The sequence below is a fragment of the Salmo salar genome, chromosome 13, assembly GCF_965601325.2.
Source record: "Salmo salar chromosome 13, fSalSal1, whole genome shotgun sequence".
Lineage (NCBI taxonomy): Eukaryota > Metazoa > Chordata > Actinopteri > Salmoniformes > Salmonidae > Salmo > Salmo salar.
In genome coordinates this window covers 6,534,467-6,672,433 of record NC_138303.1, presented here as the reverse complement: position 1 = coordinate 6,672,433, position 137,967 = coordinate 6,534,467, and positions in this window count along the sequence as shown.

Sequence of the window (137,967 nt, the reverse complement as noted above, 5' to 3'; positions counted from 1 at the left end):
GCAGGGTAAGGATTGATGTTTACCAGGAGAAGCAGGGTAAAGGGTTGGTGGTTGCCAGGAGAAGCAGGGTAAGGATTGGTGGTTACCAGGAGAAGCAGGGTAGGGATTGGTGGTTACCAGGACACGCAGGGTAAGGATTGGTGGTTACCAGGAGAAGCAGGGTGAGGATTGGTGGTTACCAGGAGAAGCAGGGTAAGGATTGGTGGTTACCAGGAGAAGCAGGGTCAGGATTGGTGGTTACCAGGAGAAGCAGGGTAAGGATTGGTGGTTACCAGGAGAAGCAGGGTAGGGATTGGTGGTTACCAGGACAAGCAGGGTAAGGATTGGTGGTTACCAGGAGAAGCAGGGTAAGGATTGTTGGTTGCCAGGGTAAGGATTGGTGGTTGCCAGGAGAAGCAGGGTAAGGATTGGTGGTTACCAGGAGAAGCAGGGTAAGGAATGGTGGTTACCAGGACAAATAGGGTAAGGATTGGTGGTTACCAGGAGAAGCAGGGTAAGGATTGGTGGTTGCCAGGGTAAGGATTGGTGGTTACCAGGAGAAGCAGGGTAAGGATTGGTGGTTACCAGGAGAAGCAGGGTCGGGATTGGTGGTTACCAGGAGAAGCAGGGTAAGGATTGGTGGTTACCAGGAGAAGCAGGGTAGGGATTGGTGGTTACCAGGACAAGCAGGGTAGGGATTGGTGGTTACCAGGAGAAGCAGGGTAAGGATTGTTGGTTGCCAGGGTAAGGATTGGTGGTTGCCAGGAGAAGCAGGGTAAGGATTGGTGGTTACCAGGAGAAGCTGGGGTAGGATTGGTGGTTACCAGGAGAAGCAGGGTAAGGATTGGTGGTTGCCAGGAGAAGCAGGGTAAGAATTGGTCGTTACCAGGAGAAGCAGGGTAAGGATTGGTGGTTGCCAGGAAAAGCAGGGTGAGGATTGGTGGTTACCAGTTGAAGCAGGGTAAGGATTGGTGGTTACCAGGAGAAGCAGGGTAATGATTGTTGGTTACCAGGACAAGCAGGGTAAGGATTGGTGGTTACCAGGAGAAGCAGGGTAAGGATTGGTGGTTACCATGGAGAAGCAGGGTAAATATTGGTGGTTGCCATGAGAAGCAGGGTTAGGATTGGTGGTTGCCAGGAGTAGCAGTGTAGGGATTGATGGTTATCAGGAGAAGCAGGGTAAGGATTGGTGGTTACCAGGAGAAGCAGTGTAAGGATTGGTGGTTGCCAGGAGAAGCAGCGTAAGGATTGGTGGTTGCCAGGAGAAGCAGGGTAATGATTGGTGGTTACCAGGAGAAGCAGGGTTAGGATTGCTGGTTACCAGGAGAAGCAGGGTAAGGATTGGTGGTTACCAGGAAAAGCAGGGTGAGGATTGGTGGTTACCAGGAGAAGCAGGGTAAGGATTGGTGGTTGCCAGGAGAAGCAGGGTAAGGATTGGTGGTTGCCAGGAGAAGCAGGGTGAGGATTGGTGGTTACCAGTTGAAGCAGGGTAAGGATTGGTGGTTACCAGGAGAAGCAGGGTAGGATTGGTGGTTACCAGGAGAAGCAGGGTAAAGATTGGTGGTTACCAGGAGAAGCAGGGTAATGATTGTTGGTTACCAGGACAAGCAGGGTAAGGATTGGTGGTTACCAGGAGAAGCAGGGTAAGGATTGGTGGTTACCAGGAGAAGCAGGGTAGGGATTGGTGGTTACCAGGACAAGCAGGGTAAGGATTGGTGGTTACCAGGAGAAGCAGGGTAAGGATTGTTGGTTGCCAGGGTAAGGATTGGTGGTTGCCAGGAGAAGCAGGGTAAGGATTGGTGGTTACCAGGAGAAGCAGGGTAAGGAATGGTGGTTACCAGGACAAATAGGGTAAGGATTGGTGGTTACCAGGAGAAGCAGGGTAAGGATTGGTGGTTGCCAGGGTAAGGATTGGTGGTTACCAGGAGAAGCAGGGTAAGGATTGGTGGTTACCAGGAGAAGCAGGGTCGGGATTGGTGGTTACCAGGAGAAGCAGGGTAAGGATTGGTGGTTACCAGGAGAAGCAGGGTAGGGATTAGTGGTTACCAGGACAAGCAGGGTAGGGATGGTGGTTACCAGGAGAAGCAGGGTAAGGATTGTTGGTTGCCAGGGTAAGGATTGGTGGTTGCCAGGAGAAGCAGGGTAAGGATTGGTGGTTACCAGGAGAAGCTGGGGTAGGATTGGTGGTTACCAGGAGAAGCAGGGTAAGGATTGGTGGTTGCCAGGAGAAGCAGGGTAAGAATTGGTCGTTACCAGGAGAAGCAGGGTAAGGATTGGTGGTTGCCAGGAAAAGCAGGGTGAGGATTGGTGGTTACCAGTTGAAGCAGGGTAAGGATTGGTGGTTACCAGGAGAAGCAGGGTAGGATTGGTGGTTACCAGTAGAAGCAGGGTAAAGATTGGTGGTTACCAGGAGAAGCAGGGTAATGATTGTTGGTTACCAGGACAAGCAGGGTAAGGATTGGTGGTTACCAGGAGAAGCAGGGTAAGGATTGGTGGTTACCATGGAGAAGCAGGGTAAATATTGGTGGTTGCCATGAGAAGCAGGGTTAGGATTGGTGGTTGCCAGGAGTAGCAGTGTAGGGATTGATGGTTATCAGGAGAAGCAGGGTAAGGATTGGTGGTTACCAGGAGAAGCAGTGTAAGGATTGGTGGTTGCCAGGAGAAGCAGCGTAAGGATTGGTGGTTGCCAGGAGAAGCAGGGTAATGATTGGTGGTTACCAGGAGAAGCAGGGTTAGGATTGCTGGTTACCAGGAGAAGCAGGGTGAGGATTGGTGGTTACCAGGAAAAGCAGGGTGAGGATTGGTGGTTACCAGGAGAAGCAGGGTAAGGATTGGTGGTTGCCAGGAGAAGCAGGGTAAGGATTGGTGGTTGCCAGGATAAGCAGGGTGAGGATTGGTGGTTACCAGTTGAAGCAGGGTAAGGATTGGTGGTTACCAGGAGAAGCAGGGTAGGATTGGTGGTTACCAGGAGAAGCAGGGTAAAGATTGGTGGTTACCAGGAGAAGCAGGGTAATGATTGTTGGTTACCAGGACAAGCAGGGTAAGGATTGGTGGTTACCAGGAGAAGCAGGGTAAGGATTGGTGGTTACCATGGAGAAGCAGGGTAAAGATTGGTGGTTGCCATGAGAAGCAGGGTTAGGATTGGTGGTTGCCAGGAGTAGCAGTGTAGGGATTGATGGTTATCAGGAGAACCAGGGTAAGGATTGGTGGTTACCAGAAGAAGCAGTGTAAGGATTGGTGGTTGCCAGGAGAAGCAGCGTAAGGATTGGTGGTTGCCAGGAGAAGCAGGGTAATGATTGGTGGTTACCAGGAGAAGCAGGGTTAGGATTGGTGGTTGCCAGGAGAAACAGGGTAAGGATTGGTGGTTACCAGGAGAAGCAGGGTAGGGATTGGTGGTTACCAGTACAAGCAGGGTAAGGATTGGTGGTTCCCAGGAGAAGCAGGGTGAGGATTGGTGGTTACCAGGAGAAGCAGGGTAGGGATTGGTCGTTACCAGGAGAAGCAGGGTAGAGATTGGTCGTTACCAGGAGAAGCAGGGTAAGGATTGGTGGTTGCCAGGTGAAGCAGGGTAAGGATTGGTGGTTACCAGGAGAAGCAGGGTGAGGATTGGTGGTTACCAGGAAAAGCAGGGTGAGGATTGGTGGTTACCAGGAGAAGCAGGGTAAGGATTGGTGGTTGCCAGGAGAAGCAGGGTAAGGATTGGTGGTTGCCAGGAGAAGCAGGGTGAGGATTGGTGGTTACCAGTTGAAGCAGGGTAAGGATTGGTGGTTACCAGGAGAAGCAGGGTAGGATTGGTGGTTACCAGGAGAAGCAGGGTAAAGATTGGTGGTTACCAGGAGAAGCAGGGTAATGATTGTTGGTTACCAGGACAAGCAGGGTAAGGATTGGTGGTTACCAGGAGAAGCAGGGTAAGGATTGGTGGTTACCATGGAGAAGCAGGGTAAAGATTGGTGGTTGCCATGAGAAGCAGGGTTAGGATTGGTGGTTGCCAGGAGTAGCAGGGTAGGGTTTGATGGTTATCAGGAGAAGCAGGGTAAGGATTGGTGGTTACCAGGAGAAGCAGTGTAAGGATTGGTGGTTACCAGGAGAAGCAGGGTAAGGATTGGTGGTTGCCAGGAGAAGCAGGTTAAGAATTGGTCGTTACCAGGAGAAGCAGGGTAAGGATTGGTGGTTACCAGGAGAAGCAGGGTGAGGATTGGTGGTTGCCAGGTGAAGCAGGGTAAGGATTGGTGGTTACCAGGAGAAGCAGGGTGAGGATTGGTGGTTACCAGGAAAATCAGGGTGAGGATTGGTGGTTACCAGGAGAAGCAGGGTAGGGATTGGTGGTTACCAGGAGAAGCAGGGTAAGGATTGGTGGTTGCCAGGTGAGGCAGGGTAAGGATTGGTGGTTACCAGGAGAAGCAGGGTGAGGATTGGTGGTTACCAGGAAAATCAGGGTGAGGATTGGTGGTTACCAGGAGAAGCAGGGTAAGGATTGGTAGTTGCCAGGAGAAGCAGGGTAAGGATTGGTGGTTGCCAGGAGAATCAGGGTGAGGATTGGTGGTTACCAGTTGAAACAGGGTAAGGATTGGTGGTTACCAGGAGAAGCGGGGTAGGATTGGTGGTTACCAGGAGAAGCACGGTAAGGATTGGTGGTTACCAGGAGAAGCAGGGTAATGATTGTTCGTTACCAGGACAAGCAGGGTAAGGATTGGTGGTTACCAGGAGAAGTTGGGTAAGGATTGGTGGTTACCATGGAGAAGCAGGGTAAAGATTGGTGGTTGCCATGAGAAGCAGGGTTAGGATTGGTGGTTTCCAGGAGAAGCAGGGTAAGGATTGGTGGTTACCAGGAGAAGCAGGGTAAGGATTGGTGGTTGCCAGGGTAAGGATTGGTGGTTGCCAGGAGAAGCAGGGTAAGGATTGGTGGTTACCAGGAGAAGCAGGGTAAGGATTGGTGGTTACCAGGAGATGCAGGGTAAGGATTGGTGGTTGCCAGGAGAAGCAGGGTAAGAATTGGTCGTTACCAGGAGAAGCAGGGTAAGGATTGGTGGTTACCAGGAGAAGCAGGGTGAGGATTGGTGGTTACCAGGAGAAGCAGGGTAGGGATTGGTCGTTACCAGGAGAAGCAGGGTAAGGATTGGTGGTTGCCAGGTGAAGCAGGGTAAGGATTGATGGTTACCAGGAGAAGCAAGGTAGGGATTGGTGGTTACCAGGAGAAGCAGGTTTAGGATTGGTCGTTACCAAGAGAAGCAGGGTAGGGTTTGGTCGTTACCAGGAGAAGCAGGATAAGGATTGGTGGTTGCCAGGAGAAGTAGGGTAGGGATTGTTGGTTACCAGGAGAAGCAGGGTAAGGATTGGTGGTTACCAGGAGAAGCAGGGTAAGGATTGGTGGTTACCAAGAGAAGCAGGGTAGGAATGGTGGTTACCAGGAGAAGCAGGGTAAGGATTGGTGGTTGCCAGGTGAAGCAGGGTAAGGATTGGTGGTTACCAGGAGAAGCAGGGTGAGGATTGGTGGTTACCAGGAAAAGCAGGGTGAGGATTGGTGGTTACCAGGAGAAGCAGGGTAAGGATTGGTGGTTGCCAGGAGAAGCAGGGTAAGGATTGGTGGTTGCCAGGAGAAGCAGGGTGAGGATTGGTGGTTACCAGTTGAAGCAGGGTAAGGATTGGTGGTTACCAGGAGAAGCAGGGTAGGATTGGTGGTTACCAGTAGAAGCAGTGTAAAGATTGGTGGTTACCAGGAGAAGCAGGGTAATGATTGTTGGTTACCAGGACAAGCAGGGTAAGGATTGGTAGTTACCAGGAGAAGCAGGGTAAGGATTGGTGGTTATCATGGAGAAGCAGGGTAAATATTGGTGGTTGCCATGAGAAGCAGGGTTAGGATTGGTGGTTGCCAGGAGTAGCAGTGTAGGGATTGATGGTTATCAGGAGAAGCAGGGTAAGGATTGGTGGTTACCAGGAGAAGCAGTGTAAGGATTGGTGGTTGCCAGGAGAAGCAGCGTAAGGATTGGTGGTTGCCAGGAGAAGCAGGGTTAGGATTGGTGGTTGCCAGGAGAAACAGGGTAAGGATTGGTGGTTACCAGGAGAAGCAGGGTAGGGATTGGTGGTTACCAGTACAAGCAGGGTAAGGATTGGTGGTTCCCAGGAGAAGCAGGGTGAGGATTGGTGGTTACCAGGAGAAGCAGGGTAGGGATGGTCGTTACCAGGAGAAGCAGGGTAGAGATTGGTCGTTACCAGGAGAAGCAGGGTAAGGATTGGTGGTTGCCAGGTGAAGCAGGGTAAGGATTGGTGGTTACCAGGAGAAGCAGGGTGAGGATTGGTGGTTACCAGGAAAAGCAGGGTGTAGATTGGTGGTTACCAGGAGAAGCAGGGTAAGGATTGGTGGTTGCCAGGAGAAGCAGGGTAAGGATTGGTGGTTGCCAGGAGAAGCAGGGTGAGGATTGGTGGTTACCAGTTGAAGCAGGGTAAGGATTGGTGGTTACCAGGAGAAGCAGGGTAGGATTGGTGGTTACCAGGTGAAGCAGGGTAAAGATTGGTGGTTACCAGGAGAAGCAGGGTAATGATTGTTGGTTACCAGGACAAGCAGGGTAAGGATTGGTGGTTACCAGGAGAAGCAGGGTAAGGATTGGTGGTTACCATGGAGAAGCAGTGTAAAGATTGGTGGTTGCCATGAGAAGCAGGGTTAGGATTGGTGGTTGCCAGGAGTAGCAGGGTAGGGATTGATGGTTATCAGGAGAAGCAGGGTAAGGATTGGTGGTTACCAGGAGAAGCAGTGTAAGGATTGGTGGTTGCCAGGAGAAGCAGCGTAAGGATTGGTGGTTGCCAGGAGAAGCAGGGTAATGATTGGTGGTTACCAGGAGAAGCAGGGTTACGATTGGTGGTTGCCAGGAGAAACAGGGTAAGGATTGGTGGTTACCAGGAGAAGCAGGGTAGGGATTGGTGGTTACCAGTACAAGCAGGGTAAGGATTGGTGGTTCCCAGGAGAAGCAGGGTGAGGATTGGTGGTTACCAGGAGAAGCAGGGTAGGGATTGGTCGTTACCAGGAGAAGCAGGGTAGGGATTGGTCGTTACCAGGAGAAGCAGGGTAAGGATTGGTGGTTACCATGGAGAAGCAGGGTAAATATTGGTGGTTGCCATGAGAAGCAGGGTTAGGATTGGTGGTTGCCAGGCGAAGCAGGGTGAGGATTGGTGGTTACCAGTTGAAGCAGGGTAAGGATTGGTGGTTACCAGGAGAAGCAGGGTAGGATTGGTGGTTACCAGGAGAAGCAGGGTAAAGATTGGTGGTTACCAGGAGAAGCAGGGTAATGATTGTTGGTTACCAGGACAAGCAGGGTAAGGATTGGTGGTTACCAGGAGAAGCAGGGTAAGGATTGGTGGTTACCATGGAGAAGCAGTGTAAAGATTGGTGGTTGCCATGAGAAGCAGGGTTAGGATTGGTGGTTGCCAGGAGTAGCAGGGTAGGGATTGATGGTTATCAGGAGAAGCAGGGTAAGGATTGGTGGTTACCAGGAGAAGCAGTGTAAGGATTGGTGGTTGCCAGGAGAAGCAGCGTAAGGATTGGTGGTTGCCAGGAGAAGCAGGGTAATGATTGGTGGTTACCAGGAGAAGCAGGGTTACGATTGGTGGTTGCCAGGAGAAACAGGGTAAGGATTGGTGGTTACCAGGAGAAGCAGGGTAGGGATTGGTGGTTACCAGTACAAGCAGGGTAAGGATTGGTGGTTCCCAGGAGAAGCAGGGTGAGGATTGGTGGTTACCAGGAGAAGCAGGGTAGGGATTGGTCGTTACCAGGAGAAGCAGGGTAGGGATTGGTCGTTACCAGGAGAAGCAGGGTAAGGATTGGTGGTTACCATGGAGAAGCAGGGTAAATATTGGTGGTTGCCATGAGAAGCAGGGTTAGGATTGGTGGTTGCCAGGAGTAGCAGTGTAGGGATTGATGGTTATCAGGAGAAGCAGGGTAAGGATTGGTGGTTACCAGGAGAAGCAGTGTAAGGATTGGTGGTTGCCAGGAGAAGCAGCGTAAGGATTGGTGGTTGCCAGGAGAAGCAGGGTTAGGATTGGTGGTTGCCAGGAGAAACAGGGTAAGGATTGGTGGTTACCAGGAGAAGCAGGGTAGGGATTGGTGGTTACCAGTACAAGCAGGGTAAGGATTGGTGGTTCCCAGGAGAAGCAGGGTGAGGATTGGTGGTTACCAGGAGAAGCAGGGTAGGGATGGTCGTTACCAGGAGAAGCAGGGTAAGGATTGGTCGTTACCAGGAGAAGCAGGGTAAGGATTGGTGGTTGCCAGGTGAAGCAGGGTAAGGATTGGTGGTTACCAGGAGAAGCAGGGTGAGGATTGGTGGTTACCAGGAAAAGCAGGGTGTTGATTGGTGGTTGCCAGGAGAAGCAGGGTAAGGATTGGTGGTTGCCAGGAGAAGCAGGGTGAGGATTGGTGGTTACCAGTTGAAGCAGGGTAAGGATTGGTGGTTACCAGGAGAAGCAGGGTAGGATTGGTGGATACCAGGAGAAGCAGGGTAAAGATTGGTGGTTACCAGGAGAAGCAGGGTAATGATTGTTGGTTACCAGGACAAGCAGGGTAAGGATTGGTGGTTACCAGGAGAAGCAGGGTAAGGATTGGTGGTTACCATGGAGAAGCAGGGTAAAGATTGGTGGTTGCCATGAGAAGCAGGGTTAGGATTGGTGGTTGCCAGGAGTAGCAGGGTAGGGATTGATGGTTATCAGGAGAAGCAGGGTAAGGATTGGTGGTTACCAGGAGAAGCAGTGTAAGGATTGGTGGTTGCCAGGAGAAGCAGCGTAAGGATTGGTGGTTGCCAGGAGAAGCAGGGTAATGATTGGTGGTTACCAGGAGAAGCAGGGTTACGATTGGTGGTTGCCAGGAGAAACAGGGTAAGGATTGGTGGTTACCAGGAGAAGCAGGGTAGGGATTGGTGGTTACCAGTACAAGCAGGGTAAGGATTGGTGGTTCCCAGGAGAAGCAGGGTGAGGATTGGTGGTTACCAGGAGAAGCAGGGTAGGGATTGGTCGTTACCAGGAGAAGCAGGGTAGGGATTGGTCGTTACCAGGAGAAGCAGGGTAAGGATTGATGGTTACCAGGAGAAGCAGGGTAGGGATTGGTCGTTACCAGGAGAAGCAGGGTAGGGGTTGGTCGTTACCAGGAGAAGTAGGGTAAGGATTGATGGTTACCAGGAGAAGCAGGGTAAGGATTGGTGGTTGCCAGGAGAAGCAGGGTAAGGATTGGTGGTTACCAGGAGAAGCAGGGTAGGGATTGGTCGTTACCAGGAGAAGCAGGGTAGGGATTGGTCGTTACCAGGAGAAGCAGGGTAAGGGTTGATGGTTACCAGGAGAAGCAGGGTAAGGATTGGTGGTTGCCAGGAGAAGCAGGGTAGGGATTGGTGGTTACAAGGAGAAGCAGGGTAAGGATGGGTGGTTACCAGGAGAAGCAGGGTAAGGATTGGTGGTTACCAGGAGAAGCAGGGTAGGGATTGGTGGTTACCAGGAGAAGCAGGGTAAGGATTGGTGGTTGCCAGGAGAAGCAGGTTAAGAATTGGTCGTTACCAGGAGAAGCAGGGTAAGGATTGGTGGTTACCAGGAGAAGCAGGGTAAGGATTGGTGGTTGCCAGGTGAAGCAGGGTAAGGATTGGTGGTTACCAGGAGAAGCAGGGTGAGGATTGGTGGTTGCCAGGAGTAGCAGGGTAGGGATTGATGGTTATCAGGAGAAGCAGGGTAAGGATTGGTGGTTACCAGGAGAAGCAGTGTAAGGATTGGTGGTTGCCAGGAGAAGTAGCGTAAGGATTGGTGGTTGCCAGGAGAAGCAGGGTAATGATTGGTGGTTACCATGAGAAGCAGGGTTACGACTGGTGGTTGCCAGGAGAAACAGCGTAAGGATTGGTGGTTACCAGGAGAAGCAGGGTAGGGATTGGTGGTTACCAGTACAAGCAGGGTAAGGATTGGTGGTTCCCAGGAGAAGCAGGGTGAGGATTGGTGGTTACCAGGAGAAGCAGGGTAGGGATTGGTCGTTACCAGGAGAAGCAGGGTAGGGATTGGTCATTACCAGGAGAAGCAGGGTAAGGATTGATGGTTACCAGGAGAAGCAGGGTAGGGATTGGTCGTTACCAGGAGAAGCAGGGTAGGGGTTGGTCATTACCAGGAGAAGCAGGGTAAGGATTGATGGTTACCAGGAGAAGCAGGGTAAGGATTGGTGGTTGCCAGGAGAAGCAGGGTAGGGATTGGTGGTTACAAGGAGAAGCAGGGTAAGGATGGGTGGTTACCAGGAGAAGCAGGGTAAGGATTGGTGGTTACCAGGAGAAGCAGGGTAGGGATTGGTGGTTACCAGGAGAAGCAGGGTAAGGATTGGTGGTTGCCAGGAGAAGCAGGTTAAGAATTGGTCGTTACCAGGAGAAGCAGGGTAAGGATTGGTGGTTACCAGGAGAAGCAGGGTAAGGATTGGTGGTTGCCAGGTGAAGCAGGGTAAGGATTGGTGGTTACCAGGAGAAGCAGGGTGAGGATTGGTGGTTGCCAGGAGTAGCAGGGTAGGGATTGATGGTTATCAGGAGAAGCAGGGTAAGGATTGGTGGTTACCAGGAGAAGCAGTGTAAGGATTGGTGGTTGCCAGGAGAAGCAGCGTAAGGATTGGTGGTTGCCAGGAGAAGCAGGGTAATGATTGGTGGTTACCATGAGAAGCAGGGTTACGATTGGTGGTTGCCAGGAGAAACAGGGTAAGGATTGGTGGTTACCAGGAGAAGCAGGGTAGGGATTGGTGGTTACCAGTACAAGCAGGGTAAGGATTGGTGGTTCCCAGGAGAAGCAGGGTGCGGATTGGTGGTTACCAGGAGAAGCAGGGTAGGGATTGGTCGTTACCAGGAGAAGCAGGGTAGGGATTGGTCATTACCAGGAGAAGCAGGGTAAGGATTGATGGTTACCAGGAGAAGCAGGGTAGGGATTGGTCGTTACCAGGAGAAGCAGGGTAGGGGTTGGTCATTACCAGGAGAAGCAGGGTAAGGATTGATGGTTACCAGGAGAAGCAGGGTAAGGATTGGTGGTTGCCAGGAGAAGCAGGGTAAGGATTGGTGGTTACCAGGAGAAGCAGGGTAGGGATTGGTCGTTACCAGGAGAAGCAGGGTAGGGATTGGTCGTTACCAGGAGAAGCAGGGTAAGGATTGATGGTTACCAGGAGAAGCAGGGTAAGGATTGGTGGTTGCCAGGAGAAGCAGGGTAGGGATTGGTGGTTACAAGGAGAAGCAGGGTAAGGATGGGTGGTTACCAGGAGAAGCAGGGTAAGGATTGGTGGTTACCAGGAGAAGCAGGGTAGGGATTGGTGTTTACCAGGACAAGCAGGGTAAGGATTGGTGGTTACCAGGAGAAGCAGGGTAAGGATTGGTGGTTGCCAGGGTAAGGATTGGTGGTTGCCAGGAGAAGCAGGGTAAGGATTGGTGGTTACCAGGAGAAGCAGGGTAAGGATTGGTGGTTACCAGGAGAAGCAGGGTAAGGATTGGTGGTTGCCAGGAGAAGCAGGTTAAGAATTGGTCGTTACCAGGAGAAGCAGGGTAAGGATTGGTGGTTACCAGGAGAAGCAGGGTGTGGATTGGTGGTTGCCAGGTGAAGCAGGGTAAGGATTGGTGGTTACCAGGAGAAGCAGGGTGAGGATTGGTGGTTACCAGGAAAATCAGGGTGAGGATTGGTGGTTACCAGGAGAAGCAGGGTAGGGATTGGTGGTTACCAGGAGAAGCAGGGTAAGGATTGGTGGTTGCCAGGTGAAGCAGGGTAAGGATTGGTGGTTACCAGGAGAAGCAGGGTGAGGATTGGTGGTTACCAGGAAAATCAGGGTGAGGATTGGTGGTTACCAGGAGAAGCAGGGTAAGGATTGGTAGTTGCCAGGAGAAGCAGGGTAAGGATTGGTGGTTGCCAGGAGAAGCAGGGTGAGGATTGGTGGTTACCAGTTGAAACAGGGTAAGGATTGGTGGTTACCAGGAGAAGCGGGGTAGGATTGGTGGTTACCAGGAGAAGCACGGTAAGGATTGGTGGTTACCAGGAGAAGCAGGGTAATGATTGTTCGTTACCAGGACAAGCAGGGTAAGGATTGGTGGTTACCAGGAGAAGTTGGGTAAGGATTGGTGGTTACCATGGAGAAGCAGGGTAAAGATTGGTGGTTGCCATGAGAAGCAGGGTTAGGATTGGTGGTTTCCAGGAGAAGCAGGGTAAGGATTGGTGGTTACCAGGAGAAGCAGGGTAAGGATTGGTGGTTGCCAGGGGAAGGATTGGTGGTTGCCAGGAGAAGCAGGGTAAGGATTGGTGGTTACCAGGAGAAGCAGGGTAAGGATTGGTGGTTACCAGGAGATGCAGGGTAAGGATTGGTGGTTGCCAGGAGAAGCAGGGTAAGAATTGGTCGTTACCAGGAGAAGCAGGGTAAGGATTGGTGGTTACCAGGAGAAGCAGGGTGAGGATTGGTGGTTACCAGGAGAAGCAGGGTAGGGATTGGTCGTTACCAGGAGAAGCAGGGTAAGGATTGGTGGTTGCCAGGTGAAGCAGGGTAAGGATTGATGGTTACCAGGAGAAGCAAGGTAGGGCTTGGTCGTTACCAGGAGAAGCAGGGTAAGGATTGGTGGTTGCCAGGAGTAGCAGGGTAAGGATTGATGGTTATCAGGAGAAGCAGGGTAAGGATTGGTGGTTACCAGGAGAAGCAGGGTTAGGATTGGTGGTTGCCAGGAGAAGCAGCGTAAGGATTGGTGGTTACCAGGAGAAGCAGGGTTAGGATTGGTGGTTGCCAGGAGAAACAGGGTAAGGATTGGTGGTTAAGTGGAGAAGCAGGGTAAGGAATGATGGTTACTAGGAGAAGCAGGGTAAGGATTGGTGGTTACCAGGAGAAGCAGGGTAAGGATTGGTGGTTACCAGGAGAAGCAGGGTAAGGATTGGTGGTTACCAGGACAAGCAGGGTAAGGAATGGTGGTTACCAGGAGAAGCAGGGTAAGGATTGGTGGTTGCCAGGGTAAGGATTGGTGGTTGCCAGGAGAAGCAGGGTAAGGATTGGTGGTTACCAGGAGAAGCAGGGTAAGGATTGGTGGTTTACCAGGACAAGCAGGGTAAGGATTGGTGGTTGCCAGGAGAAGCAGGGTAAGGATTGGTGGTTTCCAGGAGAAGCAGGGTAAGGATTGATGGTTACCAGGAGAAGTAGGGTAAGGATTGGTGGTTACCAGGAGAAGCAGGGTTAGGATTGGTGGTTGCCAGGAGAAGCAGGGTAAGGATTAGTCATTACCAGGAGAAGCAGGGTAAGGATTGGTGGTTACCAGGAGAAGCAGGGTTGGGATTGTAGTTACCAGGAGAAGCAGGGTAAGGATTGGTGGTTACCAGGAGAAGCAGGGTTAGGATTGGTGGTTGCCAGGAGAAGCAGGGTAAGGATTGGTGGTTGCCAGGAGAAGCAGGGTAAGGATTGGTGGTTACCAGGAGAAGCAGGGTTAGGATTGGTGGTTGCCAGGAAAAGCAGGGTAAGGCTTGGTGGTTACCAGGAGATGCAGGGTAGGGGTTGGTGGTTACCAGGACAAGCAGGGTAAGGATTGGTGGTTACCAGGAGAAGCAGGGTCAAGGATTGGTTGTTGCCAGGGTAAGGATTGGTGGTTGCCAGGAGAAGCAGGGTAAGGATTGGTGGTTACCAGGAGAAGCAGGGTAAGGATTGGTGGTTACCAGGAGAAGCAGGGTAAGGATTGGTGGTTGCCAGGAGAAGCAGGGTGAGGATTGGTGGTTACCAGGAGAAGCAGGGTAGGGATTGGTCGTTACCAGGAGAAGCAGGGTAAGGATTGGTGGTTGCCAGGTGAAGCAGGGTAAGGATTGATGGTTACCAGGAGAAGCAAGGTAGGGCTTGGTCGTTACCAGGAGAAGCAGGGTAAGGATTGGTGGTTGCCAGGAGTAGCAGGGTAAGGATTGATGGTTATCAGGAGAAGCAGGGTAAGGATTGGTGGTTACCAGGAGAAGCAGGGTTAGGATTGGTGGTTGCCAGGAGAAGCAGCGTAAGGATTGGTGGTTACCAGGAGAAGCAGGGTTAGGATTGGTGGTTGCCAGGAGAAACAGGGTAAGGATTGGTGGTTAAGTGGAGAAGCAGGGTAAGGAATGATGGTTACTAGGAGAAGCAGGGTAAGGATTGGTGGTTACCAGGAGAAGCAGGGTAAGGATTGGTGGTTACCAGGAGAAGCAGGGTAAGGATTGGTGGTTACCAGGACAAGCAGGGTAAGGAATGGTGGTTACCAGGAGAAGCAGGGTAAGGATTGGTGGTTGCCAGGGTAAGGATTGGTGGTTGCCAGGAGAAGCAGGGTAAGGATTGGTGGTTACCAGGAGAAGCAGGGTAAGGATTGGTGGTTTACCAGGACAAGCAGGGTAAGGATTGGTGGTTGCCAGGAGAAGCAGGGTAAGGATTGGTGGTTTCCAGGAGAAGCAGGGTAAGGATTGATGGTTACCAGGAGAAGTAGGGTAAGGATTGGTGGTTACCAGGAGAAGCAGGGTTAGGATTGGTGGTTGCCAGGAGAAGCAGGGTAAGGATTAGTCATTACCAGGAGAAGCAGGGTAAGGATTGGTGGTTACCAGGAGAAGCAGGGTTGGGATTGTAGTTACCAGGAGAAGCAGGGTAAGGATTGGTGGTTACCAGGAGAAGCAGGGTTAGGATTGGTGGTTGCCAGGAGAAGCAGGGTAAGGATTGGTGGTTGCCAGGAGAAGCAGGGTAAGGATTGGTGGTTACCAGGAGAAGCAGGGTTAGGATTGGTGGTTGCCAGGAAAAGCAGGGTAAGGCTTGGTGGTTACCAGGAGATGCAGGGTAGGGGTTGGTGGTTACCAGGACAAGCAGGGTAAGGATTGGTGGTTACCAGGAGAAGCAGGGTCAAGGATTGGTTGTTGCCAGGGTAAGGATTGGTGGTTGCCAGGAGAAGCAGGGTAAGGATTGGTGGTTACCAGGAGAAGCAGGGTAAGGATTGGTGGTTACCAGGAGAAGCAGGGTAAGGATTGGTGGTTGCCAGGAGAAGCAGGGTAAGGATTGGTGGTTACCAGGAGAAGCAGGGTAAGGATTGGTGGTTTACCAGGACAAGCAGGGTAAGGATTGGTGGTTGCCAGGAGAAGCAGGGTAAGGATGGTGGTTACCAGGAGAAGCAGGGTTAGGATTGGTGGTTGCCAGGAGAAGCAGGGTAAGGATTAGTCATTACCAGGAGAAGCAGGGTAAGGATTGGTGGTTACCAGGAGAAGCAGGGTTAGGATTGTAGTTACCAGGAGAAGCAGGGTAAGGATTGGTGGTTACCAGGAGAAGCAGGGTTAGGATTGGTGGTTGCCAGGAGAAGCAGGGTAATGATTGGTGGTTGCCAGGAGAAGCAGGGTAAGGATTGGTGGTTACCAGGAGTAGCAGGGTAATGATTGGTGGTTACCAGGAGAAGCAGGGTAGGGATTGGTCATTACCAGGAGAAGCAGGGTAAGGATTGGTGGTTTCCAGGAGAAGCAGGGTAAGGATTGATGGTTACCAGGAGAAGTAGGGTAAGGATTGGTGGTTACCAGGAGAAGCAGGGTTAGGATTGGTGGTTGCCAGGAAAAGCAGGGTAAGGATTGGTGGTTACCAGGAGAAGCAGTGTAAGGATTGGTGGTTGCCAGGAGAAGCAGCGTAAGGATTGGTGGTTGCCAGGAGAAGCAGGGTAATGATTGGTGGTTACCAGGAGAAGCAGGGTTAGGATTGGTGGTTGCCAGGAGAAACAGGGTAAGGATTGGTGGTTACCAGGAGAAGCAGGGTAGGGATTGGTGGTTACCCGTACAAGCAGGGTAAGGATTGGTGGTTCCCAGGAGAAGCAGGGTGAGAATTGGTGGTTACCAGGAGAAGCAGGGTAGGGATTGGTCGTTACCAGGAGAAGCAGGGTAGGGATTGGTCGTTACCAGGAGAAGCAGGGTAAGGATTGATGGTTACCAGGAGAAGCAGGGTGGGGATTGGTGGTTACCAGGAGAAGCAGGGTAGGGATTGGTCGTTACCAGGAGAAGCAGGGTAGGGATTGGTCGTTACCAGGAGAAGCAGGGTAGGGGTTGGTCGTTACCAGGAGAAGCAGGGTAAGGATTGATGGTTACCAGGAGAAGCAGGGTAAGGATTGGTGGTTGCCAGGAGAAGCAGGGTAAGGATTGGTGGTTACCAGGAGAAGCAGGGTAGGGATTGGTCGTTACCAGGAGAAGCAGGGTAGGGATTGGTCGTTACCAGGAGAAGCAGGGTAAGGGTTGATGGTTACCAGGAGAAGCAGGGTAAGGATTGGTGGTTGCCAGGAGAAGCAGGGTAGGGATTGGTGGTTACAAGGAGAAGCAGGGTAAGGATGGGTGGTTACCAGGAGAAGCAGGGTAAGGATTGGTGGTTGCCAGGAGAAGCAGGGTAAGAATTGGTCGTTACCAGGAGAAGCAGGGTAAGGATTGGTGGTTACCAGGAGAAGCAGGGTGAGGATTGGTGGTTACCAGGAGAAGCAGGGTAGGGATTGGTCGTTACCAGGAGAAGCAGGGTAAGGATTGGTGGTTGCCAGGGTAAGGATTGGTGGTTGCCAGGAGAAGCAGGGTAAGGATTGGTGGTTACCAGGAGAAGCAGGGTAAGGATTGGTGGTTTACCAGGACAAGCAGGGTAAGGATTGGTGGTTTCCAGGAGAAGCAGGGTAAGGATGGTGGTTACCAGGAGAAGCAGGGTAAGGATTGGTGGTTGCCAGGAGAAGCAGGGTAGGGATTGGTGGTTACAAGGAGAAGCAGGGTAAGGATGGGTGGTTACCAGGAGAAGCAGGGTAAGGATTGGTGGTTGCCAGGAGAAGCAGGGTAAGAATTGGTCGTTACCAGGAGAAGCAGGGTAAGGATTGGTGGTTACCAGGAGAAGCAGGGTGAGGATTGGTGGTTACCAGGAGAAGCAGGGTAGGGATTGGTCGTTACCAGGAGAAGCAGGGTAAGGATTGATGGTTGCCAGGTGAAGCAGGGTAAGGATTGATGGTTACCAGGAGAAGCAAGGTAGGGATTGGTGGTTACCAGGAGAAGCAGGTTTAGGATTGGTCGTTACCAGGAGAAGCAGGGTAGGGATTGGTCGTTACCAGGAGAAGCAGGATAAGGATTGGTGGTTGCCAGGAGAAGCAGGGTAAGGATTGTTGGTTGCCAGGAGAAGCAGGGTAAGGATTGGTGGTTACCAGGAGAAGCAGGGTAAGGATTGGTGGTTACCAGGAGAAGCAGGGTAAGGATTGGTGGTTGCCAGGAGTAGCAGGGTAAGGATTGATGGTTATCAGGAGAAGCAGGGTAAGGATTGGTGGTTACCAGGAGAAGCAGGGTTAGGATTGGTGGTTGCCAGGAGAAGCAGCGTAAGGATTGGTGGTTACCAGGAGAAGCAGGGTTAGGATTGGTGGTTGCCAGGAGAAACAGGGTAAGGATTGGTGGTTAAGTGGAGAAGCAGGGTAAGGAATGATGGTTACTAGGAGAAGCAGGGTAAGGATTGGTGGTTACCAGGAGAAGCAGGGTAAGGATTGGTGGTTACCAGGAGAAGCAGGGTAAGGATTGGTGGTTACCAGGACAAGCAGGGTAAGGAATGGTGGTTACCAGGAGAAGCAGGGTAAGGATTGGTGGTTGCCAGGGTAAGGATTGGTGGTTGCCAGGAGAAGCAGGGTAAGGATTGGTGGTTACCAGGAGAAGCAGGGTAAGGATTGGTGGTTTACCAGGACAAGCAGGGTAAGGATTGGTGGTTTCCAGGAGAAGCAGGGTAAGGATGGTGGTTACCAGGAGAAGCAGGGTTAGGATTGGTGGTTGCCAGGAGAAGCAGGGTAAGGATTAGTCATTACCAGGAGAAGCAGGGTAAGGATTGGTGGTTACCAGGAGAAGCAGGGTTAGGATTGTAGTTACCAGTAGAAGCAGGGTAAGGATTGTTGGTTACCAGGAGAAGCAGGGTTAGGATTGGTGGTTGCCAGGAGAAGCAGGGTAAGGATTGGTGGTTGCCAGGAGAAGCAGGGTAAGGATTGGTGGTTACCAGGAGTAGCAGGGTAATGATTGGTGGTTACCAGGAGAAGCAGGGTAGGGATTGGTCATTACCAGGAGAAGCAGGGTAAGGATTGGTGGTTTCCAGGAGAAGCAGGGTAAGGATTGATGGTTACCAGGAGAAGTAGGGTAAGGATTGGTGGTTACCAGGAGAAGCAGGGTTAGGATTGGTGGTTGCCAGGAAAAGCAGGGTAAGGATTGGTGGTTACCAGGAGAAGCAGTGTAAGGATTGGTGGTTGCCAGGAGAAGCAGCGTAAGGATTGGTGGTTGCCAGGAGAAGCAGGGTAATGATTGGTGGTTACCAGGAGAAGCAGGGTTACGATTGGTGGTTGCCAGGAGAAACAGGGTAAGGATGGTGGTTACCAGGAGAAGCAGGGTAAGGATTGGTGGTTGCCAGGAGAAGCAGGGTAGGGATTGGTGGTTACAAGGAGAAGCAGGGTAAGGATGGGTGGTTACCAGGAGAAGCAGGGTAAAGATTGTTGGTTGCCAGGAGAAGCAGGGTAAGGATTGGTGGTTACCAGGAGAAGCAGGGTAAGGATTGGTGGTTACCAGGAGAAGCAGGGTAAGGATTGGTGGTTGCCAGGAGTAGCAGGGTAAGGATTGATGGTTATCAGGAGAAGCAGGGTAAGGATTGGTGGTTACCAGGAGAAGCAGGGTTAGGATTGGTGGTTGCCAGGAGAAGCAGCGTAAGGATTGGTGGTTACCAGGAGAAGCAGGGTTAGGATTGGTGGTTGCCAGGAGAAACAGGGTAAGGATTGGTGGTTAAGTGGAGAAGCAGGGTAAGGAATGATGGTTACTATGAGAAGCAGGGTAAGGATTGGTGGTTACCAGGAGAAGCAGGGTAAGGATTGGTGGTTACCAGGAGAAGCAGGGTAAGGATTGGTGGTTACCAGGACAAGCAGGGTAAGGAATGGTGGTTACCAGGAGAAGCAGGTTAAGGATTGGTGGTTGCCAGGGTAAGGATTGGTGGTTGCCAGGAGAAGCAGGGTAAGGATTGGTGGTTACCAGGAGAAGCAGGGTAAGGATTGGTGGTTTACCAGGACAAGCAGGGTAAGGATTGGTGGTTTCCAGGAGAAGCAGGGTAAGGATGGTGGTTACCAGGAGAAGCAGGGTTAGGATTGGTGGTTGCCAGGAGAAGCAGGGTAAGGATTAGTCATTACCAGGAGAAGCAGGGTAAGGATTGGTGGTTACCAGGAGAAGCAGGGTTAGGATTGTAGTTACCAGGAGAAGCAGGGTAAGGATTGGTGGTTACCAGGAGAAGCAGGGTAGGGATTGGTGGTTACAAGGAGAAGCAGGGTAAGGATGGGTGGTTACCAGGAGAAGCAGGGTAAGGATTGGTGGTTGCCAAGAGAAGCAGGGTAAGAATTGGTCGTTACCAGGAGAAGCAGGGTAAGGATTGGTGGTTACCAGGAGAAGCAGGGTGAGGATTGGTGGTTACCAGGAGAAGCAGGGTAGGGATTGGTCGTTACCAGGAGAAGCAGGGTAAGGATTGATGGTTGCCAGGTGAAGCAGGGTAAGGATTGATGGTTACCAGGAGAAGCAAGGTAGGGATTGGTGGTTACCAGGAGAAGCAGGTTTAGGATTGGTCGTTACCAGGAGAAGCAGGGTAGGGATTGGTCGTTACCAGGAGAAGCAGGATAAGGATTGGTGGTTGCCAGGAGAAGCAGGGTAAGGATTGTTGGTTGCCAGGAGAAGCAGGGTAAGGATTGGTGGTTACCAGGAGAAGCAGGGTAAGTATTGGTGGTTACCAGGAGAAGCAGGGTAAGGATTGGTGGTTGCCAGGAGTAGCAGGGTAAGGATTGATGGTTATCAGGAGAAGCAGGGTAAGGATTGGTGGTTACCAGGAGAAGCAGGGTTAGGATTGGTGGTTGCCAGGAGAAGCAGCGTAAGGATTGGTGGTTACCAGGAGAAGCAGGGTTAGGATTGGTGGTTGCCAGGAGAAACAGGGTAAGGATTGGTGGTTAAGTGGAGAAGCAGGGTAAGGAATGATGGTTACTAGGAGAAGCAGGGTAAGGATTGGTGGTTACCAGGAGAAGCAGGGTAAGGATTGGTGGTTACCAGGAGAAGCAGGGTAAGGATTGGTGGTTACCAGGACAAGCAGGGTAAGGAATGGTGGTTACCAGGAGAAGCAGGGTAAGGATTGGTGGTTGCCAGGGTAAGGATTGGTGGTTGCCAGGAGAAGCAGGGTAAGGATTGGTGGTTACCAGGAGAAGCAGGGTAAGGATTGGTGGTTTACCAGGACAAGCAGGGTAAGGATTGGTGGTTTCCAGGAGAAGCAGGGTAAGGATGGTGGTTACCAGGAGAAGCAGGGTTAGGATTGGTGGTTGCCAGGAGAAGCAGGGTAAGGATTAGTCATTACCAGGAGAAGCAGGGTAAGGATTGGTGGTTTCCAGGAGAAGCAGGGTTAGGATTGTAGTTACCAGGAGAAGCAGGGTAAGGATTGGTGGTTACCAGGAGAAGCAGGGTTAGGATTGGTGGTTGCCAGGAGAAGCAGGGTAAGGATTGGTGGTTGCCAGGAGAAGCAGGGTAAGGATTGGTGGTTACCAGGAGTAGCAGGGTAATGATTGGTGGTTACCAGGAGAAGCAGGGTAGGGATTGGTCATTACCAGGAGAAGCAGGGTAAGGATTGGTGGTTTCCAGGAGAAGCAGGGTAAGGATTGATGGTTACCAGGAGAAGTAGGGTAAGGATTGGTGGTTACCAGGAGAAGCAGGGTTAGGATTGGTGGTTGCCAGGAAAAGCAGGGTAAGGATTGGTGGTTACCAGGAGAAGCAGTGTAAGGATTGGTGGTTGCCAGGAGAAGCAGCGTAAGGATTGGTGGTTGCCAGGAGAAGCAGGGTAATGATTGGTGGTTACCAGGAGAAGCAGGGTTACGATTGGTGGTTGCCAGGAGAAACAGGGTAAGGATTGGTGGTTACCAGGAGAAGCAGGGTAGGGATTGGTGGTTACCAGTACAAGCAGGGTAAGGATTGGTGGTTCCCAGGAGAAGCAGGGTGAGGATTGGTGGTTACCAGGAGAAGCAGGGTAGGGATTGGTCGTTACCAGGAGAAGCAGGGTAGGGATTGGTCGTTACCAGGAGAAGCAGGGTAAGGATTGATGGTTACCAGGAGAAGCAGGGTAGGGATTGGTCGTTACCAGGAGAAGCAGGGTAGGGGTTGGTGGTTACCATGGAGAAGCAGGGTAAAGATTGGTGGTTGCCATGAGAAGCAGTGTTAGGATTGGTGGTTACCAGGAAAAGCAGGGTAGGGATTGGTGGTTACCAGGACAAGCAGGGTAAGGATTGGTGGTTACCAGGAGAAGCAGGGTAAGGATTGGTGGTTGCCAGGGTAAGGATTGGTGGTTGCCAGGAGAAGCAGGGTAAGGATTGGTGGTTACCAGGAGAAGCAGGGTAAGGATTGGTGGTTGCCAGGAGAAGCAGGGTAAGAATTGGTCGTTACCAGGAGAAGCAGGGTAAGGATTGGTGGTTACCAGGAGAAGCAGGGTGAGTATTGGTGGTTACCAGGAGAAGCAGGGTAGGGATTGGTCGTTACCAGGAGAAGCAGGGTAAGGATTGGTGGTTGCCAGGTGAAGCAGGGTAAGGATTGATGGTTACCAGGAGAAGCAAGGTAGGGATTGGTGGTTACCAGGAGAAGCAGGTTTAGGATTGGTCGTTACCAGGAGAAGCAGGGTAGGGATTGGTCGTTACCAGGAGCAGCAGGGTAAGGTTGATGTTTACCAGGAGAAGCAAGGTAAGGATTGGTGGTTACCAGGAGAAGCAGGGTGAGGATTGGTGGTTACCAGGAGAAGCAGGGTGGGGATTGGTCGTTACCAGGAGAAGCAGGGTAGGGATTGGTCGTTACCAGGAGAAGCAGGGTAGGGATTGGTCGTTACCAGGAGAAGCAGGGTAAGGATTGGTGGTTGCCAGGAGAAGCAGGGTAAGGATTGGTGGTTACCAGGAGAAGCAGGGTAGGGATTGGTCGTTACCAGGAGAAGCAGGGTAGGGATTGGTCGTTACCAGGAGAAGCAGGGTAAGGATTGATGGTTACCAGGAGAAGCAGGGTAAGGATTGGTGGTTGCCAGGAGAAGCAGGGTAGGGATTGGTGGTTACAAGGAGAAGCAGGGTAAGGATTGGTGGTTACCAGGAGAAGCAGGGTAAGGATTGGTGGTTACCAGGAGAAGCAGGGTAGGGATTGGTGTTTACCAGGACAAGCAGGGTAAGGATTGGTGGTTACCAGGAGAAGCAGGGTAAGGATTGGTGGTTGCCAGGGTAAGGATTGGTGGTTGCCAGGAGAAGCAGGGTAAGGATTGGTGGTTACCAGGAGAAGCAGGGTAAGGATGGTGGTTACCAGGAGAAGCAGGGTAAGGATTGGTGGTTGCCAGGAGAAGCAGGTTAAGAATTGGTCGTTACCAGGAGAAGCAGGGTAAGGATTGGTGGTTACCAGGAGAAGCAGGGTGAGGATTGGTGGTTGCCAGGTGAAGCAGGGTAAGGATTGGTGGTTACCAGGAGAAGCAGGGTGAGGATTGGTGGTTACCAGGAAAATCAGGGTGAGGATTGGTGGTTACCAGGAGAAGCAGGGTAGGGATAGGTGGTTACCAGGAGAAGCAGGGTAAGGATTGGTGGTTGCCAGGTGAAGCAGGGTAAGGATTGGTGGTTACCAGGAGAAGCAGGGTGAGGATTGGTGGTTACCAGGAAAATCAGGGTGAGGATTGGTGGTTACCAGGAGAAGCAGGGTGAGGATTGGTAGTTGCCAGGAGAAGCAGGGTAAGGATTGGTGGTTGCCAGGAGAAGCAGGGTGAGGATTGGTGGTTACCAGTTGAAACAGGGTAAGGATTGGTTGTTACCAGGAGAAGCGGGGTAGGATTGGTGGTTACCAGGAGAAGCACGGTAAGGATTGGTGGTTACCAGGAGAAGCAGGGTAATGATTGTTCGTTACCAGGACAAGCAGGGTAAGGATTGGTGGTTACCAGGAGAAGTTGGGTAAGGATTGGTGGTTACCATGGAGAAGCAGGGTAAAGATTGGTGGTTGCCATGAGAAGCAGGGTTAGGATTGGTGGTTTCCAGGAGAAGCAGGGTAAGGATTGGTGGTTACCAGGAGAAGCAGGGTAAGGATTGGTGGTTGCCAGGGTAAGGATTGGTGGTTGCCAGGAGAAGCAGGGTAAGGATTGGTGGTTACCAGGAGAAGCAGGGTAAGGATTGGTGGTTACCAGGAGATGCAGGGTAAGGATTGGTGGTTGCCAGGAGAAGCAGGGTAAGAATTGGTCGTTACCAGGAGAAGCAGGGTAAGGATTGGTGGTTACCAGGAGAAGCAGGGTGTGGATTGGTGGTTACCAGGAGAAGCAGGGTAGGGATTGGTCGTTACCAGGAGAAGCAGGGTAAGGATTGGTGGTTGCCAGGTGAAGCAGGGTAAGGATTGGTGGTTGCCAGGAGTAGCAGGGTAAGGATTGATGGTTATCAGGAGAAGCAGGGTAAGGATTGGTGGTTACCAGGAGAAGCAGGGTTAGGATTGGTGGTTGCCAGGAGAAGCAGCGTAAGGATTGGTGGTTACCAGGAGAAGCAGGGTTAGGATTGGTGGTTGCCAGGAGAAACAGGGTAAGGATTGGTGGTTAAGTGGAGAAGCAGGGTAAGGATGGTGGTTACCAGGAGAAGCAGGGTTAGGATTGGTGGTTGCCAGGAGAAGCAGGGTAAGGATTAGTCATTACCAGGAGAAGCAGGGTAAGGATTGGTGGTTACCAGGAGAAGCAGGGTTAGGATTGTAGTTACCAGGAGAAGCAGGGTAAGGATTGGTGGTTACCAGGAGAAGCAGGGTTAGGATTGGTGGTTGCCAGGAGAAGCAGGGTAAGGATTGGTGGTTGCCAGGAGAAGCAGGGTAAGGATTGGTGGTTACCAGGAGTAGCAGGGTAATGATTGGTGGTTACCAGGAGAAGCAGGGTAGGGATTGGTCATTACCAGGAGAAGCAGGGTAAGGATTGGTGGTTTCCAGGAGAAGCAGGGTAAGGATTGATGGTTACCAGGAGAAGTAGGGTAAGGATTGGTGGTTACCAGGAGAAGCAGGGTAAGGATTGGTGGTTACCAGGAGAAGCAGGGTAAGGATTGGTGGTTACCAGGAGAAGCAGGGTAGGGATTGGTGGTTACCAGGACAAGCATGGTAAGGATTGGTGGTTACCAGGAGAAGCAGGGTAAGGATTGGTGGTTGCCAGGGTAAGGATTGGTGGTTGCCAGGAGAAGCAGGGTAGGGATTGGTGGTTGCCAGGAGAAGCAGGGTAAGGATTGGTGGTTGCCAGGTGAAGCAGGGTAAGGATTGGTGGTTACCAGGAGAAGCAGGGTGAAAATTGGTGGTTACCAGGAGAAGCAGGGTAGGGATTGGTCGTTACCAGGAGAAGCAGGGTAAGGATTGGTGGTTGCCAGGAGAAGCAGGGTAGGATTGATGGTTACCAGGAGAAGCAGGCTAAGGATTGGTGGTTACCAGGAGAAGCAGGGTTAGGATTGGTGGTTGCCAGGAGAAGCAGGGTATGGATTGGTGGTTACCAGGAGAAGCAGGATAAGGATTGGTGGTTACCAGGAGAAGCAGGGTAAGGATTGGTGGTTACCAGGAGAAGGAGGGTAAGGATTGGTGGTTACCAGGAGAAGCAGGGTAAGGATTGGTGGTTACCAGGAGAAGCAGGGTAGGGATTGGTGGTTACCAGGACAAGCATGGTAAGGATTGGTGGTTACCAGGAGAAGCAGGGTAAGGATTGGTGGTTGCCAGGGTAAGGATTGGTGGTTGCCAGGAGAAGCAGGGTAGGGATTGGTGGTTACCAGGAGAAGCATGGTAAGGATTGGTGGTTACCAGGAGAAGCAGGGTTAGGATTGGTGGTTGCCAGGAGAAGCAGGGTAAGAATTGGTCGTTACCAGGAGAAGCAGGGTAAGGATTGGTGGTTACAAGGAGAAGCAGGGAGGGGATTGATGGTTACCAGGAGAAGCAGGGTAGGGATTGGTCGTTACCAGGAGAAGCAGGGTAAAGATTGGTGGTTGCCATGAGAAGCAGGGTTAGGATTGGTGGTTTCCAGGAGAAGCAGGGTAAGGATTGGTGGTTACCAGGAGAAGCAGGGTAAGGATTGGTGGTTGCCAGGGTAAGGATTGGTGGTTGCCAGGAGAAGCAGGGTAAGGATTGGTGGTTACCAGGAGAAGCAGGGTAAGGATTGGTGGTTACCAGGAGATGCAGGGTAAGGATTGGTGGTTGCCAGGAGAAGCAGGGTAAGAATTGGTCGTTACCAGGAGAAGCAGGGTAAGGATTGGTGGTTACCAGGAGAAGCAGGGTGTGGATTGGTGGTTACCAGGAGAAGCAGGGTAGGGATTGGTCGTTACCAGGAGAAGCAGGGTAAGGATTGGTGGTTGCCAGGTGAAGCAGGGTAAGGATTGGTGGTTGCCAGGAGTAGCAGGGTAAGGATTGATGGTTATCAGGAGAAGCAGGGTAAGGATTGGTGGTTACCAGGAGAAGCAGCGTAAGGATTGCTGGTTACCAGGAGAAGCAGGGTTAGGATTGGTGGTTGCCAGGAGAAACAGGGTAAGGATTGGTGGTTAAGTGGAGAAGCAGGGTAAGGATGGTGGTTACCAGGAGAAGCAGGGTTAGGATTGGTGGTTGCCAGGAGAAGCAGGGTAAGGATTAGTCATTACCAGGAGAAGCAGGGTAAGGATTGGTGGTTACCAGGAGAAGCAGGGTTAGGATTGTAGTTACCAGGAGAAGCAGGGTAAGGATTGGTGGTTACCAGGAGAAGCAGGGTTAGGATTGGTGGTTGCCAGGAGAAGCAGGGTAAGGATTGGTGGTTGCCAGGAGAAGCAGGGTAAGGATTGGTGGTTACCAGGAGTAGCAGGGTAATGATTGGTGGTTACCAGGAGAAGCAGGGTAGGGATTGGTCATTACCAGGAGAAGCAGGGTAAGGATTGGTGGTTTCCAGGAGAAGCAGGGTAAGGATTGATGGTTACCAGGAGAAGTAGGGTAAGGATTGGTGGTTACCAGGAGAAGCAGGGTAAGGATTGGTGGTTACCAGGAGAAGCAGGGTAAGGATTGGTGGTTACCAGGAGAAGCAGGGTAGGGATTGGTGGTTACCAGGACAAGCATGGTAAGGATTGGTGGTTACCAGGAGAAGCAGGGTAAGGATTGCTGGTTGCCAGGGTAAGGATTGGTGGTTGCCAGGAGAAGCAGGGTAGGGATTGGTGGTTGCCAGGAGAAGCAGGGTAAGGATTGGTGGTTGCCAGGTGAGGCAGGGTAAGGATGGGTGGTTACAAGGAGAAGCAGGGTGAAAATTGGTGGTTACCAGGAGAAGCAGGGTAGGGATTGGTCGTTACCAGGAGAAGCAGGGTAAGGATTGGTGGTTGCCAGGAGAAGCAGGGTAGGATTGATGGTTACCAGGAGAAGCAGGCTAAGGATTGGTGGTTACCAGGAGAAGCAGGGTTAGGATTGGTGGTTGCCAGGAGAAGCAGGGTATGGATTGGTGGTTACCAGGAGAAGCAGGATAAGGATTGGTGGTTACCAGGAGAAGCAGGGTAAGGATTGGTGGTTACCAGGAGAAGGAGGGTAAGGATTGGTGGTTACCAGGAGAAGCAGGGTAAGGATTGGTGGTTACCAGGAGAAGCAGGGTAGGGATTGGTGGTTACCAGGACAAGCATGGTAAGGATTGGTGGTTACCAGGAGAAGCAGGGTAAGGATTGGTGGTTGCCAGGGTAAGGATTGGTGGTTGCCAGGAGAAGCAGGGTAGGGATTGGTGGTTACCAGGAGAAGCATGGTAAGGATTGGTGGTTACCAGGAGAAGCAGGGTTAGGATTGGTGGTTGCCAGGAGAAGCAGGGTAAGAATTGGTCGTTACCAGGAGAAGCAGGGTAAGGATTGGTGGTTACAAGGAGAAGCAGGGAGGGGATTGATGGTTACCAGGAGAAGCAGGGTAAGATTGGTCGTTACCAGGAGAAGCAGGGTAGGGATTGGTCGTTACCAGGAGAAGCAGGGTAAGGATTGATGGTTACCAGGAGAAGCAGGGTAAGGATTGGTGGTTACCAGGAGAAGCAGGGTAAGGATTGGTGGTTACCAAGAGAAGCAGGGTAAGGAATGGTGGTTACCAGGACAAGCAGGGTAAGGATTGGTGGTTACCAGGAGAAGCAGTCTAAGGATCTGTGGTTGCCAGGGTAAGGATTGGTGGTTGCCAGGAGAAGCAGGGTAAGGATTGGTGGTTACCAGTTGAAGCAGGGTAAGGATTGGTGGTTACCAGGAGAAGCGGGGTAGGATTGGTGGTTACCAGGAGAAGCAGGGTAAGGATTGGTGGTTACCAGGAGAAGCAGGGTAATGATTGTTCGTTACCAGGACAAGCAGGGTAAGGATTGGTGGTTAACAGGAGAAGCAGGGTAAGGATTGGTGGTTACCATGGAGAAGCAGGGTAAAGATTGGTGGTTGCCATGAGAAGCAGTGTTAGGATTGGTGGTTACCAGGAAAAGCAGGGTAGGGATTGGTGGTTACCAGGACAAGCAGGGTAAGGATTGGTGGTTACCAGGAGAAGCAGGGTAAGGATTGGTGGTTGCCAGGGTAAGGATTGGTGGTTGCCAGGAGAAGCAGGGTAAGGATTGGTGGTTACCAGGAGAAGCAGGGTAAGGATTGGTGGTTACCAGGAGAAGCAGGGTAATGATTGTTCGTTACCAGGACAAGCAGGGTAAGGATTGGTGGTTAACAGGAGAAGCAGGGTAAGGATTGGTGGTTACCATGGAGAAGCAGGGTAAAGATTGGTGGTTGCCATGAGAAGCAGTGTTAGGATTGGTGGTTACCAGGAAAAGCAGGGTAGGGATTGGTGGTTACCAGGACAAGCAGGGTAAGGATTGGTGGTTACCAGGAGAAGCAGGGTAAGGATTGGTGGTTGCCAGGGTAAGGATTGGTGGTTGCCAGGAGAAGCAGGGTAAGGATTGGTGGTTACCAGGAGAAGCAGGGTAAGGATTGGTGGTTACCAGGAGAAGCAGGGTAAGGATTGGTGGTTGCCAGGAGAAGCAGGGTAAGAATTGGTCGTTACCAGGAGAAGCAGGGTAAGGATTGGTGGTTACCAGGAGAAGCAGGGTGAGTATTGGTGGTTACCAGGAGAAGCAGGGTAGGGATTGGTCGTTACCAGGAGAAGCAGGGTAAGGATTGGTGGTTGCCAGGTGAAGCAGGGTAAGGATTGATGGTTACCAGGAGAAGCAAGGTAGGGATTGGTGGTTACCAGGAGAAGCAGGTTTAGGATTGGTCGTTACCAGGAGAAGCAGGGTAGGGATTGGTCGTTACCAGGAGAAGCAGGGTAAGGTTGATGTTTACCAGGAGAAGCAAGGTAAGGATTGGTGGTTACCAGGAGAAGCAGGGTGAGGATTGGTGGTTACCAGGAGAAGCAGGGTGGGGATTGGTCGTTACCAGGAGAAGCAGGGTAGGGATTGGTCGTTACCAGGAGAAGCAGGGTAAGGATTGGTGGTTGCCAGGTGAAGCAGGGTAAGGATTGGTGGTTACCAGGAGAAGCAGGGTGAGGATTGGTGGTTACCAGGAAAAGCAGGGTGAGGATTGGTGGTTACCAGGAGAAGCAGGGTAAGGATTGGTGGTTGCCAGGAGAAGCAGGGTAAGGATTGGTGGTTGCCAGGAGAAGCAGGGTGAGGATTGGTGGTTACCAGTTGAAGCAGGGTAAGGATTGGTGGTTACCAGGAGAAGCAGGGTAGGATTGGTGGTTACCAGGAGAAGCAGGGTAAAGATTGGTGGTTACCAGGAGAAGCAGGGTAATGATTGTTGGTTACCAGGACAAGCAGGGTAAGGATTGGTGGTTACCAGGAGAAGCAGGGTAAGGATTGGTGGTTACCATGGAGAAGCAGGGTAAAGATTGGTGGTTGCCATGAGAAGCAGGGTTAGGATTGGTGGTTGCCAGGAGTAGCAGGGTAGGGATTGATGGTTATCAGGAGAAGCAGGGTAAGGATTGGTGGTTACCAGGAGAAGCAGTGTAAGGATTGGTGGTTGCCAGGAGAAGCAGCGTAAGGATTGGTGGTTGCCAGGAGAAGCAGGGTAATGATTGGTGGTTACCAGGAGAAGCAGGGTTAGGATTGGTGGTTGCCAGGAGAAACAGGGTAAGGATTGGTGGTTACCAGGAGAAGCAGGGTAGGGATTGGTGGTTACCAGTACAAGCAGGGTAAGGATTGGTGGTTCCCAGGAGAAGCAGGGTGAGGATTGGTGGTTACCAGGAGAAGCAGGGTAGGGATTGGTCGTTACCAGGAGAAGCAGGGTAGGGATTGGTCGTTACCAGGAGAAGCAGGGTAAGGATTGATGGTTACCAGGAGAAGCAGGGTAGGGATTGGTCGTTACCAGGAGAAGCAGGGTAGGGATTGGTCGTTACCAGGAGAAGCAGGGTAAGGATTGATGGTTACCAGGAGAAGCAGGGTAAGGATTGGTGGTTGCCAGGAGAAGCAGGGTAAGGATTGGTGGTTACCAGGAGAAGCAGGGTAGGGATTGATCGTTACCAGGAGAAGAAGGGTAGGGATTGGTCGTTACCAGCAGAAGCAGGGTAAGGATTGATGGATACCAGGAGAAGCAGGGTAAGGATTGGTGGTTGCCAGGAGAAGCAGGGTAGGGATTGGTGGTTACAAGGAGAAGCAGGGTAAGGATGGGTGGTTACCAGGAGAAGCAGGGTAGGATTGGTGGTTACCAGGAGAAGCAGGGTAGGGATTGGTGGTTACCAGGACAAGCAGGGTAAGGATTGGTGGTTACCAGGAGAAGCAGGGTAAGGATTGGTGGTTGCCAGGGTAAGGATTGGTGGTTGCCAGGAGAAGCAGGGTAAGGATTGGTGGTTACCAGGAGATGCAGGGTAAGGATTGGTGGTTACCAGGAGAAGCAGGGTAAGGATTGGTGGTTGCCAGGAGAAGCAGGTTAAGAATTGGTCGTTACCAGGAGAAGCAGGGTAAGGATTGGTGGTTACCAGGAGAAGCAGGGTTAGGATTGGTGGTTGCCAGGAGAAGCAGGGTAGGGATTGGTGGTTACCAGGGGAAGCAGGGTAAGGAATGGTGGTTACCAGGACAAGCAGGGTAAGGATTGGTGGTTACCAGGAGAAGCAGGGTACTGATTGGTGGTTGCCAGGGTAAGGATTAGTGGTTGCCAGGAGAAGCAGGGTAAGGATTGGTGGTTGCCAGGAGAAGCAGGGTAGGATTGATGGTTACCAGGAGAAGCAGGCTAAGGATTGGTGGTTACCAGGAGAAGCAGGGTTAGGATTGGTGGTTGCCAGGAGAAGCAGGGTATGGATTGGTGGTTACCAGGAGAAGCAGGATAAGGATTGGTGGTTACCAGGAGAAGCAGGGTAAGGATTGGTGGTTACCAGGAGAAGGAGGGTAAGGATTGGTGGTTACCAGGAGAAGCAGGGTAAGGATTGGTGGTTACCAGGAGAAGCAGGGTAGGGATTGGTGGTTACCAGGACAAGCATGGTAAGGATTGGTGGTTACCAGGAGAAGCAGGGTAAGGATTGGTGGTTGCCAGGGTAAGGATTGGTGGTTGCCAGGAGAAGCAGGGTAGGGATTGGTGGTTACCAGGAGAAGCATGGTAAGGATTGGTGGTTACCAGGAGAAGCAGGGTTAGGATTGGTGGTTGCCAGGAGAAGCAGGGTAAGAATTGGTCGTTACCAGGAGAAGCAGGGTAAGGATTGGTGGTTACAAGGAGAAGCAGGGAGGGGATTGATGGTTACCAGGAGAAGCAGGGTAGGGATTGGTCGTTACCAGGAGAAGCAGGGTAAAGATTGGTGGTTGCCATGAGAAGCAGGGTTAGGATTGGTGGTTTCCAGGAGAAGCAGGGTAAGGATTGGTGGTTACCAGGAGAAGCAGGGTAAGGATTGGTGGTTGCCAGGGTAAGGATTGGTGGTTGCCAGGAGAAGCAGGGTAAGGATTGGTGGTTACCAGGAGAAGCAGGGTAAGGATTGGTGGTTACCAGGAGATGCAGGGTAAGGATTGGTGGTTGCCAGGAGAAGCAGGGTAAGAATTGGTCGTTACCAGGAGAAGCAGGGTAAGGATTGGTGGTTACCAGGAGAAGCAGGGTGTGGATTGGTGGTTACCAGGAGAAGCAGGGTAGGGATTGGTCGTTACCAGGAGAAGCAGGGTAAGGATTGGTGGTTGCCAGGTGAAGCAGGGTAAGGATTGGTGGTTGCCAGGAGTAGCAGGGTAAGGATTGATGGTTATCAGGAGAAGCAGGGTAAGGATTGGTGGTTACCAGGAGAAGCAGCGTAAGGATTGCTGGTTACCAGGAGAAGCAGGGTTAGGATTGGTGGTTGCCAGGAGAAACAGGGTAAGGATTGGTGGTTAAGTGGAGAAGCAGGGTAAGGATGGTGGTTACCAGGAGAAGCAGGGTTAGGATTGGTGGTTGCCAGGAGAAGCAGGGTAAGGATTAGTCATTACCAGGAGAAGCAGGGTAAGGATTGGTGGTTACCAGGAGAAGCAGGGTTAGGATTGTAGTTACCAGGAGAAGCAGGGTAAGGATTGGTGGTTACCAGGAGAAGCAGGGTTAGGATTGGTGGTTGCCAGGAGAAGCAGGGTAAGGATTGGTGGTTGCCAGGAGAAGCAGGGTAAGGATTGGTGGTTACCAGGAGTAGCAGGGTAATGATTGGTGGTTACCAGGAGAAGCAGGGTAGGGATTGGTCATTACCAGGAGAAGCAGGGTAAGGATTGGTGGTTTCCAGGAGAAGCAGGGTAAGGATTGATGGTTACCAGGAGAAGTAGGGTAAGGATTGGTGGTTACCAGGAGAAGCAGGGTAAGGATTGGTGGTTACCAGGAGAAGCAGGGTAAGGATTGGTGGTTACCAGGAGAAGCAGGGTAGGGATTGGTGGTTACCAGGACAAGCATGGTAAGGATTGGTGGTTACCAGGAGAAGCAGGGTAAGGATTGCTGGTTGCCAGGGTAAGGATTGGTGGTTGCCAGGAGAAGCAGGGTAGGGATTGGTGGTTGCCAGGAGAAGCAGGGTAAGGATTGGTGGTTGCCAGGTGAGGCAGGGTAAGGATGGGTGGTTACAAGGAGAAGCAGGGTGAAAATTGGTGGTTACCAGGAGAAGCAGGGTAGGGATTGGTCGTTACCAGGAGAAGCAGGGTAAGGATTGGTGGTTGCCAGGAGAAGCAGGGTAGGATTGATGGTTACCAGGAGAAGCAGGCTAAGGATTGGTGGTTACCAGGAGAAGCAGGGTTAGGATTGGTGGTTGCCAGGAGAAGCAGGGTATGGATTGGTGGTTACCAGGAGAAGCAGGATAAGGATTGGTGGTTACCAGGAGAAGCAGGGTAAGGATTGGTGGTTACCAGGAGAAGGAGGGTAAGGATTGGTGGTTACCAGGAGAAGCAGGGTAAGGATTGGTGGTTACCAGGAGAAGCAGGGTAGGGATTGGTGGTTACCAGGACAAGCATGGTAAGGATTGGTGGTTACCAGGAGAAGCAGGGTAAGGATTGGTGGTTGCCAGGGTAAGGATTGGTGGTTGCCAGGAGAAGCAGGGTAGGGATTGGTGGTTACCAGGAGAAGCATGGTAAGGATTGGTGGTTACCAGGAGAAGCAGGGTTAGGATTGGTGGTTGCCAGGAGAAGCAGGGTAAGAATTGGTCGTTACCAGGAGAAGCAGGGTAAGGATTGGTGGTTACAAGGAGAAGCAGGGAGGGGATTGATGGTTACCAGGAGAAGCAGGGTAAGATTGGTCGTTACCAGGAGAAGCAGGGTAGGGGTGGTCGTTACCAGGAGAAGCAGGGTAAGGATTGATGGTTACCAGGAGAAGCAGGGTAAGGATTGGTGGTTACCAGGAGAAGCAGGGTAAGGATTGGTGGTTACCAAGAGAAGCAGGGTAAGGAATGGTGGTTACCAGGACAAGCAGGGTAAGGATTGGTGGTTACCAGGAGAAGCAGTGTAAGGATCTGTGGTTGCCAGGGTAAGGATTGGTGGTTGCCAGGAGAAGCAGGGTAAGGATTGGTGGTTACCAGTTGAAGCAGGGTAAGGATTGGTGGTTACCAGGAGAAGCGGGGTAGGATTGGTGGTTACCAGGAGAAGCAGGGTAAGGATTGGTGGTTACCAGGAGAAGCAGGGTAATGATTGTTCGTTACCAGGACAAGCAGGGTAAGGATTGGTGGTTAACAGGAGAAGCAGGGTAAGGATTGGTGGTTACCATGGAGAAGCAGGGTAAAGATTGGTGGTTGCCATGAGAAGCAGTGTTAGGATTGGTGGTTACCAGGAAAAGCAGGGTAGGGATTGGTGGTTACCAGGACAAGCAGGGTAAGGATTGGTGGTTACCAGGAGAAGCAGGGTAAGGATTGGTGGTTGCCAGGGTAAGGATTGGTGGTTGCCAGGAGAAGCAGGGTAAGGATTGGTGGTTACCAGGAGAAGCAGGGTAAGGATTGGTGGTTACCAGGAGAAGCAGGGTAATGATTGTTCGTTACCAGGACAAGCAGGGTAAGGATTGGTGGTTAACAGGAGAAGCAGGGTAAGGATTGGTGGTTACCATGGAGAAGCAGGGTAAAGATTGGTGGTTGCCATGAGAAGCAGTGTTAGGATTGGTGGTTACCAGGAAAAGCAGGGTAGGGATTGGTGGTTACCAGGACAAGCAGGGTAAGGATTGGTGGTTACCAGGAGAAGCAGGGTAAGGATTGGTGGTTGCCAGGGTAAGGATTGGTGGTTGCCAGGAGAAGCAGGGTAAGGATTGGTGGTTACCAGGAGAAGCAGGGTAAGGATTGGTGGTTACCAGGAGAAGCAGGGTAAGGATTGGTGGTTGCCAGGAGAAGCAGGGTAAGAATTGGTCGTTACCAGGAGAAGCAGGGTAAGGATTGGTGGTTACCAGGAGAAGCAGGGTGAGTATTGGTGGTTACCAGGAGAAGCAGGGTAGGGATTGGTCGTTACCAGGAGAAGCAGGGTAAGGATTGGTGGTTGCCAGGTGAAGCAGGGTAAGGATTGATGGTTACCAGGAGAAGCAAGGTAGGGATTGGTGGTTACCAGGAGAAGCAGGTTTAGGATTGGTCGTTACCAGGAGAAGCAGGGTAGGGATTGGTCGTTACCAGGAGAAGCAGGGTAAGGTTGATGTTTACCAGGAGAAGCAAGGTAAGGATTGGTGGTTACCAGGAGAAGCAGGGTGAGGATTGGTGGTTACCAGGAGAAGCAGGGTGGGGATTGGTCGTTACCAGGAGAAGCAGGGTAGGGATTGGTCGTTACCAGGAGAAGCAGGGTAAGGATTGGTGGTTGCCAGGTGAAGCAGGGTAAGGATTGGTGGTTACCAGGAGAAGCAGGGTGAGGATTGGTGGTTACCAGGAAAAGCAGGGTGAGGATTGGTGGTTACCAGGAGAAGCAGGGTAAGGATTGGTGGTTGCCAGGAGAAGCAGGGTAAGGATTGGTGGTTGCCAGGAGAAGCAGGGTGAGGATTGGTGGTTACCAGTTGAAGCAGGGTAAGGATTGGTGGTTACCAGGAGAAGCAGGGTAGGATTGGTGGTTACCAGGAGAAGCAGGGTAAAGATTGGTGGTTACCAGGAGAAGCAGGGTAATGATTGTTGGTTACCAGGACAAGCAGGGTAAGGATTGGTGGTTACCAGGAGAAGCAGGGTAAGGATTGGTGGTTACCATGGAGAAGCAGGGTAAAGATTGGTGGTTGCCATGAGAAGCAGGGTTAGGATTGGTGGTTGCCAGGAGTAGCAGGGTAGGGATTGATGGTTATCAGGAGAAGCAGGGTAAGGATTGGTGGTTACCAGGAGAAGCAGTGTAAGGATTGGTGGTTGCCAGGAGAAGCAGCGTAAGGATTGGTGGTTGCCAGGAGAAGCAGGGTAATGATTGGTGGTTACCAGGAGAAGCAGGGTTAGGATTGGTGGTTGCCAGGAGAAACAGGGTAAGGATTGGTGGTTACCAGGAGAAGCAGGGTAGGGATTGGTGGTTACCAGTACAAGCAGGGTAAGGATTGGTGGTTCCCAGGAGAAGCAGGGTGAGGATTGGTGGTTACCAGGAGAAGCAGGGTAGGGATTGGTCGTTACCAGGAGAAGCAGGGTAGGGATTGGTCGTTACCAGGAGAAGCAGGGTAAGGATTGATGGTTACCAGGAGAAGCAGGGTAGGGATTGGTCGTTACCAGGAGAAGCAGGGTAGGGATTGGTCGTTACCAGGAGAAGCAGGGTAAGGATTGATGGTTACCAGGAGAAGCAGGGTAAGGATTGGTGGTTGCCAGGAGAAGCAGGGTAAGGATTGGTGGTTACCAGGAGAAGCAGGGTAGGGATTGGTCGTTACCAGGAGAAGAAGGGTAGGGATTGGTCGTTACCAGCAGAAGCAGGGTAAGGATTGATGGATACCAGGAGAAGCAGGGTAAGGATTGGTGGTTGCCAGGAGAAGCAGGGTAGGGATTGGTGGTTACAAGGAGAAGCAGGGTAAGGATGGGTGGTTACCAGGAGAAGCAGGGTAAGGATTGGTGGTTACCAGGAGAAGCAGGGTAGGGATTGGTGGTTACCAGGACAAGCAGGGTAAGGATTGGTGGTTACCAGGAGAAGCAGGGTAAGGATTGGTGGTTGCCAGGGTAAGGATTGGTGGTTGCCAGGAGAAGCAGGGTAAGGATTGGTGGTTACCAGGAGATGCAGGGTAAGGATTGGTGGTTACCAGGAGAAGCAGGGTAAGGATTGGTGGTTGCCAGGAGAAGCAGGTTAAGAATTGGTCGTTACCAGGAGAAGCAGGGTAAGGATTGGTGGTTACCAGGAGAAGCAGGGTTAGGATTGGTGGTTGCCAGGAGAAGCAGGGTAGGGATTGGTGGTTACCAGGGGAAGCAGGGTAAGGAATGGTGGTTACCAGGACAAGCAGGGTAAGGATTGGTGGTTACCAGGAGAAGCAGGGTACTGATTGGTGGTTGCCAGGGTAAGGATTAGTGGTTGCCAGGAGAAGCAGGGTAAGGATTGGTGGTTGCCAGGAGAAGCAGGGTAAGGATTGGTGGTTACCAGGAGAAACAGGGTAAGGATTGGTGGTTACCAGGAGAAGCAGGGTAAGGATTGGTGGTTACCAGGAGAAGCAGGGTAGGGATTGGTGGATACCAGGAGAAGCAGGGTAAGGATTGGTGGTTGCCAGGTGAAGCAGGGTAAGGATTGGTGGTTACCAGGAGAGGCAGGGTGAGGATTGGTGGTTACCAGGAAAATCAGGGTGAGGATTGGTGGTTACCAGGAGAAGCAGGGTAAGGATTGGTAGTTGCCAGGAGAAGCAGGGTAAGGATTGGTGGTTGCCAGGAGAAGCAGGGTGCGGATTGGTGGTTACCAGTTGAAACAGGGTAAGGATTGGTGGTTACCAGGAGAAGCGGGGTAGGATTGGTGGTTACCAGGAGAAGCACGGTAAGGATTGGTGGTTACCAGGAGAAGCAGGGTAATGATTGTTCGTTACCAGGACAAGCAGGGTAAGGATTGGTGGTTACCAGGAGAAGTTGGGTAAGGATTGGTGGTTACCATGGAGAAGCAGGGTAAAGATTGGTGGTTGCCATGAGAAGCAGGGTTAGGATTGGTGGTTTCCAGGAGAAGCAGGGTAGGGATTGGTGGTTACCAGGACAAGCAGGGTAAGGATTGGTGGTTACCAGGAGAAGCAGGGTAAGGATTGGTGGTTGCCAGGGTAAGGATTGGTGGTTGCCAGGAGAAGCAGGGTAAGGATTGGTGGTTACCAAGAGAAGCAGGGTAAGGATTGGTGGTTACCAGGAGAAGCAGGGTAAGGAATGGTGGTTGCCAGGAGAAGCAGGGTAAGAATTGGTCGTTACCAGGAGAAGCAGGGTGAGGATTGGTGGTTACCAGGAGAAGCAGGGTGAGGATTGGTGGTTACCAGGAGAAGCAGGGTAGGGATTGGTCGTTACCAGGAGAAGCAGGGTAAGGATTGGTGGTTGCCAGGTGAAGCAGGGTAAGGATTGATGGTTACCAGGAGAAGCAAGGTAGGGATTGGTGGTTACCAGGAGAAGCAGGTTTAGGATTGGTCGTTACCAGGAGAAGCAGGGTAGGGATTGGTCGTTACCAGGAGAAGCAGGATAAGGATTGGTGGTTGCCAGGAGAAGCAGGGTAAGGATTGGTGGTTGCCAGGAGAAGCAGGGTAAGGATTGGTGGTTACCAGGAGAAGCAGGGTAAGGATTGGTGTTTACCAGGAGAAGCAGGGTAAGGATTGGTGGTTGCCAGGAGTAGCAGGGTAAGGATTGATGGTTATCAGGAGAAGCAGGGTAAGGATTGGTGGTTACCAGGAGAAGCAGGGTTAGGATTGGTGGTTGCCAGGAGAAGCAGCGTAAGGATTGGTGGTTACCAGGAGAAGCAGGGTTAGGATTGGTGCTTGCCAGGAGAAACAGGGTAAGGATTGGTGGTTAAGTGGAGAAGCAGGGTAAGGAATTATGGTTACTAGGAGAAGCAGGGTAAGGATTGGTGGTTACCAGGAGAAGCAGGGTAAGGATTGGTGGTTACCAGGAGAAGCAGGGTAAGGATTGGTGGTTACCAGGACAAGCAGGGTAAGGATTGGTGGTTACCAGGAGAAGCAGGGTAAGGATTGGTGGTTGCCAGGGTAAGGATTGGTGGTTGCCAGGAGAAGCAGGGTAAGGATTGGTGGTTACCAGGAGAAGCAGGGTAAGGATTGGTGGTTACCAGGACAAGCAGGGTAAGGATTGGTGGTTGCCAGGAGAAGCAGGGTAAGGATTGGTGGTTACCAGGAGAAGCAGGGTAAGGATGGTGGTTACCAGGAGAAGCAGGGTTAGGATTGGTGGTTGCCAGGAGAAGCAGGGTAGGGATTGGTCATTACCAGGAGAAGCAGGGTAAGGATTGGTGGTTACCAGGAGAAGCAGGGTTAGGATTGTAGTTACCAGGAGAAGCAGGGTAAGGATTGGTGGTTACCAGGAGAAGCAGGGTTAGGATTGGTGGTTGCCAGGAGAAGCAGGGTAAGGATTGGTGGTTGCCAGGAGAAGCAGGGTAAGGATTGGTGGTTACCAGGAGTAGCAGGGTAATGATTGGTGGTTACCAGGAGAAGCAGGGTAGGGATTGGTCATTACCAGGAGAAGCAGGGTAAGGATTGGTGGTTTCCAGGAGAAGCAGGGTAAGGATTGATGGTTACCAGGAGAAGTAGGGTAAGGATTGGTGGTTACCAGGAGAAGCAGGGTTAGGATTGGTGGTTGCCAGGAAAAGCAGGGTAAGGATTGGTGGTTACCAGGAGAATCAGGGTAAGGATTGGTGGTTACCAGGAGAAGCAGGGTAAGGATTGGTGGTTACCAGGAGAAGCAGGGTAAGGATTGGTGGTTACCAGGAGATGCAGGGTAGGGGTTGGTGGTTACCAGGATAAGCAGATTAAGGATTGGTGGTTACCACGAGAAGCTTGGTAAGGATTGGTTGTTGCCAGGGTAAGGATTGGTGGTTGCCAGGAGAAGCAGGGTAAGGATTGGTGGTTAACAGGAGAAGCAGGGTAAGGATTGGTGGTTACCAGGAGAAGCAGGGTAAGGATTGGTGGTTGCCAGGAGAATCAGGGTAGGAATTGGTCGTTACCAGGAGAAGCAGGGTAAGGATTGGTGGTTACCAGGACAAGCAGGGTAAGGATTGGTGGTTACCAGGAGAAGCAGGGTAAGGATTGGTGGTTGCCAGGGTAAGGATTGGTGGTTGCCAGGAGAAGCAGGGTAAGGATTGGTGGTTGCCAGGAGAAGCAGGGTAGGGATTGGTGGTTACCAGGAGATGCAGTGTAGGGGTTGGTGGTTACCAGGACAAGCAGGGTAAGGATTGGTGGTTACCAGGAGAAGCAGGGTAAGGATTGGTTGTTGCCAGGGTAAGGATTGGTGGTTGCCAGGAGAAGCAGGGTAAGGATTGGTGGTTAACAGGAGAAGCAGGGTAAGGATTGGTGGTTACCAGGAGAAGCAGGGTAAGGATTGGTGGTTGCCAGGAGAATCAGGGTAGGAATTGGTCGTTACCAGGAGAAGCAGGGTAAGGATTGGTGGTTACCAGGACAAGCAGGGTAAGGATTGGTGGTTACCAGGAGAAGCAGGGTAAGGATTGGTGGTTGCCAGGAGAAGCAGGGTAAGGATTGGTGGTTGCCAGGAGAAGCAGGGTAGGGATTGGTGGTTACCAGGAGAAGCAGGGTAAGGATTGGTGGTTGCCAGGTGAAGCAGGGTAAGGATTGGTGGTTACCAGGAGAAGCAGCGTAAGGATTGGTGGTTACCAGGAGAAGCAGGGTTAGGATTGGTGCTTGCCAGGAGAAACAGGGTAAGGATTGGTGGTTAAGTGGAGAAGCAGGGTAAGGAATTATGGTTACTAGGAGAAGCAGGGTAAGGATTGGTGGTTACCAGGAGAAGCAGGGTAAGGATTGGTGGTTACCAGGAGAAGCAGGGTAAGGATTGGTGGTTACCAGGACAAGCAGGGTAAGGATTGGTGGTTACCAGGAGAAGCAGGGTAAGGATTGGTGGTTGCCAGGGTAAGGATTGGTGGTTGCCAGGAGAAGCAGGGTAAGGATTGGTGGTTACCAGGAGAAGCAGGGTAAGGATTGGTGGTTACCAGGACAAGCAGGGTAAGGATTGGTGGTTGCCAGGAGAAGCAGGGTAAGGATTGGTGGTTACCAGGAGAAGCAGGGTAAGGATGGTGGTTACCAGGAGAAGCAGGGTTAGGATTGGTGGTTGCCAGGAGAAGCAGGGTAAGGATTGGTCATTACCAGGAGAAGCAGGGTAAGGATTGGTGGTTACCAGGAGAAGCAGGGTTAGGATTGTAGTTACCAGGAGAAGCAGGGTAAGGATTGGTGGTTACCAGGAGAAGCAGGGTTAGGATTGGTGGTTGCCAGGAGAAGCAGGGTAAGGATTGGTGGTTACCAGGAGAAGCAGGGTAAGGATTGGTGGTTACCAGGAGATGCAGGGTAGGGGTTGGTGGTTACCAGGATAAGCAGATTAAGGATTGGTGGTTACCACGAGAAGCTTGGTAAGGATTGGTTGTTGCCAGGGTAAGGATTGGTGGTTGCCAGGAGAAGCAGGGTAAGGATTGGTGGTTAACAGGAGAAGCAGGGTAAGGATTGGTGGTTACCAGGAGAAGCAGGGTAAGGATTGGTGGTTGCCAGGAGAATCAGGGTAGGAATTGGTCGTTACCAGGAGAAGCAGGGTAAGGATTGGTGGTTACCAGGACAAGCAGGGTAAGGATTGGTGGTTACCAGGAGAAGCAGGGTAAGGATTGGTGGTTGCCAGGGTAAGGATTGGTGGTTGCCAGGAGAAGCAGGGTAAGGATTGGTGGTTGCCAGGAGAAGCAGGGTAGGGATTGGTGGTTACCAGGAGATGCAGGGTAGGGGTTGGTGGTTACCAGGACAAGCAGGGTAAGGATTGGTGGTTACCAGGAGAAGCAGGGTAAGGATTGGTTGTTGCCAGGGTAAGGATTGGTGGTTGCCAGGAGAAGCAGGGTAAGGATTGGTGGTTAACAGGAGAAGCAGGGTAAGGATTGGTGGTTACCAGGAGAAGCAGGGTAAGGATTGGTGGTTGCCAGGAGAATCAGGGTAGGAATTGGTCGTTACCAGGAGAAGCAGGGTAAGGATTGGTGGTTACCAGGACAAGCAGGGTAAGGATTGGTGGTTACCAGGAGAAGCAGGGTAAGGATTGGTGGTTGCCAGGGTAAGGATTGGTGGTTGCCAGGAGAAGCAGGGTAAGGATTGGTGGTTGCCAGGAGAAGCAGGGTAGGGATTGGTGGTTACCAGGAGAAGCAGGGTAAGGATTGGTGGTTGCCAGGTGAAGCAGGGTAAGGATTGGTGGTTACCAGGTGAAGCAGGGTAAGGATTGGTGGTTACCAGGAGAAGCAGGGTGAGGATTGGTGGTTACCAGGAAAAGCAGGGTGAGGATTGGTGGTTACCAGGAGAAGCAGGGTAAGGATTGGTGGTTGCCAGGAGAAGCAGGGTAAGGATTGGTGGTTGCCAGGAGAAGCAGGGTGAGGATTGGTGGTTACCAGTTGAAGCAGGGTAAGGATTGGTGGTTACCAGGAGAAGCAGGGTAGGATTGGTGGTTACCAGGAGAAGCAGGGTAAAGATTGGTGGTTACCAGGAGAAGCAGGGTAATGATTGTTGGTTACCAGGACAAGCAGGGTAAGGATTGGTGGTTACCAGGAGAAGCAGGGTAAGGATTGGTGGTTACCATGGAGAAGCAGGGTAAAGATTGGTGGTTGCCATGAGAAGCAGGGTTAGGATTGGTGGTTGCCAGGAGTAGCAGGGTAGGGATTGATGGTTATCAGGAGAAGCAGGGTAAGGATTGGTGGTTACCAGGAGAAGCAGTGTAAGGATTGGTGGTTGCCAGGAGAAGCAGCGTAAGGATTGGTGGTTGCCAGGAGAAGCAGGGTAATGATTGGTGGTTACCAGGAGAAGCAGGGTTAGGATTGGTGGTTGCCAGGAGAAACAGGGTAAGGATTGGTGGTTACCAGGAGAAGCAGGGTAGGGATTGGTGGTTACCAGTACAAGCAGGGTAAGGATTGGTGGTTCCCAGGAGAAGCAGGGTGAGGATTGGTGGTTACCAGGAGAAGCAGGGTAGGGATTGGTCGTTACCAGGAGAAGCAGGGTAGGGATTGGTCGTTACCAGGAGAAGCAGGGTAAGGATTGATGGTTACCAGGAGAAGCAGGGTAGGGATTGGTCGTTACCAGGAGAAGCAGGGTAGGGATTGGTCGTTACCAGGAGAAGCAGGGTAAGGATTGATGGTTACCAGGAGAAGCAGAGTAAGGATTGGTGGTTGCCAGGAGAAGCAGGGTAAGGATTGGTGGTTACCAGGAGAAGCAGGGTAGGGATTGGTCGTTACCAGGAGAAGAAGGGTAGGGATTGGTCGTTACCAGCAGAAGCAGGGTAAGGATTGATGGATACCAGGAGAAGCAGGGTAAGGATTGGTGGTTGCCAGGAGAAGCAGGGTAGGGATTGGTGGTTACAAGGAGAAGCAGGGTAAGGATGGGTGGTTACCAGGAGAAGCAGGGTAAGGATTGGTGGTTACCAGGAGAAGCAGGGTAGGGATTGGTGGTTACCAGGACAAGCAGGGTAAGGATTGGTGGTTACCAGGAGAAGCAGGGTAAGGATTGGTGGTTGCCAGGGTAAGGATTGGTGGTTGCCAGGAGAAGCAGGGTAAGGATTGGTGGTTACCAGGAGATGCAGGGTAAGGATTGGTGGTTACCAGGAGAAGCAGGGTAAGGATTGGTGGTTGCCAGGAGAAGCAGGTTAAGAATTGGTCGTTAACAGGAGAAGCAGGGTAAGGATTGGTGGTTACCAGGAGAAGCAGGGTTAGGATTGGTGGTTGCCAGGAGAAGCAGGGTAGGGATTGGTGGTTACCAGGGGAAGCAGGGTAAGGAATGGTGGTTACCAGGACAAGCAGGGTAAGGATTGGTGGTTACCAGGAGAAGCAGGGTACTGATTGGTGGTTGCCAGGGTAAGGATTAGTGGTTGCCAGGAGAAGCAGGGTAAGGATTGGTGGTTGCCAGGAGAAGCAGGGTAAGGATTGGTGGTTACCAGGAGAAACAGGGTAAGGATTGGTGGTTACCAGGAGAAGCAGGGTAAGGATTGGTGGTTACCAGGAGAAGCAGGGTAGGGATTGGTGGATACCAGGAGAAGCAGGGTAAGGATTGGTGGTTGCCAGGTGAAGCAGGGTAAGGATTGGTGGTTACCAGGAGAGGCAGGGTGAGGATTGGTGGTTACCAGGAAAATCAGGGTGAGGATTGGTGGTTACCAGGAGAAGCAGGGTAAGGATTGGTAGTTGCCAGGAGAAGCAGGGTAAGGATTGGTGGTTGCCAGGAGAAGCAGGGTGCGGATTGGTGGTTACCAGTTGAAACAGGGTAAGGATTGGTGGTTACCAGGAGAAGCGGGGTAGGATTGGTGGTTACCAGGAGAAGCACGGTAAGGATTGGTGGTTACCAGGAGAAGCAGGGTAATGATTGTTCGTTACCAGGACAAGCAGGGTAAGGATTGGTGGTTACCAGGAGAAGTTGGGTAAGGATTGGTGGTTACCATGGAGAAGCAGGGTAAAGATTGGTGGTTGCCATGAGAAGCAGGGTTAGGATTGGTGGTTTCCAGGAGAAGCAGGGTAGGGATTGGTGGTTACCAGGACAAGCAGGGTAAGGATTGGTGGTTACCAGGAGAAGCAGGGTAAGGATTGGTGGTTGCCAGGGTAAGGATTGGTGGTTGCCAGGAGAAGCAGGGTAAGGATTGGTGGTTACCAAGAGAAGCAGGGTAAGGATTGGTGGTTACCAGGAGAAGCAGGGTAAGGATTGGTGGTTGCCAGGAGAAGCAGGGTAAGAATTGGTCGTTACCAGGAGAAGCAGGGTAAGGATTGGTGGTTACCAGGAGAAGCAGGGTGAGGATTGGTGGTTACCAGGAGAAGCAGGGTAGGGATTGGTCGTTACCAGGAGAAGCAGGGTAAGGATTGGTGGTTGCCAGGTGAAGCAGGGTAAGGATTGATGGTTACCAGGAGAAGCAAGGTAGGGATTGGTGGTTACCAGGAGAAGCAGGTTTAGGATTGGTCGTTACCAGGAGAAGCAGGGTAGGGATTGGTCGTTACCAGGAGAAGCAGGATAAGGATTGGTGGTTGCCAGGAGAAGCAGGGTAAGGATTGGTGGTTGCCAGGAGAAGCAGGGTAAGGATTGGTGGTTACCAGGAGAAGCAGGGTAAGGATTGGTGTTTACCAGGAGAAGCAGGGTAAGGATTGGTGGTTGCCAGGAGTAGCAGGGTAAGGATTGATGGTTATCAGGAGAAGCAGGGTAAGGATTGGTGGTTACCAGGAGAAGCAGGGTTAGGATTGGTGGTTGCCAGGAGAAGCAGCGTAAGGATTGGTGGTTACCAGGAGAAGCAGGGTTAGGATTGGTGCTTGCCAGGAGAAACAGGGTAAGGATTGGTGGTTAAGTGGAGAAGCAGGGTAAGGAATTATGGTTACTAGGAGAAGCAGGGTAAGGATTGGTGGTTACCAGGAGAAGCAGGGTAAGGATTGGTGGTTACCAGGAGAAGCAGGGTAAGGATTGGTGGTTACCAGGACAAGCAGGGTAAGGATTGGTGGTTACCAGGAGAAGCAGGGTAAGGATTGGTGGTTGCCAGGGTAAGTATTGGTGGTTGCCAGGAGAAGCAGGGTAAGGATTGGTGGTTACCAGGAGAAGCAGGGTAAGGATTGGTGGTTACCAGGACAAGCAGGGTAAGGATTGGTGGTTGCCAGGAGAAGCAGGGTAAGGATTGGTGGTTACCAGGAGAAGCAGGGTAAGGATGGTGGTTACCAGGAGAAGCAGGGTTAGGATTGGTGGTTGCCAGGAGAAGCAGGGTAAGGATTGGTCATTACCAGGAGAAGCAGGGTAAGGATTGGTGGTTACCAGGAGAAGCAGGGTTAGGATTGTAGTTACCAGGAGAAGCAGGGTAAGGATTGGTGGTTACCAGGAGAAGCAGGGTTAGGATTGGTGGTTGCCAGGAGAAGCAGGGTAAGGATTGGTGGTTGCCAGGAGAAGCAGGGTAAGGATTGGTGGTTACCAGGAGTAGCAGGGTAATGATTGGTGGTTACCAGGAGAAGCAGGGTAGGGATTGGTCATTACCAGGAGAAGCAGTGTAAGGATTGGTGGTTTCCAGGAGAAGCAGGGTAAGGATTGATGGTTACCAGGAGAAGTAGGGTAAGGATTGGTGGTTACCAGGAGAAGCAGGGTTAGGATTGGTGGTTGCCAGGAAAAGCAGGGTAAGGATTGGTGGTTAACAGGAGAAGCAGGGTAAGGATTGGTGGTTACCAGGAGAAGCAGGGTAAGGATTGGTGGTTGCCAGGAGAATCAGGGTAGGAATTGGTCGTTACCAGGAGAAGCAGGGTAAGGATTGGTGGTTACCAGGACAAGCAGGGTAAGGATTGGTGGTTACCAGGAGAAGCAGTGTAAGGATTGGTGGTTGCCAGGGTAAGGATTGGTGGTTGCCAGGAGAAGCAGGGTAAGGATTGGTGGTTGCCAGGAGAAGCAGGGTAGGGATTGGTGGTTACCAGGAGAAGCAGGGTAAGGATTGGTGGTTGCCAGGTGAAGCAGGGTAAGGATTGGTGGTTACCAGGAGAAGCAGGGTGAACATTGGTGGTTACCAGGAGAAGCAGGGTAGGGATTGGTCGTTACCAGGAGAAGCAGGGTAAGGATTGGTGGGTGCCAGGAGAAGCAGGGTAGGATTGATGGTTACCAGGAGAAGCAGGCTAAGGATTGGTGGTTACCAGGAGAAGCAGGGTTAGGATTGGTGGTTGCCAGGAGAAGCAGGGTATGGATTGGTGGTTACCAGGAGAAGCAGGGTAAGGATTGGTGGTTACCAGGAGAAGCAGGGTAAGGATTGGTGGTTACCAGGAGAAGCAGGGTAAGGATTGGTGGTTACCAGGAGAAGCAGGGTAGGGATTGGTGGTTACCAGGACAAGCATGGTAAGGATTGGTGGTTACCAGGAGAAGCAGGGTAAGGATTGGTGGTTGCCAGGGTAAGGATTGGTGGTTGCCAGGAGAAGCAGGGTAGGGATTGGTGGTTACCAGGAGAAGCATGGTAAGGATTGGTGGTTACCAGGAGAAGCAGGGTTAGGATTGGTGGTTGCCAGGACATTCAGGGTAAGAATTGGTCGTTACCAGGAGAAGCAGGGTAAGAATTGGTGGTTACCAGGAGAAGCAGGGAGGGGATTGGTGGTTACCAGGAGAAGCAGGGTAGGGATTGGTCGTTACCAGGAGAAGCAGGGTAGGGATTGGTCGTTACCAGGAGAAGCAGGGTAGGGATTGGTGGTTACAAGGACAAGCAGGGTAAGGATTGATGGTTATCAGGAAAAGCAGGGTAAGGATTGGTGGTTACCAGGAGAAGCAGGGTAAGGATTGGTGGTTACCAGGAGAAGCAGGGTAAGAATTTGTCGTTACCAGGAGAAGCAGGGTAAGGATTGGTGGTTACCAGGAGAAGCAGGGTTAGGATTGGTGGTTGCCAGGAGAAGCAGGGTAAGGATTGGTGGTTACCAACAGAAGCAGGGTAAGGAATGGTGGTTACCAGGACAAGCAGGGTAAGGATTGGTGGTTACCAGGAGAAGCAGTGTAAGGATCTGTGGTTGCCAGGGTAAGGATTGGTGGTTGCCAGGAGAAGCAGGGTAAGGATTGGTGGTTACCAGTTGAAGCAGGGTAAGGATTGGTGGTTACCAGGAGAAGCGGGGTAGGATTGGTGGTTACCAGGAGAAGCAGGGTAAGGATTGGTGGTTACCAGGAGAAGCAGGGTAATGATTGTTCGTTACCAGGACAAGCAGGGTAAGGATTGGTGGTTACCAGGAGAAGCAGGGTAAGGATTGGTGGTTACCATGGAGAAGCAGGGTAAAGATTGGTGGTTGCCATGAGAAGCAGTGTTAGGATTGGTGGTTACCAGGAAAAGCAGGGTAGGGATTGGTGGTTACCAGGAAAAGCAGGGTAAGGATTGGTGGTTACCAGGAGAAGCAGGGTAAGGATTGGTGGTTGCCAGGGTAAGGATTGGTGGTTGCCAGGAGAAGCAGGGTAAGGATTGGTGGTTACCAGGAGAAGCAGGGTAAGGATTGGTGGTTACCAGGAGAAGCAGGGTAAGGATTGGTGGTTGCCAGGAGAAGCAGGGTAAGAATTGGTCGTTACCAGGAGAAGCAGGGTAAGGATTGGTGGTTACCAGGAGAAGCAGGGTGAGGATTGGTGGTTACCAGGAGAAGCAGGGTAGGGATTGGTCGTTACCAGGAGAAGCAGGGTAAGGATTGGTGGTTGCCAGGTGAAGCAGGGTAAGGATTGATGGTTACCAGGAGAAGCAAGGTAGGGATTGGTGGTTACCAGGAGAAGCAGGTTTAGGATTGGTCGTTACCAGGAGAAGCAGGGTAGGGATTGGTCGTTACCAGGAGAAGCAGGGTAAGGATTGATGTTTACCAGGAGAAGCAGGGTAAGGATTGGTGGTTACCAGGAGAAGCAGGGTGAGGATTGGTGGTTACCAGGAGAAGCAGGGTAGGGATTGGTCGTTACCAGGAGAAGCAGGGTAAGGATTGGTGGTTACCAGGAGAAGCAGGGTAGGGATTGGTGGTTACCAGGACACGCAGGGTAAGGATTGGTGGTTACCAGGAGAAGCAGGGTCAGGATTGGTGGTTACCAGGAGGTGCAGGGTAAGGATTGGTGGTTACCAGGAGAAGCATGGTCAGGATTGGTGGTTACCAGGAGAAGCAGGGTAAGGATTGGTGGTTACCAGGAGAAGCAGGGTAGGGATTGGTGGTTACCAGGACAACAGGGTAATGATTGGTGGTTACCAGGAGAAGCAGGGTAAGGATTGGTGGTTGCCAGGGTAAGGATTGGTGGTTGTCAGGAGAAGCAGGGTAAGGATTGGTGGTTGCCAGAGAAGCAGGGTAGGGATTGGTGGTTACCAGGAGAAGCAGGGTAAGGATTGGTGGTTACCAGGAGAAGCAGGGTAAGGATTGGTGGTTACCAGGAGAAGCAGGGTAGGGATGGTGGTTACCAGGAGAAGCAGGGTAATGATTGGTGGTTGCCAGGTGAAGCAGGGTAAGGATTGGTGGTTACCAGGAGAAGCAGGGTGAGGATTGGTGGTTACCAGGAAAAGCAGGGTGAGGATTGGTGGGTACCAGGAGAAGCAGGGTAAGGATTGGTGGTTACCAGGAAAAACAGGGTAAGGATTGGTGGTTACCAGGAGAAGCAGGGTAAGGATTGGTGGTTACCAGGAGAAGCAGGGTAGGGATTGGTGGTTACCAGGACAAGCAGGGTAAGGATTGGTGGTTACCAGGAGAAGCAGGGCAAGGATTGGTGGTTGCCAGGGTAAGGATTGGTGGTTGCCAGGAGAAGCAGGGTAAGGATTGGTGGTTACCAGGAGAAGCAGGGTAAGGATTGGTGGTTACCAGGAGAAGCAGGGTAAGGATTGGTGGTTGCCAGGAGAAGCAGGGTAAGAATTGGTCGTTACCAGGAGAAGCAGGGTAAGGATTGGTGGTTACCAGGAGAAGCAGGGTGAGGATTGGTGGTTACCAGGAGAAGCAGGGTAGGGATTGGTCGTTACCAGGAGAAGCAGGGTAAGGATTGGTGGTTGCCAGGTGAAGCAGGGTAAGGCTTGATGGTTACCAGGAGAAGCAAGGTAGGGATTGGTGGTTACCAGGAGAAGCAGGTTTAGGATTGGTCGTTACCAGGAGAAGCAGGGCAGGGATTGGTGGTTACCAGGAGAAGCAGGGTAGGGATTGGTCGTTACCAGGAGAAGCAGGGTAAGGATTGGTGGTTACCAGGAGAAGCAGGGTAGGGATTGGTGGTTACCAGGACACGCAGGGTAAGGATTGGTGGTTACCAGGAGAAGCAGGGTGAGGATTGGTGGTTACCAGGAGGTGCAGGGTAAGGATTGGTGGTTACCAGGAGAAGCATGGTCAGGATTGGTGGTTACCAGGAGAAGCAGGGTAAGGATTGGTGGTTACCAGGAGAAGCAGGGTAGGGATTGGTGGTTACCAGGACAACAGGGTAATGATTGGTGGTTACCAGGAGAAGCAGGGTAAGGATTGGTGGTTGCCAGGGTAAGGATTGGTGGTTGTCAGGAGAAGCAGGGTAAGGATTGGTGGTTGCCAGAGAAGTAGGGTAGGGATTGGTGGTTACCAGGAGAAGCAGGGTAGGGATTGGTGGTTACCAGGAGAAGCAGGGTAAGGATTGGTGGTTACCAGGAGAAGCAGGGTAAGGATTGGTGGTTACCAGGAGAAGCAGGGTAGGGATGGTGGTTACCAGGAGAAGCAGGGTAATGATTGGTGGTTGCCAGGTGAAGCAGGGTAAGGATTGGTGGTTACCAGGAGAAGCAGGGTGAGGATTGGTGGTTACCAGGAAAAGCAGGGTGAGGATTGGTGGGTACCAGGAGAAGCAGGGTAAGGATTGGTGGTTACCAGGAAAAACAGGGTAAGGATTGGTGGTTACCAGGAGAAGCAGGGTAAGGATTGGTGGTTACCAGGAGAAGCAGGGTAGGGATTGGTGGTTACCAGGAGAAGCAGGGTAAGGATTGGTGGTTGCCAGGTGAAGCAGGGTAAGGATTGGTGGTTACCTGGAGAAGCAGGGTGAGGATTGGTGGTTACCAGGAAAAGCAGGGTGAGGATTGGTGGTTACCAGGAGAAGCAGGGTAAGGATTGGTGGTTGCCAGGAGAAGCAGGGTAAGGATTGGTGGTTGCCAGGAGAAGCAGGGTGAGGATTGGTGGTTACCAGTTGAAGCAGGGTAAGGATTGGTGGTTACCAGGAGAAGCGGGGTAGGATTGGTGGTTACCAGGAGAAGCAGGGTAAGGATTGGTGGTTACCAGGAGAAGCAGGGTAATGATTGTTCGTTACCAGGACAAGCAGGGTAAGGATTTGTGGTTACCAGGAGAAGCAGGGTAAGGATTGGTGGTTACCATGGAGAAGCAGGGTAAAGATTGGTGGTTGCCATGAGAAGCAGGGTTAGGATTGGTGGTTACCAGGAGAAGCAGGGTAGGGATTGGTGGTTACCAGGACAAGCAGGGTAAGGATTGGTGGTTGCCAGGAGAAGCAGGGTAAGGATTGGTGGTTGCCAGGAGAAGCAGGGTAGGAATTGGTCGTTACCAGGAGAAGCAGGGTAAGGATTGGTGGTTACCAGGAGAAGCAGGGTTAGGATTGGTGGTTGCCAGGAGAAGCAGGGTAAGGATTGGTGGTTACCAGGAGAAGCAGGGTAAGGAATGGTGGTTACCAGGACAAGCAGGGTAAGGATTGGTGGTTACCAGGAGAAGCAGGGTGAGGATTGGTGGTTGCCAGGAGAAGCAGGGTAAGAATTGGTCGTTACCAGGAGAAGCAGGGTAAGGATTGGTGGTTACCAGGAGAAGCAGGGTTAGGATTGGTGGTTGCCAGGAGAAGCAGGGTAAGGATTGGTGGTTACCAAGAGAAGCAGGGTAAGGAATGGTGGTTACCAGGACAAGCAGGGTAAGGATTGGTGCTTACCAGGAGAAGTAGTGTAAGGATCTGTGGTTGCCAGGGTAAGGATTGGTGGTTGATAGGAGAAGCAGGGTAAGGATTGGTGGTTACCAGTTGAAGCAGGGTAAGGATTGGTGGTTACCAGGAGAAGCGGGGTAGGATTGGTGGTTACCAGGAGAAGCAGGGTAAGGATTGGTGGTTGCCAGGAGAAGCAGGGTAAGAATTGGTCGTTACCAGGAGAAGCAGGGTAAGGATTGATGGTTACCAGGAGAAGCAGGGTGAGTATTGGTGGTTACCAGGAGAAGCAGGGTAGGGATTGGTCGTTACCAGGAGAAGCAGGGTAAGGATTGGTGGTTGCCAGGTGAGGCAGGGTAAGGATTGATGGTTACCAGGAGAAGCAAGGTAGGGATTGGTGGTTACCAGGAGAAGCAGGTTTAGGATTCGTCGTTACCAGGAGAAGCAGGGTAGGGATTGGTCGTTACCAGGAGAAGCAGGATAAGGATTGGTGGTTGCCAGGAGAAGCAGGGTAAGGATTGGTGGTTGCCAGGAGAAGCGGGGTAGGATTGGTGGTTACCAGGAGAAGCACGGTAAGGATTGGTGGTTACCAGGAGAAGCAGGGTAATGATTGTTCGTTACCAGGACAAGCAGGGTAAGGATTGGTGGTTACCAGGAGAAGTTGGGTAAGGATTGGTGGTTACCATGGAGAAGCAGGGTAAAGATTGGTGGTTGCCATGAGAAGCAGGGTTAGGATTGGTGGTTTCCAGGAGAAGCAGGGTAGGGATTGGTGGTTACCAGGACAAGCAGGGTAAGGATTGGTGGTTACCAGGACAAGCAGGGTAAGGATTGGTGGTTGCCAGGGTAAGGATTGGTGGTTGCCAGGAGAAGCAGGGTAAGGATTGGTGGTTACCAAGAGAAGCAGGGTAAGGATTGGTGGTTACCAGGAGAAGCAGGGTAAGGATTGGTGGTTGCCAGGAGAAGCAGGGTAAGAATTGGTCGTTACCAGGAGAAGCAGGGTAAGGATTGGTGGTTACCAGGAGAAGCAGGGTGAGGATTGGTGGTTACCAGGAGAAGCAGGGTAGGGATTGGTCGTTACCAGGAGAAGCAGGGTAAGGATTGGTGGTTGCCAGGTGAAGCAGGGTAAGGATTGATGGTTACCAGGAGAAGCAAGGTAGGGATTGGTGGTTACCAGGAGAAGCAGGTTTAGGATTGGTCGTTACCAGGAGAAGCAGGGTAGGGATTGGTCGTTACCAGGAGAAGCAGGATAAGGATTGGTGGTTGCCAGGAAAGCAGGGTAAGGATTGGTGGTTGCCAGGAGAAGCAGGGTAAGGATTGGTGGTTACCAGGAGAAGCAGGGTAAGGATTGGTGTTTACCAGGAGAAGCAGGGTAAGGATTGGTGGTTGCCAGGAGTAGCAGGGTAAGGATTGATGGTTATCAGGAGAAGCAGGGTAAGGATTGGTGGTTACCAGGAGAAGCAGGGTTAGGATTGGTGGTTGCCAGGAGAAGCAGCGTAAGGATTGGTGGTTACCAGGAGAAGCAGGGTTAGGATTGGTGGTTGCCAGGAGAAACAGGGTAAGGATTGGTGGTTAAGTGGAGAAGCAGGGTAAGGAATTATGGTTACTAGGAGAAGCAGGGTAAGGATTGGTGGTTACCAGGAGAAGCAGGGTAAGGATTGGTGGTTACCAGGAGAAGCAGGGTAAGGATTGGTGGTTACCAGGACAAGCAGGGTAAGGATTGGTGGTTACCAGGAGAAGCAGGGTAAGGATTGGTGGTTGCCAGGGTAAGGATTGGTGGTTGCCAGGAGAAGCAGGGTAAGGATTGGTGGTTACCAGGAGAAGCAGGGTAAGGATTGGTGGTTACCAGGACAAGCAGGGTAAGGATTGGTGGTTGCCAGGAGAAGCAGGGTAAGGATTGGTGGTTACCAGGAGAAGCAGGGTAAGGATGGTGGTTACCAGGAGAAGCAGGGTTAGGATTGGTGGTTGCATGGAGAAGCAGGGTAAGGATTGGTCATTACCAGGAGAAGCAGGGTAAGGATTGGTGGTTACCAGGAGAAGCAGGGTTAGGATTGTAGTTACCAGGAGAAGCAGGGTAAGGATTGGTGGTTACCAGGAGAAGCAGGGTTAGGATTGTAGTTACCAGGAGAAGCAGGGTAAGGATTGGTGGTTACCAGGAGAAGCAGGGTTAGGATTGGTGGTTGCCAGGAGAAGCAGGGTAAGGATTGGTGGTTGCCAGGAGAAGCAGGGTAAGGATTGGTGGTTACCAGGAGTAGCAGGGTAATGATTGGTGGTTACCAGGAGAAGCAGGGTAGGGATTGGTCATTACCAGGAGAAGCAGGGTAAGGATTGATGGTTACCAGGAGAAGTAGGGTAAGGATTGGTGGTTACCAGGAGAAGCAGGGTTAGGATTGGTGGTTGCCAGGAATAGCAGGGTAAGGATTGGTGGTTACCAGGAGAATCAGGGTAAGGATTGGTGGTTACCAGGAGAAGCAGGGTAAGGATTGGTGGTTACCAGGAGATGCAGGGTAGGGGTTGGTGGTTACCAGGACAAGCAGGGTAAGGATTGGTGGTTACCAGGAGAAGCAGGGTAAGGATTGGTTGTTGCCAGGGTAAGGATTGGTGGTTGCCAGGAGAAGCAGGGTAAGGATTGGTGGTTAACAGGAGAAGCAGGGTAAGGATTGGTGGTTACCAGGAGAAGCAGGGTAAGGATTGGTGGTTGCCAGGAGAATCAGGGTAGGAATTGGTCGTTACCAGGAGAAGCAGGGTAAGGATTGGTGGTTACCAGGACAAGCAGGGTAAGGATTGGTGGTTACCAGGAGAAGCAGGGTAAGGATTGGTGGTTGCCAGGGTATGGATTGGTGGTTGCCAGGAGAAGCAGGGTAAGGATTGGTGGTTGCCAGGAGAAGCAGGGTAGGGATTGGTGGTTACCAGGAGAAGCAGGGTAAGGATTGGTGGTTGCCAGGTGAAGCAGGGTAAGGATTGGTGGTTACCAGGAGAAGCAGGGTGAACATTGGTGGTTACCAGGAGAAGCAGGGTAGGGATTGGTCGTTACCAGGAGAAGCAGGGTAAGGATTGGTGGTTGCCAGGAGAAGCAGGGTAGGATTGATGGTTACCAGGAGAAGCAGGCTAAGGATTGGTGGTTACCAGGAGAAGCAGGGTTAGGATTGGTGGTTGCCAGGAGAAGCAGGGTATGGATTGGTGGTTACCAGGAGAAGCAGGGTAAGGATTGGTGGTTACCAGGAGAAGGAGGGTAAGGATTGGTGGTTACCAGGAGAAGCAGGGTAAGGATTGGTGGTTACCAGGAGAAGCAGGGTAGGGATTGGTGGTTACCAGGACAAGCATGGTAAGGATTGGTGGTTACCAGGAGAAGCAGGGTAAGGATTGGTGGTTGCCAGGGTAAGGATTGGTGGTTGCCAGGAGAAGCAGGGTAGGGATTGGTGGTTACCAGGAGAAGCATGGTAAGGATTGGTGGTTACCAGGAGAAGCAGGGTTAGGATTGGTGGTTGCCAGGACATTCAGGGTAAGAATTGGTCGTTACCAGGAGAAGCAGGGTAAGAATTGGTGGTTACCAGGAGAAGCAGGGAGGGGATTGGTGGTTACCAGGAGAAGCAGGGTAGGGATTGGTCGTTACCAGGAGAAGCAGGGTAGGGATTGGTCGTTACCAGGAGAAGCAGGGTAGGGATTGGTGGTTACAAAGACAAGCAGGGTAAGGATTGATGGTTATCAGGAAAAGCAGGGTAAGGATTGGTGGTTACCAGGAGAAGCAGGGTAAGGATTGGTGGTTACCAGGAGAAGCAGGGTAAGAATTTGTCGTTACCAGGAGAAGCAGGGTAAGGATTGGTGGTTACCAGGAGAAGCAGGGTTAGGATTGGTGGTTACCAGGAGAAGCAGGGTTAGGATTGGTGGTTGCCAGGAGAAGCAGGGTAAGGATTGGTGGTTACCAACAGAAGCAGGGTAAGGAATGGTGGTTACCAGGACAAGCAGGGTAAGGATTGGTGGTTACCAGGAGAAGCAGTGTAAGGATCTGTGGTTGCCAGGGTAAGGATTGGTGGTTGCCAGGAGAAGCTGGGTAAGGATTGGTGGTTACCAGTTGAAGCAGGGTAAGGATTGGTGGTTACCAGGAGAAGCGGGGTAGGATTGGTGGTTACCAGGAGAAGCAGGGTAAGGATTGGTGGTTACCAGGAGAAGCAGGGTAATGATTGTTCGTTACCAGGACAAGCAGGGTAAGGATTGGTGGTTACCAGGAGAAGCAGGGTAAGGATTGGTGGTTACCATGGAGAAGCAGGGTAAAGATTGGTGGTTGCCATGAGAAGCAGTGTTAGGATTGGTGGTTACCAGGAAAAGCAGGGTAGGGATTGGTGGTTACCAGGACAAGCAGGGTAAGGATTGGTGGTTACCAGGAGAAGCAGGGTAAGGATTGGTGGTTGCCAGGGTAAGGATTGGTGGTTGCCAGGAGAAGCAGGGTAAGGATTGGTGGTTACCAGGAGAAGCAGGGTAAGGATTGGTGGTTACCAGGAGAAGCAGGGTAAGGATTGGTGGTTGCCAGGAGAAGCAGGGTAAGAATTGGTCGTTACCAGGAGAAGCAGGGTAAGGATTGGTGGTTACCAGGAGAAGCAGGGTAGGGATTGGTCGTTACCAGGAGAAGCAGGGTAAGGATTGGTGGTTGCCAGGTGAAGCAGGGTAAGGATTGATGGTTACCAGGAGAAGCAAGGTAGGGATTGGTGGTTACCAGGAGAAGCAGGTTTAGGATTGGTCGTTACCAGGAGAAGCAGGGTAGGGATTGGTCGTTACCAGGAGAAGCAGGGTAAGGATTGATGTTTACCAGGAGAAGCAGGGTAAGGATTGGTGGTTACCAGGAGAAGCAGGGTGAGGATTGGTGGTTACCAGGAGAAGCAGGGTAGGGATTGGTCGTTACCAGGAGAAGCAGGGTAAGGATTGGTGGTTACCAGGAGAAGCAGGGTAGGGATTGGTGGTTACCAGGACACGCAGGGTAAGGATTGGTGGTTACTAGGAGAAGCAGGGTGAGGATTGGTGGTTACCAGGAGAAGCAGGGTAAGGATTGGTGGTTACCAGGAGAAGCAGGGTCAGGATTGGTGGTTACCAGGAGAAGCAGGGTAAGGATTGGTGGTTACCAGGAGAAGCAGGGTAGGGATTGGTGGTTACCAGGACAAGCAGCGTAAGGATTGGTGGTTACCAGGAGAAGCAGGGTAAGGATTGTTGGTTGCCAGGGTAAGGATTGGTGGTTGCCAGGAGAAGCAGGGTAAGGATTGGTGGTTACCAGGAGAAGCAGGGTAAGGAATGGTGGTTACCAGGACAAGCAGGGTAAGGATTGGTGGTTACCAGGAGAAGCAGGGTAAGGATTGGTGGTTGCCAGGGTAAGGATTGGTGGTTGTCAGGAGAAGCAGGGTAAGGATTGGTGGTTGCCAGAGAAGTAGGGTAGGGATTGGTGGTTACCAGGAGAAGCAGGGTAGGGATTGGTGGTTACCAGGAGAAGCAGGGTAAGGATTGGTGGTTACCAGGAGAAGCAGGGTAAGGATTGGTGGTTACCAGGAGAAGCAGGGTAGGGATGGTGGTTACCAGGAGAAGCAGGGTAATGATTGGTGGTTACCAGGAAAAACAGGGTAAGGATTGGTGGTTACCAGGAGAAGCAGGGTAGGGATTGGTGGTTACCAGGAGAAGCAGGGTAAGGATTGGTGGTTGCCAGGTGAAGCAGGGTAAGGATTGGTGGTTACCTGGAGAAGCAGGGTGAGGATTGGTGGTTACCAGGAAAAGCAGGGTGAGGATTGGTGGTTACCAGGAGAAGCAGGGTAAGGATTGGTGGTTACCAGGAAAAACAGGGTAATGATTGGTGGTTACCAGGAGAAGCAGGGTAAGGATTGGTGGTTACCAGGAGAAGCAGGGTAGGGATTGGTGGTTACCAGGAGAAGCAGGGTAAGGATTGGTGGTTGCCAGGTGAAGCAGGGTAAGGATTGGTGGTTACCTGGAGAAGCAGGGTGAGGATTGGTGGTTACCAGGAAAAGCAGGGTGAGGATTGGTGGTTACCAGGAGAAGCAGGGTAAGGATTGGTGGTTGCCAGGAGAAGCAGGGTAAGGATTGGTGGTTGCCAGGAGAAGCAGGGTGAGGATTGGTGGTTACCAGTTGAAGCAGGGTAAGGATTGGTGGTTACCAGGAGAAGCGGGGTAGGATTGGTGGTTACCAGGAGAAGCAGGGTAAGGATTGGTGGTTACCAGGAGAAGCAGGGTAATGATTGTTCGTTACCAGGACAAGCAGGGTAAGGATTTGTGGTTACCAGGAGAAGCAGGGTAAGGATTGGTGGTTACCATGGAGAAGCAGGGTAAAGATTGGTGGTTGCCATGAGAAGCAGGGTTAGGATTGGTGGTTACCAGGAGAAGCAGGGTAGGGATTGGTGGTTACCAGGACAAGCAGGGTAAGGATTGGTGGTTACCAGGAGAAGCAGGGTAGGGATTGGTGGTTACCAGGAGAAGCAGGGTAGGGATTGGTGGTTACCAGGAGAAGCAGGGTAAGGATTGGTGGTTGCCAGGTGAAGCAGGGTAAGGATTGGTGGTTACCTGGAGAAGCAGGGTGAGGATTGGTGGTTACCAGGAAAAGCAGGGTGAGGATTGGTGGTTACCAGGAGAAGCAGGGTAAGGATTGGTGGTTGCCAGGAGAAGCAGGGTAAGGATTGGTGGTTGCCAGGAGAAGCAGGGTGAGGATTGGTTGTTACCAGTTGAAGCAGGGTAAGGATTGGTGGTTACCAGGAGAAGCGGGGTAGGATTGGTGGTTACCAGGAGAAGCAGGGTAAGGATTGGTGGTTACCAGGAGAAGCAGGGTAATGATTGTTCGTTACCAGGACAAGCAGGGTAAGGATTTGTGGTTACCAGGAGAAGCAGGGTAAGGATTGGTGGTTACCATGGAGAAGCAGGGTAAAGATTGGTGGTTGCCATGAGAAGCAGGGTTAGGATTGGTGGTTACCAGGAGAAGCAGGGTAGGGATTGGTGGTTACCAGGACAAGCAGGGTAAGGATTGGTGGTTACCAGGAGAAGCAGGGTAAGGATTGGTGGTTGCCAGGAGAAGCAGGGTAGGAATTGGTCGTTACCAGGAGAAGCAGGGTAAGGATTGGTGGTTACCAGGAGAAGCAGGGTTAGGATTGGTGGTTGCCAGGAGAAGCAGGGTAAGGATTGGTGGTTACCAGGAGAAGCAGGGTAAGGAATGGTGGTTACCAGGACAAGCAGGGTAAGGATTGGTGGTTACCAGGAGAAGCAGGGTAAGGGTTGGTGGTTGCCAGGGTAAGGATTGGTGGTTGCCAGGAGAAGCAGGGTAAGGATTGGTGGTTGCCAGGAGAAGCAGGGTAAGGATTGGTGGTTACCAGGAGAAGCAGGGTAAGGATTGGTGGTTGTCAGGAGTAGCAGGGTAGGGATTGATGGTTATCAGGAGAAGCAGGGTAAGGATTGGTGGTTACCAGGAGAAGCAGTGTAAGGATTGGTGGTTGCCAGGAGAAGCAGCGTAAGGATTGGTGGTTGCCAGGAGAAGCAGGGTAATGATTGGTGGTTACCAGGAGAAGCAGGGTTAGGATTGGTGGTTGCCAGGAGAAACAGGGTAAGGATTGGTGGTTACCAGGAGAAGCAGGGTAGGGATTGGTGGTTACCAGGACAAGCAGGGTAAAGATTGGTGGTTCCCAGGAGAAGCAGGGTGAGGATTGGTGGTTACCAGGAGAAGTTGGGTAAGGATTGGTGGTTACCATGGAGAAGCAGGGTAAAGATTGGTGGTTGCCATGAGAAGCAGGGTTAGGATTGGTGGTTTCCAGGAGAAGCAGGGTAGGGATTGGTGGTTACCAGGACAAGCAGGGTAAGGATTGGTGGTTACCAGGAGAAGCAGGGTAAGGATTGGTGGTTGCCAGGGTAAGGATTGGTGGTTGCCAGGAGAAGCAGGGTAAGGATTGGTGGTTACCAAGAGAAGCAGGGTAAGGATTGGTGGTTACCAGGAGAAGCAGGGTAAGGATTGGTGGTTGCCAGGAGAAGCAGGGTAAGAATTGGTCGTTACCAGGAGAAGCAGGGTAAGGATTGGTGGTTACCAGGAGAAGCAGGGTGAGGATTGGTGGTTACCAGGAGAAGCAGGGTAGGGATTGGTCGTTACCAGGAGAAGCAGGGTAAGGATTGGTGGTTGCCAGGTGAAGCAGGGTAAGGATTGATGGTTACCAGGAGAAGCAAGGTAGGGATTGGTGGTTACCAGGAGAAGCAGGTTTAGGATTGGTCGTTACCAGGAGAAGCAGGGTAGGGATTGGTCGTTACCAGGAGAAGCAGGATAAGGATTGGTGGTTGCCAGGAGAAGCAGGGTAAGGATTGGTGGTTGCCAGGAGAGGCAGGGTAAGGATTGGTGGTTGCCAGGAGAAGCAGGGTAAGAATTGGTCGTTACCAGGAGAAGCAGGGTAAGGATTGGTGGTTACCAGGAGAAGCAGGGTGAGGATTGGTGGTTACCAGGAGAAGCAGGGTAGGGATTGGTCGTTACCAGGAGAAGCAGGGTAAGGATTGGTGGTTGCCAGGTGAAGCAGGGTAAGGATTGATGGTTACCAGGAGAAGCAAGGTAGGGATTGGTGGTTACCAGGAGAAGCAGGTTTAGGATTGGTCGTTACCAGGAGAAGCAGGGTAGGGATTGGTCGTTACCAGGAGAAGCAGGATAAGGATTGGTGGTTGCCAGGAGAAGCAGGGTAAGGATTGGTGGTTGCCAGGAGAAGCAGGGTAAGGATTGGTGGTTACCAGGAGAAGCAGGGTAAGGATTGGTTTTTACCAGGAGAAGCAGGGTAAGGATTGATGGTTATCAGGAGAAGCAGGGTAAGGATTGGTGGTTACCAGGAGAAGCAGGGTTAGGATTGGTGGTTGCCAGGAGAAGCAGCGTAAGGATTGGTGGTTACCAGGAGAAGCAGGGTTAGGATTGGTGGTTGCCAGGAGAAACAGGGTAAGGATTGGTGGTTAAGTGGAGAAGCAGGGTAAGGAATTATGGTTACTAGGAGAAGCAGGGTAAGGATTGGTGGTTACCAGGAGAAGCAGGGTAAGGATTGGTGGTTACCAGGAGAAGCAGGGTAAGGATTGGTGGTTACCAGGACAAGCAGGGTAAGGATTGGTGGTTACCAGGAGAAGCAGGGTAAGGATTGGTGGTTGCCAGGGTAAGGATTGGTGGTTGCCAGGAGAAGCAGGGTAAGGATTGGTGGTTACCAGGAGAAGCAGGGTAAGGATTGGTGGTTACCAGGACAAGCAGGGTAAGGATTGGTGGTTGCCAGGAGAAGCAGGGTAAGGATTGGTGGTTACCAGGAGAAGCAGGGTAAGGATGGTGGTTACCAGGAGAAGCAGGGTTAGGATTGGTGGTTGCCAGGAGAAGCAGGGTAAGGATTGGTCATTACCAGGAGAAGCAGGGTAAGGATTGGTGGTTACCAGGAGAAGCAGGGTTAGGATTGTAGTTACCAGGAGAAGCAGGGTAAGGATTGGTGGTTACCAGGAGAAGCAGGGTTAGGATTGGTGGTTGCCAGGAGAAGCAGGGTAAGGATTGGTGGTTGCCAGGAGAAGCAGGGTAAGGATTGGTGGTTACCAGGAGTAGCAGGGTAACGATTGGTGGTTACCAGGAGAAGCAGGGTAGGGATTGGTCATTACCAGGAGAAGCAGGGTAAGGATTGGTGGTTTCCAGGAGAAGCAGGGTAAGGATTGATGGTTACCAGGAGAAGTAGGGTAAGGATTGGTGGTTACCAGGAGAAGCAGGGTTAGGATTGGTGGTTGCCAGGAAAAGCAGGGTAAGGATTGGTGGTTACCAGGAGAATCAGGGTAAGGATTGGTGGTTACCAGGAGAAGCAGGGTAAGGATTGGTGGTTACCAGGAGAAGCAGGGTAAGGATTGGTGGTTACCAGGAGATGCAGGGTAGGGGTTGGTGGTTACCAGGACAAGCAGGGTAAGGATTGGTGGTTACCAGGAGAAGCAGGGTAAGGATTGGTTGTTGCCAGGGTAAGGATTGGTGGTTGCCAGGAGAAGCAGGGTAAGGATTGGTGGTTAACAGGAGAAGCAGGGTAAGGATTGGTGGTTACCAGGAGAAGCAGGGTAAGGATTGGTGGTTGCCAGGAGAATCAGGGTAGGAATTGGTCGTTACCAGGAGAAGCAGGGTAAGGATTGGTGGTTACCAGGACAAGCAGGGTAAGGATTGGTGGTTACCAGGAGAAGCAGGGTAAGGATTGGTGGTTGCCAGGGTAAGGATTGGTGGTTGCCAGGAGAAGCAGGGTAAGGATTGGTGGTTGCCAGGAGAAGCAGGGTAGGGATTGGTGGTTACCAGGAGAAGCAGGGTAAGGATTGGTGGTTGCCAGGTGAAGCAGGGTAAGGATTGGTGGTTACCAGGAGAAGCAGGGTGAACATTGGTGGTTACCAGGAGAAGCAGGGTAGGGATTGGTCGTTACCAGGAGAAGCAGGGTAAGGATTGGTGGTTGCCAGGAGAAGCAGGGTAGGATTGATGGTTACCAGGAGAAGCAGGCTAAGGATTGGTGGTTACCAGGAGAAGCAGGGTTAGGATTGGTGGTTGCCAGGAGAAGCAGGGTATGGATTGGTGGTTACCAGGAGAAGCAGGGTAAGGATTGGTGGTTACCAGGAGAAGCAGGGTAAGGATTGGTGGTTACCAGGAGAAGCAGGGTAAGGATTGGTGGTTACCAGGAGAAGCAGGGTAGGGATTGGTGGTTACCAGGACAAGCAAGGTAAGGATTGGTGGTTACCAGGAGAAGCAGGGTTAGGATTGGTGGTTGCCAGGACATTCAGGGTAAGAATTGGTCGTTACCAGGAGAAGCAGGGTAAGGATTGGTGGTTGCCAGGGTAAGGATTGGTGGTTGCCAGGAGAAGCAGGGTAGGGATTGGTGGTTACCAGGAGAAGCATGGTAAGGATTGGTGGTTACCAGGAGAAGCAGGGTTAGGATTGGTGGTTGCCAGGACATTCAGGGTAAGAATTGGTCGTTACCAGGAGAAGCAGGGTAAGAATTGGTGGTTACCAGGAGAAGCAGGGAGGGGATTGGTGGTTACCAGGAGAAGCAGGGTAGGGATTGGTCGTTACCAGGAGAAGCAGGGTAGGGATTGGTCGTTACCAGGAGAAGCAGGGTAGGGATTGGTGGTTACAAGGACAAGCAGGGTAAGGATTGATGGTTATCAGGAAAAGCAGGGTAAGGATTGGTGGTTACCAGGAGAAGCAGGGTAAGGATTGGTGGTTACCAGGAGAAGCAGGGTAAGAATTTGTCGTTACCAGGAGAAGCAGGGTAAGGATTGGTGGTTACCAGGAGAAGCAGGGTTAGGATTGGTGGTTGCCAGGAGAAGCAGGGTAAGGATTGGTGGTTACCAACAGAAGCAGGGTAAGGAATGGTGGTTACCAGGACAAGCAGGGTAAGGATTGGTGGTTACCAGGAGAAGCAGTGTAAGGATCTGTGGTTGCCAGGGTAAGGATTGGTGGTTGCCAGGAGAAGCAGGGTAAGGATTGGTGGTTACCAGTTGAAGCAGGGTAAGGATTGGTGGTTACCAGGAGAAGCGGGGTAGGATTGGTGGTTACCAGGAGAAGCAGGGTAAGGATTGGTGGTTACCAGGAGAAGCAGGGTAATGATTGTTCGTTACCAGGACAAGCAGGGTAAGGATTGGTGGTTACCAGGAGAAGCAGGGTAATGATTGGTGGTTACCAGGAGAAGCAGGGTAAGGATTGGTGGTTACCAGGAGAAACAGGGTAAGGATTGGTGGTTACCAGGAGAAGCAGGGTAAGGATTGGTGGTTACCAGGAGAAGCAGGGTAGGGATTGGTGGATACCAGGAGAAGCAGGGTAAGGATTGGTGGTTGCCAGGTGAAGCAGGGTAAGGATTGGTGGTTACCAGGAGAAGCAGGGTGAGGACTGGTGGTTACCAGGAAAATCAGGGTGAGGATTGGTGGTTACCAGGAGAAGCAGGGTTAGGATTGGTGGTTGCCAGGAGAAGCAGCGTAAGGATTGGTGGTTACCAGGAGAAGCAGGGTTAGGATTGGTGGTTGCCAGGAGAAACAGGGAAAGGATTGGTGGTTAAGTGGAGAAGCAGGGTAAGGAATTATGGTTACTAGGAGAAGCAGGGTAAGGATTGGTGGTTACCAGGAGAAGCAGGGTAAGGATTGGTGGTTGCCAGGAGAAGCAGGGTAAGGATTGGTGGTTACCAGGAGAAGCAGGGTAAGGATTGGTGGTTACCAGGACAAGCAGGGTAAGGATTGGTGGTTGCCAGGAGAAGCAGGGTAAGGATTGGTGGTTACCAGGAGAAGCAGGGTAAGGATGGTGGTTACCAGGAGAAGCAGGGTTAGGATTGGTGGTTGCCAGGAGAAGCAGGGTAAGGATTGGTAATTACCAGGAGAAGCAGGGTAAGGATTGGTGGTGACCAGGAGAAGCAGGGTTAGGATTGGTGGTTACCAGGAGAAGCAGGGTAAGGATTGGTGGTTACCAGGACAAGCAGGGTAAGGATTGGTGGTTACCAGGAGTAGCAGGGTAATGATTGGTGGTTACCAGGAGAAGCAGGGTAGGGATTGGTCATTACCAGGAGAAGCAGGGTAAGGATTGGTGGTTTCCAGGACAAGCAGGGTAAGGATTGATGGTTACCAGGAGAAGTAGGGTAAGGATTGGTGGTTACCAGGAGAAGGAGGGTTAGGATTGGTGGTTGCCAGGAAAAGCAGGGTAAGGATTGGTGGTTACCAGGAGAATCAGGGTAAGGATTGGTGGTTACCAGGAGAAGCAGGGTAAGGATTGGTGGTTACCAGGAGAAGCAGGGTAAGGATTGGTGGTTACCAGGAGATGCAGGGTAGGGGTTGGTGGTTACCAGGACAAGCAGGGTAAGGATTGGTGGTTACCAGGAGAAGCAGGGTAAGGATTGGTTGTTGCCAGGGTAAGGATTGGTGGTTGCCAGGAGAAGCAGGGTAAGGATTGGTGGTTAACAGGAGAAGCAGGGTAAGGATTGGTGGTTACCAGGAGAAGCAGGGTAAGGATTGGTGGTTGCCAGGAGAATCAGGGTAGGAATTGGTCGTTACCAGGAGAAGCAGGGTAAGGATTGGTGGTTACCAGGACAAGCAGGGTAAGGATTGGTGGTTACCAGGAGAAGCAGGGTAAGGATTGGTGGTTGCCAGGGTAAGGATTGGTGGTTGCCAGGAGAAGCAGGGTAAGGATTGGTGGTTGCCAGGAGAAGCAGGGTAGGGATTGGTGGTTACCAGGAGAAGCAGGGTAAGGATTGGTGGTTGCCAGGTGAAGCAGGGTAAGGATTGGTGGTTACCAGGAGAAGCAGGGTGAACATTGGTGGTTACCAGGAGAAGCAGGTTAGGGATTGGTCGTTACCAGGAGAAGCAGGGTAAGGATTGGTGGTTGCCAGGAGAAGCAGGGTAGGATTGATGGTTACCAGGAGAAGCAGGCTAAGGATTGGTGGTTACCAGGAGAAGCAGGGTTAGGATTGGTGGTTGCCAGGAGAAGCAGGGTATGGATTGGTGGTTACCAGGAGAAGCAGGGTAAGGATTGGTGGTTACCAGGAGAAGCAGGGTAAGGATTGGTGGTTACCAGGAGAAGCAGGGTAAGGTTTGGTGGTTACCAGGAGAAGCAGGGTAGGGATTGGTGGTTACCAGGACAAGCAAGGTAAGGATTGGTGGTTACCAGGAGAAGCAGGGTTAGGATTGGTGGTTGCCAGGACATTCAGGGTAAGAATTGGTCGTTACCAGGAGAAGCAGGGTAAGGATTGGTGGTTGCCAGGGTAAGGATTGGTGGTTGCCAGGAGAAGCAGGGTAGGGATTGGTGGTTACCAGGAGAAGCATGGTAAGGATTGGTGGTTACCAGGAGAAGCAGGGTTAGGATTGGTGGTTGCCAGGACATTCAGGGTAAGAATTGGTCGTTACCAGGAGAAGCAGGGTAAGAATTGGTGGTTACCAGGAGAAGCAGGGAGGGGATTGGTGGTTACCAGGAGAAGCAGGGTAGGGATTGGTCGTTACCAGGAGAAGCAGGGTAGGGATTGGTCGTTACCAGGAGAAGCAGGGTAGGGATTGGTGGTTACATGGACAAGCAGGGTAAGGATTGGTGGTTATCAGGAAAAGCAGGGTAAGGATTGGTGGTTACCAGGAGAAGCAGGGTAAGGATTGGTGGTTACCAGGAGAAGCAGGGTAAGAATTTGTCGTTACCAGGAGAAGCAGGGTAAGGATTGGTGGTTACCAGGAGAAGCAGGGTTAGGATTGGTGGTTGCCAGGAGAAGCAGGGTAAGGATTGGTGGTTACCAACAGAAGCAGGGTAAGGAATGGTGGTTACCAGGACAAGCAGGGTAAGGATTGGTGGTTACCAGGAGAAGCAGTGTAAGGATCTGTGGTTGCCAGGGTAAGGATTGGTGGTTGCCAGGAGAAGCAGGGTAAGGATTGGTGGTTACCAGTTGAAGCAGGGTAAGGATTGGTGGTTACCAGGAGAAGCGGGGTAGGATTGGTGGTTACCAGGAGAAGCAGGGTAAGGATTGGTGGTTACCAGGAGAAGCAGGGTAATGATTGTTCGTTACCAGGACAAGCAGGGTAAGGATTGGTGGTTACCAGGAGAAGCAGGGTAAAGATTGGTGGTTGCCATGAGAAGCAGTGTTAGGATTGGTGGTTACCAGGAAAAGCAGGGTAGGTATTGGTGGTTACCAGGACAAGCAGGGTAAGGATTGGTGGTTACCAGGAGAAGCAGGGTAAGGATTGGTGGTTGCCAGGGTAAGGAATGGTGGTTGCCAGGAGAAGCAGGGTAAGGATTGGTGGTTACCAGGAGAAGCAGGGTAAGGATTGGTGGTTACCAGGAGAAGCAGGGTAAGGATTGGTGGTTGCCAGGAGAAGCAGGGTAAGAATTGGTCGTTACCAGGAGAAGCAGGGTAAGGATTGGTGGTTACCAGGAGAAGCAGGGTGAGGATTGGTGGTTACCAGGAGAAGCAGGGTAGGGATTGGTCGTTACCAGGAGAAGCAGGGTAAGGATTGGTGGTTGCCAGGTGAAGCAGGGTAAGGATTGATGGTTACCAGGAGAAGCAAGGTAGGGATTGGTGGTTACCAGGAGAAGCAGGTTTAGGATTGGTCGTTACCAGGAGAAGCAGGGTAGGGATTGGTCGTTACCAGGAGAAGCAGGGTAAGGATTGATGTTTACCAGGAGAAGCAGGGTAAGGATTGGTGGTTACCAGGAGAAGCAGGGTGAGGATTGGTGGTTACCAGGAGAAGCAGGGTAGGGATTGGTCGTTACCAGGAGAAGCAGGGTAAGGATTGGTGGTTACCAGGAGAAGCAGGGTAGGGATTGGTGGTTACCAGGACACGCAGGGTAAGGATTGGTGGTTACCAGGAGAAGCAGGGTGAGGATTGGTGGTTACCAGGAGAAGCAGGGTAAGGATTGGTGGTTACCAGGAGAAGCAGGGTCAGGATTGGTGGTTACCAGGAGAAGCAGGGTAAGGATTGGTGGTTACCAGGAGAAGCAGGGTTAGGATTGGTGGTTGCCAGGAGAAGCAGGGTAAGGATTGGTGGTTGCCAGGAGAAGCAGGGTAAGGATTGGTGGTTACCAGGAGTAGCAGGGTAATGATTGGTGGTTACCAGGAGAAGCAGGGTAGGGATTGGTCATTACCAGGAGAAGCAGGGTAAGGATTGGTGGTTTCCAGGAGAAGCAGGGTAAGGATTGATTGTTACCAGGAGAAGTAGGGTAAGGATTGGTGGTTACCAGGAGAAGCAGGGTTAGGATTGGTGGTTGCCAGGAAAAGCAGGGTAAGGATTGGTGGTTACCAGAAGAATCAGGGTAAGGATTGGTGGTTACCAGGAGAAGCAGGGTAAGGATTGGTGGTTACCAGGAGAAGCAGGGTAAGGATTGGTGGTTACCAGAAGATGCAGGGTAGGGGTTGGTGGTTACCAGGACAAGCAGGGTAAGGCTTGGTGGTTACCAGGAGAAGCAGGGTAAGGATTGGTTGTTGCCAGGGTAAGGATTGGTGGTTGCCAGGAGAAGCAGGGTAAGGATTGGTGGTTAACAGGAGAAGCAGGGTAAGGATTGATGGTTACCAGGAGAAGCAGGGTAAGGATTGGTGGTTGCCAGGAGAATCAGGGTAGGAATTGGTCGTTACCAGGAGAAGCAGGGTAAGGATTGGTGGTTACCAGGACAAGCAGGGTAAGGATTGGTGGTTACCAGGAGAAGCAGGGTAAGGATTGGTGGTTACGAGGAGAAGCAGGGTTAGGATTGGTGGTTGCCAGGAGAAGCAGGGTATGGATTGGTGGTTACCAGGAGAAGCAGGGTAAGGATTGGTGGTTACCAGGAGAAGCAGGGTAAGGATTGGTGGTTACCAGGAGAAGCAGGGTAAGGATTGGTGGTTACCAGGAGAAGCAGGGTGAACATTGGTGGTTACCAGGAGAAGCAGGGTTAGGATTGGTGGTTGCCAGGAGAAGCAGGGTATGGATTGGTGGTTACCAGGAGAAGCAGGGTAAGGATTGGTGGTTACCAGGAGAAGCAGGGTAAGGATTGGTGGTTACCAGGAGAAGCAGGGTAAGGATTGGTGGTTACCAGGAGAAGCAGGGTAGGGGTTGGTGGTTACCAGGACAAGCATGGTAAGGATTGGTGGTTACCAGGAGAAGCAGGGTAAGGATTGGTGGTTGCCAGGGTAAGGATTGGTGGTTGCCAGGAGAAGCAGGGTAGGGATTGGTGGTTACCTGGAGAAGCATGGTAAGGATTGGTGGTTACCAGGAGAAGCAGGGTTAGGATTGGTGGTTGCCAGGACATTCAGGGTAAGAATTGGTCGTTACCAGGAGAAGCAGGGTAAGAATTGGTGGTTACCAGGAGAAGCAGGGAGGGGATTGGTGGTTACCAGGAGAAGCAGGGTAGGGATTGGTCGTTACCAGGAGAAGCAGGGTAGGGATTGGTCGTTACCAGGAGAAGCAGGGTAGGGATTGGTGGTTACAAGGACAAGCAGGGTAAGGATTGATGGTTATCAGGAAAAGCAGGGTAAGGATTGGTGGTTACCAGGAGAAGCAGGGTAAGGATTGGTGGTTACCAGGAGAAGCAGGGTAAGAATTTGTCGTTACCAGGAGAAGCAGGGTAAGGATTGGTGGTTACCAGGAGAAGCAGGGTTAGGATTGGTGGTTGCCAGGAGAAGCAGGGTAAGGATTGGTGGTTACCAACAGAAGCAGGGTAAGGAATGGTGGTTACCAGGACAAGCAGGGTAAGGATTGGTGGTTACCAGGAGAAGCAGTGTAAGGATCTGTGGTTGCCAGGGTAAGGATTGGTGGTTGCCAGGAGAAGCAGGGTAAGGATTGGTGGTTACCAGTTGAAGCAGGGTAAGGATTGGTGGTTACCAGGAGAAGCGGGGTAGGATTGGTGGTTACCAGGAGAAGCAGGGTAAGGATTGGTGGTTACCAGGAGAAGCAGGGTAATGATTGTTCGTTACCAGGACAAGCAGGGTAAGGATTGGTGGTTACCAGGAGAAGCAGGGTAAGGATTGGTGGTTACCATGGAGAAGCAGGGTAAAGATTGGTGGTTGCCATGAGAAGCAGTGTTAGGATTGGTGGTTACCAGGAAAAGCAGGGTAGGGATGGGTGGTTACCAGGACAAGCAGGGTAAGGATTGGTGGTTACCAGGAGAAGCAGGGTAAGGATTGGTGGTTGCCAGGGTAAGGATTGGTGGTTGCCAGGAGAAGCAGGGTAAGGATTGGTGGTTACCAGGAGAAGCAGGGTGAGGATTGGTGGTTACCAGGAGAAGCAGGGTAGGGATTGGTCGTTACCAGGAGAAGCAGGGTAAGGATTGGTGGTTGCCAGGTGAAGCAGGGTAAGGATTGATGGTTACCAGGAGAAGCAAGGTAGGGATTGGTGGTTACCAGGAGAAGCAGGTTTAGGATTGGTCGTTACCAGGAGAAGCAGGGTAGGGATTGGTCGTTACCAGGAGAAGCAGGGTAAGGATTGATGTTTACCAGGAGAAGCAGGGTAAGGATTGGTGGTTACCAGGAGAAGCAGGGTGAGGATTGGTGGTTACCAGGAGAAGCAGGGTAGGGATTGGTCGTTACCAGGAGAAGCAGGGTAAGGATTGGTGGTTACCAGGAGAAGCAGGGTAGGGATTGGTGGTTACCAGGACACGCAGGGTAAGGATTGGTGGTTACCAGGAGAAGCAGGGTGAGGATTGGTGGTTACCAGGAGAAGCAGGGTAAGGATTGGTGGTTACCAGGAGAAGCAGGGTCAGGATTGGTGGTTACCAGGAGAAGCAGGGTAAGGATTGGTGGTTACCAGGAGAAGCAGGGTAGGGATTGGTGGTTACCAGGACAAGCAGGGTAAGGATTGGTGGTTACCAGGAGAAGCAGGGTAAGGATTGTTGGTTGCCAGGGTAAGGATTGGTGGTTGCCAGGAGAAGCAGGGTAAGGATTGGTGGTTACCAGGAGAAGCAGGGTAAGGAATGGTGGTTACCAGGACAAGCAGGGTAAGGATTGGTGGTTACCAGGAGAAGCAGGGTAAGGATTGGTGGTTGCCAGGGTAAGGATTGGTGGTTGTCAGGAGAAGCAGGGTAAGGATTGGTGGTTGCCAGAGAAGTAGGGTAGGGATTGGTGGTTACCAGGAGAAGCAGGGTAGGGATTGGTGGTTACCAGGAGAAGCAGGGTAAGGATTGGTGGTTACCAGGAGAAGCAGGGTAAGGATTGGTGGTTACCAGGAGAAGCAGGGTAGGGATGGTGGTTACCAGGAGAAGCAGGGTAAGGATTGGTGGTTGCCAGGTGAAGCAGGGTAAGGATTGGTGGTTACCAGGAGAAGCAGGGTGAGGATTGGTGGTTACCAGGAAAAGCAGGGTGAGGATTGGTGGGTACCAGGAGAAGCAGGGTAAGGATTGGTGGTTACCAGGAAAAACAGGGTAAGGATTGGTGGTTACCAGGAGAAGCAGGGTAAGGATTGGTGGTTACCAGGAGAAGCAGGGTAGGGATTGGTGGTTACCAGGAGAAGCAGGGTAAGGATTGGTGGTTGCCAGGTGAAGCAGGGTAAGGATTGGTGGTTACCTGGAGAAGCAGGGTGAGGATTGGTGGTTACCAGGAAAAGCAGGGTGAGGATTGGTGGTTACCAGGAGAAGCAGGGTAAGGATTGGTGGTTGCCAGGAGAAGCAGGGTAAGGATTGGTGGTTGCCAGGAGAAGCAGGGTGAGGATTGGTGGTTACCAGTTGAAGCAGGGTAAGGATTGGTGGTTACCAGGAGAAGCGGGGTAGGATTGGTGGTTACCAGGAGAAGCAGGGTAAGGATTGGTGGTTACCAGGAGAAGCAGGGTAATGATTGTTCGTTACCAGGACAAGCAGGGTAAGGATTTGTGGTTACCAGGAGAAGCAGGGTAAGGGTTGGTGGTTACCAGGACAAGCAGGGTAAGGATTGGTGGTTACCAGGAGAAGCAGGGTAAGGATTGGTGGTTGCCAGGGTAAGGATTGGTGGTTGTCAGGAGAAGCAGGGTAAGGATTGGTGGTTGCCAGAGAAGTAGGGTAGGGATTGGTGGTTACCAGGAGAAGCAGGGTAGGGATTGGTGGTTACCAGGAGAAGCAGGGTAAGGATTGGTGGTTACCAGGAGAAGCAGGGTAAGGATTGGTGGTTACCAGGAGAAGCAGGGTAGGGATGGTGGTTACCAGGAGAAGCAGGGTAAGGATTGGTGGTTGCCAGGTGAAGCAGGGTAAGGATTGGTGGTTACCAGGAGAAGCAGGGTGAGGATTGGTGGTTACCAGGAAAAGCAGGGTGAGGATTGGTGGGTACCAGGAGAAGCAGGGTAAGGATTGGTGGTTACCAGGAAAAACAGGGTAAGGATTGGTGGTTACCAGGAGAAGCAGGGTAAGGATTGGTGGTTACCAGGAGAAGCAGGGTAGGGATTGGTGGTTACCAGGAGAAGCAGGGTAAGGATTGGTGGTTGCCAGGTGAAGCAGGGTAAGGATTGGTGGTTACCTGGAGAAGCAGGGTGAGGATTGGTGGTTACCAGGAAAAGCAGGGTGAGGATTGGTGGTTACCAGGAGAAGCAGGGTAAGGATTGGTGGTTGCCAGGAGAAGCAGGGTAAGGATTGGTGGTTGCCAGGAGAAGCAGGGTGAGGATTGGTGGTTACCAGTTGAAGCAGGGTAAGGATTGGTGGTTACCAGGAGAAGCGGGGTAGGATTGGTGGTTACCAGGAGAAGCAGGGTAAGGATTGGTGGTTACCAGGAGAAGCAGGGTAATGATTGTTCGTTACCAGGACAAGCAGGGTAAGGATTTGTGGTTACCAGGAGAAGCAGGGTAAGGGTTGGTGGTTACCATGGAGAAGCAGGGTAAAGATTGGTGGTTGCCATGAGAAGCAGGGTTAGGATTGGTGGTTACCAGGAGAAGCAGGGTAGGGATTGGTGGTTACCAGGACAAGCAGGGTAAGGATTGGTGGTTACCAGGAGAAGCAGGGTAAGGATTGGTGGTTGCCAGGAGAAGCAGGGTAAGAATTGGTCGTTACCAGGAGAAGCAGGGTAAGGATTGGTGGTTACCAGGAGAAGCAGGGTTAGGATTGGTGGTTGCCAGGAGAAGCAGGGTAAGGATTGGTGGTTACCAGGAGAAGCAGGGTAAGGAATGGTGGTTACCAGGACAAGCAGGGTAAGGATTGGTGGTTACCAGGAGAAGCAGGGTAAGGGTTGGTGGTTGCCAGGGTAAGGATTGGTGGTTGCCAGGAGAAGCAGGGTAAGGATTGGTGGTTGCCAGGAGAAGCAGGGTAAGGATTGGTGGTTACCAGGAGAAGCAGGGTAAGGATTGGTGGTTGCCAGGAGTAGCAGGGTAGGGATTGATGGTTATCAGGAGAAGCAGGGTAAGGATTGGTGGTTACCAGGAGAAGCAGTGTAAGGATTGGTGGTTGCCAGGAGAAGCAGCGTAAGGATTGGTGGTTGCCAGGAGAAGCAGGGTAATGATTGGTGGTTACCAGGAGAAGCAGGGTTAGGATTGGTGGTTGCCAGGAGAAACAGGGTAAGGATTGGTGGTTACCAGGAGAAGCAGGATAGGGATTGGTGGTTACCAGGACAAGCAGGGTAAGGATTGGTGGTTCCCAGGAGAAGCAGGGTGAGGATTGGTGGTTACCAGGAGAAGCAGGGTAAGGATTGGTGGTTACCAGGAGAAGCAGGGTCAGGATTGGTGGTTACCAGGAGAAGCAGGGTAAGGATTGGTGGTTACCAGGAGAAGCAGGGTAGGGATTGGTCGTTACCAGGAGAAGCAGTGTAGGGATTGGTCGTTACCAGGAGAAGCAGGGTAAGGATTGGTGGTTGCCAGGAGAAGCAGGGTAAGGATTGGTGGTTGCCAGGAGAAGCAGGGTAAGGATTTGTGGTTACCAGGAGAAACAGGGTAAGGATTGGTGGTTACCAGGAGAATCAGGGTAAGGATTGGTGGTTACCAGGAGAAGCAGTTTAGGGATTGGTGGTTACCAGGAGAAGCAGGGTAAGGATTGGTGGTTGCCAGGTGAAGCAGTGTCAGGATTGGTGGTTACCAGGAGAAGCAGGGTGGGGATTGGTGGTTACCAGGAAAATCAGGGTGAGGATTGGTGGTTACCAGGAGAAGCAGGGTAAGGATTGGTGGTTGCCAGGAGAAGCAGGGTAAGGATTGGTGGTTGCAAGGAGAAGCAGGGTGAGGATTGGTGGTTACCAGTTGAAACAGGGTAAGGATTGGTGGTTACCAGGAGAAGCGGGGTAGGATTGGTGGTTACCAGGAGAAGCAGGGTAAGGATTGGTGGTTACCAGGAGAAGCAGGGTAATGATTGTTCGTTACCAGGACAAGCAGGGTAAGGATTGGTGGTTACCAGGAGAAGCAGGGTAAGGATTGGTGGTTACCATGGAGAAGCAGGGTAAAGATTGGTGGTTGCCATGAGAAGCAGGGTTAGGATTGGTGGTTACCAGGAGAAGCAGGGTAGGGATTGGTGGTTACCAGGACAAGCAGGGTAAGGATTTGTGGTTACCAGGAGAAGCAGGGTAAGGATTGGTGGTTGCCAGGTTAAGGATTGGCGTTTGCCAGGAGAAGCAGGGTAAGGATTGGTGGTTACCAGGAGAAGCAGGGTAAGGATTGGTGGTTACCAGGAGAAGCAGGGTAAGGATTGCGGGTTGCCAGGAGAAGCAGGGTAAGAATTGGTCGTTACCAGGAGAAGCAGGGTAAGGATTCGTGGTTACCAGGAGAAAAAGGGTGAGGATTGGTGGTTACCAGGAGAAGCAGGGTAGGGATTGGTCGTTACCAGGAGAAGCAGGGTAAGGATTCGTGGTTACCAGGAGAAGCAGGGTAATGATTGTTGGTTACCAGGACAAGCAGGGTAAGGATTGGTGGTTACCAGGAGAAGCAGGGTAAGGATTGGTGGTTACCATGGAGAAGCAGGGTAAAGATTGGTGGTTGCCATGAGAAGCAGGGTTAGGATTGGTGGTTGCCAGGAGAAGCAGGGTAAGGTTTGATGGTTACCAGGAGAAGCAGGGTAAGGATTGGTGGTTACCAGGAGAAGCAGGGTTAGGATTGCTGGTTGCCAGGAGTGGCAGGGTAAGGCTTGGTGGTTACCAGGAGAAGCAGGGTAAGGATTGGTGGTTACCAGGAGAAGCAGGGTAAGGATTGGTGGTTGCCAGGAGTAGCAGGGTAGGGATTGATGGTTATCAGGAGAAGCAGGGTAAGGATTGGTGGTTACCAGGAGAAGCAGTGTAAGGATTGGTGGTTGCCAGGAGAAGCAGCGTAAGGATTGGTGGTTGCCAGGAGAAGCAGGGTAATGATTGGTGGTTACCAGGAGAAGCAGGGTTAGGATTGGTGGTTGCCAGGAGAAACAGGGTAAGGATTGGTGGTTACCAGGAGAAGCAGGGTAGGGATTGGTGGTTACCAGGACAAGCAGGGTAAGGATTGGTGGTTCCCAGGAGAAGCAGGGTGAGGATTGGTGGTTACCAGGAGAAGCAGGGTAAGGATTGGTGGTTACCAGGAGAAGCAGGGTCAGGATTGGTGGTTACCAGGAGAAGCAGGGTAAGGATTGGTGGTTACCAGGAGAAGCAGGGTAGGGATTGGTCGTTACCAGGCGAAGCAGGGTAGGGATTGGTCGTTAAAAGGAGAAGCAGGGTAAGGATTGATGGTTACCAGGAGAAGCAGGGTAAGGATTGGTGGTTGCCAGGAGAAGCAGGGTAAGGATTGGTGGTTACCAGGAGAAGCAGGGTAGGGATTGGTCGTTACCAGGAGAAGCAGGGTAGGGATTGGTCATTACCAGGAGAAGCAGGGTAAGGATTGATGGTTACCAGGAGAAGCAGGGTAAGGATTGGTGGTTGCCAGTAGAAGCAGGATAAGGATTGGTGGTTACCAGGAGAAGCAGGGTAAGGATGGGTGGTTACCAGGAGAAGCACGGTAAGGATTGGTGGTTACCAGGAGAAGCAGGGTAAGGATTGGTGGTTGCCAGGGTAAGGATTGGTTGTTGCCAGGAGAAGCAGGGTAAGGATTGGTGGTTACCAGGAGAAGCAGGGTAAGGATTGGTGGTTACCAGGAGAAGCAGGGTAAGGATTGGTGGTTGCCAGGAGAAGCAGGGTAAGAATTGGTCGTTACCAGGAGAAGCAGGGTAAGGATTGGTGGTTACAAGGAGAAGCAGGGTAAGGATTGGTGGTTGCCAGGGTAAGGATTGGTGGTTGCCAGGAGAAGCAGGGTAAGGATTGGTGGTTGCCAGGAGAAGCAGGGTAAGGATTGGTGGTTACCAGGAGAAACAGGGTAAGGATTGTTGGTTACCAGGTGAAGCAGGGTAAGGATTGGTGGTTACCAGGAGAAGCAGGGTGAGGATTGGTGGTTACCAGGAAAATCAGGGTGAGGATTGGTGGTTACCAGGAGAAGCAGGGTAAGGATTGGTGGTTGCCAGGAGAAGCAGGGTAAGGATTGGTGGTTGCAAGGAGAAGCAGGGTGAGGATTGGTGGTTACCAGTTGAAACAGGGTAAGGATTGGTGGTTACCAGGAGAAGCGGGGTAGGATTGGTGGTTACCAGGAGAAGCAGGGTAAGGATTGGTGGTTACCAGGAGAAGCAGGGTAATGATTGTTCGTTACCAGGACAAGCAGGGTAAGGATTGGTGGTTACCAGGAGAAGCAGGGTAAGGATTGGTGGTTACCATGGAGAAGCAGGGTAAAGATTGGTGGTTGCAATGAGAAGCAGGGTTAGGATTGGTGGTTACCAGGAGAAGCAGGGTAGGGATTGGTGGTTACCAGGACAAGCAGGGTAAGGATTGGTGGTTACCAGGAGAAGCAGGGTAAGGATTGGTGGTTGCCAGGGTAAGGATTGGTGGTTGCCAGGAGAAGCAGGGTAAGGATTGGTGGTTACCAGGAGAAGCAGGGTAAGGATTGGTGGTTACCAGGAGAAGCAGGGTAAGGATTGGTGGTTGCCAGGAGAAGCAGGGTAAGAATTGGTCGTTACCAGGAGAAGCAGGGTAAGGATTCGTGGTTACCAGGAGAAGCAGGGTGAGGATTGGTGGTTACCAGGAGAAGCAGGGTAGGGATTGGTCGTTACCAGGAGAAGCAGGGTAAGGATTGGTGGTTGCCAGGTGAAGCAGGGTAAGGATTGATGGTTCCCAGGATAAGCAGGGTAAGGATTGGTGGTTACCAGGACAAGCAGGGTAGGGATTGGTGGTTACCAGGACAAGCAGGGTAAGGATTGGTGGTTACCAGGAGAAGCAGGGTGAGGATTGGTGGTTACCAGGAGAAGCAGGGTAAGGATTGGTGGTTACCAGGAGAAGCAGGGTCAGGATTGGTGGTTACCAGGAGAAGCAGGGTAAGGATTGGTGGTTACCAGGAGAAGCAGGGTAGGGATTGGTGGTTACCAGGACAAGCAGGGTAAGGATTCGTGGTTACCAGGAGAAGCAGGGTAAGGATTGGTGGTTGCCAGGGTAAGGATTGGTGGTTGCCAGGAGAAGCAGGGTAAGGATTGGTGTTTGCCAGAGAAGTAGGGTAGGGATTGGTGGTTACCATGAGAAGCAGGGTAAGGATTGGTGGTTACCAGGAGAAGCAGGGTAAGGATTGGTGGTTACCAGGAGAAGCAGGGTAGGGATGGTGGTTACCAGGAGAAGCAGGGTAAGGATTGGTGGTTGCAAGGGTAAGGATTGGTGGTTGCCAGGAGAAGCAGGGTAAGGATTGGTAGTTACCAGGAGAAGCTGGGGTAGGATTGGTGGTTACCAGGAGAAGCAGGGTAAGGATTGGTGGTTGCCAGGAGAAGCAGGGTAAGAATTGGTCGTTACCAGGAGAAGCAGGGTAAGGATTGGTGGTTACCAGGAGAAGCAGGGTAAGGATTGGTGGTTGCCAGGAGAAGCAGGGTAAGGATTCGTGGTTACCAGGAGAAACAGGGTAAGGAATGGTGGTTACCAGGACAAGCAGGGTAAGGATTCGTGGTTACCAGGAGAAGCAGGGTAAGGATTGGTGGTTGCCAGGAGAAGCAGGGTAAGAATTGGTCGTTACCAGGAGAAGCAGGGTAAAGATTGGTGGTTACCAGGAGAAGCAGGGTTAGGATTCGTGGTTGCCAGGAGAAGCAGGGTAAGGATTGGTGGTTACCAGGAGAAGCAGGGTAAGGATTGGTGGTTACCAGGAGAAGCAGACTAAGGATTGGTGGTTACCAGGAGAAGCAGGGTAGGGATTGGTGGTTACCAGGAGAAGCAGGGTAAGGATTGGTGGTTGCCAGGTGAAGCAGGGTAAGGATTGGTGGTTACCAGGAGAAGCAGGGTGAGGATTGGTGGTTACAAGGAAAAGCAGGGTAAGGATTGGTGGTTACCAGCAGAAGCAGGGTAAGGATTGGTGGTTACCAGGAGAAGCATGGTAAGGATTGTTGATTACCAGGACAAGCAGGGTAAGGATTGGTGGTTGCCAGGGTAAGGATTGGTGGTTGCCAGGGGAAGCAGGGTAAGGATTGGTGGTTACCAGGAGAAACAGGGTAGGGATTGGTGGTTACCAGGACAAGCAGGTTAAGGATTGGTGGTTGCCAGGAGAAGCACGGTAAGGATTGGTGGTTACCAGGAGAAGCAGCGTAAGGATTGGTGGTTGCCAGGAGTAGCAGGGTAAGGATTGGTCATTACCAGGAGAAGCAGGGTAAGGATTGGTGGTTACCAGGAGAAGCAGGGTAAGGATTGTAGTTACCAGGAGAAGCAGGGTAGGATAGGTGGTTACCAGGAGAAGCAGGGTTAGGATTGGTGGTTGCCAGGAGAAGCAGGGTAAGGATTGGTGGTTGCAAGGGTAAGGATTGGTGGTTGCCAGGAGAAGCAGGGTAAGGATTGGTGGTTACCAGGAGAAGCTGGGGTAGGATTGGTGGTTACCAGGAGAAGCAGGGTAAGGATTGGTGGTTGCCAGGAGAAGCAGGGTAAGAATTGGTCGTTACCAGGAGAAGCAGGGTAAAGATTGGTGGTTACCAGGAGAAGCAGGGTTAGGATTCGTGGTTGCCAGAAGAAGCAGGGTAAGGATTGGTGGTTACCAGGAGAAGCAGGGTAAGGAATGGTGGTTACCAGGACAAGCAGGGTAAGGATTGGTGGTTACCAGGAGAAGCAGGGTAAGGATTGGTGGTTGCCAGGGTAAGGATTGGTGGTTGCCAGGAGAAGCAGGGTAAGGATTGGTGGTTGCCAGATAAGTAGGGTAGGGATTGGTGGTTACCAGGAGAAGCAGGGTAAGGATTGGTGGTTACCAGGAGAAGCAGGGTAAGGATTGGTGGTTACCAGGAGAAGCAGGGTAGGGATTGGTGGTTACCAGGAGAAGCAGGGTGAGGATTGGTGGTTACCAGTTGAAGCAGGGTAAGGATTGGTGGTTACCAGGAGAAGCAGGGTGAGGATTGGTGGTTACAAGGAAAAGCAGGGCGAGGATTGGTGGTTACCAGGAGAAGCAGGGTAAGGATTGGTGGTTGCCAGGAGAAGCAGGGTAAGGATTGGTGGTTGCCAGGAGAAGCAGGGTGAGGATTGGTGGTTACCAGTTGAAGCAGGGTAAGGATTGGTGGTTACCAGGAGAAGCAGGGTAAGATTGGTGGTTACCAGGAGAAGCAGGGTAAGGATTGGTGGTTACCAGGAGAAGCAGGGTAATGATTGTTGGTTACCAGGACAAGCAGGGTAAGGATTGGTGGTTACCAGGAGAAGCAGGGTAAGGATTGGTGGTTGCCAGCAGTAGCAGGGTAAGGATTGATGGTTATCAGGAGAAGCAGGGTAAGGATTGGTGGTTAAGTGGAGAACAAGGGTAAGGAATGATGGTTACTAGGAGAAGCAGGGTAAGGATTGGTGGTTACCAGCAGAAGCAGGGTAAGGATTGGTGGTTACCAGGAGAAGCATGGTAAGGATTGTTGATTACCAGGACAAGCAGGGTAAGGATTGGTGGTTGCCAGGGTAAGGATTGGTGGTTGCCAGGGGAAGCAGGATAAGGATTGGTGGTTACCAGGAGAAACAGGGTAGGGATTGGTGGTTACCAGGACAAGCAGGTTAAGGATTGGTGGTTGCCAGGAGAAGCACGGTAAGGATTGGTGGTTACCAGGAGAAGCAGCGTAAGGATTGGTGGTTGCCAGGAGTAGCAGGGTAAGGATTGGTCATTACCAGGAGAAGCAGGGTAAGGATTGGTGGTTACCAGGAGAAGCAGGGTAAGGATTGTAGTTACCAGGAGAAGCAGGGTAGGATAGGTGGTTACCAGGAGAAGCAGGGTTAGGATTGGTGGTTGCCAGGAGAAGCAGGGTAAGGATTGGTGGTTGCCAGGAGAAGCAGGGTAAGGATTGGTGGTTACCAGGAGTAGCAGGGTAATGATTGGTGGTTACCAGGAGAAGCAGGGTAGGGATTGGTCGTTACCAGGAGAAGCAGGGTAAGGGTTGGTGGTTACCAGGAGAAGCAGGGTAAGGATTGATGGTTACCAGGAGAAGCAGGGTTAGGATTGGTGGTTACCAGGAGAAGCAGGGTTAGGATTGGTGGTTGCCAGGAAAAGCAGGGTAAGGATTGGTGGTTACCAGGAGATGCAGGGTAGGTATTGGTGGTTACCAGGACAAGCAGGGTAAGGATTGGTGGTTACCAGGAGAAGCAGTGGAAGGATTGGTGGTTGCCAGGGTAAGGTTTCGTGGTTGCCAGGAGAAGAAGGGTAAGGATTGGTGGTTACCAGCAGAAGCAGGGTAAGGATTGATGGTTACCAGGAGAAGCAGGGTAAGGATTGGTGGTTGCCAGGAGAAGCAGGGTAAGGATTGGTGGTTGCCAGGTGAAGCAGGGTAGGGATTGGTGGTTACCAGGACAAGCATGGTAAGGATTGGTGGTTACCAGGAGAAGCAGGGTAAGGATTGGTGGTTGCCAGGGTAAGGATTGGTGGTTGCCAGGAGAAGCAGGGTAAGGATTGGTGGTTACCAGGAGAAGCAGGGTAAGGATTGGTGGTTGCCAGGAGATGCAGGGTAAGAATTGGTCGTTACCAGGAGAAGCAGGGTAAGGATTGGTGGTTACCAGGAGAAGCAGGGCGAGGATTGGTGGTTACCAGGAGAAGCAGGGTAGGGATTGGTCGTTACCAGGAGAAGCAGGGTAGGGATTGGTCGTTACCAGGACAAACAGGGTAAGGATTGGTGGTTACCAGGAGAAACAGGGTTAGGATTGGTGGTTGCCAGGAGAAGCAGGGTAAGAATTGGTCGTTACCAGGAGAAGCAGGGTGAGGATTGGTGGTTACCAGGAGAAGCAGGGTAGGGATTGGTCGTTACCAGGAGAAGCAGGGTAAGGATTAGTGGTTGCCAGGTGAAGCAGGGTAAGGATTGATGGTTCCCAGGATAAGCAGGGTAAGGATTGGTGGTTACCAGGAGAAGCAGGGTAGGGCTTGGTGGTTACCAGGACAAGCAGGGTAAGGATTGGTGGTTACCAGGAGAAGCAGGGTGAGGATTGGTGGTTACCAGGAGAAGCAGGGTAAGGATTGGTGGTTACCAGGAGAAGCAGGGTCAGGATTGGTGGTTACCAGGAGAAGCAGGGTAACGGATTGGTGGTTACCAGGAGAAGCAGGGTAGGGATTGGTGGTTACCAGGACAAGCAGGGTAAGGATTGGTGGTTACCAGGAGAAGCAGGGTAAGGATTGTTGGTTGCCAGGGTAAGGATTGGTGGTTGCCAGGTGAAGCAGGGTAAGGATTGGTGGTTACCAGGAGAAGCAGGGTGAGGATTGGTGGTTACCAGGAAAAGCAGGGTGAGGATTGGTGGTTACCAGGAGAAGCAGGGTAAGGATTGGTGGTTGCCAGGAGAAGCAGAGTAAGGATTGGTGGTTGCCAGGAGAAGCAGGGTTAGGATTGGTGGTTACCAGTTGAAGCAGGGTAAGGATTGGTGGTTACCAGGAGAAGCAGGGTAGGATTGGTGGTTACCAGGAGAAGCAGGGTAAGGATTGGTGGTTACCAGGAGAAGCAGGGTAATGATTGTTGGTTACCAGGACAAGCAGGGTAAGGATTGGTGGTTACCAGGAGAAGCAGGGTAAGGATTGGTGGTTACCATGGAGAAGCAGGGTAAAGATTGGTGGTTGCCATGAGAAGCAGGGTTAGGATTGGTGGTTGCCAGGAGAAGCAGGGTAAGGATTGATGGTTACCAGGAGAAGCAGGGTAAGGATTGGTGGTTACCAGGAGAAGCAGGGTTAGGATTGCTGGTTGCCAGGAGTGGCAGGGTAAGGCTTGGTGGTTACCAGGAGAAGCAGGGTAAGGATTGGTGGTTACCAGGAGAAGCAGGGTAAGGATTGGTGGTTGCCAGGAGTAGCAGGGTAGGAATTGATGGTTATCAGGAGAAGCAGGGTAAGGATTGGTGGTTACCAGGAGAAGCAGTGTAAGGATTGGTGGTTGCCAGGAGAAGCAGCGTAAGGATTGGTGGTTGCCAGGAGAAGCAGGGTAATGATTGGTGCTTACCAGGAGAAGCAGGGTTAGGATTGGTGGTTGCCAGGAGAAACAGGGTAAGGATTGGTGGTTACCAAGAGAAGCAGGGTAGGGATTGGTGGTTACCAGGACAAGCAGGGTAAGGATTGGTGGTTCCCAGGAGAAGCAGGGTGAGGATTGGTGGTTACCAGGAGAAGCATGGTAAGGATTGTTGGTTACCAGGAGAAGCAGGGTCAGGATTGGTGGTTACCAGGAGAAGCAGGGTAACGATTGGTGGTTACCAGGAGATGCAGGGTAGGGATTGATGGTTACCAGGACAAGCAGGGTCATGATTGGTGGTTACCAGGAGATGCAGGGTAAGGATTGGTGGTTACCAGGAGAAGCAGGGTCAGGATTGGTGGTTACCAGGAGAAGCAGGGTAAGGATTGGTGGTTACCAGGAGAAGCAGGGTAGGATTTGGTGGTTACCAGGACAAGCAGGGTAAGGATTGGTGGTTACCAGGAGAAGCAGGGTAAGGATTGGTGGTTGCAAGGGTAAGGATTGGTGGTTGCCAGGAGAAGCAGGGTAAGGATTGGTGGTTACCAGGAGAAGCTGGGATAGGATTGGTGGTTACCAGGAGAAGCAGGGTAAGGATTGGTGGTTGCCAGGAGAAGCAGGGTAAGAATTGGTCGTTACCAGGAGAAGCAGGGTAAAGATTGGTGGTTACCAGGAGAAGCAGGGTTAGGATTGGTGGTTGCCAGGAGAAGCAGGGTAAGGATTGGTGGTTACCAGGAGAAGCAGGGTAAGGAATGGTGGTTACCAGGACAAGCAGGGTAAGGATTGGTGGTTACCAGGAGAAGCAGGGTAAGGATTGGTGGTTGCCAGGGTAAGGATTGGTGGTTGCCAGGAGAAGCAGGGTAAGGATTGGTGGTTGCCAGATAAGTAGGGTAGGGATTGGTGGTTACCAGGAGAAGCAGGGTAAGGATTGGTGGTTACCAGGAGAAGCAGGGTAAGGATTGGTGGTTACCAGGAGAAGCAGGGTAGGGATTGGTGGTTACCAGGAGAAGCAGGGTAAGGATTGGTGGTTGCCAGGTGAAGCAGGGTAAGGATTGGTGGTTACCAGGAGAAGCAGGGTGAGGATTGGTGGTTACCAGGAAAAGCAGGGTGAGGATTGGTGGTTACCAGGAGAAGCAGGGTAAGGATTGGTGGTTGCCAGGAGAAGCAGGGTAAGGATTGGTGGTTGCCAGGAGAAGCAGGGTGAGGATTGGTGGTTACCAGTTGAAGCAGGGTAAGGATTGGTGGTTACCAGGAGAAGCAGGGTAGGATTGGTGGTTACCAGGAGAAGCAGGGTAAGGATTGGTGGTTACCAGGAGAAGCAGGGTAAGGATTGGTGGTTGCCAAGAGTAGCAGGGTAAGGATTGATGGTTATCAGGAGAAGCAGGGTAAGGATTGGTGGTTACCAGGAGAAGCAGGGTAAGGATTGGTGGTTGCCAGTAGAAGCAGCGTAAGGATTGGTGGTTGCCAGGAGAAGCAGGGTAATGATTGGTGGTTACCAGGAGAAGCAGGGTTAGGATTGGTGGTTGCGAGGAGAAACAGGGTAAGGATTGGTGGTTAAGTGGAGAACAAGGGTAAGGAATGATGGTTACTAGGAGAAGCAGGGTAAGGATTGGTGGTTACCAGCAGAAGCAGGGTAAGGATTGGTGGTTACCAGGAGAAGCATGGTAAGGATTGTTGATTACCAGGACAAGCAGGGTAAGGATTGGTGGTTGCCAGGGTAAGGATTGGTGGTTGCCAGGGGAAGCAGGGTAATGATTGGTGCTTACCAGGAGAAGCAGGGTTAGGATTGGTGGATGCCAGGAGAAACAGGGTAAGGATTGGTGGTTACCAGGAGAAGCAGGGTAGGGATTGGTGGTTACCAGGACAAGCAGGGTAAGGATTGGTGGTTCCCAGGAGAAGCAGGGTGAGGATTGGTGGTTACCAGGAGAAGCAGGGTAAGGATTGTTGGTTACCAGGAGAAGCAGGGTCAGGATTGGTGGTTACCAGGAGAAGCAGGGTAACGATTGGTGGTTACCAGGAGATGCAGGGTAGGGATTGATGGTTACCAGGACAAGCAGGGTGATGATTGGTGGTTACCAGGAGATGCAGGGTAAGGATTGGTGGTTACCAGGAGAAGCAGGGTCAGGATTGGTGGTTACCAGGAGAAGCAGGGTAAGGATTGGTGGTTACCAGGAGAAGCAGGGTAGGATTTGGTGGTTACCAGGACAAGCAGGGTAAGGATTGGTGGTTACCAGGAGAAGCAGGGTAAGGATTGGTGGTTGCAAGGGTAAGGATTGGTGGTTGCCAGGAGAAGCAGGGTAAGGATTGGTGGTTACCAGGAGAAGCTGGGATAGGATTGGTGGTTACCAGGAGAAGCAGGGTAAGGATTGGTGGTTGCCAGGAGAAGCAGGGTAAGAATTGGTCGTTACCAGGAGAAGCAGGGTAAAGATTGGTGGTTACCAGGAGAAGCAGGGTTAGGATTGGTGGTAGCCAGGAGAAGCAGGGTAAGGATTGGTGGTTGCCAGGAGAAGCAGGGTAAGGAATGGTGGTTACCAGGACAAGCAGGGTAAGGATTGGTGGTTACCAGGAGAAGCAGGGTAAGGATTGGTGGTTGCCAGGGTAAGGATTGGTGGTTGCCAGGAGAAGCAGGGTAAGGATTGGTGGTTGCCAGATAAGTAGGGTAGGGATTGGTGGTTACCAGGAGAAGCAGGGTAAGGATTGGTGGTTACCAGGAGAAGCAGGGTAAGGATTGGTGGTTACCAGGAGAAGCAGGGTAGGGATTGGTGGTTACCAGGAGAAGCAGGGTAAGGATTGGTGGTTGCCAGGTGAAGCAGGGTAAGGATTGGTGGTTACCAGGAGAAGCAGGGTGAGGATTGGTGGTTACCAGGAAAAGCAGGGTGAGGATTGGTGGTTACCAGGAGAAGCAGGGTAAGGATTGGTGGTTGCCAGGAGAAGCAGCGTAAGGATTGGTGGTTGCCAGGAGAAGCAGGGTAATGATTGGTGGTTACCAGGAGAAGCAGGGTTAGGATTGGTGGTTGCCAGGAGAAACAGGGTAAGGATTGGTGGTTAAGTGGAGAACAAGGGTCAGGAATGATGGTTACTAGGAGAAGCAGGGTAAGGATTGGTGGTTACCAGCAGAAGCAGGGTAAGGATTGGTGGTTACCAGGAGAAGCAGGGTGAGGATTGGTGGTTACCAGGAAAAGCAGGGTGAGGATTGGTGGTTACCAGGAGAAGCAGGGTAAGGATTGGTGGTTGCCAGGAGAAGCAGGGTAAGGATTGGTGGTTGCCAGGAGAAGCAGGGTGAGGATTGGTGGTTACCAGTTGAAGCAGGGTAAGGATTGGTGGTTACCAGGAGAAGCAGGGTAGGATTGGTGGTTACCAGGAGAAGCAGGGTAAGGATTGGTGGTTACCAGGAGAAGCAGGGTAAGGATTGGTGGTTGCCAAGAGTAGCAGGGTAAGGATTGATGGTTATAAGGAGAAGCAGGGTAAGGATTGGTGGTTACCAGGAGAAGCAGGGTAAGGATTGGTGGTTGCCAGGAGAAGCAGCGTAAGGATTGGTGGTTGCCAGGAGAAGCAGGGTAATGATTGGTGGTTACCAGGAGAAGCAGGGTTAGGATTGGTGGTTGCCAGGAGAAACAGGGTAAGGATTGGTGGTTAAGTGGAGAACAAGGGTAAGGAATGATGGTTACTAGGAGAAGCAGGGTAAGGATTGGTGGTTACCAGCAGAAGCAGGGTAAGGATTGGTGGTTACCAGGAGAAGCATGGTAAGGATTGTTGATTACCAGGACAAGCAGGGTAAGGATTGGTGGTTGCCAGGGTAAGGATTGGTGGTTGCCAGGGGAAGCAGGGTAATGATTGGTGCTTACCAGGAGAAGCAGGGTTAGGATTGGTGGATGCCAGGAGAAACAGGGTAAGGATTGGTGGTTACCAGGAGAAGCAGGGTAGGGATGGGTGGTTACCAGGACAAGCAGGGTAAGGATTGGTGGTTCCCAGGAGAAGCAGGGTGAGGATTGGTGGTTACCAGGAGAAGCAGGGTAAGGATTGTTGGTTACCAGGAGAAGCAGGGTCAGGATTGGTGGTTACCAGGAGAAGCAGGGTAACGATTGGTGGTTACCAGGAGATGCAGGGTAGGGATTGATGGTTACCAGGACAAGCAGGGTGATGATTGGTGGTTACCAGGAGATGCAGGGTAAGGATTGGTGGTTACCAGGAGAAGCAGGGTCAGGATTGGTGGTTACCAGGAGAAGCAGGGTAAGGATTGGTGGTTACCAGGAGAAGCAGGGTAGGATTTGGTGGTTACCAGGACAAGCAGGGTAAGGATTGGTGGTTACCAGGAGAAGCAGGGTAAGGATTGGTGGTTGCAAGGGTAAGGATTGGTGGTTGCCAGGAGAAGCAGGGTAAGGATTGGTGGTTACCAGGAGAAGCTGGGATAGGATTGGTGGTTACCAGGAGAAGCAGGGTAAGGATTGGTGGTTGCCAGGAGAAGCAGGGTAAGAATTGGTCGTTACCAGGAGAAGCAGGGTAAAGATTGGTGGTTACCAGGAGAAGCAGGGTTAGGATTGGTGGTTGCCAGGAGAAGCAGGGTAAGGATTGGTGGTTACCAGGAGAAGCAGGGTAAGGAATGGTGGTTACCAGGACAAGCAGGGTAAGGATTGGTGGTTACCAGGAGAAGCAGGGTAAGGATTGGTGGTTGCCAGGGTAAGGATTGGTGGTTGCCAGGAGAAGCAGGGTAAGGATTGGTGGTTGCCAGATAAGTAGGGTAGGGATTGGTGGTTACCAGGAGAAGCAGGGTAAGGATTGGTGGTTACCAGGAGAAGCAGGGTAAGGATTGGTGGTTACCAGGAGAAGCAGGGTAGGGATTGGTGGTTACCAGGAGAAGCAGGGTAAGGATTGGTGGTTGCCAGGTGAAGCAGGGTAAGGATTGGTGGTTACCAGGAGAAGCAGGGTGAGGATTGGTGGTTACCAGGAAAAGCAGGGTGAGGATTGGTGGTTACCAGGAGAAGCAGGGTAAGGATTGGTGGTTGCCAGGAGAAGCAGCGTAAGGATTGGTGGTTGCCAGGAGAAGCAGGGTAATGATTGGTGGTTACCAGGAGAAGCAGGGTTAGGATTGGTGGTTGCCAGGAGAAACAGGGTAAGGATTGGTGGTTAAGTGGAGAACAAGGGTAAGGAATGATGGTTACTAGGAGAAGCAGGGTAAGGATTGGTGGTTACCAGCAGAAGCAGGGTAAGGATTGGTGGTTACCAGGAGAAGCATGGTAAGGATTGTTGATTACCAGGACAAGCAGGGTAAGGATTGGTGGTTGCCAGGGTAAGGATTGGTGGTTGCCAGGGGAAGCAGGGTAAGGATTGGTGGTTACCAGGAGAAACAGGGTAGGGATTGGTGGTTACCAGGACAAGCAGGTTAAGGATTGGTGGTTGCCAGGAGAAGCACGGTAAGGATTGGTGGTTACCAGGAGAAGCAGGGTAAGGATGGTGGTTACCAGGAGAAGCAGTGTTAGGATTGGTGGTTGCCAGGAGAAGCAGGGTAAGGATTGGTCATTACCAGGAGAAGCAGGGTAAGGATTGGTGGTTACCAGGAGAAGCAGGGTAAGAATTGGTCGTTACCAGGAGAAGCAGGGTAAGGATTCGTGGTTACCAGGAGAAGCAGGGTGAGGATTGGTGGTTACCAGGAGAAGCAGGGTAGGGATTGGTCGTTACCAGGAGAAGCAGGGTAAGGATTGGTGGTTGCCAGGTGAAGCAGGCTAAGGATTGGTGGTTAAGTGGAGAACAAGGGTAAGGAATGATGGTTACTAGGAGAAGCAGGGTAAGGATTGGTGGTTACCAGCAGAAGCAGGGTAAGGATTGGTGGTTACCAGGAGAAGCATGGTAAGGATTGTTGATTACCAGGACAAGCAGGGTAAGGATTGGTGGTTGCCAGGGTAAGGATTGGTGGTTGCCAGGGGAAGCAGGGTAAGGATTGGTGGTTACCAGGAGAAACAGGGTAGGGATTGGTGGTTACCAGGACAAGCAGGTTAAGGATTGGTGGTTGCCAGGAGAAGCACGGTAAGGATTGGTGGTTACCAGGAGAAGCAGGGTAAGGATGGTGGTTACCAGGAGAAGCAGGGTCAGGATTGGTGGTTACCAGGAGAAGCAGGGTAAGGATTGGTGGTTACCAGGAGATGCAGGGTAGGGATTGGTGGTTACCAGGACAAGCAGGGTGAGGATTGGTGGTTACCAGGAGAAGCAGGGTAAGGATTGGTGGTTACCAGGAGAAGCAGGGTCAGGATTGGTGGTTACCAGGAGAAGCAGGGTAAGGATTGGTGGTTACCAGGAGAAGCAGGGTAGGATTTGGTGGTTACCAGGACAAGCAGGGTAAGGATTGGTGGTTACCAGGAGAAGCAGGGTAAGGATTGGTGGTTGCAAGGGTAAGGATTGGTGGTTGCCAGGAGAAGCAGGGTAAGGATTGGTGGTTACCAGGAGAAGCTGGGGTAGGATTGGTGGTTACCAGGAGAAGCAGGGTAAGGATTGGTGGTTGCCAGGAGAAGCAGGGTAAGAATTGGTCGTTACCAGGAGAAGCAGGGTAAAGATTGGTGGTTACCAGGAGAAGCAGGGTTAGGATTGGTGGTTGCCAGGAGAAGCAGGGTAAGGATTGGTGGTTACCAGGAGTAGCAGGGTAAGGAATGGTGGTTACCAGGACAAGCAGGGTAAGGATTGGTGGTTACCAGGAGAAGCAGGGTAAGGATTGGTGGTTGCCAGGGTAAGGATTGGTGGTTGCCAGGAGAAGCAGGGTAAGGATTGGTGGTTGCCAGATAAGTAGGGTAGGGATTGGTGGTTACCAGGAGAAGCAGGGTAAGGATTGGTGGTTACCAGGAGAAGCAGGGTAAGGATTGGTGGTTACCAGGAGAAGCAGGGTAGGGATTGGTGGTTACCAGGAGAAGCAGGGTAAGGATTGGTGGTTGCCAGGTGAAGCAGGGTAAGGATTGGTGGTTACCAGGAGAAGCAGGGTGAGGATTGGTGGTTACAAGGAAAAGCAGGGCGAGGATTGGTGGTTACCAGGAGAAGCAGGGTAAGGATTGGTGGTTGCCAGGAGAAGCAGGGTAAGGATTGGTGGTTGCCAGGAGAAGCAGGGTGAGGATTGGTGGTTACCAGTTGAAGCAGGGTAAGGATTGGTGGTTACCAGGAGAAGCAGGGTAGGATTGGTGGTTACCAGGAGAAGCAGGGTAAGGATTGGTGGTTACCAGGAGAAGCAGGGTAATGATTGTTGGTTACCAGGACAAGCAGGGTAAGGATTGGTGGTTACCAGGAGAAGCAGGGTAAGGATTGGTGGTTGCCAGGAGTAGCAGGGTAAGGATTGATGGTTATCAGGAGAAGCAGGGTAAGGATTGGTGGTTACCAGGAGAAGCAGGCTAAGGATTGGTGGTTGCCAGGAGAAGCAGCGTAAGGATTGGTGGTTGCCAGGAGAAGCAGGGTAATGATTGGTGGTTACCAGGAGAAGCAGGGTTAGGATTGGTGGTTGCCAGGAGAAACAGGGTAAGGATTGGTGGTTGCCAGGAGAAGCAGGGTAAGGATTGGTGGTTGCCAGAGAAGTAGGGTAGGGATTGGTGGTTACCATGAGAAGCAGGGTAAGGATTGGTGGTTACCAGGAGAAGCAGGGTAAGGATTGGTGGTTACCAGGAGAAGCAGGGTAGGGATGGTGGTTACCAGGAGAAGCAGGGTAAGGATTGGTGGTTGCCAGGTGAAGCAGGGTAAGGATTGGTGGTTACCAGGAGAAGCAGGGTGAGGATTGGTGGTTACCAGGAGAAGCAAGGTGAGGATTGGTGGTTACCAGGAGAAGCAGGGTAAGGATTGGTGGTTGCCAGGAGAAGCAGGGTAAGGATTGGTGGTTGCCAGGAGAAGCAGGGTTAGGATTGGTGGTTACCAGGGTAAGGATTGGTGGTTGCCAGGAGAAGCAGGGTAAGGATTGGTGGTTGCCAGAGAAGTAGGGTAGGGATTGGTGGTTACCATGAGAAGCAGGGTAAGGATTGGTGGTTACCAGGAGAAGCAGGGTAAGGATTGGTGGTTACCAGGAGAAGCAGGGTAGGGATGGTGGTTACCAGGAGAAGCAGGGTAAGGATTGGTGGTTGCCAGGTGAAGCAGGGTAAGGATTGGTGGTTACCAGGAGAAGCAGGGTGAGGATTGGTGGTTACCAGGAGAAGCAGGGTGAGGATTGGTGGTTACCAGGAGAAGCAGGGTAAGGATTGGTGGTTGCCAGGAGAAGCAGGGTAAGGATTGGTGGTTGCCAGGAGAAGCAGGGTTAGGATTGGTGGTTACCAGTTGAAGCAGGGTAAGGATTGGTGGTTACCAGGAGAAGCAGGGTAGGATTGGTGGTTACCAGGAGAAGCAGGGTAAGGATTGGTGGTTACCAGGAGAAGCAGGTTAATGATTGTTGGTTACCAGGACAAGCAGGGTAAGGATTGGTGGTTACCAGGAGAAGCAGGGTAAGGATTGGTGGTTACCATGGAGAAGCAGGGTAAAGATTGGTGGTTGCCATGAGAAGCAGGGTTAGGATTGGTGGTTGCCAGGAGAAGCAGGGTAAGGATTGATGGTTACCAGGAGAAGCAGGGTAAGGATTGGTGGTTACCAGGAGAAGCAGGGTTAGGATTGCTGGTTGCCAGGAGTGGCAGGGTAAGGCTTGGTGGTTACCAGGAGAAGCAGGGTAAGGATTGGTGGTTACCAGGAGAAGCAGGGTAAGGATTGGTGGTTGCCAGGAGTAGCAGGGTAGGGATTGATGGTTATCAGGAGAAGCAGGGTAAGGATTGGTGGTTACCAGGAGAAGCAGTGTAAGGATTGGTGGTTGCCAGGAGAAGCAGCGTAAGGATTGGTGGTTGCCAGGAGAAGCAGGGTAATGATTGGTGCTTACCAGGAGAAGCAGGGTTAGGATTGGTGGTTGCCAGGAGAAACAGGGTAAGGATTGGTGGTTACCAGGAGAAGCAGGGTAGGGATTGGTGGTTACCAGGACAAGCAGGGTAAGGATTGGTGGTTCCCAGGAGAAGCAGGGTGAGGATTGGTGGTTACCAGGAGAAGCAGGGTAAGGATTGTTGGTTACCAGGAGAAGCAGGGTCAGGATTGGTGGTTACCAGGAGAAGCAGGGTAAGGATTGGTGGTTACCAGGAGATGCAGGGTAGGGATTGGTGGTTACCAGGACAAGCAGGGTGATGATTGGTGGTTACCAGGAGATGCAGGGTAAGGATTGGTGGTTACCAGGAGAAGCAGGGTCAGGATTGGTGGTTACCAGGAGAAGCAGGGTAAGGATTGGTGGTTACCAGGAGAAGCAGGGTAGGATTTGGTGGTTACCGGGACAAGCAGGGTAAGGATTGGTGGTTACCAGGAGAAGCAGGGTAAGGATTGGTGGTTGCAAGGGTAAGGATTGGTGGTTGCCAGGAGAAGCAGGGTAAGGATTGGTGGTTACCAGGAGAAGCTGGGATAGGATTGGTGGTTACCAGGAGAAGCAGGGTAAGGATTGGTGGTTGCCAGGAGAAGTAGGGTAAGAATTGGTCGTTACCAGGAGAAGCAGGGTAAAGATTGGTGGTTACCAGGAGAAGCAGGGTTAGGATTGGTGGTTGCCAGGAGAAGCAGGGTAAGGATTGGTGGTTACCAGGAGAAGCAGGGTAAGGAATGGTGGTTACCAGGACAAGCAGGGTAAGGATTGGTGGTTACCAGGAGAAGCAGGGTAAGGATTGGTGGTTGCCAGGGTAAGGATTGGTGGTTGCCAGGAGAAGCAGGGTAAGGATTGGTGGTTGCCAGATAAGTAGGGTAGGGATTGGTGGTTACCAGGAGAAGCAGGGTAAGGATTGGTGGTTACCAGGAGAAGCAGGGTAAGGATTGGTGGTTACCAGGAGAAGCAGGGTAGGGATTGGTGGTTACCAGGAGAAGCAGGGTAAGGATTGGTGGTTGCCAGGTGAAGCAGGGTAAGGATTGGTGGTTACCAGGAGAAGCAGGGTGAGGATTGGTGGTTACCAGGAAAAGCAGGGTGAGGATTGGTGGTTACCAGGAGAAGCAGGGTAAGGATTGGTGGTTGCCAGGAGAAGCAGGGTAAGGATTGGTGGTTGCCAGGAGAAGCAGGGTGAGGATTGGTGGTTACCAGTTGAAGCAGGGTAAGGATTGGTGGTTACTAGGAGAAGCAGGGTAGGATTGGTGGTTACCAGGAGAAGCAGGGTAAGGATTGGTGGTTACCAGGAGAAGCAGGGTAAGGATTGGTGGTTGCCAGGAGTAGCAGGGTAAGGATTGATGGTTATCAGGAGAAGCAGGGTAAGGATTGGTGGTTACCAGGAGAAGCAGGGTAAGGATTGGTGGTTGCCAGGAGAAGCAGCGTAAGGATTGGTGGTTGCCAGGAGAAGCAGGGTAATGATTGGTGGTTACCAGGAGAAGCAGGGTTAGGATTTGTGGTTGCCAGGAGAAACAGGGTAAGGATTGGTGGTTAAGTGGAGAACAAGGGTAAGGAATGATGGTTACTAGGAGAAGCAGGGTAAGGATTGGTGGTTACCAGCAGAAGCAGGGTAAGGATTGGTGGTTACCAGGAGAAGCATGGTAAGGATTGTTGATTACCAGGACAAGCAGGGTAAGGATTGGTGGTTGCCAGGGTAAGGATTGGTGGTTGCCAGGGGAAGCAGGGTAAGGATTGGTGGTTACCAGGAGAAACAGGGTAGGGATTGGTGGTTACCAGGACAAGCAGGTTAAGGATTGGTGGTTGCCAGGAGAAGCACGGTAAGGATTGGTGGTTACCAGGAGAAGCAGGGTAAGGATGGTGGTTACCAGGAGAAGCAGTGTTAGGATTGGTGGTTGCCAGGAGAAGCAGGGTAAGGATTGGTCATTACCAGGAGAAGCAGGGTAAGGATTGGTGGTTACCAGGAGAAGCAGGGTAAGAATTGGTCGTTACCAGGAGAAGCAGGGTAAGGATTCGTGGTTACCAGGAGAAGCAGGGTGAGGATTGGTGGTTACCAGGAGAAGCAGGGTAGGGATTGGTCGTTACCAGGAGAAGCAGGGTAAGGATTGGTGGTTGCCAGGTGAAGCAGGCTAAGGATTGGTGGTTAAGTGGAGAACAAGGGTAAGGAATGATGGTTACTAGGAGAAGCAGGGTAAGGATTGGTGGTTACCAGCAGAAGCAGGGTAAGGATTGGTGGTTACCAGGAGAAGCATGGTAAGGATTGTTGATTACCAGGACAAGCAGGGTAAGGATTGGTGGTTGCCAGGGTAAGGATTGGTGGTTGCCAGGGGAAGCAGGGTAAGGATTGGTGGTTACCAGGAGAAACAGGGTAGGGATTGGTGGTTACCAGGACAAGCAGGTTAAGGATTGGTGGTTGCCAGGAGAAGCACGGTAAGGATTGGTGGTTACCAGGAGAAGCAGGGTAAGGATGGTGGTTACCAGGAGAAGCAGGGTCAGGATTGGTGGTTACCAGGAGAAGCAGGGTAAGGATTGGTGGTTACCAGGAGATGCAGGGTAGGGATTGGTGGTTACCAGGACAAGCAGGGTGAGGATTGGTGGTTACCAGGAGAAGCAGGGTAAGGATTGGTGGTTACCAGGAGAAGCAGGGTCAGGATTGGTGGTTACCAGGAGAAGCAGGGTAAGGATTGGTGGTTACCAGGAGAAGCAGGGTAGGATTTGGTGGTTACCAGGACAAGCAGGGTAAGGATTGGTGGTTACCAGGAGAAGCAGGGTAAGGATTGGTGGTTGCAAGGGTAAGGATTGGTGGTTGCCAGGAGAAGCAGGGTAAGGATTGGTGGTTACCAGGAGAAGCTGGGGTAGGATTGGTGGTTACCAGGAGAAGCAGGGTAAGGATTGGTGGTTGCCAGGAGAAGCAGGGTAAGAATTGGTCGTTACCAGGAGAAGCAGGGTAAAGATTGGTGGTTACCAGGAGAAGCAGGGTTAGGATTGGTGGTTGCCAGGAGAAGCAGGGTAAGGATTGGTGGTTACCAGGAGTAGCAGGGTAAGGAATGGTGGTTACCAGGACAAGCAGGGTAAGGATTGGTGGTTACCAGGAGAAGCAGGGTAAGGATTGGTGGTTGCCAGGGTAAGGATTGGTGGTTGCCAGGAGAAGCAGGGTAAGGATTGGTGGTTGCCAGATAAGTAGGGTAGGGATTGGTGTTTACCAGGAGAAGCAGGGTAAGGATTGGTGGTTACCAGGAGAAGCAGGGTAAGGATTGGTGGTTACCAGGAGAAGCAGGGTAGGGATTGGTGGTTACCAGGAGAAGCAGGGTAAGGATTGGTGGTTGCCAGGTGAAGCAGGGTAAGGATTGGTGGTTACCAGGAGAAGCAGGGTGAGGATTGGTGGTTACAAGGAAAAGCAGGGCGAGGATTGGTGGTTACCAGGAGAAGCAGGGTAAGGATTGGTGGTTGCCAGGAGAAGCAGGGTAAGGATTGGTGGTTGCCAGGAGAAGCAGGGTGAGGATTGGTGGTTACCAGTTGAAGCAGGGTAAGGATTGGTGGTTACCAGGAGAAGCAGGGTAGGATTGGTGGTTACCAGGAGAAGCAGGGTAAGGATTGGTGGTTACCAGGAGAAGCAGGGTAATGATTGTTGGTTACCAGGACAAGCAGGGTAAGGATTGGTGGTTACCAGGAGAAGCAGGGTAAGGATTGGTGGTTGCCAGGAGTAGCAGGGTAAGGATTGATGGTTATCAGGAGAAGCAGGGTAAGGATTGGTGGTTACCAGGAGAAGCAGGCTAAGGATTGGTGGTTGCCAGGAGAAGCAGCGTAAGGATTGGTGGTTGCCAGGAGAAGCAGGGTAATGATTGGTGGTTACCAGGAGAAGCAGGGTTAGGATTGGTGGTTGCCAGGAGAAACAGGGTAAGGATTGGTGGTTAAGTGGAGAACAAGGGTAAGGAATGATGGTTACTAGGAGAAGCAGGGTAAGGATTGGTGGTTACCAGCAGAAGCAGGGTAAGGATTGGTGGTTACCAGGAGAAGCATGGTAAGGATTGTTGATTACCAGGACAAGCAGGGTAAGGATTGGTGGTTGCCAGGGTAAGGATTGGTGGTTGCCAGGGGAAGCAGGGTAAGGATTGGTGGTTACCAGGAGAAACAGGGTAGGGATTGGTGGTTACCAGGACAAGCAGGTTAAGGATTGGTGGTTGCCAGGAGAAGCACGGTAAGGATTGGTGGTTACCAGGAGAAGCAGGGTAAGGATGGTGGTTACCAGGAGAAGCAGGGTCAGGATTGGTGGTTACCAGGAGAAGCAGGGTAAGGATTGGTGGTTACCAGGAGATGCAGGGTAGGGATTGGTGGTTACCAGGACAAGCAGGGTGAGGATTGGTGGTTACCAGGAGAAGCAGGGTAAGGATTGGTGGTTACCAGGAGAAGCAGGGTCAGGATTGGTGGTTACCAGGAGAAGCAGGGTAAGGATTGGTGGTTACCAGGAGAAGCAGGGTAGGATTTGGTGGTTACCAGGACAAGCAGGGTAAGGATTGGTGGTTACCAGGAGAAGCAGGGTAAGGATTGGTGGTTGCAAGGGTAAGGATTGGTGGTTGCCAGGAGAAGCAGGGTAAGGATTGGTGGTTACCAGGAGAAGCTGGGGTAGGATTGGTGGTTACCAGGAGAAGCAGGGTAAGGATTGGTGGTTGCCAGGAGAAGCAGGGTAAGAATTGGTCGTTACCAGGAGAAGCAGGGTAAGGAATGGTGGTTACCAGGAGAAGCAGGGTAAGGATTGATGGTTACCAGGAGAAGCAGTGTTAGGATTGGTGGTTACCAGGAGAAGCAGGGTTAGGATTGGTGGTTGACAGGAAAAGCAGGGTAAGGATTGGTGGTTACCAGGAGAAGCAGGGTAAGGATTGGTGGTTACCAGGAGAAGCAGGGTAAGGATTGGTGGTTACCAGGAGAAGCAGGGTAAAGATTGGTGGTTACCAGGAGATGCAGGGTAGGTATTGGTGGTTACCAGGACAAGCAGGGTAAGGATTGGTGGTTACCAGGAGAAGCAGTGGAAGGATTGGTGGTTGCCAGGGTAAGGTTTCGTGGTTGCCAGGAGAAGCAGGGTAAGGATTGGTGGTTACCAGCAGAAGCAGGGTAAGGATTGATGGTTACCAGGAGAAGCAGGGTTAGGATTGGTGGTTGCCAGGAGAAGCAGGGTAAGGATTGGTGGTTACCAGGAGAAGCAGGGTAAGGATTGGTGGTTACCAGGACATCAGCGTAAGGATTGGTGGTTACCAGGAGAAGCAGGGTATGGATTGGTGGTTGCCAGGGTAAGGATTGGTGGTTGCCAGGAGAAGCAGTGTAAGGATTGGTGGTTGCCAGGAGAAGCAGGGTAAGGATTAGTGGTTACCAGGAGAAGCAGGGTAAGGATTGGTGGTTGCCAGGTGAAGCAGGGTAAGGATTGGTGGTTACCAGGAGAAGCAGGGTAAGGATTGGTGGTTACCAGGAGAAGCAGGGTAAGGCTTGGTAGTTGCCAGGGTAAGGATTGGTGGTTGCCAGGAGAAGCAGGGTAGGAATTGGTCGTTACCAGGAGAAGCAGGGTAAGGATTGGTGGTTACCGGGAGAAGCAGGGTTAGGATTGGTGGTTGCCAGGAGAAGCAGGGTAAGGATAGGTGGTTACCAGGAGAAGCAGGGTAAGGATTGGTGGTTACCAGGACAAGCAGGGTAAGGATTGGTGGTTACCAGGAGAAGCAGGGTAAGGATTGGTGGTTGCCAGGGTAAGGATTGGTGGTTGCCAGGAGAAGCAGGGTAAGGATTGGTGGTTGCCAGGAGAAGCAGGGTAAGGATTGGTGGTTACCAGGAGAAACAGGGTAAGGATTGGTGGTTACCAGGAGAAGCAGGGTAAGGATTGGTGGTTACCAGGACAAGCAGGGTAAGGATTGGTGGTTACCAGGAGAAGCAGGGTAAGAATTGGTGGTTGCCAGGGTAAGGATTGGTGGTTGCCAGGAGAGGCAGGGTAAGGATTGGTGGTTGCCAGGAGAAGCAGGGTAAGGATTGGTGGTTACCAGGAGAAGCAGGGTAAGGAATGGTGGTTACCAGGAGAAGCAGGGTAAGGATTGATGGTTACCAGGAGAAGCAGTGTTAGGATTGGTGGTTACCAGGAGAAGCAGGGTTAGGATTGGTGGTTGACAGGAAAAGCAGGGTAAGGATTGGTGGTTACCAGGAGAAGCAGGGTAAGGATTGGTGGTTACCAGGAGAAGCAGGGTAAGGATTGGTGGTTACCAGGAGAAGCAGGGTAAAGATTGGTGGTTACCAGGAGATGCAGGGTAGGTATTGGTGGTTACCAGGACAAGCAGGGTAAGGATTGGTGGTTACCAGGAGAAGCAGTGGAAGGATTGGTGGTTGCCAGGGTAAGGTTTCGTGGTTGCCAGGAGAAGCAGGGTAAGGATTGGTGGTTACCAGCAGAAGCAGGGTAAGGATTGATGGTTACCAGGAGAAGCAGGGTTAGGATTGGTGGTTGCCAGGAGAAGCAGGGTAAGGATTGGTGGTTACCAGGAGAAGCAGGGTAAGGATTGGTGGTTACCAGGACATCAGCGTAAGGATTGGTGGTTACCAGGAGAAGCAGGGTATGGATTGGTGGTTGCCAGGGTAAGGATTGGTGGTTGCCAGGAGAAGCAGTGTAAGGATTGGTGGTTGCCAGGAGAAGCAGGGTAAGGATTAGTGGTTACCAGGAGAAGCAGGGTAAGGATTGGTGGTTGCCAGGTGAAGCAGGGTAAGGATTGGTGGTTACCAGGAGAAGCAGGGTAAGGATTGGTGGTTACCAGGAGAAGCAGGGTAAGGCTTGGTAGTTGCCAGGGTAAGGATTGGTGGTTGCCAGGAGAAGCAGGGTAGGAATTGGTCGTTACCAGGAGAAGCAGGGTAAGGATTGGTGGTTACCGGGAGAAGCAGGGTTAGGATTGGTGGTTGCCAGGAGAAGCAGGGTAAGGATAGGTGGTTACCAGGAGAAGCAGGGTAAGGATTGGTGGTTACCAGGACAAGCAGGGTAAGGATTGGTGGTTACCAGGAGAAGCAGGGTAAGGATTGGTGGTTGCCAGGGTAAGGATTGGTGGTTGCCAGGAGAAGCAGGGTAAGGATTGGTGGTTGCCAGGAGAAGCAGGGTAAGGATTGGTGGTTACCAGGAGAAACAGGGTAAGGATTGGTGGTTACCAGGAGAAGCAGGGTAAGGATTGGTGGTTACCAGGACAAGCAGGGTAAGGATTGGTGGTTACCAGGAGAAGCAGGGTAAGAATTGGTGGTTGCCAGGGTAAGGATTGGTGGTTGCCAGGAGAGGCAGGGTAAGGATTGGTGGTTGCCAGGAGAAGCAGGGTAAGGATTGGTGGTTACCAGGAGAAACAGGGTAAGGATTGGTGGTTACCAGGAGAAGCAGGGTAGGGATTGGTGGTTACCAGGAGAAGCAGGGTAAGGATTGGTGGTTGCCAGGTGAAGCAGGGTAAGGATTGTTGGTTACCAGGAGAAGCAGGGTAAAGATTGGTGGTTACCAGGAGAAGCAGGGTAAGGATTGATGGTTACCAGGAGAAGCAGGGTTAGGATTGGTGGTTACCAGGAGAAGCAGGGTTAGGATTGGTGGTTGCCAGGAAAAGCAGGGTAAGGATTGGTGGTTACCAGGAGAAGCAGGGTAAGGATTGGTGGTTACCAGGAGAAGCAGGGTAAGGATTGGTGGTTACCAGGAGAAGCAGGGTAAAGATTGGTGGTTACCAGGAGATGCAGGGTAGGTATTGGGGGTTACCAGGACAAGCAGGGTAAGGATTGGTGGTTACCAGGAGAAGCAGTGGAAGGATTGGTGGTTGCCAGGGTAAGGTTTCGTGGTTGCCAGGAGAAGCAGGGTAAGGATTGGTGGTTACCAGCAGAAGCAGGGTAAGGATTGATGGTTACCAGGAGAAGCAGGGTTAGGATTGGTGGTTGCCAGGAGAAGCAGGGTAAGGATTGGTGGTTACCAGGAGAAGCAGGGTAAGGATTGGTGGTTACCAGGACAAGCAGCGTAAGGATTGGTGGTTACCAGGAGAAGCAGGGTAAGGATTGGTGGTTGCCAGGAGAAGCAGCGTAAGGATTGGTGGTTGCCAGGAGAAGCAGGGTAATGATTGGTGGTTACCAGGAGAAGCAGGGTTAGGATTGGTGGTTGCCAGGAGAAACAGGGTAAGGATTGGTGGTTAAGTGGAGAACAAGGGTAAGGAATGATGGTTACTAGGAGAAGCAGGGTAAGGATTGGTGGTTACCAGCAGAAGCAGGGTAAGGATTGGTGGTTACCAGGAGAAGCATGGTAAGGATTGTTGATTACCAGGACAAGCAGGGTAAGGATTGGTGGTTGCCAGGGTAAGGATTGGTGGTTGCCAGGGGAAGCAGGGTAAGGATTGGTGGTTACCAGGAGAAACAGGGTAGGGATTGGTGGTTACCAGGACAAGCAGGTTAAGGATTGGTGGTTGCCAGGAGAAGCACGGTAAGGATTGGTGGTTACCAGGAGAAGCAGGGTAAGGATGGTGGTTACCAGGAGAAGCAGTGTTAGGATTGGTGGTTGCCAGGAGAAGCAGGGTAAGGATTGGTCATTACCAGGAGAAGCAGGGTAAGGATTGGTGGTTACCAGGAGAAGCAGGGTAAGCATTGTAGTTACCAGGAGAAGCAGGGTAGGATAGGTGGTTACCAGGAGCAGCAGGGTTAGGATTGGTGGTTGCCAGGAGAAGCAGGGTAAGGATTGGTGGTTGCCAGGAGAAGAAGGGTAAGGATTGGTGGTTACCAGGAGTAGCAGTGTAATGATTGGTGGTTACCAGGAGAAGCAGGGTAGGGATTGGTGGTTACCAGGAGAAGCAGGGTAAGGAATGGTGGTTACCAGGAGAAGCAGGGTAAGGATTGATGGTTACCAGGAGAAGCAGGGTTAGGATTGGTGGTTACCAGGAGAAGCAGGGTTAGGATTGGTGGTTGCCAGGAAAAGCAGGGTAAGGATTGGTGGTTACCAGGAGAAGCAGGGTAAGGATTGGTGGTTACCAGGAGAAGCAGGGTAAGGATTGGTGGTTACCAGGAGAAGCAGGGTAAAGATTGGTGGTTACCAGGAGATGCAGGGTAGGTATTGGTGGTTACCAGGACAAGCAGGGTAAGGATTGGTGGTTACCAGGAGAAGCAGTGGAAGGATTGGTGGTTGCCAGGGTAAGGTTTCGTGGTTGCCAGGAGAAGCAGGGTAAGGATTGGTGGTTACCAGCAGAAGCAGGGTAAGGATTGATGGTTACCAGGAGAAGCAGGGTTAGGATTGGTGGTTGCCAGGAGAAGCAGGGAAAGGATTGGTGGTTACCAGGAGAAGCAGGGTAAGGATTGGTGGTTACCAGGACATCAGCGTAAGGATTGGTGGTTACCAGGAGAAGCAGGGTATGGATTGGTGGTTGCCAGGGTAAGGATTGGTGGTTGCCAGGAGAAGCAGTGTAAGGATTGGTGGTTGCCAGGAGAAGCAGGGTAAGGATTAGTGGTTACCAGGAGAAGCAGGGTAAGGATTGGTGGTTGCCAGGTGAAGCAGGGTAAGGATTGGTGGTTACCAGGAGAAGCAGGGTAAGGATTGGTGGTTACCAGGAGAAGCAGGGTAAGGCTTGGTAGTTGCCAGGGTAAGGATTGGTGGTTGCCAGGAGAAGCAGGGTAGGAATTGGTCGTTACCAGGAGAAGCAGGGTAAGGATTGGTGGTTACCGGGAGAAGCAGGGTTAGGATTGGTGGTTGCCAGGAGAAGCAGGGTAAGGATAGGTGGTTACCAGGAGAAGCAGGGTAAGGATTGGTGGTTACCAGGACAAGCAGGGTAAGGATTGGTGGTTACCAGGAGAAGCAGGGTAAGGATTGGTGGTTGCCAGGGTAAGGATTGGTGGTTGCCAGGAGAAGCAGGGTAAGGATTGGTGGTTGCCAGGAGAAGCAGGGTAAGGATTGGTGGTTACCAGGAGAAACAGGGTAAGGATTGGTGGTTACCAGGAGAAGCAGGGTAAGGATTGGTGGTTACCAGGACAAGCAGGGTAAGGATTGGTGGTTACCAGGAGAAGCAGGGTAAGAATTGGTGGTTGCCAGGGTAAGGATTGGTGGTTGCCAGGAGAGGCAGGGTAAGGATTGGTGGTTGCCAGGAGAAGCAGGGTAAGGATTGGTGGTTACCAGGAGAAACAGGGTAAGGATTGGTGGTTACCAGGAGAAGCAGGGTAGGGATTGGTGGTTACCAGGAGAAGCAGGGTAAGGATTGGTGGTTGCCAGGTGAAGCAGGGTAAGGATTGTTGGTTACCAGGAGAAGCAGGGTAAAGATTGGTGGTTACCAGGAGAAGCAGGGTAAGGATTGATGGTTACCAGGAGAAGCAGGGTTAGGATTGGTGGTTACCAGGAGAAGCAGGGTTAGGATTGGTGGTTGCCAGGAAAAGCAGGGTAAGGATTGGTGGTTACCAGGAGAAGCAGGGTAAGGATTGGTGGTTACCAGGAGAAGCAGGGTAAGGATTGGTGGTTACCAGGAGAAGCAGGGTAAAGATTGGTGGTTACCAGGAGATGCAGGGTAGGTATTGGTGGTTACCAGGACAAGCAGGGTAAGGATTGGTGGTTACCAGGAGAAGCAGTGGAAGGATTGGTGGTTGCCAGGGTAAGGTTTCGTGGTTGCCAGGAGAAGCAGGGTAAGGATTGGTGGTTACCAGCAGAAGCAGGGTAAGGATTGATGGTTACCAGGAGAAGCAGGGTTAGGATTGGTGGTTGCCAGGAGAAGCAGGGTAAGGATTGGTGGTTACCAGGAGAAGCAGGGTAAGGATTGGTGGTTACCAGGACAAGCAGCGTAAGGATTGGTGGTTACCTGGAGAAGCAGGGTATGGATTGGTGGTTGCCAGGGTAAGGATTGGTGGTTGCCAGGAGAAGCAGTGTAAAGATTGGTGGTTGCCAGGAGAAGCAGGGTAAGGATTGGTGGTTACCAGGAGAAGCAGGGTAAGGATTGGTGGTTGCCAGGTGAAGCAGGGTAAGGATTGGTGGTTACCAGGAGAAGCAGGGTAAGGATTGGTGGTTACCAGGAGAAGCAGGGTAAGGCTTGGTAGTTGCCAGGGTAAGGATTGGTGGTTGCCAGGAGAAGCAGGGTAGGAATTGGTCGTTACCAGGAGAAGCAGGGTAAGGATTGGTGGTTACCAGGAGAAGCAGGGTTAGGATTGGTGGTTGCCAGGAGAAGCAGGGTAAGGATAGGTGGTTACCAGGAGAAGCAGGGTAAGGATTGGTGGTTACCAGGACAAGCAGGGTAAGGATTGGTGGTTACCAGGAGAAGCAGGGTAAGGATTGGTGGTTGCCAGGGTAAGGATTGGTGGTTGCCAGGAGAAGCAGGGTAAGGATTGGTGGTTGCCAGGAGAAGCAGGGTAAGAATTGGTGGTTACCAGGAGAAACAGGGTAAGGATTGGTGGTTACCAGGAGAAGCAGGGTAAGGATTGGTGGTTACCAGGACAAGCAGGGTAAGGATTGGTGGTTACCAGGAGAAGCAGGGTAAGAATTGGTGGTTGCCAGGGTAAGGATTGGTGGTTGCCAGGAGAGGCAGGGTAAGGATTGGTGGTTGCCAGGAGAAGCAGGGTAAGGATTGGTGGTTACCAGGAGAAACAGAGTAAGGATTGGTGGTTACCAGGAGAAGCAGGGTAGGGATTGGTGGTTACCAGGAGAAGCAGGGTAAGGATTGGTGGTTGCCAGGTGAAGCAGGGTAAGGATTGGTGGTTACCAGGAGAAGCAGGGTAAGGATTGGTGGTTACCAGGAGAAGCAGGGTAAGGATTGGTGGTTGCCAGGGTAAGGATTGGTGGTTGCCAGGAGAAGCAGGGTAGGAATTGGTCGTTACCAGGAGAAGCAGGGTAAAGGATTGGTGGTTACCAGTTGAAGCAGGGTTAGGATTGGTGGTTGCCAGGAGAAGCAGGGTAAGGATTGGTGGTTACCAGGAGAAGCAGGGTGAGGATTGGTGGTTACAAGGAAAAGCAGGGTAAGGATTGGTGGTTACCAGCAGAAGCAGGGTAAGGATTGGTGGTTACCAGGAGAAGCATGGTAAGGATTGTTGATTACCAGGACAAGCAGGGTAAGGATTGGTGGTTGCCAGGGTAAGGATTGGTGGTTGCCAGGGGAAGCAGGGTAAGGATTGGTGGTTACCAGGAGAAACAGGGTAGGGATTGGTGGTTACCAGGACAAGCAGGTTAAGGATTGGTGGTTGCCAGGAGAAGCACGGTAAGGATTGGTGGTTACCAGGAGAAGCAGCGTAAGGATTGGTGGTTGCCAGGAGTAGCAGGGTAAGGATTGGTCATTACCAGGAGAAGCAGGGTAAGGATTGGTGGTTACCAGGAGAAGCAGGGTAAGGATTGTAGTTACCAGGAGAAGCAGGGTAGGATAGGTGGTTACCAGGAGAAGCAGGGTTAGGATTGGTGGTTGCCAGGAGAAGCAGGGTAAGGATTGGTGGTTGCAAGGGTAAGGATTGGTGGTTGCCAGGAGAAGCAGGGTAAGGATTGGTGGTTACCAGGAGAAGCTGGGGTAGGATTGGTGGTTACCAGGAGAAGCAGGGTAAGGATTGGTGGTTGCCAGGAGAAGCAGGGTAAGAATTGGTCGTTACCAGGAGAAGCAGGGTAAAGATTGGTGGTTACCAGGAGAAGCAGGGTTAGGATTCGTGGTTGCCAGAATAAGCAGGGTAAGGATTGGTGGTTACCAGGAGAAGCAGGGTAAGGAATGGTGGTTACCAGGACAAGCAGGGTAAGGATTGGTGGTTACCAGGAGAAGCAGGGTAAGGATTGGTGGTTGCCAGGGTAAGGATTGGTGGTTGCCAGGAGAAGCAGGGTAAGGATTGGTGGTTGCCAGATAAGTAGGGTAGGGATTGGTGGTTACCAGGAGAAGCAGGGTAAGGATTGGTGGTTACCAGGAGAAGCAGGGTAAGGATTGGTGGTTACCAGGAGAAGCAGGGTAGGGATTGGTGGTTACCAGGAGAAGCAGGGTGAGGATTGGTGGTTACCAGTTGAAGCAGGGTAAGGATTGGTGGTTACCAGGAGAAGCAGGGTGAGGATTGGTGGTTACAAGGAAAAGCAGGGCGAGGATTGGTGGTTACCAGGAGAAGCAGGGTAAGGATTGGTGGTTGCCAGGAGAAGCAGGGTAAGGATTGGTGGTTGCCAGGAGAAGCAGGGTGAGGATTGGTGGTTACCAGTTGAAGCAGGGTAAGGATTGGTGGTTACCAGGAGAAGCAGGGTAAGATTGGTGGTTACCAGGAGAAGCAGGGTAAGGATTGGTGGTTACCAGGAGAAGCAGGGTAATGATTGTTGGTTACCAGGACAAGCAGGGTAAGGATTGGTGGTTACCAGGAGAAGCAGGGTAAGGATTGGTGGTTGCCAGCAGTAGCAGGGTAAGGATTGATGGTTATCAGGAGAAGCAGGGTAAGGATTGGTGGTTACCAGGAGAAGCAGGGTAAGGATTGGTGGTTGCCAGGAGAAGCAGCGTAAGGATTGGTGGTTGCCAGGAGAAGCAGGGTAATGATTGGTGGTTACCAGGAGAAGCAGGGTTAGGATTGGTGGTTGCCAGGAGAAACAGGGTAAGGATTGGTGGTTAAGTGGAGAACAAGGGTAAGGAATGATGGTTACTAGGAGAAGCAGGGTAAGGATTGGTGGTTACCAGCAGAAGCAGGGTAAGGATTGGTGGTTACCAGGAGAAGCATGGTAAGGATTGTTGATTACCAGGACAAGCAGGGTAAGGATTGGTGGTTGCCAGGGTAAGGATTGGTGGTTGCCAGGGGAAGCAGGGTAAGGATTGGTGGTTACCAGGAGAAACAGGGTAGGGATTGGTGGTTACCAGGACAAGCAGGTTAAGGATTGGTGGTTGCCAGGAGAAGCACGGTAAGGATTGGTGGTTACCAGGAGAAGCAGCGTAAGGATTGGTGGTTGCCAGGAGTAGCAGGGTAAGGATTGGTCATTACCAGGAGAAGCAGGGTAAGGATTGGTGGTTACCAGGAGAAGCAGGGTAAGGATTGTAGTTACCAGGAGAAGCAGGGTAGGATAGGTGGTTACCAGGAGAAGCAGGGTTAGGATTGGTGGTTGCCAGGAGAAGCAGGGTAAGGATTGGTGGTTGCCAGGAGAAGCAGGGTAAGGATTGGTGGTTACCAGGAGTAGCAGGGTAATGATTGGTGGTTACCAGGAGAAGCAGGGTAGGGATTGGTCGTTACCAGGAGAAGCAGGGTAAGGGTTGGTGGTTACCAGGAGAAGCAGGGTAAGGATTGATGGTTACCAGGAGAAGCAGGGTTAGGATTGGTGGTTACCAGGAGAAGCAGGGTTAGGATTGGTGGTTGCCAGGAAAAGCAGGGTAAGGATTGGTGGTTACCAGGAGATGCAGGGTAGGTATTGGTGGTTACCAGGACAAGCAGGGTAAGGATTGGTGGTTACCAGGAGAAGCAGTGGAAGGATTGGTGGTTGCCAGGGTAAGGTTTCGTGGTTGCCAGGAGAAGAAGGGTAAGGATTGGTGGTTACCAGCAGAAGCAGGGTAAGGATTGATGGTTACCAGGAGAAGCAGGGTAAGGATTGGTGGTTGCCAGGAGAAGCAGGGTAAGGATTGGTGGTTGCCAGGTGAAGCAGGGTAGGGATTGGTGGTTACCAGGACAAGCATGGTAAGGATTGGTGGTTACCAGGAGAAGCAGGGTAAGGATTGGTGGTTGCCAGGGTAAGGATTGGTGGTTGCCAGGAGAAGCAGGGTAAGGATTGGTGGTTACCAGGAGAAGCAGGGTAAGGATTGGTGGTTGCCAGGAGATGCAGGGTAAGAATTGGTCGTTACCAGGAGAAGCAGGGTAAGGATTGGTGGTTACCAGGAGAAGCAGGGCGAGGATTGGTGGTTACCAGGAGAAGCAGGGTAGGGATTGGTCGTTACCAGGAGAAGCAGGGTAGGGATTGGTCGTTACCAGGACAAACAGGGTAAGGATTGGTGGTTACCAGGAGAAACAGGGTTAGGATTGGTGGTTGCCAGGAGAAGCAGGGTAAGAATTGGTCGTTACCAGGAGAAGCAGGGTGAGGATTGGTGGTTACCAGGAGAAGCAGGGTAGGGATTGGTCGTTACCAGGAGAAGCAGGGTAAGGATTAGTGGTTGCCAGGTGAAGCAGGGTAAGGATTGATGGTTCCCAGGATAAGCAGGGTAAGGATTGGTGGTTACCAGGAGAAGCAGGGTAGGGCTTGGTGGTTACCAGGACAAGCAGGGTAAGGATTGGTGGTTACCAGGAGAAGCAGGGTGAGGATTGGTGGTTACCAGGAGAAGCAGGGTAAGGATTGGTGGTTACCAGGAGAAGCAGGGTCAGGATTGGTGGTTACCAGGAGAAGCAGGGTAAGGATTGGTGGTTACCAGGAGAAGCAGGGTAGGGATTGGTGGTTACCAGGACAAGCAGGGTAAGGATTGGTGGTTACCAGGAGAAGCAGGGTAAGGATTGTTGGTTGCCAGGGTAAGGATTGGTGGTTGCCAGGTGAAGCAGGGTAAGGATTGGTGGTTACCAGGAGAAGCAGGGTGAGGATTGGTGGTTACCAGGAAAAGCAGGGTGAGGATTGGTGGTTACCAGGAGAAGCAGGGTAAGGATTGGTGGTTGCCAGGAGAAGCAGAGTAAGGATTGGTGGTTGCCAGGAGAAGCAGGGTTAGGATTGGTGGTTACCAGTTGAAGCAGGGTAAGGATTGGTGGTTACCAGGAGAAGCAGGGTAGGATTGGTGGTTACCAGGAGAAGCAGGGTAAGGATTGGTGGTTACCAGGAGAAGCAGGGTAATGATTGTTGGTTACCAGGACAAGCAGGGTAAGGATTGGTGGTTACCAGGAGAAGCAGGGTAAGGATTGGTGGTTACCATGGAGAAGCAGGGTAAAGATTGGTGGTTGCCATGAGAAGCAGGGTTAGGATTGGTGGTTGCCAGGAGAAGCAGGGTAAGGATTGATGGTTACCAGGAGAAGCAGGGTAAGGATTGGTGGTTACCAGGAGAAGCAGGGTTAGGATTGCTGGTTGCCAGGAGTGGCAGGGTAAGGCTTGGTGGTTACCAGGAGAAGCAGGGTAAGGATTGGTGGTTACCAGGAGAAGCAGGGTAAGGATTGGTGGTTGCCAGGAGTAGCAGGGTAGGGATTGATGGTTATCAGGAGAAGCAGGGTAAGGATTGGTGGTTACCAGGAGAAGCAGTGTAAGGATTGGTGGTTGCCAGGAGAAGCAGCGTAAGGATTGGTGGTTGCCAGGAGAAGCAGGGTAATGATTGGTGCTTACCAGGAGAAGCAGGGTTAGGATTGGTGGTTGCCAGGAGAAACAGGGTAAGGATTGGTGGTTACCAAGAGAAGCAGGGTAGGGATTGGTGGTTACCAGGACAAGCAGGGTAAGGATTGGTGGTTCCCAGGAGAAGCAGGGTGAGGATTGGTGGTTACCAGGAGAAGCATGGTAAGGATTGTTGGTTACCAGGAGAAGCAGGGTCAGGATTGGTGGTTACCAGGAGAAGCAGGGTAACGATTGGTGGTTACCAGGAGATGCAGGGTAGGGATTGATGGTTACCAGGACAAGCAGGGTGATGATTGGTGGTTACCAGGAGATGCAGGGTAAGGATTGGTGGTTACCAGGAGAAGCAGGGTCAGGATTGGTGGTTACCAGGAGAAGCAGGGTCAGGATTGGTGGTTACCAGGAGAAGCAGCGTAAGGATTGGTGGTTGCCAGGAGTAGCAGGGTAAGGATTGGTCATTACCAGGAGAAGCAGGGTAAGGATTGGTGGTTACCAGGAGAAGCAGGGTAAGGATTGTAGTTACCAGGAGAAGCAGGGTAGGATAGGTGGTTACCAGGAGAAGCAGGGTTAGGATTGGTGGTTGCCAGGAGAAGCAGGGTAAGGATTGGTGGTTGCAAGGGTAAGGATTGGTGGTTGCCAGGAGAAGCAGGGTAAGGATTGGTGGTTACCAGGAGAAGCTGGGGTAGGATTGGTGGTTACCAGGAGAAGCAGGGTAAGGATTGGTGGTTGCCAGGAGAAGCAGGGTAAGAATTGGTCGTTACCAGGAGAAGCAGGGTAAAGATTGGTGGTTACCAGGAGAAGCAGGGTTAGGATTCGTGGTTGCCAGAATAAGCAGGGTAAGGATTGGTGGTTACCAGGAGAAGCAGGGTAAGGAATGGTGGTTACCAGGACAAGCAGGGTAAGGATTGGTGGTTACCAGGAGAAGCAGGGTAAGGATTGGTGGTTGCCAGGGTAAGGATTGGTGGTTGCCAGGAGAAGCAGGGTAAGGATTGGTGGTTGCCAGATAAGTAGGGTAGGGATTGGTGGTTACCAGGAGAAGCAGGGTAAGGATTGGTGGTTACCAGGAGAAGCAGGGTAAGGATTGGTGGTTACCAGGAGAAGCAGGGTAGGGATTGGTGGTTACCAGGAGAAGCAGGGTGAGGATTGGTGGTTACCAGTTGAAGCAGGGTAAGGATTGGTGGTTACCAGGAGAAGCAGGGTGAGGATTGGTGGTTACAAGGAAAAGCAGGGCGAGGATTGGTGGTTACCAGGAGAAGCAGGGTAAGGATTGGTGGTTGCCAGGAGAAGCAGGGTAAGGATTGGTGGTTGCCAGGAGAAGCAGGGTGAGGATTGGTGGTTACCAGTTGAAGCAGGGTAAGGATTGGTGGTTACCAGGAGAAGCAGGGTAAGATTGGTGGTTACCAGGAGAAGCAGGGTAAGGATTGGTGGTTACCAGGAGAAGCAGGGTAATGATTGTTGGTTACCAGGACAAGCAGGGTAAGGATTGGTGGTTACCAGGAGAAGCAGGGTAAGGATTGGTGGTTGCCAGCAGTAGCAGGGTAAGGATTGATGGTTATCAGGAGAAGCAGGGTAAGGATTGGTGGTTACCAGGAGAAGCAGGGTAAGGATTGGTGGTTGCCAGGAGAAGCAGCGTAAGGATTGGTGGTTGCCAGGAGAAGCAGGGTAATGATTGGTGGTTACCAGGAGAAGCAGGGTTAGGATTGGTGGTTGCCAGGAGAAACAGGGTAAGGATTGGTGGTTAAGTGGAGAACAAGGGTAAGGAATGATGGTTACTAGGAGAAGCAGGGTAAGGATTGGTGGTTACCAGCAGAAGCAGGGTAAGGATTGGTGGTTACCAGGAGAAGCATGGTAAGGATTGTTGATTACCAGGACAAGCAGGGTAAGGATTGGTGGTTGCCAGGGTAAGGATTGGTGGTTGCCAGGGGAAGCAGGGTAAGGATTGGTGGTTACCAGGAGAAACAGGGTAGGGATTGGTGGTTACCAGGACAAGCAGGTTAAGGATTGGTGGTTGCCAGGAGAAGCACGGTAAGGATTGGTGGTTACCAGGAGAAGCAGCGTAAGGATTGGTGGTTGCCAGGAGTAGCAGGGTAAGGATTGGTCATTACCAGGAGAAGCAGGGTAAGGATTGGTGGTTACCAGGAGAAGCAGGGTAAGGATTGTAGTTACCAGGAGAAGCAGGGTAGGATAGGTGGTTACCAGGAGAAGCAGGGTTAGGATTGGTGGTTGCCAGGAGAAGCAGGGTAGGGATTGGTGGTTGCCAGGAGAAGCAGGGTAAGGATTGGTGGTTACCAGGAGTAGCAGGGTAATGATTGGTGGTTACCAGGAGAAGCAGGGTAGGGATTGGTCGTTACCAGGAGAAGCAGGGTAAGGGTTGGTGGTTACCAGGAGAAGCAGGGTAAGGATTGATGGTTACCAGGAGAAGCAGGGTTAGGATTGGTGGTTACCAGGAGAAGCAGGGTTAGGATTGGTGGTTGCCAGGAAAAGCAGGGTAAGGATTGGTGGTTACCAGGAGATGCAGGGTAGGTATTGGTGGTTACCAGGACAAGCAGGGTAAGGATTGGTGGTTACCAGGAGAAGCAGTGGAAGGATTGGTGGTTGCCAGGGTAAGGTTTCGTGGTTGCCAGGAGAAGAAGGGTAAGGATTGGTGGTTACCAGCAGAAGCAGGGTAAGGATTGATGGTTACCAGGAGAAGCAGGGTAAGGATTGGTGGTTGCCAGGAGAAGCAGGGTAAGGATTGGTGGTTGCCAGGTGAAGCAGGGTAGGGATTGGTGGTTACCAGGACAAGCATGGTAAGGATTGGTGGTTACCAGGAGAAGCAGGGTAAGGATTGGTGGTTGCCAGGGTAAGGATTGGTGGTTGCCAGGAGAAGCAGGGTAAGGATTGGTGGTTACCAGGAGAAGCAGGGTAAGGATTGGTGGTTGCCAGGAGATGCAGGGTAAGAATTGGTCGTTACCAGGAGAAGCAGGGTAAGGATTGGTGGTTACCAGGAGAAGCAGGGCGAGGATTGGTGGTTACCAGGAGAAGCAGGGTAGGGATTGGTCGTTACCAGGAGAAGCAGGGTAGGGATTGGTCGTTACCAGGACAAACAGGGTAAGGATTGGTGGTTACCAGGAGAAACAGGGTTAGGATTGGTGGTTGCCAGGAGAAGCAGGGTAAGAATTGGTCGTTACCAGGAGAAGCAGGGTGAGGATTGGTGGTTACCAGGAGAAGCAGGGTAGGGATTGGTCGTTACCAGGAGAAGCAGGGTAAGGATTAGTGGTTGCCAGGTGAAGCAGGGTAAGGATTGATGGTTCCCAGGATAAGCAGGGTAAGGATTGGTGGTTACCAGGAGAAGCAGGGTAGGGCTTGGTGGTTACCAGGACAAGCAGGGTAAGGATTGGTGGTTACCAGGAGAAGCAGGGTGAGGATTGGTGGTTACCAGGAGAAGCAGGGTAAGGATTGGTGGTTACCAGGAGAAGCAGGGTCAGGATTGGTGGTTACCAGGAGAAGCAGGGTAAGGATTGGTGGTTACCAGGAGAAGCAGGGTAGGGATTGGTGGTTACCAGGACAAGCAGGGTAAGGATTGGTGGTTACCAGGAGAAGCAGGGTAAGGATTGTTGGTTGCCAGGGTAAGGATTGGTGGTTGCCAGGTGAAGCAGGGTAAGGATTGGTGGTTACCAGGAGAAGCAGGGTGAGGATTGGTGGTTACCAGGAAAAGCAGGGTGAGGATTGGTGGTTACCAGGAGAAGCAGGGTAAGGATTGGTGGTTGCCAGGAGAAGCAGAGTAAGGATTGGTGGTTGCCAGGAGAAGCAGGGTTAGGATTGGTGGTTACCAGTTGAAGCAGGGTAAGGATTGGTGGTTACCAGGAGAAGCAGGGTAGGATTGGTGGTTACCAGGAGAAGCAGGGTAAGGATTGGTGGTTACCAGGAGAAGCAGGGTAATGATTGTTGGTTACCAGGACAAGCAGGGTAAGGATTGGTGGTTACCAGGAGAAGCAGGGTAAGGATTGGTGGTTACCATGGAGAAGCAGGGTAAAGATTGGTGGTTGCCATGAGAAGCAGGGTTAGGATTGGTGGTTGCCAGGAGAAGCAGGGTAAGGATTGATGGTTACCAGGAGAAGCAGGGTAAGGATTGGTGGTTACCAGGAGAAGCAGGGTTAGGATTGCTGGTTGCCAGGAGTGGCAGGGTAAGGCTTGGTGGTTACCAGGAGAAGCAGGGTAAGGATTGGTGGTTACCAGGAGAAGCAGGGTAAGGATTGGTGGTTGCCAGGAGTAGCAGGGTAGGGATTGATGGTTATCAGGAGAAGCAGGGTAAGGATTGGTGGTTACCAGGAGAAGCAGTGTAAGGATTGGTGGTTGCCAGGAGAAGCAGCGTAAGGATTGGTGGTTGCCAGGAGAAGCAGGGTAATGATTGGTGCTTACCAGGAGAAGCAGGGTTAGGATTGGTGGTTGCCAGGAGAAACAGGGTAAGGATTGGTGGTTACCAAGAGAAGCAGGGTAGGGATTGGTGGTTACCAGGACAAGCAGGGTAAGGATTGGTGGTTCCCAGGAGAAGCAGGGTGAGGATTGGTGGTTACCAGGAGAAGCATGGTAAGGATTGTTGGTTACCAGGAGAAGCAGGGTCAGGATTGGTGGTTACCAGGAGAAGCAGGGTAACGATTGGTGGTTACCAGGAGATGCAGGGTAGGGATTGATGGTTACCAGGACAAGCAGGGTGATGATTGGTGGTTACCAGGAGATGCAGGGTAAGGATTGGTGGTTACCAGGAGAAGCAGGGTCAGGATTGGTGGTTACCAGGAGAAGCAGGGTAAGGATTGGTGGTTACCAGGAGAAGCAGGGTAGGATTTGGTGGTTACCAGGACAAGCAGGGTAAGGATTGGTGGTTACCAGGAGAAGCAGGGTAAGGATTGGTGGTTGCAAGGGTAAGGATTGTTGGTTGCCAGGAGAAGCAGTGTAAGGATTGGTGGTTACCAGGAGAAGCTGGGATAGGATTGGTGGTTACCAGGAGAAGCAGGGTAAGGATTGGTGGTTGCCAGGAGAAGCAGGGTAAGAATTGGTCGTTACCAGGAGAAGCAGGGTAAAGATTGGTGGTTACCAGGAGAAGCAGGGTTAGGATTGGTGGTTGCCAGGAGAAGCAGGGTAAGGATTGGTGGTTACCAGGAGAAGCAGGGTAAGGATTGGTGGTTGCCAGGGTAAGGATTGGTGGTTGCCAGGAGAAGCAGGGTAAGGATTGGTGGTTGCCAGATAAGTAGGGTAGGGATTGGTGGTTACCAGGAGAAGCAGGGTAAGGATTGGTGGTTACCAGGAGAAGCAGGGTAAGGATTGGTGGTTACCAGGAGAAGCAGGGTAGGGATTGGTGGTTACCAGGAGAAGCAGGGTAAGGATTGGTGGTTGCCAGGTGAAGCAGGGTAAGGATTGGTGGTTACCAGGAGAAGCAGGGTGAGGATTGGTGGTTACCAGGAAAAGCAGGGTGAGGATTGGTGGTTACCAGGAGAAGCAGGGTAAGGATTGGTGGTTGCCAGGAGAAGCAGGGTAAGGATTGGTGGTTGCCAGGAGAAGCAGGGTGAGGATTGGTGGTTACCAGTTGAAGCAGGGTAAGGATTGGTGGTTACCAGGAGAAGCAGGGTAGGATTGGTGGTTACCAGGAGAAGCAGGGTAAGGATTGGTGGTTACCAGGAGAAGCAGGGTAAGGATTGGTGGTTGCCAAGAGTAGCAGGGTAAGGATTGATGGTTATCAGGAGAAGCAGGGTAAGGATTGGTGGTTACCAGGAGAAGCAGGGTAAGGATTGGTGGTTGCCAGGAGAAGCAGCGTAAGGATTGGTGGTTGCCAGGAGAAGCAGGGTAATGATTGGTGGTTACCAGGAGAAGCAGGGTTAGGATTGGTGGTTGCGAGGAGAAACAGGGTAAGGATTGGTGGTTAAGTGGAGAACAAGGGTAAGGAATGATGGTTACTAGGAGAAGCAGGGTAAGGATTGGTGGTTACCAGCAGAAGCAGGGTAAGGATTGGTGGTTACTAGGAGAAGCATGGTAAGGATTGTTGATTACCAGGACAAGCAGGGTAAGGATTGGTGGTTGCCAGGGTAAGGATTGGTGGTTGCCAGGGGAAGCAGGGTAATGATTGGTGCTTACCAGGAGAAGCAGGGTTAGGATTGGTGGATGCCAGGAGAAACAGGGTAAGGATTGGTGGTTACCAGGAGAAGCAGGGTAGGGATTGGTGGTTACCAGGACAAGCAGGGTAAGGATTGGTGGTTCCCAGGAGAAGCAGGGTGAGGATTGGTGGTTACCAGGAGAAGCAGGGTAAGGATTGTTGGTTACCAGGAGAAGCAGGGTCAGGATTGGTGGTTACCAGGAGAAGCAGGGTAACGATTGGTGGTTACCAGGAGATGCAGGGTAGGGATTGATGGTTACCAGGACAAGCAGGGTGATGATTGGTGGTTACCAGGAGATGCAGGGTAAGGATTGGTGGTTACCAGGAGAAGCAGGGTCAGGATTGGTGGTTACCAGGAGAAGCAGGGTAAGGATTGGTGGTTACCAGGAGAAGCAGGGTAGGATTTGGTGGTTACCAGGACAAGCAGGGTAAGGATTGGTGGTTACCAGGAGAAGCAGGGTAAGGATTGGTGGTTGCAAGGGTAAGGATTGGTGGTTGCCAGGAGAAGCAGGGTAAGGATTGGTGGTTACCAGGAGAAGCTGGGATAGGATTGGTGGTTACCAGGAGAAGCAGGGTAAGGATTGGTGGTTGCCAGGAGAAGCAGGGTAAGAATTGGTCGTTACCAGGAGAAGCAGGGTAAAGATTGGTGGTTACCAGGAGAAGCAGGGTTAGGATTGGTGGTAGCCAGGAGAAGCAGGGTAAGGATTGGTGGTTGCCAGGAGAAGCAGGGTAAGGAATGGTGGTTACCAGGACAAGCAGGGTAAGGATTGGTGGTTACCAGGAGAAGCAGGGTAAGGATTGGTGGTTGCCAGGGTAAGGATTGGTGGTTGCCAGGAGAAGCAGGGTAAGGATTGGTGGTTGCCAGATAAGTAGGGTAGGGATTGGTGGTTACCAGGAGAAGCAGGGTAAGGATTGGTGGTTACCAGGAGAAGCAGGGTAAGGATTGGTGGTTACCAGGAGAAGCAGGGTAGGGATTGGTGGTTACCAGGAGAAGCAGGGTAAGGATTGGTGGTTGCCAGGTGAAGCAGGGTAAGGATTGGTGGTTACCAGGAGAAGCAGGGTGAGGATTGGTGGTTACCAGGAAAAGCAGGGTGAGGATTGGTGGTTACCAGGAGAAGCAGGGTAAGGATTGGTGGTTGCCAGGAGAAGCAGCGTAAGGATTGGTGGTTGCCAGGAGAAGCAGGGTAATGATTGGTGGTTACCAGGAGAAGCAGGGTTAGGATTGGTGGTTGCCAGGAGAAACAGGGTAAGGATTGGTGGTTAAGTGGAGAACAAGGGTCAGGAATGATGGTTACTAGGAGAAGCAGGGTAAGGATTGGTGGTTACCAGCAGAAGCAGGGTAAGGATTGGTGGTTACCAGGAGAAGCAGGGTGAGGATTGGTGGTTACCAGGAAAAGCAGGGTGAGGATTGGTGGTTACCAGGAGAAGCAGGGTAAGGATTGGTGGTTGCCAGGAGAAGCAGGGTAAGGATTGGTGGTTGCCAGGAGAAGCAGGGTGAGGATTGGTGGTTACCAGTTGAAGCAGGGTAAGGATTGGTGGTTACCAGGAGAAGCAGGGTAGGATTGGTGGTTACCAGGAGAAGCAGGGTAAGGATTGGTGGTTACCAGGAGAAGCAGGGTAAGGATTGGTGGTTGCCAAGAGTAGCAGGGTAAGGATTGATGGTTATCAGGAGAAGCAGGGTAAGGATTGGTGGTTACCAGGAGAAGCAGGGTAAGGATTGGTGGTTGCCAGGAGAAGCAGCGTAAGGATTGGTGGTTGCCAGGAGAAGCAGGGTAATGATTGGTGGTTACCAGGAGAAGCAGGGTTAGGATTGGTGGTTGCCAGGAGAAACAGGGTAAGGATTGGTGGTTAAGTGGAGAACAAGGGTAAGGAATGATGGTTACTAGGAGAAGCAGGGTAAGGATTGGTGGTTACCAGCAGAAGCAGGGTAAGGATTGGTGGTTACCAGGAGAAGCATGGTAAGGATTGTTGATTACCAGGACAAGCAGGGTAAGGATTGGTGGTTGCCAGGGTAAGGATTGGTGGTTGCCAGGAGATGCAGGGTAAGGATTGGTGGTTACCAGGAGAAGCAGGGTCAGGATTGGTGGTTACCAGGAGAAGCAGGGTAAGGATTGGTGGTTACCAGGAGAAGCAGGGTAGGATTTGGTGGTTACCAGGACAAGCAGGGTAAGGATTGGTGGTTACCAGGAGAAGCAGGGTAAGGATTGGTGGTTGCAAGGGTAAGGATTGGTGGTTGCCAGGAGAAGCAGGGTAAGGATTGGTGGTTACCAGGAGAAGCTGGGATAGGATTGGTGGTTACCAGGAGAAGCAGGGTAAGGATTGGTGGTTGCCAGGAGAAGCAGGGTAAGAATTGGTCGTTACCAGGAGAAGCAGGGTAAAGATTGGTGGTTACCAGGAGAAGCAGGGTTAGGATTGGTGGTAGCCAGGAGAAGCAGGGTAAGGATTGGTGGTTGCCAGGAGAAGCAGGGTAAGGAATGGTGGTTACCAGGACAAGCAGGGTAAGGATTGGTGGTTACCAGGAGAAGCAGGGTAAGGATTGGTGGTTGCCAGGGTAAGGATTGGTGGTTGCCAGGAGAAGCAGGGTAAGGATTGGTGGTTGCCAGATAAGTAGGGTAGGGATTGGTGGTTACCAGGAGAAGCAGGGTAAGGATTGGTGGTTACCAGGAGAAGCAGGGTAAGGATTGGTGGTTACCAGGAGAAGCAGGGTAGGGATTGGTGGTTACCAGGAGAAGCAGGGTAAGGATTGGTGGTTGCCAGGTGAAGCAGGGTAAGGATTGGTGGTTACCAGGAGAAGCAGGGTGAGGATTGGTGGTTACCAGGAAAAGCAGGGTGAGGATTGGTGGTTACCAGGAGAAGCAGGGTAAGGATTGGTGGTTGCCAGGAGAAGCAGCGTAAGGATTGGTGGTTGCCAGGAGAAGCAGGGTAATGATTGGTGGTTACCAGGAGAAGCAGGGTTAGGATTGGTGGTTGCCAGGAGAAACAGGGTAAGGATTGGTGGTTAAGTGGAGAACAAGGGTCAGGAATGATGGTTACTAGGAGAAGCAGGGTAAGGATTGGTGGTTACCAGCAGAAGCAGGGTAAGGATTGGTGGTTACCAGGAGAAGCAGGGTGAGGATTGGTGGTTACCAGGAAAAGCAGGGTGAGGATTGGTGGTTACCAGGAGAAGCAGGGTAAGGATTGGTGGTTGCCAGGAGAAGCAGGGTAAGGATTGGTGGTTGCCAGGAGAAGCAGGGTGAGGATTGGTGGTTACCAGTTGAAGCAGGGTAAGGATTGGTGGTTACCAGGAGAAGCAGGGTAGGATTGGTGGTTACCAGGAGAAGCAGGGTAAGGATTGGTGGTTACCAGGAGAAGCAGGGTAAGGATTGGTGGTTGCCAAGAGTAGCAGGGTAAGGATTGATGGTTATCAGGAGAAGCAGGGTAAGGATTGGTGGTTACCAGGAGAAGCAGGGTAAGGATTGGTGGTTGCCAGGAGAAGCAGCGTAAGGATTGGTGGTTGCCAGGAGAAGCAGGGTAATGATTGGTGGTTACCAGGAGAAGCAGGGTTAGGATTGGTGGTTGCCAGGAGAAACAGGGTAAGGATTGGTGGTTAAGTGGAGAACAAGGGTAAGGAATGATGGTTACTAGGAGAAGCAGGGTAAGGATTGGTGGTTACCAGCAGAAGCAGGGTAAGGATTGGTGGTTACCAGGAGAAGCATGGTAAGGATTGTTGATTACCAGGACAAGCAGGGTAAGGATTGGTGGTTGCCAGGGTAAGGATTGGTGGTTGCCAGGGGAAGCAGGGTAATGATTGGTGCTTACCAGGAGAAGCAGGGTTAGGATTGGTGGATGCCAGGAGAAACAGGGTAAGGATTGGTGGTTACCAGGAGAAGCAGGGTAGGGATGGGTGGTTACCAGGACAAGCAGGGTAAGGATTGGTGGTTCCCAGGAGAAGCAGGGTGAGGATTGGTGGTTACCAGGAGAAGCAGGGTAAGGATTGTTGGTTACCAGGAGAAGCAGGGTCAGGATTGGTGGTTACCAGGAGAAGCAGGGTAACGATTGGTGGTTACCAGGAGATGCAGGGTAGGGATTGATGGTTACCAGGACAAGCAGGGTGATGATTGGTGGTTACCAGGAGATGCAGGGTAAGGATTGGTGGTTACCAGGAGAAGCAGGGTCAGGATTGGTGGTTACCAGGAGAAGCAGGGTAAGGATTGGTGGTTACCAGGAGAAGCAGGGTAGGATTTGGTGGTTACCAGGACAAGCAGGGTAAGGATTGGTGGTTACCAGGAGAAGCAGGGTAAGGATTGGTGGTTGCAAGGGTAAGGATTGGTGGTTGCCAGGAGAAGCAGGGTAAGGATTGGTGGTTACCAGGAGAAGCTGGGATAGGATTGGTGGTTACCAGGAGAAGCAGGGTAAGGATTGGTGGTTGCCAGGAGAAGCAGGGTAAGAATTGGTCGTTACCAGGAGAAGCAGGGTAAAGATTGGTGGTTACCAGGAGAAGCAGGGTTAGGATTGGTGGTTGCCAGGAGAAGCAGGGTAAGGATTGGTGGTTACCAGGAGAAGCAGGGTAAGGAATGGTGGTTACCAGGACAAGCAGGGTAAGGATTGGTGGTTACCAGGAGAAGCAGGGTAAGGATTGGTGGTTGCCAGGGTAAGGATTGGTGGTTGCCAGGAGAAGCAGGGTAAGGATTGGTGGTTGCCAGATAAGTAGGGTAGGGATTGGTGGTTACCAGGAGAAGCAGGGTAAGGATTGGTGGTTACCAGGAGAAGCAGGGTAAGGATTGGTGGTTACCAGGAGAAGCAGGGTAGGGATTGGTGGTTACCAGGAGAAGCAGGGTAAGGATTGGTGGTTGCCAGGTGAAGCAGGGTAAGGATTGGTGGTTACCAGGAGAAGCAGGGTGAGGATTGGTGGTTACCAGGAAAAGCAGGGTGAGGATTGGTGGTTACCAGGAGAAGCAGGGTAAGGATTGGTGGTTGCCAGGAGAAGCAGCGTAAGGATTGGTGGTTGCCAGGAGAAGCAGGGTAATGATTGGTGGTTACCAGGAGAAGCAGGGTTAGGATTGGTGGTTGCCAGGAGAAACAGGGTAAGGATTGGTGGTTAAGTGGAGAACAAGGGTAAGGAATGATGGTTACTAGGAGAAGCAGGGTAAGGATTGGTGGTTACCAGCAGAAGCAGGGTAAGGATTGGTGGTTACCAGGAGAAGCATGGTAAGGATTGTTGATTACCAGGACAAGCAGGGTAAGGATTGGTGGTTGCCAGGGTAAGGATTGGTGGTTGCCAGGGGAAGCAGGGTAAGGATTGGTGGTTACCAGGAGAAGCAGGGTAAGGATGGTGGTTACCAGGAGAAGCAGTGTTAGGATTGGTGGTTGCCAGGAGAAGCAGAGTAAGGATTGGTCATTACCAGGAGAAGCAGGGTAAGGATTGGTGGTTACCAGGAGAAGCAGGGTAAGAATTGGTCGTTACCAGGAGAAGCAGGGTAAGGATTCGTGGTTACCAGGAGATGCAGGGTGAGGATTGGTGGTTACCAGGAGAAGCAGGGTAGGGATTGGTCGTTACCAGGAGAAGCAGGGTAAGGATTGGTGGTTGCCAGGTGAAGCAGGGTAAGGATTGATGGTTCCCAGGATAAGCAGGGTAAGGATTGGTGGTTACCAGGAGAAGCAGGGTAGGGATTGGTGGTTACCAGGTCAAGCAGGGTAAGGATTGGTGGTTACCAGGAGAAGCAGGGTGAGGATTGGTGGTTACCAGGAGAAGCAGGGTAAGGATTGGTGGTTACCAGGAGAAGCAGGGTCAGGATTGGTGGTTACCAGGAGAAGCAGGGTAAGGATTGGTGGTTACCAGGAGAAGCAGGGTAGGGATTGGTGGTTACCAGGACAAGCAGGGTAAGGATTGGTGGTTACCAGGAGAAGCAGGGTAAGGATTGTTGGTTGCCAGGGTAAGGATTGGTGGTTGCCAGGAGAAGCAGGGTAAGGATTGGTAGTTACCAGGAGAAGCTGGGGTAGGATTGGTGGTTACCAGGAGAAGCAGGGTAAGGATTGGTGGTTGCCAGGAGAAGCAGGGTAAGATTTGGTCGTTACCAGGAGAAGCAGGGTAAGGATTGGTGGTTACCAGGAGAAGCAGGGTAAGGATTGGTGGTTGCCAGGAGAAGCAGGGTAAGGATTCGTGGTTACCAGGAGAAGCAGGGTAAGGAATGGTGGTTACCAGGACCAGCAGGGTAAGGATTCGTGGTTACCAGGAGAAGCAGGGTAAGGATTGGTGGTTGCCAGGGTAAGGATTGGTGGTTGCCAGGAGAAGCAGGGTAAGGATTGGTGGTTGCCAGAGAAGTAGGGTAGGGATTGGTGGTTACCATGAGAAGCAGGGTAAGGATTGGTGGTTACCAGGAGAAGCAGGGTAAGGATTGGTGGTTACCAGGAGAAGCAGGGTAGGGATGGTGGTTACCAGGAGAAGCAGGGTAAGGATTGGTGGTTGCCAGGTGAAGCAGGGTAAGGATTGGTGGTTACCAGGAGAAGCAGGGTGAGGATTGGTGGTTACCAGGAGAAGCAGGGTGAGGATTGGTGGTTACCAGGAGAAGCAGGGTAAGGATTGGTGGTTGCCAGGAGAAGCAGGGTAAGGATTGGTGGTTGCCAGGAGAAGCAGGGTTAGGATTGGTGGTTACCAGGGTAAGGATTGGTGGTTGCCAGGAGAAGCAGGGTAAGGATTGGTGGTTGCCAGAGAAGTAGGGTAGGGATTGGTGGTTACCATGAGAAGCAGGGTAAGGATTGGTGGTTACCAGGAGAAGCAGGGTAAGGATTGGTGGTTACCAGGAGAAGCAGGGTAGGGATGGTGGTTACCAGGAGAAGCAGGGTAAGGATTGGTGGTTGCCAGGTGAAGCAGGGTAAGGATTGGTGGTTACCAGGAGAAGCAGGGTGAGGATTGGTGGTTACCAGGAGAAGCAGGGTGAGGATTGGTGGTTACCAGGAGAAGCAGGGTAAGGATTGGTGGTTGCCAGGAGAAGCAGGGTAAGGATTGGTGGTTGCCAGGAGAAGCAGGGTTAGGATTGGTGGTTACCAGTTGAAGCAGGGTAAGGATTGGTGGTTACCAGGAGAAGCAGGGTAGGATTGGTGGTTACCAGGAGAAGCAGGGTAAGGATTGGTGGTTACCAGGAGAAGCAGGGTAATGATTGTTGGTTACCAGGACAAGCAGGGTAAGGATTGGTGGTTACCAGGAGAAGCAGGGTAAGGATTGGTGGTTACCATGGAGAAGCAGGGTAAAGATTGGTGGTTGCCATGAGAAGCAGGGTTAGGATTGGTGGTTGCCAGGAGAAGCAGGGTAAGGATTGATGGTTACCAGGAGAAGCAGGGTAAGGATTGGTGGTTACCAGGAGAAGCAGGGTTAGGATTGCTGGTTGCCAGGAGTGGCAGGGTAAGGCTTGGTGGTTACCAGGAGAAGCAGGGTAAGGATTGGTGGTTACCAGGAGAAGCAGGGTAAGGATTGGTGGTTGCCAGGAGTAGCAGGGTAGGGATTGATGGTTATCAGGAGAAGCAGGGTAAGGATTGGTGGTTACCAGGAGAAGCAGTGTAAGGATTGGTGGTTGCCAGGAGAAGCAGCGTAAGGATTGGTGGTTGCCAGGAGAAGCAGGGTAATGATTGGTGCTTACCAGGAGAAGCAGGGTTAGGATTGGTGGTTGCCAGGAGAAACAGGGTAAGGATTGGTGGTTACCAGGAGAAGCAGGGTAGGGATTGGTGGTTACCAGGACAAGCAGGGTAAGGATTGGTGGTTCCCAGGAGAAGCAGGGTGAGGATTGGTGGTTACCAGGAGAAGCAGGGTAAGGATTGTTGGTTACCAGGAGAAGCAGGGTCAGGATTGGTGGTTACCAGGAGAAGCAGGGTAAGGATTGGTGGTTACCAGGAGATGCAGGGTAGGGATTGGTGGTTACCAGGACAAGCAGGGTGATGATTGGTGGTTACCAGGAGATGCAGGGTAAGGATTGGTGGTTACCAGGAGAAGCAGGGTCAGGATTGGTGGTTACCAGGAGAAGCAGGGTAAGGATTGGTGGTTACCAGGAGAAGCAGGGTAGGATTTGGTGGTTACCGGGACAAGCAGGGTAAGGATTGGTGGTTACCAGGAGAAGCAGGGTAAGGATTGGTGGTTGCAAGGGTAAGGATTGGTGGTTGCCAGGAGAAGCAGGGTAAGGATTGGTGGTTACCAGGAGAAGCTGGGATAGGATTGGTGGTTACCAGGAGAAGCAGGGTAAGGATTGGTGGTTGCCAGGAGAAGCAGGGTAAGAATTGGTCGTTACCAGGAGAAGCAGGGTAAAGATTGGTGGTTACCAGGAGAAGCAGGGTTAGGATTGGTGGTTGCCAGGAGAAGCAGGGTAAGGATTGGTGGTTACCAGGAGAAGCAGGGTAAGGAATGGTGGTTACCAGGACAAGCAGGGTAAGGATTGGTGGTTACCAGGAGAAGCAGGGTAAGGATTGGTGGTTGCCAGGGTAAGGATTGGTGGTTGCCAGGAGAAGCAGGGTAAGGATTGGTGGTTGCCAGATAAGTAGGGTAGGGATTGGTGGTTACCAGGAGAAGCAGGGTAAGGATTGGTGGTTACCAGGAGAAGCAGGGTAAGGATTGGTGGTTACCAGGAGAAGCAGGGTAGGGATTGGTGGTTACCAGGAGAAGCAGGGTAAGGATTGGTGGTTGCCAGGTGAAGCAGGGTAAGGATTGGTGGTTACCAGGAGAAGCAGGGTGAGGATTGGTGGTTACCAGGAAAAGCAGGGTGAGGATTGGTGGTTACCAGGAGAAGCAGGGTAAGGATTGGTGGTTGCCAGGAGAAGCAGGGTAAGGATTGGTGGTTGCCAGGAGAAGCAGGGTGAGGATTGGTGGTTACCAGTTGAAGCAGGGTAAGGATTGGTGGTTACCAGGAGAAGCAGGGTAGGATTGGTGGTTACCAGGAGAAGCAGGGTATGGATTGGTGGTTACCAGGAGAAGCAGGGTAAGGATTGGTGGTTGCCAGGAGTAGCAGGGTAAGGATTGATGGTTATCAGGAGAAGCAGGGTAAGGATTGGTGGTTACCAGGAGAAGCAGGGTAAGGATTGGTGGTTGCCAGGAGAAGCAGCGTAAGGATTGGTGGTTGCCAGGAGAAGCAGGGTAATGATTGGTGGTTACCAGGAGAAGCAGGGTTAGGATTTGTGGTTGCCAGGAGAAACAGGGTAAGGATTGGTGGTTAAGTGGAGAACAAGGGTAAGGAATGATGGTTACTAGGAGAAGCAGGGTAAGGATTGGTGGTTACCAGCAGAAGCAGGGTAAGGATTGGTGGTTACCAGGAGAAGCATGGTAAGGATTGTTGATTACCAGGACAAGCAGGGTAAGGATTGGTGGTTGCCAGGGTAAGGATTGGTGGTTGCCAGGGGAAGCAGGGTAAGGATTGGTGGTTACCAGGAGAAACAGGGTAGGGATTGGTGGTTACCAGGACAAGCAGGTTAAGGATTGGTGGTTGCCAGGAGAAGCACGGTAAGGATTGGTGGTTACCAGGAGAAGCAGGGTAAGGATGGTGGTTACCAGGAGAAGCAGTGTTAGGATTGGTGGTTGCCAGGAGAAGCAGGGTAAGGATTGGTCATTACCAGGAGAAGCAGGGTAAGGATTGGTGGTTACCAGGAGAAGCAGGGTAAGAATTGGTCGTTACCAGGAGAAGCAGGGTAAGGATTCGTGGTTACCAGGAGAAGCAGGGTGAGGATTGGTGGTTACCAGGAGAAGCAGGGTAGGGATTGGTCGTTACCAGGAGAAGCAGGGTAAGGATTGGTGGTTGCCAGGTGAAGCAGGCTAAGGATTGGTGGTTAAGTGGAGAACAAGGGTAAGGAATGATGGTTACTAGGAGAAGCAGGGTAAGGATTGGTGGTTACCAGCAGAAGCAGGGTAAGGATTGGTGGTTACCAGGAGAAGCATGGTAAGGATTGTTGATTACCAGGACAAGCAGGGTAAGGATTGGTGGTTGCCAGGGTAAGGATTGGTGGTTGCCAGGGGAAGCAGGGTAAGGATTGGTGGTTACCAGGAGAAACAGGGTAGGGATTGGTGGTTACCAGGACAAGCAGGTTAAGGATTGGTGGTTGCCAGGAGAAGCACGGTAAGGATTGGTGGTTACCAGGAGAAGCAGGGTAAGGATGGTGGTTACCAGGAGAAGCAGGGTCAGGATTGGTGGTTACCAGGAGAAGCAGGGTAAGGATTGGTGGTTACCAGGAGATGCAGGGTAGGGATTGGTGGTTACCAGGACAAGCAGGGTGAGGATTGGTGGTTACCAGGAGAAGCAGGGTAAGGATTGGTGGTTACCAGGAGAAGCAGGGTCAGGATTGGTGGTTACCAGGAGAAGCAGGGTAAGGATTGGTGGTTACCAGGAGAAGCAGGGTAGGATTTGGTGGTTACCAGGACAAGCAGGGTAAGGATTGGTGGTTACCAGGAGAAGCAGGGTAAGGATTGGTGGTTGCAAGGGTAAGGATTGGTGGTTGCCAGGAGAAGCAGGGTAAGGATTGGTGGTTACCAGGAGAAGCTGGGGTAGGATTGGTGGTTACCAGGAGAAGCAGGGTAAGGATTGGTGGTTGCCAGGAGAAGCAGGGTAAGAATTGGTCGTTACCAGGAGAAGCAGGGTAAAGATTGGTGGTTACCAGGAGAAGCAGGGTTAGGATTGGTGGTTGCCAGGAGAAGCAGGGTAAGGATTGGTGGTTACCAGGAGTAGCAGGGTAAGGAATGGTGGTTACCAGGACAAGCAGGGTAAGGATTGGTGGTTACCAGGAGAAGCAGGGTAAGGATTGGTGGTTGCCAGGGTAAGGATTGGTGGTTGCCAGGAGAAGCAGGGTAAGGATTGGTGGTTGCCAGATAAGTAGGGTAGGGATTGGTGGTTACCAGGAGAAGCAGGGTAAGGATTGGTGGTTACCAGGAGAAGCAGGGTAAGGATTGGTGGTTACCAGGAGAAGCAGGGTAGGGATTGGTGGTTACCAGGAGAAGCAGGGTAAGGATTGGTGGTTGCCAGGTGAAGCAGGGTAAGGATTGGTGGTTACCAGGAGAAGCAGGGTGAGGATTGGTGGTTACAAGGAAAAGCAGGGCGAGGATTGGTGGTTACCAGGAGAAGCAGGGTAAGGATTGGTGGTTGCCAGGAGAAGCAGGGTAAGGATTGGTGGTTGCCAGGAGAAGCAGGGTGAGGATTGGTGGTTACCAGTTGAAGCAGGGTAAGGATTGGTGGTTACCAGGAGAAGCAGGGTAGGATTGGTGGTTACCAGGAGAAGCAGGGTAAGGATTGGTGGTTACCAGGAGAAGCAGGGTAATGATTGTTGGTTACCAGGACAAGCAGGGTAAGGATTGGTGGTTACCAGGAGAAGCAGGGTAAGGATTGGTGGTTGCCAGGAGTAGCAGGGTAAGGATTGATGGTTATCAGGAGAAGCAGGGTAAGGATTGGTGGTTACCAGGAGAAGCAGGCTAAGGATTGGTGGTTGCCAGGAGAAGCAGCGTAAGGATTGGTGGTTGCCAGGAGAAGCAGGGTAATGATTGGTGGTTACCAGGAGAAGCAGGGTTAGGATTGGTGGTTGCCAGGAGAAACAGGGTAAGGATTGGTGGTTGCCAGGAGAAGCAGGGTAAGGATTGGTGGTTGCCAGAGAAGTAGGGTAGGGATTGGTGGTTACCATGAGAAGCAGGGTAAGGATTGGTGGTTACCAGGAGAAGCAGGGTAAGGATTGGTGGTTACCAGGAGAAGCAGGGTAGGGATGGTGGTTACCAGGAGAAGCAGGGTAAGGATTGGTGGTTGCCAGGTGAAGCAGGGTAAGGATTGGTGGTTACCAGGAGAAGCAGGGTGAGGATTGGTGGTTACCAGGAGAAGCAAGGTGAGGATTGGTGGTTACCAGGAGAAGCAGGGTAAGGATTGGTGGTTGCCAGGAGAAGCAGGGTAAGGATTGGTGGTTGCCAGGAGAAGCAGGGTTAGGATTGGTGGTTACCAGGGTAAGGATTGGTGGTTGCCAGGAGAAGCAGGGTAAGGATTGGTGGTTGCCAGAGAAGTAGGGTAGGGATTGGTGGTTACCATGAGAAGCAGGGTAAGGATTGGTGGTTACCAGGAGAAGCAGGGTAAGGATTGGTGGTTACCAGGAGAAGCAGGGTAGGGATGGTGGTTACCAGGAGAAGCAGGGTAAGGATTGGTGGTTGCCAGGTGAAGCAGGGTAAGGATTGGTGGTTACCAGGAGAAGCAGGGTGAGGATTGGTGGTTACCAGGAGAAGCAGGGTGAGGATTGGTGGTTACCAGGAGAAGCAGGGTAAGGATTGGTGGTTGCCAGGAGAAGCAGGGTAAGGATTGGTGGTTGCCAGGAGAAGCAGGGTTAGGATTGGTGGTTACCAGTTGAAGCAGGGTAAGGATTGGTGGTTACCAGGAGAAGCAGGGTAGGATTGGTGGTTACCAGGAGAAGCAGGGTAAGGATTGGTGGTTACCAGGAGAAGCAGGTTAATGATTGTTGGTTACCAGGACAAGCAGGGTAAGGATTGGTGGTTACCAGGAGAAGCAGGGTAAGGATTGGTGGTTACCATGGAGAAGCAGGGTAAAGATTGGTGGTTGCCATGAGAAGCAGGGTTAGGATTGGTGGTTGCCAGGAGAAGCAGGGTAAGGATTGATGGTTACCAGGAGAAGCAGGGTAAGGATTGGTGGTTACCAGGAGAAGCAGGGTTAGGATTGCTGGTTGCCAGGAGTGGCAGGGTAAGGCTTGGTGGTTACCAGGAGAAGCAGGGTAAGGATTGGTGGTTACCAGGAGAAGCAGGGTAAGGATTGGTGGTTGCCAGGAGTAGCAGGGTAGGGATTGATGGTTATCAGGAGAAGCAGGGTAAGGATTGGTGGTTACCAGGAGAAGCAGTGTAAGGATTGGTGGTTGCCAGGAGAAGCAGCGTAAGGATTGGTGGTTGCCAGGAGAAGCAGGGTAATGATTGGTGCTTACCAGGAGAAGCAGGGTTAGGATTGGTGGTTGCCAGGAGAAACAGGGTAAGGATTGGTGGTTACCAGGAGAAGCAGGGTAGGGATTGGTGGTTACCAGGACAAGCAGGGTAAGGATTGGTGGTTCCCAGGAGAAGCAGGGTGAGGATTGGTGGTTACCAGGAGAAGCAGGGTAAGGATTGTTGGTTACCAGGAGAAGCAGGGTCAGGATTGGTGGTTACCAGGAGAAGCAGGGTAAGGATTGGTGGTTACCAGGAGATGCAGGGTAGGGATTGGTGGTTACCAGGACAAGCAGGGTGATGATTGGTGGTTACCAGGAGATGCAGGGTAAGGATTGGTGGTTACCAGGAGAAGCAGGGTCAGGATTGGTGGTTACCAGGAGAAGCAGGGTAAGGATTGGTGGTTACCAGGAGAAGCAGGGTAGGATTTGGTGGTTACCGGGACAAGCAGGGTAAGGATTGGTGGTTACCAGGAGAAGCAGGGTAAGGATTGGTGGTTGCAAGGGTAAGGATTGGTGGTTGCCAGGAGAAGCAGGGTAAGGATTGGTGGTTACCAGGAGAAGCTGGGATAGGATTGGTGGTTACCAGGAGAAGCAGGGTAAGGATTGGTGGTTGCCAGGAGAAGCAGGGTAAGAATTGGTCGTTACCAGGAGAAGCAGGGTAAAGATTGGTGGTTACCAGGAGAAGCAGGGTTAGGATTGGTGGTTGCCAGGAGAAGCAGGGTAAGGATTGGTGGTTACCAGGAGAAGCAGGGTAAGGAATGGTGGTTACCAGGACAAGCAGGGTAAGGATTGGTGGTTACCAGGAGAAGCAGGGTAAGGATTGGTGGTTGCCAGGGTAAGGATTGGTGGTTGCCAGGAGAAGCAGGGTAAGGATTGGTGGTTGCCAGATAAGTAGGGTAGGGATTGGTGGTTACCAGGAGAAGCAGGGTAAGGATTGGTGGTTACCAGGAGAAGCAGGGTAAGGATTGGTGGTTACCAGGAGAAGCAGGGTAGGGATTGGTGGTTACCAGGAGAAGCAGGGTAAGGATTGGTGGTTGCCAGGTGAAGCAGGGTAAGGATTGGTGGTTACCAGGAGAAGCAGGGTGAGGATTGGTGGTTACCAGGAAAAGCAGGGTGAGGATTGGTGGTTACCAGGAGAAGCAGGGTAAGGATTGGTGGTTGCCAGGAGAAGCAGGGTAAGGATTGGTGGTTGCCAGGAGAAGCAGGGTGAGGATTGGTGGTTACCAGTTGAAGCAGGGTAAGGATTGGTGGTTACTAGGAGAAGCAGGGTAGGATTGGTGGTTACCAGGAGAAGCAGGGTAAGGATTGGTGGTTACCAGGAGAAGCAGGGTAAGGATTGGTGGTTGCCAGGAGTAGCAGGGTAAGGATTGATGGTTATCAGGAGAAGCAGGGTAAGGATTGGTGGTTACCAGGAGAAGCAGGGTAAGGATTGGTGGTTGCCAGGAGAAGCAGCGTAAGGATTGGTGGTTGCCAGGAGAAGCAGGGTAATGATTGGTGGTTACCAGGAGAAGCAGGGTTAGGATTTGTGGTTGCCAGGAGAAACAGGGTAAGGATTGGTGGTTAAGTGGAGAACAAGGGTAAGGAATGATGGTTACTAGGAGAAGCAGGGTAAGGATTGGTGGTTACCAGCAGAAGCAGGGTAAGGATTGGTGGTTACCAGGAGAAGCATGGTAAGGATTGTTGATTACCAGGACAAGCAGGGTAAGGATTGGTGGTTGCCAGGGTAAGGATTGGTGGTTGCCAGGGGAAGCAGGGTAAGGATTGGTGGTTACCAGGAGAAACAGGGTAGGGATTGGTGGTTACCAGGACAAGCAGGTTAAGGATTGGTGGTTGCCAGGAGAAGCACGGTAAGGATTGGTGGTTACCAGGAGAAGCAGGGTAAGGATGGTGGTTACCAGGAGAAGCAGTGTTAGGATTGGTGGTTGCCAGGAGAAGCAGGGTAAGGATTGGTCATTACCAGGAGAAGCAGGGTAAGGATTGGTGGTTACCAGGAGAAGCAGGGTAAGAATTGGTCGTTACCAGGAGAAGCAGGGTAAGGATTCGTGGTTACCAGGAGAAGCAGGGTGAGGATTGGTGGTTACCAGGAGAAGCAGGGTAGGGATTGGTCGTTACCAGGAGAAGCAGGGTAAGGATTGGTGGTTGCCAGGTGAAGCAGGCTAAGGATTGGTGGTTAAGTGGAGAACAAGGGTAAGGAATGATGGTTACTAGGAGAAGCAGGGTAAGGATTGGTGGTTACCAGCAGAAGCAGGGTAAGGATTGGTGGTTACCAGGAGAAGCATGGTAAGGATTGTTGATTACCAGGACAAGCAGGGTAAGGATTGGTGGTTGCCAGGGTAAGGATTGGTGGTTGCCAGGGGAAGCAGGGTAAGGATTGGTGGTTACCAGGAGAAACAGGGTAGGGATTGGTGGTTACCAGGACAAGCAGGTTAAGGATTGGTGGTTGCCAGGAGAAGCACGGTAAGGATTGGTGGTTACCAGGAGAAGCAGGGTAAGGATGGTGGTTACCAGGAGAAGCAGGGTCAGGATTGGTGGTTACCAGGAGAAGCAGGGTAAGGATTGGTGGTTACCAGGAGATGCAGGGTAGGGATTGGTGGTTACCAGGACAAGCAGGGTGAGGATTGGTGGTTACCAGGAGAAGCAGGGTAAGGATTGGTGGTTACCAGGAGAAGCAGGGTCAGGATTGGTGGTTACCAGGAGAAGCAGGGTAAGGATTGGTGGTTACCAGGAGAAGCAGGGTAGGATTTGGTGGTTACCAGGACAAGCAGGGTAAGGATTGGTGGTTACCAGGAGAAGCAGGGTAAGGATTGGTGGTTGCAAGGGTAAGGATTGGTGGTTGCCAGGAGAAGCAGGGTAAGGATTGGTGGTTACCAGGAGAAGCTGGGGTAGGATTGGTGGTTACCAGGAGAAGCAGGGTAAGGATTGGTGGTTGCCAGGAGAAGCAGGGTAAGAATTGGTCGTTACCAGGAGAAGCAGGGTAAAGATTGGTGGTTACCAGGAGAAGCAGGGTTAGGATTGGTGGTTGCCAGGAGAAGCAGGGTAAGGATTGGTGGTTACCAGGAGTAGCAGGGTAAGGAATGGTGGTTACCAGGACAAGCAGGGTAAGGATTGGTGGTTACCAGGAGAAGCAGGGTAAGGATTGGTGGTTGCCAGGGTAAGGATTGGTGGTTGCCAGGAGAAGCAGGGTAAGGATTGGTGGTTGCCAGATAAGTAGGGTAGGGATTGGTGGTTACCAGGAGAAGCAGGGTAAGGATTGGTGGTTACCAGGAGAAGCAGGGTAAGGATTGGTGGTTACCAGGAGAAGCAGGGTAGGGATTGGTGGTTACCAGGAGAAGCAGGGTAAGGATTGGTGGTTGCCAGGTGAAGCAGGGTAAGGATTGGTGGTTACCAGGAGAAGCAGGGTGAGGATTGGTGGTTACAAGGAAAAGCAGGGCGAGGATTGGTGGTTACCAGGAGAAGCAGGGTAAGGATTGGTGGTTGCCAGGAGAAGCAGGGTAAGGATTGGTGGTTGCCAGGAGAAGCAGGGTGAGGATTGGTGGTTACCAGTTGAAGCAGGGTAAGGATTGGTGGTTACCAGGAGAAGCAGGGTAGGATTGGTGGTTACCAGGAGAAGCAGGGTAAGGATTGGTGGTTACCAGGAGAAGCAGGGTAATGATTGTTGGTTACCAGGACAAGCAGGGTAAGGATTGGTGGTTACCAGGAGAAGCAGGGTAAGGATTGGTGGTTGCCAGGAGTAGCAGGGTAAGGATTGATGGTTATCAGGAGAAGCAGGGTAAGGATTGGTGGTTACCAGGAGAAGCAGGCTAAGGATTGGTGGTTGCCAGGAGAAGCAGCGTAAGGATTGGTGGTTGCCAGGAGAAGCAGGGTAATGATTGGTGGTTACCAGGAGAAGCAGGGTTAGGATTGGTGGTTGCCAGGAGAAACAGGGTAAGGATTGGTGGTTAAGTGGAGAACAAGGGTAAGGAATGATGGTTACTAGGAGAAGCAGGGTAAGGATTGGTGGTTACCAGCAGAAGCAGGGTAAGGATTGGTGGTTACCAGGAGAAGCATGGTAAGGATTGTTGATTACCAGGACAAGCAGGGTAAGGATTGGTGGTTGCCAGGGTAAGGATTGGTGGTTGCCAGGGGAAGCAGGGTAAGGATTGGTGGTTACCAGGAGAAACAGGGTAGGGATTGGTGGTTACCAGGACAAGCAGGTTAAGGATTGGTGGTTGCCAGGAGAAGCACGGTAAGGATTGGTGGTTACCAGGAGAAGCAGGGTAAGGATGGTGGTTACCAGGAGAAGCAGGGTCAGGATTGGTGGTTACCAGGAGAAGCAGGGTAAGGATTGGTCAGGTTACCAGGAGAAGCAGGGTAAGGATTGGTGGTTACCAGGAGAAGCAGGGTAAGGATTGGTGGTTACCAGGAGAAGGCAGGGTAAGGATATGGTGGTTACCAGGAGAAGCAGGGTTAAGGATTGGTGGTTACCAGGAGAAGCAGGGTAAGGATTGGTGGTTGACCAGGAGAAGCAGGGTAAGGATTGGTGGTTACCAGGAGAAGCAGTGGTAATGGATTGGTGGTTGCCAGGAGAAGCAGGGTAAGGATTGGTGGTTACCAGGAGAAGCAGGGTAAGGAATGGTGGTTACCAGGAGAAGCAGGGTAAGGATTGATGGTTACCAGGAGAAGCAGTGTTAGGATTGGTGGTTACCAGGAGAAGCAGGGTTAGGATTGGTGGTTGCCAGGAAAAGCAGGGTAAGGATTGGTGGTTACCAGGAGAAGCAGGGTAAGGATTGGTGGTTACCAGGAGAAGCAGGGTAAGGATTGGTGGTTACCAGGAGAAGCAGGGTAAAGATTGGTGGTTACCAGGAGATGCAGGGTAGGTATTGGTGGTTACCAGGACAAGCAGGGTAAGGATTGGTGGTTACCAGGAGAAGCAGTGGAAGGATTGGTGGTTGCCAGGGTAAGGTTTCGTGGTTGCCAGGAGAAGCAGGGTAAGGATTGGTGGTTACCAGCAGAAGCAGGGTAAGGTTTGATGGTTACCAGGAGAAGCAGGGTTAGGATTGGTGGTTGCCAGGAGAAGCAGGGTAAGGATTGGTGGTTACCAGGAGAAGCAGGGTAAGGATTGGTGGTTACCAGGACATCAGCGTAAGGATTGGTGGTTACCAGGAGAAGCAGGGTATGTATTGGTGGTTGCCAGGGTAAGGATTGGTGGTTGCCAGGAGAAGCAGTGTAAGGATTGGTGGTTGCCAGGAGAAGCAGGGTAAGGATTAGTGGTTACCAGGAGAAGCAGGGTAAGGATTGGTGGTTGCCAGGTGAAGCAGGGTAAGGATTGGTGGTTACCAGGAGAAGCAGGGTAAGGATTGGTGGTTACCAGGAGAAGCAGGGTAAGGCTTGGTAGTTGCCAGGGTAAGGATTGGTGGTTGCCAGGAGAAGCAGGGTAGGAATTGGTCGTTACCAGGAGAAGCAGGGTAAGGATTGGTGGTTACCGGGAGAAGCAGGGTTAGGATTGGTGGTTGCCAGGAGAAGCAGGGTAAGGATAGGTGGTTACCAGGAGAAGCAGGGTAAGGATTGGTGGTTACCAGGACAAGCAGGGTAAGGATTGGTGGTTACCAGGAGAAGCAGGGTAAGGATTGGTGGTTGCCAGGGTAAGGATTGGTGGTTGCCAGGAGAAGCAGGGTAAGGATTGGTGGTTGCCAGGAGAAGCAGGGTAAGGATTGGTGGTTACCAGGAGAAACAGGGTAAGGATTGGTGGTTACCAGGAGAAGCAGGGTAAGGATTGGTGGTTACCAGGACAAGCAGGGTAAGGATTGGTGGTTACCAGGAGAAGCAGGGTAAGAATTGGTGGTTGCCAGGGTAAGGATTGGTGGTTGCCAGGAGAGGCAGGGTAAGGATTGGTGGTTGCCAGGAGAAGCAGGGTAAGGATTGGTGGTTACCAGGAGAAACAGGGTAAGGATTGGTGGTTACCAGGAGAAGCAGGGTAGGGATTGGTGGTTACCAGGAGAAGCAGGGTAAGGATTGGTGGTTGCCAGGTGAAGCAGGGTAAGGATTGTTGGTTACCAGGAGAAGCAGGGTAAAGATTGGTGGTTACCAGGAGAAGCAGGGTAAGGATTGATGGTTACCAGGAGAAGCAGGGTTAGGATTGGTGGTTACCAGGAGAAGCAGGGTTAGGATTGGTGGTTGCCAGGAAAAGCAGGGTAAGGATTGGTGGTTACCAGGAGAAGCAGGGTAAGGATTGGTGGTTACCAGGAGAAGCAGGGTAAGGATTGGTGGTTACCAGGAGAAGCAGGGTAAAGATTGGTGGTTACCAGGAGATGCAGGGTAGGTATTGGGGGTTACCAGGACAAGCAGGGTAAGGATTGGTGGTTACCAGGAGAAGCAGTGGAAGGATTGGTGGTTGCCAGGGTAAGGTTTCGTGGTTGCCAGGAGAAGCAGGGTAAGGATTGGTGGTTACCAGCAGAAGCAGGGTAAGGATTGATGGTTACCAGGAGAAGCAGGGATAGGATTGGTGGTTGCCAGGAGAAGCAGGGTAAGGATTGGTGGTTACCAGGAGAAGCAGGGTAAGGATTGGTGGTTACCAGGACAAGCAGCGTAAGGATTGGTGGTTACCAGGAGAAGCAGGGTAAGGATTGGTGGTTACCAGGAGAAGCAGGGTAAGGATTGGTGGTTACCAGGAGAAGCAGGGTAAGGATTGGTGGTTAAGTGGAGAACAAGGGTAAGGAATGATGGTTACTAGGAGAAGCAGGGTAAGGATTGGTGGTTACCAGCAGAAGCAGGGTAAGGATTGGTGGTTACCAGGAGAAGCATGGTAAGGATTGTTGATTACCAGGACAAGCAGGGTAAGGATTGGTGGTTGCCAAGGTAAGGATTGGTGGTTGCCAGGGGAAGCAGGGTAAGGATTGGTGGTTACCAGGAGAAACAGGGTAGGGATTGGTGGTTACCAGGACAAGCAGGTTAAGGATTGGTGGTTGCCAGGAGAAGCACGGTAAGGATTGGTGGTTACCAGGAGAAGCAGGGTAAGGATGGTGGTTACCAGGAGAAGCAGTGTTAGGATTGGTGGTTGCCAGGAGAAGCAGGGTAAGGATTGGTCATTACCAGGAGAAGCAGGGTAAGGATTGGTGGTTACCAGGAGAAGCAGGGTAAGCATTGTAGTTACCAGGAGAAGCAGGGTAGGATAGGTGGTTACCAGGAGAAGCAGGGTTAGGATTGGTGGTTGCCAGGAGAAGCAGGGTAGGGATTGGTGGTTGCCAGGAGAAGAAGGGTAAGGATTGGTGGTTACCAGGAGTAGCAGTGTAATGATTGGTGGTTACCAGGAGAAGCAGGGTAGGGATTGGTGGTTACCAGGAGAAGCAGGGTAAGGAATGGTGGTTACCAGGAGAAGCAGGGTAAGGATTGATGGTTACCAGGAGAAGCAGGGTTAGGATTGGTGGTTACCAGGAGAAGCAGGGTTAGGATTGGTGGTTGCCAGGAAAAGCAGGGTAAGGATTGGTGGTTACCAGGAGAAGCAGGGTAAGGATTGGTGGTTACCAGGAGAAGCAGGGTAAGGATTGGTGGTTACCAGGAGAAGCAGGGTAAAGATTGGTGGTTACCAGGAGATGCAGGGTAGGTATTGGTGGTTACCAGGACAAGCAGGGTAAGGATTGGTGGTTACCAGGAGAAGCAGTGGAAGGATTGGTGGTTGCCAGGGTAAGGTTTCGTGGTTGCCAGGAGAAGCAGGGTAAGGATTGGTGGTTACCAGCAGAAGCAGGGTAAGGATTGATGGTTACCAGGAGAAGCAGGGTTAGGATTGGTGGTTGCCAGGAGAAGCAGGGAAAGGATTGGTGGTTACCAGGAGAAGCAGGGTAAGGATTGGTGGTTACCAGGACATCAGCGTAAGGATTGGTGGTTACCAGGAGAAGCAGGGTATGGATTGGTGGTTGCCAGGGTAAGGATTGGTGGTTGCCAGGAGAAGCAGTGTAAGGATTGGTGGTTGCCAGGAGAAGCAGGGTAAGGATTAGTGGTTACCAGGAGAAGCAGGGTAAGGATTGGTGGTTGCCAGGTGAAGCAGGGTAAGGATTGGTGGTTACCAGGAGAAGCAGGGTAAGGATTGGTGGTTACCAGGAGAAGCAGGGTAAGGCTTGGTAGTTGCCAGGGTAAGGATTGGTGGTTGCCAGGAGAAGCAGGGTAGGAATTGGTCGTTACCAGGAGAAGCAGGGTAAGGATTGGTGGTTACCGGGAGAAGCAGGGTTAGGATTGGTGGTTGCCAGGAGAAGCAGGGTAAGGATAGGTGGTTACCAGGAGAAGCAGGGTAAGGATTGGTGGTTACCAGGACAAGCAGGGTAAGGATTGGTGGTTACCAGGAGAAGCAGGGTAAGGATTGGTGGTTGCCAGGGTAAGGATTGGTGGTTGCCAGGAGAAGCAGGGTAAGGATTGGTGGTTGCCAGGAGAAGCAGGGTAAGGATTGGTGGTTACCAGGAGAAACAGGGTAAGGATTGGTGGTTACCAGGAGAAGCAGGGTAAGGATTGGTGGTTACCAGGACAAGCAGGGTAAGGATTGGTGGTTACCAGGAGAAGCAGGGTAAGAATTGGTGGTTGCCAGGGTAAGGATTGGTGGTTGCCAGGAGAGGCAGGGTAAGGATTGGTGGTTGCCAGGAGAAGCAGGGTAAGGATTGGTGGTTACCAGGAGAAACAGGGTAAGGATTGGTGGTTACCAGGAGAAGCAGGGTAGGGATTGGTGGTTACCAGGAGAAGCAGGGTAAGGATTGGTGGTTGCCAGGTGAAGCAGGGTAAGGATTGTTGGTTACCAGGAGAAGCAGGGTAAAGATTGGTGGTTACCAGGAGAAGCAGGGTAAGGATTGATGGTTACCAGGAGAAGCAGGGTTAGGATTGGTGGTTACCAGGAGAAGCAGGGTTAGGATTGGTGGTTGCCAGGAAAAGCAGGGTAAGGATTGGTGGTTACCAGGAGAAGCAGGGTAAGGATTGGTGGTTACCAGGAGAAGCAGGGTAAGGATTGGTGGTTACCAGGAGAAGCAGGGTAAAGATTGGTGGTTACCAGGAGATGCAGGGTAGGTATTGGTGGTTACCAGGACAAGCAGGGTAAGGATTGGTGGTTACCAGGAGAAGCAGTGGAAGGATTGGTGGTTGCCAGGGTAAGGTTTCGTGGTTGCCAGGAGAAGCAGGGTAAGGATTGGTGGTTACCAGCAGAAGCAGGGTAAGGATTGATGGTTACCAGGAGAAGCAGGGTTAGGATTGGTGGTTGCCAGGAGAAGCAGGGTAAGGATTGGTGGTTACCAGGAGAAGCAGGGTAAGGATTGGTGGTTACCAGGACAAGCAGCGTAAGGATTGGTGGTTACCTGGAGAAGCAGGGTATGGATTGGTGGTTGCCAGGGTAAGGATTGGTGGTTGCCAGGAGAAGCAGTGTAAAGATTGGTGGTTGCCAGGAGAAGCAGGGTAAGGATTGGTGGTTACCAGGAGAAGCAGGGTAAGGATTGGTGGTTGCCAGGTGAAGCAGGGTAAGGATTGGTGGTTACCAGGAGAAGCAGGGTAAGGATTGGTGGTTACCAGGAGAAGCAGGGTAAGGCTTGGTAGTTGCCAGGGTAAGGATTGGTGGTTGCCAGGAGAAGCAGGGTAGGAATTGGTCGTTACCAGGAGAAGCAGGGTAAGGATTGGTGGTTACCAGGAGAAGCAGGGTTAGGATTGGTGGTTGCCAGGAGAAGCAGGGTAAGGATAGGTGGTTACCAGGAGAAGCAGGGTAAGGATTGGTGGTTACCAGGACAAGCAGGGTAAGGATTGGTGGTTACCAGGAGAAGCAGGGTAAGGATTGGTGGTTGCCAGGGTAAGGATTGGTGGTTGCCAGGAGAAGCAGGGTAAGGATTGGTGGTTGCCAGGAGAAGCAGGGTAAGAATTGGTGGTTACCAGGAGAAACAGGGTAAGGATTGGTGGTTACCAGGAGAAGCAGGGTAAGGATTGGTGGTTACCAGGACAAGCAGGGTAAGGATTGGTGGTTACCAGGAGAAGCAGGGTAAGAATTGGTGGTTGCCAGGGTAAGGATTGGTGGTTGCCAGGAGAGGCAGGGTAAGGATTGGTGGTTGCCAGGAGAAGCAGGGTAAGGATTGGTGGTTACCAGGAGAAACAGAGTAAGGATTGGTGGTTACCAGGAGAAGCAGGGTAGGGATTGGTGGTTACCAGGAGAAGCAGGGTAAGGATTGGTGGTTGCCAGGTGAAGCAGGGTAAGGATTGGTGGTTACCAGGAGAAGCAGGGTAAGGATTGGTGGTTACCAGGAGAAGCAGGGTAAGGATTGGTGGTTGCCAGGGTAAGGATTGGTGGTTGCCAGGAGAAGCAGGGTAGGAATTGGTCGTTACCAGGAGAAGCAGGGTAAAGGATTGGTGGTTACCAGTTGAAGCAGGGTTAGGATTGGTGGTTGCCAGGAGAAGCAGGGTAAGGATTGGTGGTTACCAGGAGAAGCAGGGTAAGGATTGGTGGTTGCCAGGAGAAGCAGGGTAAGGATTGGTGGTTACCAGGAGAAGCAGGGTAAGGATTGGTGGTTACCAGGACAAGCAGGGTAAGGATTGGTCGTTACCAGGAGAAGCAGGGTAAGGATTGGTGGTTGCCAGGAGAAGCAGGGTAAGGATTGGTGGTTGCCAGGTGAAGCAGGGTAAGGATTGGTGGTTACCAGGAGAAGCAGGGTGAGCATTGGTGGTTACCAGGAGAAGCAGGGTAGGGATTGGTCGTTACCAGGAGAAGCAGGGTAAGGATTGGTGGTTGCCAGGAGAAGCAGGGTAGGGTTGATGGTTACCAGGAGAAGCAGGCTAAGGATTGGTGGTTACCAGGAGAAGCAGGGTGAGCATTGGTGGTTACCAGGAGAAGCAGGGTAGGGATTGGTCGTTACCAGGAGAAGCAGGGTAAGGATTGGTGGTTGCCAGGAGAAGCAGGGTAGGATTGATGGTTACCAGGAGAAGCAGGCTAAGGATTGTGGTTACCAGGAGAAGCAGGGTTAGGATTGGTGGTTGCCAGGAGAAGCAGGGTAGGATTGGTGGTTACCAGGAGAAGCAGGGTAAGGATTGGTGGTTACCAGGAGAAGCAGGGTAAGGATTGGTGGTTACAAGGAGAAGCAGGGTAAGGATTGGTGGTTAACAGGAGAAGCAGGGTAGGGATTGGTGGTTACCAGGACAAGCATGGTAAGGATTGGTGGTTACCAGGAGAAGCAGGGTAAGGATTGGTGGTTGCCAGGGTAAGGATTGGTGGTTGCCAGGAGAAGCAGGGTAAGGATTGGTGGTTACCAGGAGAAGCAGGGTAAGGATTGGTGGTTGCCAGGAGAAGCAGGGTAAGAATTGGTCGTTACCAGGAGAAGCAGGGTAAGGATTGGTGGTTACCAGGAGAAGCAGGGCGAGGATTGGTGGTTACCAGGAGAAGCAGGGTAGGGATTGGTCGTTACCAGGAGAAGCAGGGTAGGGATTGGTCGTTACCAGGACAAACAGGGTAAGGATTGGTGGTTACCAGGAGAAGCAGGGTGAGGATTGGTGGTTGCCAGGAGAAGCAGGGTAAGAATTGGTCGTTACCAGGAGAAGCAGGGTGAGGATTGGTGGTTACCAGGAGAAGCAGGGTAGGGATTGGTCGTTACCAGGAGAAGCAGGGTAAGGATTGGTGGTTGCCAGGTGAAGCAGGGTAAAGTTTGATGGTTCCCAGGATAAGCAGGGTAAGGATTGGTGGTTACCAGGAGAAGCAGGGTAGGGATTGGTGGTTACCAGGACAAGCAGGGTAAGGATTGGTGGTTACCAGGAGAAGCAGGGTGAGGATTGGTGGTTACCAGGAGAAGCAGGGTAAGGATTGGTGGTTACCAGGAGAAGCAGGGTCAGGATTGGTGGTTACCAGGAGAAGCAGGGTAAGGATTCGTGGTTACCAGGAGAAGCAGGGTAAGGAATGGTGGTTACCAGGACAAGCAGGGTAAGGATTCGTGGTTACCAGGAGAAGCAGGGTAAGGATTGGTGGTTGCCAGGGTAAGGATTGGTGGTTGCCAGGAGAAGCAGGGTAAGGATTGGTGGTTGCCAGAGAAGTAGGGTAGGGATTGGTGGTTACCATGAGAAGCAGGGTAAGGATTGGTGGTTGCCAGGGTAAGGATTGGTGGTTGCCAGGAGAAGCAGGGTAAGGATTGGTGGTTGCCAGATAAGTAGGGTAGGGATTGGTGGTTACCAGGAGAAGCAGGGTAAGGATTGGTGGTTACCAGGAGAAGCAGGGTAAGGATTGGTGGTTACCAGGAGAAGCAGGGTAGGGATTGGTGGTTACCAGGAGAAGCAGGGTAAGGATTGGTGGTTGCCAGGTGAAGCAGGGTAAGGATTGGTGGTTACCAGGAGAAGCATGGTGAGGATTGGTGGTTACCAGGAAGAGCAGGGTGAGGATTGGTGGTTACCAGGAGAAGCAGGGTAAGGATTGGTGGTTACCAGGAGAAGCAGGGTAGGATTTGGTGGTTACCAGGACAAGCAGGGTAAGGATTGGTGGTTACCAGGAGAAGCAGGGTAAGGATTGGTGGTTACCAGGAGAAGCAGTGTAAGGATTGGTGGTTGCCAGGGTAAGGATTGGTGGTTGCCAGGAGAAGCAGGGTAAGGATTGGTGGTTGCCAGATAAGTAGGGTAGGGATTGGTGGTTACCAGGAGAAGCAGGGTAAGGATTGGTGGTTACCAGGAGAAGCAGGGTAAGGATTGGTGGTTACCAGGAGAAGCAGGGTAGGGATTGGTGGTTACCAGGAGAAGCAGGGTAAGGATTGGTGGTTGCCAGGTGAAGCAGGGTAAGGATTGGTGGTTACCAGGAGAAGCATGGTGAGGATTGGTGGTTACCAGGAAGAGCAGGGTGAGGATTGGTGGTTACCAGGAGAAGCAGGGTAAGGATTGGTGGTTACCAGGAGAAGCAGGGTAGGATTTGGTGGTTACCAGGACAAGCAGGGTAAGGATTGGTGGTTACCAGGAGAAGCAGGGTAAGGATTGGTGGTTACCAGGAGAAGCAGTGTAAGGATTGGTGGTTGCCAGGAGAAGCAACGTAAGGATTGGTGGTTGCCAGGAGAAGCATGGTAATGATTGGTGCTTACCAGGAGAAGCAGGGTTAGGATTGGTGGTTGCCAGGAGAAACAGAGTAAGGATTGGTGGTTACCAGGAGAAGCAGGGTAGGGATTGGTGGTTACCAGGACAAGCAGGGTAAGGATTGGTGGTTCCCAGGAGAAGCAGGGTGAGGATTGGTGGTTACCAGGAGAAGCAGGGTAAGGATTGTTGGTTACCAGGAGAAGCAGGGTAAGGATTGGTGGTTACCAGGAGATGCAGGGTAGGGATTGGTGGTTACCAGGACAAGCAGGGTGATGATTGGTGGTTACCAGGAGATGCAGGGTAAGGATTGGTGGTTACCAGGAGAAGCAGGGTCAGGATTGGTGGTTACCAGGAGAAGCAGGGTAAGGATTGGTGGTTACCAGGAGAAGCAGGGTAGGATTTGGTGGTTACCAGGACAAGCAGGGTAAGGATTGGTGGTTACCAGGAGAAGCAGGGTAAGGATTGGTGGTTGCAAGGGTAAGGATTGGTGGTTGCCAGGAGAAGCAGGGTAAGGATTGGTGGTTACCAGGAGAAGCTGGGGTAGGATTGGTGGTTACCAGGAGAAGCAGGGTAAGGATTGGTGGTTGCCAGGAGAAGCAGGGTAAGAATTGGTCGTTACCAGGAGAAGCAGGGTAAAGATTGGTGGTTACCAGGAGAAGCAGGGTTAGGATTGGTGGTTGCCAGGAGAAGCAGGGTAAGGATTGGTGGTTGCCAGGGTAAGGATTGGTGGTTGCCAGGAGTGGCAGGGTAAGGATTGGTGGTTGCCAGATAAGTAGGGTAGGGATTGGTGGTTACCAGGAGAAGCAGGGTAAGGATTGGTGGTTACCAGGAGAAGCAGGGTAAGGATTGGTGGTTACCAGGAGAAGCAGGGTAGGGATTGGTGGTTACCAGGAGAAGCAGGGTAAGGATTGGTGGTTGCCAGGTGGAGCAGGGTAAGGATTGGTGGTTACCAGGAGAAGCAGGGTGAGGATTGGTGGTTAAGTGGAGAACAAGGGTAAGGAATGATGGTTACTAGGAGAAGCAGGGTAAGGATTGGTGGTTGCCAGGAGAAGCAGGGTGAGGATTGGTGGTTACCAGTTGAAGCAGGGTAAGGATTGGTGGTTGCCAGGAGAAGCAGGGTAAGGATTGGTGGTTACCAGGAGAAGCAGGGTAAGGATTGGTGGTTGCCAGGAGAAGCAGCTTAAGGATTGGTGGTTGCCAGGAGAAGCAGGGTAATGATTGGTGGTTACCAGGAGAAGCAGGGTTAGGATTGGTGGTTGCCAGGAGAAACAGGGTAAGGATTGGTGGTTAAGTGGAGAACAAGGGTAAGGAATGATGGTTACTAGGAGAAGCAGGGTAAGGATTG